The sequence below is a fragment of the Sorex araneus genome, chromosome 3 (genome assembly GCF_027595985.1).
Source record: "Sorex araneus isolate mSorAra2 chromosome 3, mSorAra2.pri, whole genome shotgun sequence".
Taxonomy (NCBI): Eukaryota; Metazoa; Chordata; class Mammalia; order Eulipotyphla; family Soricidae; genus Sorex; species Sorex araneus.
Window position 1 is genome coordinate 151,359,453 of NC_073304.1, and position 142,224 is coordinate 151,501,676.

Here is a 142,224-nt window from a genome sequence, read left to right on the forward strand (position 1 = left end):
TCAAGGAATCATATCGGACGCTGGGGATCAAACCTGTGTCAACCAGGTGCAAGAAGATGCCCTCCCTGCTGTCCTATCACTCCCACTCCTTCTCTTCTCTTTCTCTCAAGCACCAGACCTGCAGCCCACAGTCATCTGTGTCTGTGACTTCTCAAACCTGGTATAGTTCCTCCATGAACACAATCCTTCCACCTCTGCCAGTGCAGCACCCACGGACCGCCCCAAGCCAGTGCTCCAGTCTCACTCTCACTGCCAGCTGGCCAGCAGATAATCCCACTTCAAATCCCTTTTCTTTTTCTTTTTTTTTTTCTTTTTTGCTTTTTGGGTCACAGCCCAGTGAAGGCAAAAGTGCCAACAGGATGGAGATTGCTGGCACCAGCCTTAGCGCTGTTTCCCAACCCTCACATTTACCACAACGCGCCTCCTCGCCCTGAAGGAGGAAACTTCTTGCGTCTCAGTGGACAACTGTCAGTCACCAAAATCCCCATAGTTTGGGCAGGAGGAAAGGCCCAGGGATGAGAGCGCATGTCCAGATCCCTGGTGACTTGGTTTTAGTGTGACCCAAAGCCAAAACAAAGAGAAAAAAAAGATTTCGTTGGCTCTTCTCACCAAAGACCATTTCTTTTCCTTCCTGGGTGGTTTGGCATCTGTGAACTTACACTCACGAGTGGAAAGGCCATCAGTGGAAAAAATCAAAGCAGGGTTTTCTAGAGCCAAATAAGCATTGGATTTGGGTTTTATTACAAATGAACCCAGGACTTCCTATGGACTATTAGTGAACATGATGAAAGACCCAGCACTCGTCCTGCCTTCCCTTTCCTGGGTAGATTTCCTTCCTGCCTGCTCCACTGCTGTTCCTGACCATCTACTTCAAAATCATGTACAAACAGAGAGTTATTGGGGTGGGGGGGGGGCTGGTGCAGCAGGGCGGGCACTCACATGTGAAGTGAGTGGATTTTGTCTTTACCCAGTCACCTTCCTGCAGTTTACTATCATGTCCCTGAATGGCTAGTTCTTCAAACTAGATGATTCTATGTGGATTTGCTTTGCATGAAGTTCTGGAATCACGTTGGATTGGAAATCAGCAGAGCGCCAACCCCTCTGCTTATCTTGTCTGAAGGGAAGTTTCTTCAGCTCTGCAATAAGATTGAACCTGTTGCTCCCTGAGGCAGTTCCCCTCTGACACCCAGTTTTCATTTTCCTGGCCACAAAGAGTCTTGAAATCAAATGCAGTGATGCCTTTAGTCACTTTACCTCAGATTTAGTTTTCAGGTCCATCTTAACCAAACAATTAGCTGCCCATACTATTATGTTAGTTTGTTTTTCACTTCACAGCCCCCAAAGGCCATTCTTACCACAAATCCATCCAGAGCACAGAAAACAGACCCTGGGAACCACAGCCTCGGGTCCAGAACACTGAGAGGTGATTCTTTCACCACAGGCATACAGAGTGCATTTGGTTCTTTGGGACTGTTCCCCTGGGTGCTGAACAAACACCTTCTGTGCGTGAGTGTGTGTGTGTGTGTGTGTGTGTGTGTGTGTGTTTGGAAGCCAGTGACTCCCATGAGTGTGAGTGTGCGTGTATGTTTGGAAGCCAGCAGCTCCCAAGCAGATGTTTCCCAGCCAGGCCACATCTGTGCCTCATACTCGTCCACAGGGCAGAGGTGATGCCAGGACATTCCCTCACGGGCATGATACAGACCCAAGCCCAAGGCTGTGTTCAATGCAGAGATGAGAGAGAGGGAGAATTTTCAGGACTTTCCCAGGCAGATACAAGAATGTCTTTTCAGGGGCTGGAGCAATAGGACGACAGCCTGTCGCTGGTTGCATGCACCCAACCCAGGTTTGATCCTCAGCACCACAGTTGGTGCTCTGAAAGCCCCATGAGTGATCCCTGAGCACCGCCAGGTGTGCCTCCCCCCACCAAAAAAAAAAAAAAAAAAGTCCTTTCAGATTTTATAATGGGGAGAGGTGGGATTCGATCTACCAGTAACTTTGCACCTACAATTTCCACCTCTATGGAACCCCAGTGGAGAAACACTTTCTGGCCCCTTCCTGCTCAAGCTTCCTGTCCCCATCACCACAGTGCTGGTTGGGGGCTCGCTCACCTCTAGGCTGCACTTCCGCTTTCACTTATGAGAAGCGATTACAATTCTTGTGTCTGTCTTCACTTACTCGATTGTGATTCCTTGAGGAAAAAGCATGTTTTGTTTTGCTTTGATTTGTTGGTTTGATTTTTGGGTCACATCTGGCTGTGCTCAGGGATAACTCCTGACTCTGCACTCAGGGATAACTCCTGGTGGGACTTGGAACTATATGTGGTGCCAGGGATAGAACCCAGGTTGGCTGTGTGCGAGGCCAGTACCCTACCCGCTGTACTAGTATCCCAACCTCCTAGGAGGGTGTCTTATTTCCAAAATTTTGCAGCCTGTGTGTGATATAATATCTGTTGAAAAATGAGTAAACAAACAATCAACCCAACCCTGCAAGGTTTCTTTTTTCAGTTTGGTTATTTTTTGTTTGTTTTGGGGGTCACACCCAGGGATGCTCAGAGAGACCAAATGCAGACAGGGATAAACCAGAGTGGGTTTGCAGTAAAGAAATGCACTGTCTCTGGGGCTGGAGCAATAGCACAGCGGGCAGGACTTGCAGCGGCCGACCCAAGTTCGATTCCTAGCATCCCGTATGGTCCCTGAGCACCGCCAGGAGTGATTCCTGAGTGCATGAGCCAGGAATAACCCCTGTGCATCGCCGGGTGTGACCCAAAGAAAAAAAATAGAAATGCACTATCTGTGCAGCCTCTTCAGGCACTGTTAGGAGGGAAACACAGAGCGGTCAGAGCCCACAGCACAACGGGAGGGCACTTACCTTGCACACAGCCAGTCCGGGTTTGATCCCAGAACCCCATACAGTCTCCAGGGCCCACCAGAAGTGATTACTGAGCACGGAGCAAGGAGTAACCCCTGAGTGCTACTGAGTGTGGCCCAAAAACAAAAAGAAAAGGAGGAAGTAACAGAAGGTTCTTACGCTCAGGCCCTGGATTCTGTAACTCCTGGAGAAGAATATATATCTTTTTTTTTTTCCCTTTTTGCATCACACCTGGAGATGCTTAGGGGTTACTCCTAGCGGTGCTCAGATGACCATATCCACGCCCATACTGGGGATTGAACCTGAGTCTGCTGCGTGTGCAGGAGAAACGCCCTCCCCGCTGTGCTATGGCTCGGACCCCTATTAGAGGGAATCCCACCTGGGACTGTTGTCCCTTTCCACTGGCTCTCCAGACCGCTCCAGCGGCCCTCCTGGGTGACTACATGCTGCAGCCTTGCCCACGAGGGGGCAGCAGAGGCCCGTCCAGCGAGGCTGAGTGGGCCTTGTTCTAGCCACTGCCTTCCTTGGGGCTGTGGGAGCAGCCAAGGGTGAGGATGAGGGGGCTGGCCAAGGACCCTGGCCCCAAGCCCTGGACATTTGGTCTGATATAAACATTTCCAAGAAGCCCCTAATGTTGTTTGCCGCAACGTGAAACAGATCCCAGTGACGGATGGAAGGTCAGCAGACGCTCACGTGTGTCCTGATGCAGACACCCCCACCCGCCCCACCCCCACCGTGGCGCTGCTTCCCCTTCTCCCCAGAGAGGAAGTGACCCTCGCTTCCGCATGCTCAGCTCACAAACACTTCAGTCCGGTCCTAGAAGCTATGACCCAGGGGCCTCTAGGCCCTGGTGCTCGTCTCTGGGTCCCACTGATCCTCCTTTCCGCTGCCAGGGCTACAGGCCAGGTGGGGTCTAGGTTATTCTGGTAAGCCCCCAGGATTTAGAATACTGTTAATGGGGGTCCCCACACACAAGGTTCTGGCAGCAGGCTTAGATCTTGAAGCAAGCTCTCAGAAATGGGGGGCAGTGGCCCCGTTAGCCTGGCACCTCACCCTCTCCTGGCCTGGAGAACATGCAGAGACCCTGGACACCCAGCCCCGCCCAGAGAGCAGAGTGTGGAGACAGCCCACCAAGGGCCCTTCGGCATTACCAAACCTTAGATTCTTGGGCCCAGAGTCATGCTTACTACAGCGGGGAGGGTATTTGGCCTTGCACACAGCCGACCCAGGTTTGATCCCTGCATCCCATATGGCCCCTGAATGGGGATCAAGAGTGACCCCTGAGCACAGAGCCAGGAGTAACCCTTGAACATTGCCATTGTGGCACCCAAGTAAGAAACAAGCTGGCGGTGTGTTAGCAAGGGACGCTGACTGCTTTGTGGGGTCCCTACCACCATCCTGCTCAGCTCAGCACCCGCCACCCTACCTCCTCCCTGTTTCCACGCGGCATCCCCTGCACAGGCTGACCTCGGGCTCCCTCCTCAGCTCCTCCTGGTCATGTACCACTTTCCTCTCCAGGACCACATTGCCTATCTGTAGTGGGAGGCCACACCGGCAGTACTCAGGGGAACCTGGATGGTGCCGGGAATCAAACCTGGGCCAGCCGCAGCAGGACCAGAGCCTCCCACACTGCACTCTCCATCTGCAGCACTGGAAGCCCATGGCTGCTCACGCAAGTGCTCCCCAAATGCTCCCTGAGCATCTGCTCCAGGCCGCCCTGCTGTGCTCACTGGAAACTCAAGCATGAGCAAGTTCCCTGCCGCCCTTAGGCGTCACAGCGTCACAGGTGAGCTGTTCAGAGCTGGGACGTGAGGGGAAAGCAGCCCAGGCCCCAGACTGAGGGGGATCCCAGTCACCATAAGACTCAGCACTGGGGCTGGAGCAATAGCACAGCGGGTAGGGCGTTTGCCTTGCATGCGGCCAACCCGGGTTCGAGTCCCAGCATCCCATATGGTCCCCTGAGCACCGCCAGGGGTAATTCCTGAGTGCAGAGCCAGGAGTAACCCCTGTGTATCACCAGGTGTGACCCAAAAAAAGCAAAAAAAAAAAAGACAGCACTGTCTCCCACCTCGCGAGGAAGCCCTGTGCTGATGCCTCCTTCAGGCAGGAGAGCTCTGAAACGCAGGCAAGCCAATTTATGCCTTTTGTTTCCTCCTCCCTTGGCATGATGTGGGTGCTCGCACTGTACACTGGGTCACTTCCTGAGTGGCCATCCTCTGAGCCAACTCCACGCCAGCAGGTCCGGACAGCAATGCTTCGGGATCACGCACAGCGTCTGCAGGCAGCGCCGAGGCCCCACGCCTGCCTCGTGCTTGCAAGGCGGGAGTCTGCAGCTCACTATCCCCTAGCCTTCCACTTGCCTTTTTTTAATTATTTGTGTGTGTGTGTGTGTGTATTTTTTTGCCATGCCTGGCCATGCAGAGGGATAATTCCTGGCTCTGCACTCAGGGATCACTTGAGACCATCAGTCAGCTGAATGTGAGGGAAGCACCTTACATACCATACTCTCACTCTGGCCTCATCTATTTGCCTCTTCTGTTTGGTTCCAGGGTCATGCCCGGCAGTGCTCAGGGCCTACTCCAGCAGTGCCTGGGGGACCATATGGGATGCTGTGTGCAAGGAGAGTGCCTCACCTGCTGTACCACTGCTCCGGCCCCTCTATTTGCCTCTTAATCCCCTCCTTGCTCCCACTCTTGAGAAAACTGCAGGGAAGTAAATCTGGGAGTCCAAAGGGCCAAGGCAGGGGCAGGGGTCAGCGGGCTCCTCCCCCAGGGCCAGGTCGTTGTCCCTGGCCAGCCACTGCTGTGGGGTCACTCACAGTCCAGACGCTGCCCAACCATTTCCTCCAGGAACACCCCTGGTGAGTCCCATGAGTCACTGGCCTCTGCTGGCCTCTCCCCGCCTTGTTGCAGGCCTCCCCGGGCCAACTCTAAGCCCTAGCAGAGCCTTCAGGAGAGGGAGCTTGCTGCATTTGGATTTTCTAACCAGGGAGACGTTCCTGTCAGAGGCTTGGCTGCTAAGTGTGATCTCTGAGAGCACTTAAAATAACTCGGCCAGCTCCATCCTGATGCTGATGTGACGTCTAAATAGTGCTCCAAGTGCCCAGGCTGCTGTCCTTCTACTACGACACAGGGCTTTGGCTGGGAAGGAGACAGTGAGATAGGAATGGAGAGACACTGGCCTGCCTTGAGGGGGACATCTGTTGCCATGGTGAGGGGACAGTCACACACAGATGAAAGGTCCTCCAAGAAGGAAGGGGAGGAACATCAGCAGGCCACGCCCACCTCCCAGGCCTGAAGGACTTCCTGCAGCCCACTGGGTCACTCCCCACCTGAGTGGAAAAGCTAAAGGATGGGTGGCCTGTTCCTGACACCCTCCAGAGGGGCTGGGGGTGAGGCACTTGCCCTCCATGTGGCCAACACCCCACCCAGCACTGCAGGAAGCCACCCCCAAGCACAGAGCACTACTGAGTGTGGCCCAAACCCCCACAAGAGCCAAAGAGCCCAGCCTGCAAGCCCCCAGTCAGAGCCAGTGGGAGCGCAGGTCTGATCATTCTTTCTCCTTCCAGTCCTACTCCTCTTACAACTGCTACTGTGCAATAAGTGGATGGCCACCAGGAACTGTGCAGTGACACAGGAACCACACAGCCCCCAGGCTCTGGTTGCTACAGCACCGCTACCCCCTCTCCCCCTTGGGAGAGCAACCCCACCCAGGCCTGCTGGGTCGGGGGAGCAGGGAGGGGCTCCCCATCAGAGCCCACAGCAGTCAGGAAGGTCTGTCTTTAATGAGCAACTCTGAAAGCCCCCATTCCTGGCCCAGAGTCCAGGGTAGCGTGCAAGCTGGTGGCCACAGGCTCGCCTGCTCCCAGATGACCCTGCAAAACAGAAACAGTCTTATGAAATCAGGAATGTGTCCCCTCCCCCCAGAAAAAAGCCATCCAATATTCAGTCCTCCACAACTCCTACCGACAAGCATGAGAGGCAGAACGGCAGAGCCTGGGGGGAGGGCCAGAGGCACACAGGCCTAGGACACTCCCCACCCCAAATACGGGGAAAGGCCACCAGTGTTTGGGCCACTGAGGTCTTATTTATTGGTTTTGGGGCCATACTCGACAGTGCTCAGGACTGACTCCTGACTCTGTGCTCTCCTGGTGGGGCCCGGGGACCCCATGGAACGCCTCACCCACTCCAGGTATCCCTCTGCTCTGCCCCCCTATGTGGTCGTGCGTCCAAGCACCTCTTCAGAGTCCCCTGAAGGACACACCAGACAGACCCCGCACCTCCCCAGCATAGTGTCAAGGGAGCGAACACTTGCGCAGAACTTCTCCAGCCCCCAGCCTGGCGCGGGCACACCAGAGCCGAGTCCCTCTTACAGGGCACAGGCCGGTGGGAGCGAGGCCCACCCGCGCCGAGGAGGCCGGCCTCGGGCCCTCAGCAGCTGAGCATCAGGATTCTGCTAATTAAGCCGCTTTCTTCTCCTTAATTAGCTGCATGCGAATCTTGTTGGGAAGCGCTGGATCCACGAAATATTCTGGGATAAGAATAAAAAAGCAGGAGCCAGTTAAGCCCAGGAAGAGAGTGGGAGGGAGGTGACTGGGGAGAAGGTGGGGAGGGGCAGGGCATCGCTGTGGCCAGGGCATCTCAGCCTGGGCCAGCGGCAGCTGTGCAGGCAGGGCCACACGTCCCCACCCCGGGGACCCAGAGACCAGCTAACCCTCTAAGTGCCTCTGGCTGTGAACACTCGAGCTGAAGGGCCCCTCCTGCTGACTTCAAGTCCATCTTGGAGCCCAAATTAAAGCCAAGTGCCACTCTTGTCTCCACCCTGCTTTCCAGACCCATGCAGAGGCATTCAGCCTTCTGGAAGCTTCAGGGGCCCAAGCCCCAGGGATGGGGCTTTCCTCGGGAAGGAGAGGGGCATGTGGTTGGGTGACAGTGTCCTGAGTGCCCCTGCCCTGGCAGAGAAGAGGCCGAAATGGCTTCAGCCAGAAGCCCTGGAACCTGCCCGCCAGCCTGGCCCTCCCGATGCCACTAGCCTCCAGCTGCCAGCCAGCAGGGCAGCAGGGCCGTGAGCATCACCCAAGGGGCCTTTAGTGGCTGCACCGAAGACCCTGCCCCCACTAATTCAATCCCCACCTGGGGGAGAGCAGCTTGGGCCCCTGAAGTTCCTAACATATCCCAATGATTTTAATGAGCAAACTGGTTTTTTAATTTTTATTTTTTAATGAATCACCCTGAGGTATAGTTACAATCTTTCGTGCTTACATTTTGGTCATATAATGGTCGAGTACCCATCCCTCCAGCAGCGCCCATTCTCCACCACCAATGTTCCCAGTACCCCTCCCCCACCCCACCCCGTCCCCCCACCCCACCTCTGTGGCAGGGCATTCCCTTTCACTCTCTCCTCTGGGGTGTTGTGGTTTGCAATACAGGTATTAGGTGGCCATCATGTTGGGTCTATAGTTTACTTCAGCACGAATCCCCCATCCTGAGCGGGCCCTCCAGGGACCCTTTACTTGGTGGTCCCTTTTCTCTATCGCAGCTGCCTTTACCCCACCTGTGAGGCTGATTTCCAGGCCGTGGAGCGATCCTCCTGGCCCTCATCTCTCCTCTCCTGGGTCTTAGTCTCCCAGCCTGGTTTTGATGGGCAATGGGTGGAGAACCTGCTGGAAGAGCCCCACAGGCTCCTGGGCAGCCCACGGCCTTCACTCTATCTTGAGGAGGTTCTGCTCATTGCCCATCTGGTCTCATTCGCAGAAGATGCCCAGGGAGCCCTGGCCGGAAGCCCACAGTGGGAGGTGGGCGTCCGGTACAGAGCCTGAGTCTTTGGGGAGAAGCCGGGGCGCAGTGGGAATTGGACTCACCGGTAGCGAAATCAAGGATGTTGTCTGGTCTTTGCAACAGAATTTCTCTAGAAGACATTAAGAAAGCAGGATAGATCAGAAATTCTTTCTGGTCTTCTGTGAATCACAGAACCAGAGGATTTGTGTTCACTAGATCATGAGAGTTCGAAGGTGTTAATACAGAAATGCAATCTGTAATTACCATTATTGTAATTACCGTGACCATTTATTGTAAGAAGAGATTTTAAGAGGGCACAGTTATTCAAAGGGATTTTTCATCAGTTAAAAATAAATCAATCGTAGCTGGAGCGATAGCACAGCGGGTAGGGCGTTTGCCTTGTACGTGGCCGACCCAGGTTTGATTTCCAGCATCCCATATGGTCCCCTGAGCACAGGAGTAACCCCTGTGCATTGCCGGGTGTGACCCAAAAAGCAAAATAAATAAATAAATAAATACATAAATAAATAAATCATGGCTGGAGCAACAGTACAGCAGGCAGGGTGCCAGTCTCGCATTCAGTCACCCTGGTCTGGGTCCCCAGCACCCAGAGAAATGGGCGCTTGCCAGGCTACGCCCTAGCTACTGTACTACTTGCTCTGGCCCCCAATACCATTGTTTTGGGCATTTAATATTCCAGCACCAACCCCACCACCAAGGGCCAGAGAGATAGTACAGCCCTGCACATGCCTGCTGGGTTCCATTCCAGAAGTGATACCTGAGTGCAAAGTCAGGAGTAACCCCTAAGCATCACTGGGTGTGACAAAAAAACAAAAACCTAACAAAATAAAAAAACACCAGCAGTGTGACCTTCTCATCCAGCCCGGGAACTGCTGTTGCTCTGGGGCAGATGAGGCGAAGAGGTTGAGGGGCTCTGAAAGTCCTGTCGGTAGAAACCTTTTCATCTTTTTGCGGACTGGCAGTGTGAGCACTTGGGACCTGTGGTGAGGAAGCTCCCAAGGGCCATCCAGCACAAGTGCTTCAGTGACCACCACTGCCCCAGCCTGCCTCCTTAGCAGGCACAAATTTTTTTTTTTTTTTTTTTTTTTGCTTTTTGGGTCACAAATGGCAATGCTCAGGGGTTACTCCTGGCTCTGTCTGCACTCAGGAATTACCCCTGGCAGTGCTCAGGGCCCATATGGGATGCTGGAAATCAAACCTGGGTCGGCCACGTACAAGGCAAACGCCCTCCCTACCTGCTGTGCTATTGCTCCAGCCCCCAATAATTTTTTTTAAATTGCTTGTTACAACAAAATGGTTAAGTGAAATTGTCAAAAACTAGTTCAGTTGGAGCTGGAGAGATAGTACAGCGGGGAGGGTGCCTGCCTTGCATACGCCCGACGTGTGTTTGATCCCCAGCATCCCATATGGTCCCCAGAGCACTATCAGGAGTAATTCCAGTAGAGCCAGGAGTGACCCCTGAACATTGTTCCCTGTGATAAAAAAGTTCAGTTAATAAAAGAGAGAGACAGATAGACAGACGAACACTTTCTGGGGCCAGGAAGCAGTGAATGGCCCTTGGCAGGGCTGGCATGTCCCCAGGAGCAAGCCTGGGGCCCTGGCCCAGGAAAACACCCCCACAGCCCCACCACCAATGCTGCAGTCAGCTCCCGTGTAGTGGGCAAAGCTGCCACAATCTCGGAGGAAGTTTAGCCACGATTTCTCTGTGGTGGGGTGAGAAGAACCCCCAAAACTAGACGGGAAACAGTTTGAAGTCTCAGGGCCTACAATCCAGGGACAGACCCCCGTATCACCCCCAATCCTCAAGGCCCTGGCAACATGGAAACTCCCCAGAGCACCTGGGGTTTTATGGTTCATAAAGTCCATTCACAAATGCTGTGGGCACGGGTGTGCACACGGAGCAAGACTTCTTCAGGGAAACCAGACCTCCAGAAGTTAATCATTTGTGCACATTCATAAAGTGGATCAATACTGGAGGGAGGCACCGGACTGGGATTCTGACGCCTGCGCTTCGCCCAGCCTCTGGGCCATGCCATCCAAGAAGGTGTGCACCCAAACACCAGGAATTCTGCTCCCCTTACCGTCCATTCGATTCGCTAATGATTAAGCACAGATTAAACCTACCCTATCTACCATGCCAGAGAGGAGGGACTGATTTTTGAAAACAACGATTAAAAAAACCCACACCTTGGGGCTGGAGAGATAGTGCAGCCCGTAGGGTGCTTGTCTTGTACACTACAGCCAGGTTTGATCCCTGGCGTACCATAAGGTCCCCCGAGCACTGCCAGGAGTAATTCCTGAGTATAGAGCAAGAGTAAGCCCTGAGCTTGTCAGGTGACTCAAAAACCAAGTTAAAACAGGTAACCACAACTCAAAGAAAGGTCAAAGTTGCCAAATGCCTGAAAGGCTAAACCATCCCAAGTGCTTGCTAGGAGAGGAATGAAATGGGCACCAGGAGGCCAAGAGAGGGCGGCTTCTAAGTGCCAAGTGCCCAAGTGCCGAAGCCCTAGAATCTCCAGGGGGCAGCACTCCCAGGGTGCTGTGTCGCGGGTGGGGTATCGGCAAAGGGCTCAGGGCTCATTCCCAAGCCAGGGAAGCAGCAAGTGCAGGAAGGAAGAGCTCGCGCACCGGGCTCCGGCTTCTTCGGCTGTGGATCCCACCCAATGGGGGATCGAAAAACTCAGGACAACAGTCAAGAAAAACATTGGCAACGGTAAAAGTTTCTTTTTATGATCAACACTGATTCAAAAACCAACTGTGTCCTGAATCCAGGTGCTTGTGGCGGCTCCTGCCCGAGCTTTCTTGGGTGGAAAGGGGGGTGGTGACGGTGGACATCAACCCTGCCTCCCCGGCTCTCACCCACCCCAGGAAGAGAAGGGCCAGGAGAATCTCATGGGGGCAGTTCCAACAAGAGCAAAAGGGAGAGCCTGAGCACCTGCCGGGCTTGGGGGCAAGGCAGGGAGAAACGGGGTCTGAGGTGTACCTTCAGGGAAACGCTGAGGCCACCCCTGATGTGACTAAAACAACTCCCCACTCCCGCACCCTCCGCCCCAGTTCTAACCCTCTGTTTGTGAACATTGCAAAGGGAGAAGTAATTAAAGCTTTTGTTTTTCCTTTTTGGGTCACACCTAGTGATGCTCAGGGGACCATATGGGATGCTGGGAATCGAACCCGGTTAGCCATGTACAAAGCAAACACCCTACCCACTGTACTATCGCTTTTAAAGTCTATCCTCCCTTGGCTGAAGCAGGTGGCACAGCAGGTAGGGCGTTTGCCTTGTATGTGGCTGACCCAGGTTCGATTCCCAGCATCCCATATGGTCCCCTGAGCACCGCCAGGCGTAACCCCTGTGCATCACCGGGTGTGACCCAAAAAGCAACAAAATAAAGTCTATCCCCCATCTCCCTTCAAATCCCTTTTCACATGGGTGGCCAGCTCCTTACATTTCTCAAGGAGGAAAAAATGCTTTAAATGATGTCCCAGCATGGACATGGACAGAGGACCCTAAGCTACCCTTGGTCCAAGCCAAATCACTAGCCCTAATAAGACCAAACTTCATAGACAGACTCCCTGTTTCCCCTCACTCCCCACTGAACCTCTCTCTGAGGCTGCAGGTTGGATAAGTGGCTAAAATGGGGAATAATAAGGTGGAGCAATAGCACAGCAGGTAGAGCACTTGCCTTGCATGCGTCCAACTCGGATTCAATCCCTGGCATTCAAGTGGTCTCCTGAGCCCCACCAGGGGTAATTCCTGAACACAGAGCCCTGAACATCACCAGGTGTGGTCCAAAAACCAATATAAATTAATTAATTAAATTAAATAAGGAACAGTGAGACCCCGGGGGGAAAAACCCCAAACACTTGAGGTGGGAGTGGTGGGTAATTACCCAATGGAGTCAGCTTTAAGCAGAGGGGCTCGGCCGTGACCCCAGCTCCTATGGGCTTCCAACATAACACACCAGGAAATCAGGGCCCCGCAGGGCTGGATCCAGGTTCAGCGAGCAGGAGAGGGGCTTGGCCGGGGAACGTAACTTTAGAAAGTGGGATTAAACTCTCTCCAGTAGCAAGGGAAGCACCGCACATGTGCCACGATGCCACACAATGTAACGTGTAGGCACTTAGGCACTGAGACACAGGAGCCCTGCCAGCTACGAGCCTTGATCCAGAGCGGGCCCGAGAGCAAGAAGAGGGCAATGCACAGAGGACTGTGGTATGGGCAGGGCTAGAGACCAAAGCAGCACCTGGAAACAGAGGCCTCCACTAGAGTCCAGCCCTGCCTCTACACTGCAAACAGCACTGGAAATGGACTCTTCTCATCAGTGCCATCCTGGCTCTGTGTGTGTGTGTGTGTGTGTGTGTGTGTGTGTGTGTGTGTGTGTGTGTGTGTGTGTGTGTGTGTGTGTGTGTGTGTGTGTGTGTGTGTGTGTGTGTGTGTGTGTGTGTGTGTGTGTGTGTGTGTGTGCGCGCGCGCACTGAAAGAAAAGGCGCAGGGACTCTGGAACAAACTTCTAGCTGCTGGAATTTAATTTCTTCAACATTCTTCAGGTAGGGAAGGGTCGAGCATGTTTGGGGCTAGTATTTATCTATTTATTTTGGTTTAAGGCCCACACACAGTGATGCTCCAGGCTTACTCTTGGCCCTGCAATTCAGGAATCACTTCTGATCGGGATCAGGGACCATATGAGACGCTGGGGAAGGAACCTGAGTCAGTTGACTGTGTGCAAGGCAAGGGCCCTCCCCACTGTACTATGCTCCAGCCCCTTAGTTATCTTATCGAGCTCTGTTGGGAAAAGCATTTCTTCACCCAAGGAGAGCCGGTTGAGTTTCTCAAAGCCTAATTCCCTCTTCCAAGTATTATAAGGTTCCATTACAGCTAAAGTAATGACAGTGATGTTTTTGAGAATTGAGAGATAACCAGGAAATCTCCAGAAGTAGCAGAAGATTCTTGGTGAGACAAATTCCAGAGTTGGGAAACATGATCATCTCAGGATATTTTCTTACTCTCAGAACCTATAAGCAGCAGACAGGATGGGGCTATAAAAATGAAACAGGATTAAGGCACTTGCTTTACATGTTGCTAGTCCACATTGAATCCCTGGCACCCCATATGGTCCCCTAAACTCCACCAAGAGTTATCACTGAGTACAGAAGCAGGAGTAAGCCCTGAGCACAGCTGGGTGTGGCCCATAAGGAAAAAGGAAGAGGAGAAGAGGAAGAGGAAAAATGATCCAGAAAGTTTTGGTGTCTTTTCTTTTTTAAATGTTTGGTTTGCAGTAGAGTGCTTGGGTTTGTCTGGGTTTTGAGGGGAATGGGGAGCATTTGGGCCACACCTGGCAAGCTCAGGGTACCATATGAGTTGCTGGGAATCTGCAGTGCACAGCAAGTGCCCTACCCACTGTGCTAAGACTCTGGCTCCTGCTTTGCAGAGGGGCATGGGATTGAACCTAGGGCTCATGCATGCAAGGCAGGTGTTTTCTTGGTGAGCTACGTCTTTGGAGGTCTTGTTTTTGTTTTGTAAGAAGGGGACTCTCGGGGCTGGAGCAATAGCACAGCGGGTACGGCGTTTTCCTTGCACACGGCCAACCCGGGTTCGATTCCCAGCATCCCATATGGTCCCCTGAGCACTGTCAGGAGTGATTCCTGAGTGCAGAGCCAGGAACAATCTAAGCATTGCCAGGTGTGACCCAAAAAGCAAAAAAAAAAAAAAAAAGAAGGGGACTCTCACACTGACCCCAACACAATCTTTTTTTTGTTTTTTGGCTTTTTGGGTCACATCCACCAATACTCAAGGGTTACTCCCGGCTCTGCACTCAGGAATTCAGGAATTCCTCCTGGCGGTGCCTGGGAGACCAGCCCCCGCAACACAATCTTTTTTTTTTTTTTTTTCTTTTCGGGTCACACCCAGCGATGCACAGGGCTTACTCCTGGCTCTACACTCAGGAATTACTCCTGGCAGTGATGGGGGACCATATGGGATACTGGGAATTGAACCCGAGTCGGCCGCTTGCAAGGCAAACGCCCTGTCGGCTGTGCTATCGCTCCAGCCCCCCCCCCACACACAATCTTATAAAAAAAAAATTAATTAAAAAAATTTTTTCCGGGGCTGGAGTGATAGCACAGCGGGTAGAGCATTTGCCTTGCACTCCTGAGTGCATGAGCCAGGAGTGACCCCTGTGCATTGCTGGGTGTGACTCAAAAAGCAAAAAAAAAAAAATTTTTTTTCCTCTGGTTACTTAAAACCAGTCTGGAAAATCACCTACCTGAAGAAACCACTAATGAGCAACTCCACTTCTCTGTGGGTCCTCAGGTACTTTTCATTAGCGATCCGGGTCTGAATCTGGGAGCAAGAGCAGAGAGACCCCAGGGATGATTCGTGGGGGCGTGGAGAGGCGGGACCGGCCTGCTCCAGTGCGGGCGGCTGAAGCCCGCTTCCCCCGAGTGAGGCCGGGCCCGCAAGGGAAGCCCCGCGTGTACCGAGTCGGCCGCAGGCCCGCGGCTCGGTCAGGCCCGCGTCATGCCCCGCACCTGCGGAAGCCCGCGGGGTTCGGCCGGGCCCGGCGGCCGGCGGCTGGGTCTGGCCTCCGAGTCTCTGCATCTCCAGCCTCCGGGCTCACCTAGCTCTCGGAGGATGGGGCGCACACACCTTGAAAAGGCGCAGTTCCTCCAGCTGCAGGGGGCTCAGAGGCAGGGTCTTAGGCTTCTCCGCCATCTTGCCGCGGTCGTCAAGGCGACGGGCGCGCGGCCGGCCGGGCCCAGCTCTCCGGCCAGGCCCCGCCCCGCCCCCTCCCAGGCCCCGCCCCGCCCCTCCCAGGCCCCGCCCCGCTCCCTCCCAGGCCCCGCCCCGCCCCCAGTAAGCTCCGCCCCGCCGAGGAGTGACGGGGGCTGCTGCGAGTCGGGATCGAGCTTTTTCCCGTTTCTAAGTATCAGTCTCGCGTGTTAGAGGTGCGAGTGGGGGGTAGGGAGGAACGGAATATGCACCCGGGCAATTCCCCGTGTACTCCAGGGCTCATGTTGGGGTGCCTGGGAATGGAACAGGGGCTCCCACTTGCAAGACAGGCCTCCAGCCCTGTGAGCACCCCCGATCGAGTCTTGTGGCCACTCCCGCGGTGCTTGGGATTTACTTCTGAGTCTACACTCAGGTTTCGTCACTCCAGGCTCGGAGAACCGAGTCCACCACGTACAAGGCGAGCGCCTTCTCTGCCCTTCCATCAGGTCCGGTTTGGGGTTCTTCAAACGTGGAAGCAGCCTAAGAAAAGATGTGAACTGGGTGCTGGAAAGGACGTGGGGTAGGCTGGGGAGTGTCCCTGCAAGTGTCCCTTCTCATGGACTAGATTGACTGGCTCCTTTAAGATTTCCTTTTGAGGGGGTGTTGGTTTGGGGGCCACACCCAGCGATGCTCAGGGGAAATCCTGACTCTGCCCTCAGGCATCATCCTGATAGTGCTTCAGAAATCATATGGGGTGCCGGGGATGGAACTTGGGCTGCCTGCAAAGTGCGTGCCTTACTGGCTGTGCTATGGATCTGGCCCCAACTTTCAGTCCTTTCTTTCACTACCGATGGGATTAGAGAGGGGCAGACAGTCTTCAAGAAAAACAATTCTTCCAGGATCTAGTTAAGGAGTGATTGGGGGCTGAAGTGATAGTACAGTGGGTAGGGCATTTGCTTTGCATGCGGCCGACCTGGGTTCGATCCCTGGCATCCCATATGGCCGCCCCAGCACCGGTAGGAGTAATTCCTGAATGCAGAGCCAGAAGTAACCCCTGTGCTTCGCTGGGCGTGACCCAAAAAGCAAAAAAAAAAAAAAAAAAAAAAAAAAGGAGGAGTGACCTAGAATGCGGAGCACTGAAAAGAGAGGCCTGAGAGGGGCAAAAGGCTGGCACGCAGGGGCCGGAGGAGCGATAGCACAGCGGGTAGGGCGTTTGCCTTGCACGCAGCCGACCCGGGTTTGATCCCCGGCATCCCATATGGTCCCCCAATCACTGCCAGGAGTAATTCCTGAGTGCAAAGCCAGGAGTAACCCCTGAGCATTGCTGGGTGTGACCCAAAAAGCAAAAAAAAAAAAAAAAACCAAAAGGCTGGCACGCAGACAAGCAGGCACCACTTACAGCACAGGGTGGGGACCGCAGAGGGTTCTGAGGAAAGGCCCCACAGAGGCTGGTTTGGGGAGCCCCAAAACAGGACTGATCTTGCAGGAACCTCACGGTTCTCTATCCTCAGTAAAGACAGTAAAAGAAATGGCAGTTCCTGAGCCAGGAAAAAGTCTGGTAGATTTGATAAATTGCTAAAGGCCATGAACAGGGTCCCCATGCTGGGTGGGAACCACTTGGTTTCTTTCCCCTTAGTTTCTTTATATTAACCTGAACTCTTTCCCTTTGTAGGGATATTGGGAAGTCCATTTGGTTGTGGTGTGGGTGGTGGAGAGAGAGGAGGGGGAGGAGGGGAGGGAGGAGGGAGAAACAGGAGAGGGGGGAGAGAGAGAAAACCATCTGTCAGAAGTTTTCTCTTTTTTTTTTTTTTCAGCCAGGAGCAGAGGTTAATTTGAATTGATAGTTTCTGTTGGCCAATATCTGTCACTTCCTGCTCAGCCCAGAACCCCAGCCCCAGAACTGGCCCTGTGAGTACCACAGACTCATGGGACATGGTTCTGACCCACGGGACATGGGTTCTGTCAGATGTGCCCTATGGATTTATAAGTTTATATCTATTGTCCTATATACACTGGACTTAATAATTTAGTATGAAAATTATGATGCAAAACATCACATTAAAGCCCTGAGCAGGGGCTGGAGCGACAGCACAGCGGATAGGGTGTTTGCCTTGCACGCTGCCGACCTGGGCTCAATTTCCAGCATCCCATATGGTCCCCGAGCACCGCCAGGAGTAATTCCTGAGTGCCTGAGCCAGGAGTAACCCCTGTGCATCGCCAGGTGTGACCCAAAAAGAAAAAAAAAAGCCCTGAGTATCTCCAGGTGTGGCCCCAAAACAATTTTTTAAAATTTCATTAATATTCTTGAATATTAATATTCTTAAAATCCAGCTCCTGGAAGAGAGCAACACAGAGTCTCTTGCCTGCATGCCTGGCTATCTTCCCCAGGGCTCCTCGGAGGGGATGGGCTCCAGCTTCCCTCCCCACACTGAGCAGAGCTCCCAGTGGCCGAAGACTTCCGGAGCCTAGCCACAGCCATGCTCATGGCCCCTCTCCACACGTTCGGATGAGTCTCACGCATGAAGGAACCGGCAGAGGAACCCAGGTGTGTGGGACCTGGGGCTGAGACCTCCAAGGCTGCTCAGATCGGGACTGGGCCTCCTCTGCCCAGATTTCCCATTTCCCAGTAGCTAGGTGGTCACACCCAGGGACTGCCCCTGGCGCCGTGTAATCCTGTCAACGGCCAGCATCCAGAGACTTAAAAGCCAGCTCCCGGAAGCACGCGGCCGCTTTGTGGCCGCATGATATCTTATAGCCTACTTCTCCCTCTGGGAGAACCTGGCAAACTACTGGGAGTTTCCTGCCCACATGGGAGTGCCTGGTAAGGTCCCCATGGTGTATTAATATGCCAAAACCAGTAACAAGCTGGGTCTCATTCCTCTGACCCTGAAAGAGCCTCCAGTACGGCATCATTGGAAGGATGAGTAGAGAGAGGCTTCTAAAATCTCAGGGCTTGGATGAATGGAGATGTTACTGAGACCGCTCAAGAAATTCGATGATCAATGGGATAATGATGATGATGATGATGATTCTTTTATGTATTTATTTTTATTTTTAGGCCACCTGGCAGTGCTTGGAGCTCATTCCTGGTTCTGTCACAGGGCTCACTTGGGGTCATGCACCATACTGTGTGCCAAGGATCAAGCCCTGGTCAACCATGTGCAAGGCAAGCATCCTCCTTGCTGTACTCTTTCTCTAGCCCCCATCACTGATATTCTTTATATTGACTCCATGTTGAATATTTCAGATAGATTATGAAGTAAGCACACTGCATAATATTTTGAATGTGTCTATTTAATACATTTATTGTTAAAAATAATTCTGTAGGAGGCCCGAGATGGCTTAACGGCCTGAGCTCAGGTTTTGCACACAGGAGGTACAGGATCCATCCCTGGCACCAAATGGTCCCCCAGCACTACCTTCCTCCAGAACACAAACTGGGAGTAGCCCCATCACTCCAGCGCCACTGAGTGTGGCCCCACCAAGAAAAAAGGGCCATACTCCGTGCGAGACGTCCATCGGCACGGCCCTGCGATTCCAGTCGCTTGGTCACTCTCACCCCCCTGCCGTCAAAGTTAAGCCTGAAGTAGCAGGATGCTGCTTCCTGCCCCTTAAGTACCCGGTAATTCTCTGCAATACCCGATGTCATTGAATCTTCCTTGTTTTCATTTCTAAATAAACATGTAAACTTCCAAAAAAAAAAAAAAGGGCCATAGAGCTAGTCCAAAGGTTAAGGCATTTGCTTTGCATGCAACTGACTCTGGTTCAATCCCTAGCAGCATATGGTCCCCTGAGCACTGCCAGGAGAGAAATAGAGTACAGAGTCAGTAGTGGACCTTGAATATCACCGACAGAGATTTATCCCCCCCCCCCCACTTTTTAGTGTCCTAGAGATTTTTTTGTTTTATTTTATGTGTTAGTGTGTGTGGTTCTTCGGATTTAAACTCAGGAACTTGTTTTTTTTTCTTTTTTTTTTTTTTGCTTTTTGGGTCACACCCGGTGATGCTCAGGGCTGACTCTGGCTCTGCACTCAGGAATCACTCCTGACGCTGCTCAGGGGACCATATGGGATGCTGGGAATTGAATCCAGGTCGGCCGCGTGCAAGGCAAACACCCTACCCGCTGTACTATCTCTCCAGCCCCAAAACCCAGGAACTTGTATGAAGCACGTGCTCTCCCCCCTCAGACTCTTTCCCACCTATGTTTCTCCTTTCCCTTTGTTTTTCTTTAAAATTTTTTTGCTTTTATTTAATTTTGTTTTTATTTGAGAGGCTATACTGGCAGTGCTCAGAGCTTATATACCTGGTTTTTCTCAGGCAAGAAGCCCAGCAGAGTCAATACAGGGAGTGTTTTTTGGGGTGCTGGGGATCGAACCTGGGTCAGCCGCATGCAAGGCAGTGCCTAACCAATGTAGTCTTTCCAGCCCCCGGTTTTGGGGGGTGGTGGTGCATACCTGCTTGTGCTCCCTGTGGCTCCAGCCATTGACGCCCCCATCCTTGAAGCCATCACCCTGGCTGCCTACTTCCATTTCCATAAAAAGGTCCCATGCTCACTCCTGCAGGCCTGCCTCACTTCACCACTGGAGAAATAAGCCACTTGAGGGAAGGAAGGTTATGTAATCAATTCTTTGTCACGCTCAGAAATTCTGCCACAGATGCCTTCACATTGTTTTCCTGTGGTGAGTCTGCTGCCCCCACATACATTTTGCCCTTTCTGAGAAATATCCCCAGTTTTCAGCAGTTCTCATTTCTGATGACTCCAAAGCTAGTCTCTAAAGTGAGTCATCCTTTCATAGTGTTGGGCAAAGTGCTGGCTGGGCACAGAGCGCAGGAACCCACACAGGGTGCTGGAATTGAACTGGGTCAGGCTGCCCCACTCAACCTGTGGAAGCCCTGGGTTCCATCTCTTACTGCCTGTTCCACTCAGCTCTGTGGAGTGTGGTCCACCCCAAGAACATTTTGGGTATTTTGTTTTGTTTTGTTTTTGTTTTTGTTTTTGTTTTGGTGAGGGGGTAGGGGAAGAAGGATTTGGGCCACACCCAGTGTGCTAAGAGCTTGCTCCTGGCTCTGTGCTCAGAGGCTCAGGGACCTTATGGGGTGCCAGCATTCCACCTAGCTGATTGCATAAGTACCTGCTGTGGTCCTTTCAGCCACCCCCTTTCTCCACTCTATTTTTCTTGCTTTTTGGGTCAGACCTGGTGATGCACAGGGGTTAACTCCTGGCTCTGCACTCAAGAATAACTTCTGGCAGTGCTTGGGGGACCATGTGGGATGCTGGGAATTGAACCTGGGTCAGCCGCATGCAAGGCAAACACCCTACCCACTGTGCTATCGCTCCAGCCCCTCTACTCTCTTTATATATGTTAGCTTAGACCTGGAATTCAGTGCCTCTGTCAAGTGTCCTTGGCATGACACCACCCTACCACTACACTACAAGGGAGAATAAAATTGGGAAGAGGTATGGGGGCAGAGCCCTGGAGGAACTAGTACAGAGAAATCCCATTTGCTCCTTGGGAGCAGCTCCCCAGAATGGGCCTCAGAGTCACAGGGCGTCTTTCGGTTTTCCCTCTGGAGACCTCATCATAGGGCAGCTCAGAGAACAGACATTCCTGACTGTGTCCCCCTTTTCCCTCGGGCTCCAACTCTGCTTTCTGAAGGCCTGAAGACCTGCAAATGGGGCCCCAGACTAATCCTAGGATTAGCGGCGTTCTGCTCCTGCAGCTGGCTCCCCGACTGCTGATGGGGAGGAGGCGCAAGGGAGGCTCATTAGCATTCATTTTTGCGAATGTTTAATATTTCAATTAATATGATTAGGCCCATGCAGGGCGGCAGTTCTGCTGACGAGAGGAGGAGTAATGAGATCACCAGCCTGGGGTCTTCGGGTGCCCTCGCAGGGGCGTGATCTGCTTAGCATCTCCATAAATATCAAGATCAGATTAGAAGTGAGAATCAGCAACCCTGAGGGCGGGGCGGAGTGGAAAGCTACTTTCCAGATGTGCCCTGCCCTTCATTCCTTGGCACAGTGGGTGCATGCCCCACTCCCACACAGACGGAAGCTCCTCTCCCCTGTCCACCAGGCCTCAGGGACCCTATGGATTCCCCATGCAATCCACAGACGCACAAACACACATACCGACTAGATCTGTCTGCTGGCCCTAGAACTGTCAGGCTAAGTCAGGGTGGAAGGTGGCCATGGAAGAGCAAGCAGCAGTCTGGATTAGGTTCAGGGACACTGCCAGAAGTGCTCAGGGCTCACTCCTGGCAGGACTCAGAGATCATGGGGTGCTGGGGATCAAATCCAGGTCAGCTGTGTGCAAGGCCAGAACTTTAACTGTTGTCCTATCTTTTCAGTCCAGAACCAAGCCTTGCAAGGCACCTCCACTACCCAGGAGTGGTTCCTAAGCCCAGATCCCGGAGAAAGCCCTGAGCTCTGCCAGGTGTGGCCAAAAAAGAAAAAAACGGAAACAGAAGTGTAGGAAAGGCCCAGTATTACCACCTCTCCCTCCCCAGGGGACGAGCGTTTGCTGTGGGACCTGAGTCTGCACACAGCAGACAGGCTTGCATCATGCCCAGGGAGACACACTCCAGTCATGTGTGCCCAGGCAGCTAGTGTAGTCACTCGCTCTGGGCCTTAGTTTCCACATCTCCTTCCGCTCCGAGGAGAGAATGTGCATCATACAGAGTCTGAAGCTGAAGCTGAGCCTGACATCCCCCACTTAAACATAAGTCAGTCGGAGCGGTGTTTGGGGGACAGGAGGTGCCACGGTGCCTGTTGCTATGGTCAGGTCCAGAAGAGTAGCTGAAGAAGGTGGGGACCTATTCAGTGACACTGTACTGGAGAAATCAGCCAGATTTAGGGTGAGGGAAGGAGCAACAGGAAGGAGGGCAGGCCCCACAGGCTGGCACCCTGCCGGGAGTACCTGGTGGAGGTGGAGCTGCCCCCCTGCACTGTGGGGGGGCGGGCGGGATAGGGGAGGGCGGCGAGGGGACCCCAAGCCTGGGGGAAGCGCTTCTTCCAGGTCCCAGAGCCGTTGGGAGGAGGACTGGGTTTCCTCTGGCTCTTCCCGCGGAAGAACCAGGGCGCCGACTGCCGTCGGGGTTGTGGCCTTGACAGTCCACTCGCTAAAGCAGCTGCTCCGTAGGCATGGACCACGTTAGACGCGAGTCCCGAAACGCGGGACGCGATGGGGTCGGGGCTGGGCGGGGTGGGGGGGGGGGGGGAAGATGCCCGCGCGGCTCCGCGTGCCCCACTCCTCCCTAGAAGATGCCCCGCTTCCTTCCGGCACCCCGCGCCCCTCCCCGGCAGTCGCCCCGCGGGCGGCCCCGGCCACACCCCCGCCCGCCGCGACGCGCCCCGCTCCGCCGGCCCGCGCGGGGTCCCCACCCTTGGGCGCCCCTTCCCCGCCGCTCCCGGCTCTGCGCTTCCAGCACCAGGGACAGCTCCAGCCCCCGGAACAATGGACCCCACTTTAGGGCTCGTCGATAAATTCCCCGTCTCGGCGCCCCGCTCCGGAGGGGCGGCAGTGGGGGCAGGGCAGCGAGCAACAGCCCGGGCCGCCTGCGGGGGCGGCGCGAGCGGGGGGCGGGGCTCCGGCCCCGATTGTGCGTCCCTCTCCAGGGTGGAGAATTTGTCCTACACCCCTGAGACTGACATCACTGCTGTCAGGGGAAAGGAGTGGGAGTGGGGAGGGGGGTGTGCAGGGGGGAGGTTTTTGTTGAGGAGAGCGCGGCCGGAGAGCAGAGCTCCGGGACCCAGGTGACCGGGAAAGCAGGCAGACCCACGGCGGGAGCAGCCAGCAGCAGCCTAGGCCCGGGGGATTGGGGAGGGGTGGGAGGGGGGCAGAGGGAGGGCCTAAAGGGGGACAGCAGGGCAGAGGGGTCCCCCTGGAGCCCCGCCGCCATCAGAGAGCAAGCGTCTGGCATCAGGGATCTTCGCGCCCAGCAGAAGAACCAGCCACAGGGGAGGTGTTCTCTTGGGGAGACCAGCGCCAGCGCCACCTGTCCGGCACCAGGAGTGCCCCCCCACGCCGCTGGCACCCCCAGCAGGCCCCCGACCCCCTCAGCCGCCACCCTCTTCGCCTTCTCCCCTCCCACCTGCCTCCATCTCTCTACTCGGCCCCCCCTTGCCTTCCCAGCGCCCCTGCTACCACCTAACCCTCAGATCTGGCCACACTGACCCTCCAGCTGGGCAATCTGCCAATCTTCCTGGAGGGTGACTGTTGTTTGGGCTATGCCCCCTGGTGGCATGGCCGATTCTGCCTAGATCCCTGACCCCCACCCCCTCACTTCCCCAGCCCCCTCCTTCTTTGTGTGCTAAACCACTCCTCTGCTAAGTACTGGGGTTGGGGGCCAAAGGGAAAGCCCTCGGCCCCCACCACTTACTCCTGGCCTTCGGGCCTCTCCCCAATCCCCTCGGCCCCTCCTCCTGGGCCGCCCCAATGAAGGAGCCAGATGCCATCAAGCTGTTTGTGGGACAGATCCCGCGGCATCTGGACGAAAAGGACCTGAAGCCCATCTTCGAACAGTTCGGCCGGATCTTCGAGCTGACTGTCATTAAGGACAAGTACACAGGGCTGCACAAGGGTAAGGGGACAGCCAGGACCAGAGACCCATGGGGAGCTGGCTTGGGGCTGGGAAGTTGCCTGGTGGAGCTGGAGGACTCAGCGGGGCTGGCCAGAGTGCTCCAGGTGGAGGGACAAGAAGGGCCTTTGGGGAGGGGGGGTCAGTGCAGGTGCAGAGAGCTGGACCCCGAGATGAGAGAAAGTGATGCAGTGGGCTGAGGCCAGGAGGGGATGGAGGCTCCAGATGGCTGGGCAGGGAGATAAGGGGCCAGACAGGTGTGTGTGTATGTGTGTGTGTCTGTGTGTGTTTGTGGCTGTGTATGTCTGTGTCTGTGTGGTTAAGCGTCCCGGGCCATGGCTACCATGGGGATGAGAGGGGGCTAACTCTGAAGAGTGGCTGCGACACTGGGCAGGCAGGTGGGGCCCCAGAACCAGGGCATGATTCCTGAGAGAGCTGGGAAGTGGAAGAAGTTGCCTCCTCAGGCCTGTGTGAGGACTGGGTGAGGCTGGCAGCCCATCAGTACCAGGACAGCAGCAGGCATGGCCCTGCCTCCTGGCACTGGCCCTGGGACTCCTACTTGGCCTGGCCCTTTCCTTTTCTGCTGGGAGTAGTCGGAGAGGAGGAGGAAAGGAGCAAACGGGTGAGGAGAGAGGGGCTGAAGACCAAGATGGAGGGAGGGAGAGGCAGAGGAGGAATGTCTGCTATCTGCTCTTGCAGGCCCTGGCTCTACCATCCTGCCTGCCTCCTCTGGCTCCTGGTTCTGGGGGCCATCTCCTCCAGGCAGGGCCGAGATATCACCCCTGCCCCCATCCCATGTTGGGGTTTCTCTCAGGGAGGTGAGCCCAGGACTCACCCCACTGGTCTCTCTACCTGGCCCCTCAGGATGTGCCTTCCTGACATACTGTGCCCGCGATTCAGCCCTGAAGGCCCAGAGTGCCCTGCACGAGCAGAAGACACTTCCAGGGGTGAGTTCCCATGTGGGCGGGGTCAGGGCTGGCCACCTTGTCCAGACAGCCCACACTGATTTCCAGCCCTCTCCTCCCCAAGAAGTCCCTCTGTTCATTTAGCTTCCCCTCCTGCCTGTTGGACATTCCATGTCTGCCCTTTTTTTTCCCCTAGAGAAAAGGGTGACAGTGGAAGAGTGAACATGACCTTTGCAAGCAGCTGACTTCTGCCACCTTCTCCCCACCACAGGGCAGCATTGATGATAGTCTGGGCTGGGAGGCAGAAGGCACAACTGTGACCCTCTGTGGGACGGCGTGGGTGGGTGTGGGAGGAAGTGGACTGCGAGGTGTCCTGGCTGTCATGCAGCGGGGGGGCTGCTTTGAAACAGGCTGGCCTAGTGTCTCCTGGGAAACAGGACAGGCTGGGGGCTCAGGGGTACAGGGCTGGGGCGGGAGCCTGGATGAGCCATCTCAGCTTCTCACCCACCAACTGTCCATCTCTCCTGCAGGTCAGGGCCCTTTGTCTCTTCTCATAAGTGTCCCAGGCCATAGGGTGGTGAGGGAGGGCAGGAGACAAATTCTCAGCCTGCCCCTAAGCCCCACAGCTGGGGGGGCACATGCATTCCCTCCGTGCCCCCCACCTGCTCCTCACCGAGAGCCCGGAAGGCTTTCCTGAGGGCTGCTCCTTCAGGCTCCCACAAACTCAGGCTGAGCAGCTGGGGTACCGGAACACCCCTGAGCAGATCTGTTGCCCCTCTGCCTCCTGGGAAATGGAAGAGACAAAACCTGGAGGAAGAGGGGGAGGGTAGGAGCTACAGCACAGCAGGGAGGGCACTTGCTTTACATGCAGCTGACCAGGTTTGATCCCTGGCACCCCACAGGGTCCCCCAAGACCCACCAGGAGTGATACCAGAACGTAGAGCCAGGAGTAATCCCTGAGCATCACTGTGGCCCCAAAACCAAAAATAGAGATGGGGACAGGGAGATTAGAACTGCTTCAACCACCTCCAGCTTCACATCCTCCAGCCATCCATAAACGGATCCCTCACTGATCTGCACCCCGAGTGCCAGCAGGAAGTCGAACCCAGCTGCTGGACCCCCCTTGCATGTCAGTCTGGGCCCAGAGGGTGGGAGACCCTGGCTAGTCCCTGACCCCCCAGTAACAGTGCACGCGTGTATGAGCAGGCTGGAGTCCACCCTGACACACCTCCACTCAGTCCACTTCCTCCTCCCTTTCCTGCACACCAGCTCTCCCTCTCCCTAGCCCACCTCTGCCTTCTTTTTGCTGCATCTGCACGAATCCCGGGGGTGGGGGTGGGAGCAGGGAAAATGGGGAGAGGGCAGGAGACTGGACAGGGACAGGGTTTGGAGATGGGCCCTTGAGCTGGCAGTGCCAACAGGGGCACCTGCCCCAGCTCTGTCCCTCTCTAGCTGCCTAGGATCTAGGGGGTGCTCAGAATTCGGGGACTGGGCTGGAACGATAGCACAGCGGGTAGGGCGTTTGCCTTGCATGCTGCCGACCCGGGTTCGATTCCCAGCATTCCATGTGGTTCCCTGAGCACTGCCAGGAGTAATTTCTGAGTGCAAAACCAGGAGTAACCCCTGTGCATCGCCGGGTGTGACCCAAAAAGAAAAAAAAATTTGAGGACTGCCCCAACTAGTCGGAGGTAAGAAGGTAAGGCCCAGGACGGGAGGCGAGGGAGAAGACACCCAGTTAGTGATTGTCTGGTCCTGTCCCACCCCTTCTCTTTGCCTGCTGTCCCCTGGGGCACACGAGAGGACCCGGCAGGAAACCAGGAGTTCTGTCAGCTCCAGATAGCTGAGAGCTCCAGGGGGCTGAGAGTGAGCTTGAGGGAGCAGGCCAGGGCACAGAGGGGAGCATCGCCTGCCCCTCCCTCCCACTGGCAGTGTTCTAGCCCATGATGACGTGTGCCTGTGGGTCTGTGGACACGTGTATGACATGTCACACATATTATCTTGGAGTGACACCTTCTCCTGCAATTCCTCCCCAGGTCTTCCTCCTGGAAGCTGAGTTTTGGATTTTTTGTTGGGGGGGGGGAGTTAGGGCCACACTGGTGGTGCTTGCAGCTTACTCCTGCCTCTGCACTCAGGGATCACGTCTAGTGGGGCTCAGGGAACCATATGGGGTTCTGGGGATTGAACCCGGGTCAGTTGAGTGCAAGGCAAACACCTTCACCCTGCTACTACTTCTCTGGCCCTGGAGGCTTCTTTTCAGTGGGGGCATTTCACCCTCTCCGCTTCCCCGTCCTTCCCTCCGTGCTGGGCTATGCCACCATGCAAGGGCTGAGGTGGCGGGAGAGGAAGCACGCGGGCTGGCCTCTGGTTGTGCAGTCCGTTTCCCTCCTCTTCCGAGTTCTAGGGCCTCCCTGAGCAGGGCAGGGCGTGGCCTGTCAGAGGAACTGTGGCCATCTGGCCCCGTGCGCTTGTGCAGGGCAGGTGAGTTCTGGTCCCTCGGCGGGACCCATATGTAGTCTGGGACATGAGACCAAGTTTTGTTTTTTGTTTTATTCTTTATTTTTTGACTCTTTGGGTCACACCCGGCGATGTTCTGGGATTACTCCTGGCTCTGCACTCAGGAATTACTCCTGATGATACTTGGGGGACCATATGGGATGCCGGGGACCAAACCCAGGTCAGCCGCGTGCAAGGCAAACGCCCTCCCTGCTCTGGCCTCATGAGAGCAAGTCTGGCCAGTCTTGCCAAGGACTTGGTCCCCTCACGAGGTGAGATTCAGTGGGGCTGAGTTCTTCTGGGAAGTGGACAAGGGCCTTGCAGTGGCTGTGCTGTAGGGGGGGTGCTAATACTTGGTTGGAGTATAAATAGCCCCCTCTTCTTTGGGAGGCCCTGGGGAAGGCTTATCACCTGGCGCGTAGTAGCCAGGGAGAGGCGCCGGGAGTGGTTGCCAGGTAAACAAGGCCCAGCTGCACTCAGGGGAGGGGGCAGGTGTGCCAGGCTCAGCTAACAAAGACTGAGCTTCCCACAGGAAGTGCCAGGCTGAGGAGCCGCTGGGGCAGGGTCGCCTGGGCCACCCAGGAGGCTCTGTGAGGGGACTCGAAGGCACAGGGGCGTGTCCACTTGTGTGTCTGCAGTCTTGACTTTTTTGGGGCCTGGAGCAGGGAGGGAGGGACAGGCCTTTCCTGGATCCCGGCTTCCCAGCCAGAGCTGCAGCTCACAGGGCCTGTTGGGAAGGATTCCCTGACATCACACAGGGATCCTCAGCTACCACTCAGCAGGGGGGGCAGGCTGTGGGGCCCCAGGGGACCCCCAATACAGGAGAGGAGGGTGAAAGGCCACGGCCAGAGAAACACACCCCCACCTTCTCTCACTCACACCGGCACTCACATTCTCACACACAGTCACATACACACTCACAGTTGCACACACACCCACACAGACACACACTACTCTTACACCCAAACACACTCTCAGTCACATGCACTCACAGCCACACACAGTCACATACACACACCCACACAGTCACATACACACAGCTGCACACATTCACAAACAAACTCAGTCACACACACACTACATACTCTCACACCCACACACACTCTCAGTCACATACACACTCATAGCCTCACATCCCCCCACAAAGACACATACACTCTTACTCTCACACACACCACACACACACACTCTCAGTCACATACTATACATATACCTAAGCTCAGTTGTCATACACAATCATATGCTCTCTCACAGCACACTTTCATACAGGTTCATACATACCCCCACTTGTAACACATACACACATACTCTCACGCATATACATACCTTCTCACACATACACATATTCTCGCACACATTCATATAGATTCTCATACATCCACAACACACTCACATGACTCACATGCACTCACGCACACACACATTCACACACTATAACTCCCCCGCCCCCCAGCCCAGGAGACAGATACTCGGAGGGGATAATCCCAGATTGGGGGCTGGTAAGCTGGATGGGTAGGGTTAGCTTTCGGGATTTGTGAGTGTGCCCTTCCTCCCGCCAGCTGCTATCGGGCCCAGAGATGTAGAGTGGCTAGAGGAGGGGTGGTGGATGGAGAGAGACAGAGACAAGGACAGAAAGAGACAGAGAGAGAGGGAGACACACATGGGGGTGGGGGGGTGCAGATTCCCTAGGGACCAGCAGAATTTAGCTTTTATTTGGATTTTTCCATTTTTTTCTCTTTTTTTTTTGTTTTTGGGCCACACCCAGTGATGCTCAGGGGTAACTCTTGGCTCTGTGCTCAGGAATCACCCCTGGTGGGCTTGGGGGACCATGGGTTATGTCAGAGCTCCAGCTAGGGTAGGCTGCGTGCAAGGTCAGCCCCCTACCCACTGTGCCCTTAGCTTTGATTCAGAGTTCAGAGGTCTGAGGGGCTGCTAAGAGGGCAGGGGTGCCATGAGGCCTGTGCATCTGCTACGTGATTATGACACAAAGTTACCAGAAGCTTCCACACAAGGCTCAGCCTCCACCAACTTCTCCTCCTGTCTCTCCCAGGCCCCTCTACATGCTTGGTTGGAGACTGCCTTTTGCACCCATTTGACAGACACAAAAGCAGAGGTCGGTCCAGGAGAGGTGACTTGTCCAAGGCCACCAGTGTGGTCAGGTCTCCTGTACCCTGACAGTGCCATCCTGAGGTCACCTGCCCACCCTAACAGTGCCCACAATGGTTGCTTTGGTTTTTCAGACACCGGATATAGGGCTGCCCCCCTCACCCCCCCCCCGTCCCCGCCCCCCCCCCCCCCCCCCCCGCGCGGGGCCCAGGAGTGGGAGCCATAGTGTCACTCCAGGAATCCAAATCCTAGCAATAGGAAACTACTTGGGACACAACAGCGGGGGTCCCCCCCACCCCGCCCCCCGCAGCTGTTACGGAAACCGACCTGCAGGAGTGGCCTTTGCGCGGGAGGGAACAAAGAAGCCCCGCGGGCGGCCGGAGCCTGGGGAGGGGCCGCGCAACCCAGGGAACCGCCTCCGGAGCGGCCTGGTGGGGGGACTCCGGGTCCAGAGGCCTGCGGCAAGGCTGACCCTGAGGCAGGGGACCCCGCAGGCCGGCCCCTCCCCCAGCCCAGCGGGGGACCCCGACCCCCCATCCGCATCCTGTTCCCACACCCCTCCCGCCGGGCTCGGTAGCAGCGGTGACGTCACCGCGGTCGCCAGGGCGACAGGGCCGGCTAAATCGGGCTGAGTGGGCGGTTGCCATGGAGCGCATTCTCCCGTTGCCACGGAGACTGGGCATCTGCTCCCTTTGTGCTCCCGAGTGCCTCCTCCCCGGGGTCAAGGGGTGCAGGGGGCAGGAGGAGAGGCAGACACGCGTCCAGGGGTCAGCAGGAAGCTGGGGCCTTGGCGGGGTCGCCTCCAGTCTAAGGACCCTTCTGGGGTCTGCTCTGGGTGTCTTCCCCTTCCCAGTTGTGGCATGGAGGCATTGGCTTGGGGACCGCCCCATTTCCCCCTTAAGGAGAGCAGGACCTGCCCCTGGCCACGGGGTCTGGGTGCCCCCAGCCTGGCCCCAGCGTAACCGCCAGCACCCCCCACCCCCCAAGAGACTCCAGGCAGGAAGTGAGGGGGCCCCTAAGGAACCAGCACTCAGTGGGCTCAATCCCTGCCCCCTCCTGGGGCTCAAAGGGCCCCACAGCTGCCTTCTCTTCTCTCCTGTAGATGAACAGGCCAATCCAGGTCAAGCCAGCCGACAGCGAGAGCCGAGGAGGTAGGTTCTGCACCTGTGGGCTCTGTCCCTTACCCCAACCTGGGGAGTCCCAAGGGATAGTAGCCTCTGGTGGAGGGAAGTCTGTGCAACCCCAGAGAGCTCCCTGAAGGAAGTGGCCCTAGGGCTTGGCACCACCCTTTCTAGAGATGACAAAAGGGGGAGGAGGCAGTGCCTGAAAATGCTTAGTCCTTGGAACATTTGTTTATCTGTGCCCCACCCCGAGGAGTCCCTGGTCCCCAGGGACAGGGGACTGTGTGCGCCCCCCCCCCAAGGAAGAGCGCAGTAAGGAATTGAGTGAGGGTATCAGGGCACCCTGAGCAGGCCCTTGCCCCTCCCCCAGAAGACCGGAAGCTCTTCGTGGGGATGCTCGGGAAGCAGCAGACAGATGAGGACGTGCGGAAGATGTTCGAGCCTTTCGGGACCATAGATGAGTGCACTGTGCTTCGGGGCCCCGATGGCACCAGTAAAGGTAGCCCCGCCTGCCCCACCCGCCCCTCCCTGGGCTCCTGGTCAGCCTCCCAGGGCCTGGTGGCCACTTACCCTGCCGCTTTCGGAACCCCAGGTTGCGCCTTCGTCAAGTTCCAGACCCACGCAGAGGCCCAGGCGGCCATCCGCACCCTCCACAGCAGCCGCACCCTGCCGGTGAGCCGTGCTCCTGGCCCAGTGCTCGGCGTGCCCACCATTCTCCCAGAGACCCCCTCTGCCCCTGCCACGTCCTGGGCCCCTGCCCCTCAGTGGATCTGCGGGGCTGCTCGAGGGGGGCCCGCATGGAGGGAGAGGGCTCCCCCTGACTGTGACCAGGGGTCCCAAAAGGGTCCATCACTCTGCACGAGGGCCCAGGACCAGCCCAAGGGAGTCCCCGCTTTGGTCACGGGTCAGCCCAGGCTGACGTTAAATTGAGGCGCGTTCTCCATTGTCTGGGCTCGGGCTGAGGATGGGAGAGTAACACGGGAGCCCAGATCCCCTCAGGAGCCAGCCATGCCCTGGCATCTGTTGGGCCTGCCCCACCCCCTGCATTCCCAGCATCTCCTTGCCTGGCGTGGGAGGGACAAAAATCCCCTCCTGGCTCCTGGCCCAGTCCCGGTGCTTGCCCTTAAGCCAAGTGTAAGGCAGGGCCAGGTCACCGGGCTGGAAGGTGCTCTGTCCCTCCTCGGGGCTTGTTCCCAGGGGGCCTCGTCCAGCCTGGTGGTCAAGTTTGCTGACACGGAGAAGGAGCGAGGTCTGAGGCGGATGCAGCAGGTGGCCACACAGCTGGGCATGTTTAGCCCCATCGCCCTCCACTTCGGAGCCTACAGCGCCTACACCCAGGCTGTGAGCACCATCCTCCTGTGCCTGCTCCGCCCAGCTGTCCCATGCCCAGCCAGCCCCATGTCCAGCTGCACCATGCCCAGCCAGCCCCATGTCCAGATGCACCATGCCCAGCCAGCCCCCATGCCCAGCCAGCCCCCATGCCCAGCCCACTCCCCCATGCCCAGCCCTGCCCCCCCCATGCCCGGCCCACTCCCCCATATTCTGGCCCCACTCCCCCGACCCGTGCCTGGCCCCTCCACCATACCCGCCCACTCCCCCTGCCCGATCCTTCTCTCGCAGCTGATGCAGCAGCAGGCGGCCCTGGTCGCAGCCCACAGTGCCTACCTCAGCCCCATGGCAGCCATGGCCGCCGTGCAGATGCAGCACATGGCTGCCATCAATGCCAATGGCCTCATTGCCACCCCCATCACCCCATCCTCAGGTGAGAAGGCCGGGGAGTGTGGCAGGTGGGGGTGCAGAGGGGACCCAGATGGCTCTGGAGGGGTTCAGCCTCCTGCCTGTGCCCTCGCTCTGCTGATAGCTTCTCTGCGTGTGTGTGTGCATGTGTGCATGTGTGCGTGCATGTGTGTGTCCATGTCCATGTGTATGTCTCTGCTTTGCCGTGTTGTCGCTTTCTTTGCCCAGGAACCAGCACCCCTCCTGCCATCGCCGCCACGCCTGTCTCTGCCATTCCCGCTGCCCTGGGCGTCAACGGCTACAGCCCGGTGCCCGCCCAGCCCGCTGGGCAGCCCGCCCCTGACGCTCTGTACCCCAACGGGGTTCACCCCTACCCAGGTGGGGCTCCTGACCCTCTTGCCCTGCATCCTGTGTCAGCCTGGGGAGCCGGGCGGGGGCTGCTTCCTGACTCAGCAGGCCGCCATGGCCAAGGCAGGCCCGGGCTTGTCTGGGACAGCACCAGGGCCCAGAGTCCAGTGTGCCCACGCTGGTCCCCACTCTCAGCCCGCTCTGCATTCCCGTCTCTCACTGTCCCCCCACGCCCCCTCCCACTGCTCTCCCCAGCCCAGAGCCCCGCCGCCCCCATGGACCCCCTGCAGCAGGCCTACGCGGGCGTGCAGCACTACACAGGTGAGGGCGGGGGCCTCGGGCATGCGGGCTGGGGTGCGGGGCAGCTCTGCGTGCCCCTCAGCTGGCCAGCAGGACCCAGAACTGCTCTCCTCCCCCCAACAGCGGCCTACCCGGCCTACAGTCTAGTGGCGCCTGCCTTCCCACAGCCGCCAGCCCTGGTGGCCCACCAGCCTCCACCCCCCGCCCAGCAGCAGCAGCAGCAGCAGCAGCGGGAAGGTGTCTCCCCCGCCCCTGCCCTGCATGTGGGACTGTGTCTCCCCCTCCCCTGCCCTGCCCTGCATGTGGGGCGGAGGTGGCCTGGCCCACAAGAGGGTGGCTGGGGTCCTCCCAGGGGCGGCACCCCCAGCAGTGCTTCTGACTCCTGAGCCCTCCCTCCTGTCCCCCACCCCCAGGCCCTGATGGCTGCAACATCTTCATCTACCACCTGCCCCAGGAGTTCACGGACTCCGAGATCCTACAGATGTTCGTTCCGTTCGGCCATGTCATCTCAGCCAAAGTCTTTGTGGATCGGGCCACCAATCAGAGCAAGTGTTTTGGTAAGGCCACGGTGACCCCGTTGTTTGACGTATTCCCAGTGAGAAACAAGCAGGTAATTGCACACTGCATGGACCCTGTGTGCTGTCTGCATTGTCAAGGGTCCGAGAGAAGCAGAGTTTAGCACAGCCAGCTGCTGCTGGGGGCAGGCCTCCCTGCAGACACCACAGCCTCACTCTGTCCTCAGCAGCTGCGCATTCATGCTCCAGGCACTCGAGGTTCAGGAGGTGGGGGGGCTCAGGGGATGGGTTTTAGTCGCTGTTGAGTCTTGGGAAGGCTGCTTCAGGGCCAAAGGGGATGTTTGGATCCTCCCTGCCTTAGAAAAAATGTATTTAGGATGCAGAGTGGCATTTTCCTTTTCTTTTTGTGTTTTGGGCCACACCTGGAAATGCTCAGGTGTTAATCCTGGTTCTGCACTCGGGAATCACTCCTGGCTGAGCTTGAGGGACCGTGTGGGGTGCTGGGCATTGAACCAAGGTTGGCTGCTTGCAAGCACATGTCCTCCCCGCTGTGCTACGACTCCAGTCCCTCAGAGTGGCATTTTCAAAGGGCATGTTCCAAGATGTCCTGACTGAAGCCACAACAGCCCTTCAGAAATGCTAGAAACACTGACCTAGACTGTGAGAGAGGCTGGACTGGGTTCAATGGCCCAACTACCCAGCCACCATTCAGGACGAAAGGCTGGGAGGCCCATGGCGTGCCGGGAGGAAGTTGGGTGATGCCAGAAGCCCAAGAGTAAGCCCTGGCCAGCCACAGGGGCTGAGGCGGGACTAGCCCAGTCTCATACTCATCTCACTCAGGCTTCGTGAGTTTCGACAATCCGGCCAGTGCCCAGGCTGCTATCCAGGCCATGAACGGTTTCCAGATTGGCATGAAACGCCTCAAAGTTCAGCTAAAACGACCGAAGGATGCCAACAGACCCTACTGAGGGCCTCCAGGTAGGTCTGACTCCCGCCTTGTGACCTCACTCCCTCCCTTAGTCAGGGTCTCCCCTGGACAGCCTTCACCCCTTCCTGCCCTGACCCCCCACATTCACTCACACACACACTCTATCACATACGCACTGTCTCACAGTCACTCTCACACACACTCTCAGACACTTTCTCTCACATACTCACATATATGCTCATACACCCACACACTATCTCACATACATTTTCTCTCACACACTTTCTCTTACTCACACATATTTTCTCTCCTCACACATACTCTCATATTTTTTCTCTCACAAACTCTCACACATTTTCACAAACTTTCTCTCATACACTCACACACCTTCTCACATACACTTCTCTTACACTCTCACAGACACATACTTTCTTTTATACTTTTTTTTTTTTTGGTTTTTTGGATCACACCCGGCGATGTTCAGGGCTTACTCCTGGCTCTGCACTCAGGAATTACTCCTGGCAGTGGTCAGGGGACTACATGGGACACTGGGAGTCGAACCCGGGTCAGCCACATGTAAGGCAGATGCCCTACCTGCTGTGCTATTGCTCCAGCTCCTCCTCCTATTTTTTTTGTTTTGTTTTTGGGGTCACACCCGGCAATGCTCAGGGGTTACTCCTGGCTCTGCACTCAGGAATTACTCCTGGCGGTGCTCGGGCGACCATATGGGATGCTGGGAATCGAACCTGGGTCGGCTGAGTGCAAGGCAAACGCCCTACCCGCTGTGCTATTGCTCCAGCCCCTCCTATTTTTAAAAATTGAATCACTGTGAGATAGTTACAAAGCTTTTATGTTGGAGCTTCGCCATACAATGATCGAACACCCATCCTCCACCAATGCATATTTTCCACCACCAGTGTCCTCAGTCTCCCCCGCCACCACCATCCCAGTCCCCACCCTGCCTTTGTGACAGATAATTTCCCCAATATTCTCTCTCTACTTTTGGGGCATTATCTTTTGCCCAGATTTTCCCACCACCATTCAAGCCTGCCTACGAGGCACTAGATAATTTATTTTCCATTGCTCATTTTGAATGTCATGAGAGTTCGTACAGCTACTTTGCAACTGCACATTTCTGGAATCTTGCATTGTAAATGGTTGGGTTCCAGAGACATCTCTGTATGGCACTAATTCATTTGGGGATTCATTTGGGCATCTCTGGACCAGGGCCATTGGTGCACCAAGATGGTGCCTGGCAGAGAAGCTTGGGAGGGTGACAGCCAGGCCGAAGAGTGGGTGGGAGCCAGGGAGGGATGGCCCGGTGCCTCTGCTGCCATGCGGCCTGGAGATTCAGTCCTGAAATCCGCATACCTGGGTCTTGCTTGTGGCAGCTCATGGTCACCGGGGTCCATCTAGAGTAACTGGGAGACTGCATCTGCTCCATCCGGGGTGCCCTGGTGAGATTGGCTCCGCATGGGGCCCTCCTGGAGGGATCTCCGGCACTGTGGTGCCATCTGGAACTCACTGCTGTGTCCTCTCATACTTTCTCACACACATCCGCACACACACATACACACTCTCTCAGACACTCTCACACAGACTTCTATATACACTCGCACAGACACACGCTCACACACACACACACACATTCATACACACAGAGCCTCACCGGATTGTGTCCCCCCCTCAGATTTCCCTCCTTTCTGCTCTGTCTGTCTGGTCCGTGTATCTGCGTGTGTCTTTTCTGGTTTTCCTTCGGGTTGGAGGACATGAGGGGAGTAGGGTGTGGGGAAGTGGGGACTGGCTTAGGTTGCTAGGGGACAGATGATGGCCTGTCTCTGTCAAGTTCTTGCGCCTGGGACTCCAGTTGATGCGTGGGCCACAGCAGCAGGTGGGGTGCAGCACAGACAAGGGTCCCAGGCCTCTGGGGAGCAGCATTGGTCTGTCTGTGACTGTCACTGAACAAGTCCCCTGCACCCCACTGCTGCCCCCTGCCCCTCGCTTCCCAGAGCTCTGAGCTCAGATGACTTTTGTGTTGTTTCATTTCCCTTGGACCAACCCCCTAAAAAAAAGGAATACAACCCAAGAACAATACCCACATTTTCTATTTCTCCCCCTCTCCCCCCAATCCTGGCTGCTAAACTCCCCCCACCCTGGGGGTCCCCCCAGCCCAGGGCCCGTGTCCATTGTCGGCCGAAGCCCCCATCCCCGGACCCCTGCTCCGGGCCCCTGTAAGTTGCATGGAACGAGCGTGTTGTCTTTGGAGCCGGTTGTTTGTTCCCTGGGGTGGGGGCCGTACTCACGGCTGGGCAGCTGGCGGGATGTGCGTGGTCTGCAGTGGTTGGTGACCTGCTGTGTCCTGTGTGTCTCTCGCTCTCTTTGTCCCTTCTCCCAGAGGCAGGAGCACAGTCCTGGGTGGGTGGCTCCAGCCTGGCACAGCCCATCTGTCCTTGGCCTTCGGGGGGGACCCTGTGCCCACACACCCTCCTGCCCCTTCACTGTACTTATCCTTCCCCACCCCCCTGCCCCTCAGAGAGGATGTTTGAGTGTCCTCCGGACAGTCCAGCCCTGTTCCCCTTGTCCTGCTGTCCCGGCCCCTCTCACGTTCTTGCTGTCGCCCTGGCCAGACGGGGCCTGGCTGGCCGAGCCCTTCCTGACCGCCCGCCTCCTCAGGTAGCAGGAGCTTGTGGGGGCCCCTGAACTGCCCCTGGCCCTGGCTTCACCTGACCCACATTTCTTCCTTTGCAGGTGTGGAGATACCAGAGAACGGGGCGCCTCACCCTGCTCCCTGCGGCTGGCCCCGGCCTCTCTGCACATCTGCCCTGGGCCTTGCTGGGGCTCCGGGGCCAAAGCTGCTCGCAGCCCTGGGGGCATGGACACCGGCCACGCCACCACTTGAAACGGCCCGTTTCCTCCCAGGCGACTTTTGGCCTGCGTGAGGGAGCAGGAAGGGGCTTGGAGGCACGGGGTGCTGCCTTCTGCAGGCTCTGGGCGGAGGGGGGGATGTCTTGGTGCCCAGCACCTGCCCCTGCGCAGCCCCATCCCTACAGGGAGTGATTCTGCCTGTGGACGCCTCCCCCAAACTCCCACCAGCCTCTTCCCTCGCTGAAGCTTCTCAGAAGCTGGCCCAGCTCCCTGCACCCTCAGCTAGAGGGATTTTCCCCGAACCCTGAACACTCACTGCCTCCCGCAAGGGCCCCCCTCTGCTGAGGGTGTAGGGGAGCCGAGGGCTGCCTCCAGAGACCCTCCTCCTTTCTGAGGAAGTGACCTCCCTGGACCCTAAGAATGTTTACAGTCTCTGCCGGCCCTCCCCGTCAATACCACCAGTACCACCTGTGCGTTACCCAGCCGGCCCACCGGACGCTGCCATCTCTCTCTCTGGGAGTTAGACAATGTTTCCCTCATATTTTTCTCTCTCAAGTTCTCCCTATGCTTTGGGGTGTAATTGGGTACATGGGGAGGAGGGGGGCGGGGAGGGCTAAAGGGATTTATTATCTGATCATTTTCTTTAGGAAGAGGTTTTAGGGCAAAGAAATGGGGGAGGGTTAGTGATGAGGGGAGATGGGGTCAGTTTCAGACACTTCTCTATGCTTAACTTATTTATTTGTTGCATTTTACTTTCAAAAAGTTGGTCTTTTCTGTCTAAATAAAGAAAAAAAAAGGTTTAAAAGCACCAAGTAAGAGTCTTGAAGGTGGAAAGAAGAATGGTGGGGAGGCAGTGGAGGTTAGGAAAGGGAATTCTGGAAGCTTCTTTGGAGCAGGTCCAGGATGATCACAGCTTATGAGCATCTACTTTCGCCCTGGGTTGAATTCTGGGCCGAATTCTAGAATGTTCTGTGAAACTGAGCATAGAGGGAATAAAGGTTAGCAGGCCTCCTCTGCACCCCGCCCTGGTCCCCAGCGCTTGTACTCAATCCTGCAGACGCCCGCCTCCCTTCCCCCCCTCTCCCCAAGGAGAGGGGCTCCCCCTCTTCTGCCACCACCCCATGGGGTTCTGTGAAGTGACTCAGGCTTTGAGTCTCCCCCGGTGCCTCCCCTCATGTAATTCCGGTAACCCCATGAAGAAGGCACAGGGGCACTGGTGGACATGCACATGGCCACGGGGGAGGGGTGCAGGCGTCAGAGCACAGGCCCACGTGGCTCGAGCCTGACTCAGGTGCCTGTTCTTCAAAGCAGACCCTCAAGACCCTTAGAAAGGTTTTTCCATTTCAGGCTCAGGCCAAGGCACCTCTCAGCCTGCCAGGCTCCCCCCGTCTTGTCTTCTCCTGGCCCCCACTAAGAACAGTGCAAGAGAAATGACACGTGAGGTACTGCGCAACCTGCAGGATCCACGGGAGGGGGAGACCAGGGAAGAGAATCCAGCCAGGAAGTCTCAGTTCAGGGGACAGGAAGGGGGTGGGGTGGGAGCAGCATGGGAGGACAGTGCCTAAGTGATGCCTTCTCCTTGGTGCCCCTGACTGTGGCTTCAGGAATTTCCAGATGGACCCAGAAAGACAAAGTGGGCTGGGACAGCAGTGGGCGTCTCCCAGGAGTGGTGAGTCCTCTTGGGAGGTGACAAGGCAGCAGCTTCCGATGCTGCCTGCGTATCTCTGCGGCTGCCGCCGGCCTGCCCTCGATGGGGACGAAGGAGCTAAGGAGCCTCTTGGGAGAAACGAGACTTTGAGGCAGGGATTCTCCAAACCCTTTGACTGCAAAACACAGCGGACAGGCAACATCAAAATGGAGTTTCATCCTTTGTAAGCGTTTTTCCAGGGATAAGAGGATGAGTAGAAATGAGGCGTCATTAGGTCCTGGGGTCCATGAGGCAGCTCTTTGGTGTAGAAGCAGCCTCAAATGGAAACATGGGCCAGGGGAAGAAAATGGGAAACGATAAGAGCCACTAACCAGATCAGACCAGGTGAAGCTCCGTTCAAATGTCAGTGGCCCCATAAAGAGAAGAAAGATACACTTCTCAAGGCAGAAGGATAGAGCAGGGTCCAAAGACGGCTTCCATTTTATAGGAATGGAAACGTTCTAGAAAATCAGCCTGAGTTCAGGGCGCCAGAGCAGGGGAACACGCAGGGGGTGGGGCAGATGTCGGTGAGCCTGCATCTCCACCTGGCTAAGGAGGTGGCGCCACTGCCCCAGGGTCAGCTGTGCTGGGAGTTGGGAAGTCAGACTCCTTTGTTTCTTGCACTTAGCATTTCCGAGCTCGGAGAGGAGTCTCCATTAAGGGCCAAGGCTCAGGCTCTTTCCAAGAGCTGAGTGGCCCACTCCAAGCTCAAGAGCTGTAGGTTTATTTCCAAGTTCCCCAGCTTCCTCTTGCTCCCCATTAATGTCGTTTCCCTCCGATGTATTGCATTTTCCCCCCTTCTTGGGCCACACCTGGCAGTGCTCAAGACTTATTCCTGATTCTGTGTCCAGGGATCACTCCTGGCGGGGCTCAGGGAACTCTATTTGGTGCGGGGGGATGCCAAACTCTATTTGATGCCAACTGGGCTTGGCTGCATGCCAGGCAAATGTCTTAACTCCTGCACTACCTCTCCTGTCCTCCAGAACCCCGTCCCTTTAAACAGTACTTGGACATGCTCAGCAAACAGCTAAGAAACAAGTGCTGAGCATCTATTTCTAACTTTTGCCCTTTCTAATCTTTTTCTTTTCGGTGGTGGGGGAGGCTTAGGCCACAACTGGTGGTGCTCAGGAGTCATTTCTGGTGGGGTTCAGCGTACTATGTGCAGTGCTGAGGATTAAATCCAATCTGGCAGTGTGCAAGGCCAGTGCCCTGTACTCCCTCTGATCCTTGCCTGAATTCTTTTAGACCCAAGTGAAGTATTTTCTCCTCCAGTTTCAACTCTTAAAATATTTCTGTTCTATGAAACTTTGGTAGATTTTTATTAAATTCAGTTACCAAATCCCAAAATTCTACTTCCCTCCCATCAATGATCACTGCATCCACTTAGTAACTATGCAGGGTAGTCTCCTTAAATGATCCTCAACTTTATCTAAATTCAAACTAATTGAAAAACAAAAATCTGTTTTTGTTTTTTTTAAGTACACTTAACTTCACTGGCATTAAAACTTTCATTCATTGGTTTTGGGGCCACACCTGGTGATGCTCGGGACCATATGGGATGCTGGGGATGGAGTCCAGGTGAGCCACATAAAAGGCAAGCGACCTCTTTGCTTTACTATTTTTCCAGCCCCTAAAACTCTTTTCTTGCTTCCTGGAGCGGTAGAAAGGGCACTTAGGGCATTTACTATTACAAGGCAGCAGAGGCTCCAGGGCCCAGGCTAAGGGAAAAAAGGCAAATCACTTCTTTTCTTCCATCTTATTCCTACACATAAGTTCTAATTAGATTTGAGAATTGCTAGATCATCTGGCAGGTCTTACTCTGTCCCTACTCCCAAATCCTCAGTAACTAGTACCTCAATCATCTTTGCTAAACCAAGTCCGCTGGAACCCTATCCATTTTTATGGGGGGGGGGTCACTCCTGGCTCTGCACTCAGAAATCACCCCTGGTGGTGCTCAGGGGACCATATGGGATGCTGGGAATTGAACCTGGGTCAGCTGCGTGCAAGGCAAATGCCCTACCCGCTGTGCTATCGCTCCAGCCCCCCTATTCATTTTTTTATTTTGCTTTTTGTAATGCTCAACGTTTACTACTGGATTTGCACTCAGGAATTACTCCTGGCGGTGCTGGGGGAACCATATGGGATGACGGGGATGGAACCCAGGTCTGCCACATGCAAGGTAAACGCTCTACCCGCTGTACTATCGCTTCAGCCCCACTATCCCATTCACTTTTTTTTTTTTTTTTGCTTTTTTTGGGTCACACCTGGCGATGCACAGGGGTTACTCCTGGCTCTGCACTCAGAAACTACTCCTGGCGGTGCTCAGGGGACCATATGGGATGCTGGGAATGGAACCCGGGTTGGCCTCGTGCAAAGCAAACGCCCTACCCGCTATCGCTCCAATCCCAACCCCATTCATTCTTAAACACCGTTATCCTCTTTAAGTTTTTTTTGCTATCCGATTGCTCTTTCTCACTTTTTTCAGTGTTCTCTGGCACATACACCTCCCACTGCTGTGTCCCCACCATCTGTACAGCTCTCCTTTGAGGCTGGGGGTTAGAGCTTTCTTTGCTTTTTTAATCTGTTGCAGTATCTAATAATGCCCACAAAGCAGATATTTAAGAAATGTTGATTTTTTTCTTTTTTTGTGGTCACACCTGGTGATGCTCAGGGTTGACTCCTGGGTCTGCACTCAGGGATCACTCCTGGCGGTGCTTGGGGGACCATATGGGATGCCAGTACAGCAAATGCCTTCCCCGCTATACAATTGGCCGGCCCCTAGAAATGTTTTTTTTTTTTTTAACTGTAATTCTTTCTAGTTCTCTATGGACTTTTAGTGAAAGGTTTTTCTGTAAGGTAATAGTAATGGCTGAGTGTAAAACCCAAAACCATCTTCCTGAAAAATACCAAACAAAATGTCCCATGAATACTTGCTCTTAGGACACTGATCCAGAATGAGCACAGACCGGTGTAGAGGGAGGAGCAAGCAGGATCTGCGCTCAAGAGCGGGAGTGGGACGCACTGCCAGAGAGAGCTCCGCGCTGGGGTCTGTGTGGCTCAGAGTATGCAGGAGGCCAGGTTCAGTCTCAGCCACACAGGGTCGGTCCCCCAGGACCACTGGGGCGATTTCCACTAGCACAAGGGTGTGCCCCCAAGTATATGTGTGTGTGTGTGTGTGTGTGTGTGTGTGTGTGTGTGTGTGTGTGTGTGTACACACACATCTACATTTTTTTTTTTTTCTTTTTGGGTCACACCTGGCGATGCACAGGGGTTACTCCTGGCTCTGCACTCAGGAATTACCCCTGGCGGTGCTCAGGGGACCATATGGGATGCTGGGATTCGAACCCGGGTTGGCCGCGTGCAAGGCAAACGCCCTACCCGCTGTGCTATCGCTCCAGCCCCACATCTACATTTTTTTAAAGAATGTTCATGCTGCTGTGACTGCTGCAGTGTTCTGTCCAGGGCACTCGGCGTCAGTGTGGAGGGGAGCCAGGTGGGTCTCACGCAGACCTGGGCAGGCTGGTTCCATGAGAGTCGGGGGAGCAGGCGGCCTTTCCGAGGGTCGCTGGGGACAGACCTTCAGCCAAAGGCTTCTCTTTTCCACTCATCTCCGTCTCCTGCCTGTGGAGACGCCTCACTCTACCCAAAGGTCTTGTTAAACATTCCTTTCCATTTTCAGATTGATCACTCATTTCTGTTCTTGGGCCACCTCTGGCTCAGCGCTCGGGTCAGTCCGGAAAGGGATCGAAAGACTTCTATGGTGCTGGGGATTAAGTCCGAGTTGGCCACAGGCAAGGCCAAACACCCTTCCACTGTCCTGCCAGCCCAGATGACCATCAGAACGCAAATCCCAGAGGGCCCTCTATGCCTGCCCCACTCAACCCAAAGGCTCTGTAATCAGGGAGCCGAGGAATAGTTTCATCAATAAATCAATTTATTTAAAAGAATATGTTACAATTAATTACACTAAGTGACATTACCAAACAATTTAGAGTGGTTAGCTCTAGAACAAGAATAAAAGAAACACTGTTAGCCATCATGTGTCTGTGTATTTTCTCTTCACATTTCTTAAATCACAAATAAAAAATACAAGATACTGCAGTGAAAATACAAGTCGAGTTTCTCTCAAATAAATTAAAAGTATGCATGGCCTGGGGAAAGCTGATGCCCAGCTCACCACTTTAAACAGGGTCACGGGATGGAAGGAATGTCCAGGTATCTGCAGCTGGCCAGCGCCCTTTTCCCCACAGATCACTCCCCTCCTGCATTCTGCTCTACCCAGGGCCCTTAGCGTCACGGCGGGCAGCCTGGGGGGCTGTGCCAGGGGTCGAAGAGGAAGGAGGAAGGCGGGAGGCGGAGTCGGCTGAGGGGGGCCCGGTGCAGCACAGCCACACCTCTGCCCCGAGTGTCCTCCAGTCCTGTCCAGCTTCTCAAAGGAAGCTCAGAGGACACACAGGCTGGAGGAGGAACCTGGCACTGTGTTGGTTCGGAAAAAGAGGGCAGTGTCTCCCAGGGCTGGAGACTTCCAGCCAGGTAGGGTAGAGACCCCTTTAAAAGAAGGGCACACAGGAGCCAGGCTCCTAAGTGCAGACGCTGCAAATGAGAGAGCAGGTCACTGCCTGCCTGCGTCCTGCATGGCTGCTGGCTTGGGTCACCGAAAGGCCAGCGGGCACATTGCTGACATTTGCCAGATTCTGCCAGAGCTCAGTTCTGCGTAGACATGCCCATGCGCTGGTCAGTGCAGGGCCCGGGGAGGGCAGGAAAGAGCAAGCGCAGAATGCAAAGTGAAAGAGCAGAGGCCGCGGGGCCATCACTCAGAGCCAGCACTTCCTCCTGGGTCACAAGAACTCTGAGCGTTGACCGAGGAGGACAGAGCAGCGCAGCTGGGGGTGGGCTGGAACTGGCTAGCTGTGTGGGGGAGCAGAGGAGGGCGCCCATTTCCCAGAGATGACTGGGCAGAACCGGGACTGGAGGGACGAGATGCAGCAAGCGGGAAGGAGCCAAACACTAACACGGCTTCATGCAAAGAAAAGTTTGAACCCACAGAGCCCCACGGGGCCCATGGCGCCCCAGGGCCATGGCAGGAGGAGGCGGCCTTACTGGCCCCCGGCTCACTCCTGCCTCTCAGGGGCCCCGCCCAGAGCAGAGGCTGGTTCTGCAGGCCCAGCAAAGCCTATTCCAGAGAGGAACTGGAACACCTGCTGCCAGGCCTCTCCCAAAGGGCCCCTCACGGGCCAGCATCTGGCCAGCTGCAGCCACTCCAGGACTTGTTCATCCTCTCTAGGAGGGGGTGGGGCAGACGGTAGCTACTTGCCCACTTTTAAAAGCTGCCGCCAAAGGCCTCTTGCATAGTGGAGTGGCAAACTAACATGTCTCCTTTCTAGGGGCCTTTGACTCATGATCAAGTTCATTTAAGCCAAAAGCTGACCTGTGTCAAAGCTTCACATCAGGAACCATTCCCGAAGCCTCATGTCCTCCGCAACCTGCGTCTGGCTCGTGGATTTCTCCTGGTTTCCAAGAGGGGTAGGGAAAAAGGATGGCCTTCCAGAGGCACCGGTAAGCAGGAGAGAGACAGACACAGAGGAGGGAGGAGAGAGGAGAGAGGAGAGAGGAGGGAGGGATGAGGGGGGGAAGAGAAGAAAGTATGTGAGAGACTGCGCGCGCGAGAGAGACAGAGAGAGAGGGGATGGAGAGGAAGAGAGAAGGTGAGAAGAACAGGAGAGAGGAGGGGGGGGAGAGAGAGAGAGAGAGAGAGAGAGAGGATATATGCCCCTGTAATGATCCACAAGAACAAGATTCGAAAGAGGAAACTCTGAACCCCCCGCTGCTTGTGGCGCAGACATGGTCTGCCCCGGCCACAAAGCAGAAATGCCCTCTCTGGAGAGCTTCTGGAGAAGAAACAAGGACGCGAAGGCTCAGAGCTGGGTTTTGGCTGCATCAGAACCTGGCATGAGACAGCGGGCCACGTGGACAGAGCCCAGGGAGTAGCTCTTGGGTCCCGCCAGGTCTAACTGCAAGGTCAGATGAGAAATTCTTTGAAGAACAGAAGAGTCGCTCAGATTCGTGTAAGTCAAAGTGAGACCCGGCCCCAGTCCACCACATCCCCACTGTGCTTTCTCTCCTGGATCCTTGGTGGGCTCGGATGGGCCAAGCTTTGTAGCCGCTGTGGCTGGTACAGACCCTGGCCCATGCCAAGATTTCCTGAGGCCTAGGGACATTGTCATTCTCTCTCCGACACTGGTCAAGGAAGCCGCAGAACACGCAATAGGTCAGGACGGAGCAGGGCAAGGTTTATACACAGAGACCAGCTCTCTCCCCGCCACGGCCAACCCCGAGCCGGAAAGGCCCCCACGTGCACTCTGGCCCCAAGTGCACCACCCTGCTTCCACAGACAGGGAGGCGGGAAATGACGACTGTGACGTGTCTCAGAATTGCCATAGGCAGCACCCTCCCAGCCCACCCTTCCTCGGTCACACTCCAGGGATCATCAGGAGCTGAAGGTGAGGCGGAGAGCCATGGCTGGAAGGAGAGATGGGGCAAGGAAATGGTCTCGGGACCAAGGGCCACACCTAGTCCTCAGACTCTGGCTGCCACGAGAAATGCTTCCTCCTGCCCAGCAGTCTCTCGGGAGACAAAGAAACGAGCTTCTCACTCCTCAGACTCCGTGGCGACCGTGAGCCAGAATCTTTGCTCAGTACAAAAAGGAAGGGAAAAAAAAAACCGAGCAGGTTGTAAACTTTTCGAGTCCTTCATGAGGAGAGGTATTTTCCCTGTAAAATATTTTTTTTTCCTTTTTAAAGTTTGTTTCAAAATAAAGAGAGCAAGAGAGAAGTCATGAATTCTAGTGAAAGGTGTGTAAAAACACAAGCTAAAAAAGGTACTGCCATCAATATGAAATTTAAAAAGAAATATATATATATGTATATACGTGCAGCTAATTTGTGTATATATAATTTTTACATACATACATATATATGTCTCAACAGTGCAAATGGATGGAGTTCATAGTTCCAGTTTTAAAAATATAGTACAAGGAGAGTCTGCCGGTACGAGGCCCGGAGGGCAGATACCTCTGGCGAGCTGGTGGGCTTTCCTCTCCTGCTGTGACTCAGTTGGCCCCAGGTGCTGACCAATCTTGTTTTCTACCAGCCCGATTCCAGCGACATGATATTCGGAGGGATTATTAATAATATTTAGTTTAGGACTTTTTGAATAAAATGCCTTGTTTTTTTTTCCTTTTTCTCTTCTTTTATGTTAATGGTTACTCTGTCTGACATGGGCAACGCAGGGTGAGGATGACGGTGAAGAGGAGGGAGGGAAGAGAGGCTAGGTGGCCACGTCCCTCTGCTGTGACCGCGCCATCTGGAAAATGTTCTGGAAGGAAAAAAGAAAGAAGCATCACTGGGCGTCTCTGGGGCCCCCAGACAGCCTGCCTGGCTCTCCTCAGGAGGGGCTCCGGGGCGGGACCACTGTCCAGCTGTGTCCCCCCAGACTCAGGACAGCAGGTACAGCTCACGCAGTCTCGCAGACTGCGCAGGGTCCCTCCAGTCTTCTGGGGGCACAGACACGAAGTCTGAGGTTTGCCCCAACCACCAGGAGATGTAAAGAGAAGAGGGAATCCACGCCCACCCCCAAGGCCTGCTGTTCTTCCTAGGACACCAGGAAAAAAGGTGCTCATGACTGCACCTCTGGCCCATGGACACAGTTCCCTCGACAGGAAGCAGCTGGTTACTCTGAGTCACGGTCTGCGCTGGCAGGTACAGGCAACAGTTACCAGCAGTAGAGCAGTGGCAAACCTTCCCGCAGAAGATACAGCCAGAGGCTAACAGAAAGAATACCCCTTGTGGCGCTGGCGAGTGATCTGGCAGGGAGGGGGCCTGCCTTTCTCCCCCCAGGCACCCCAAATGGCTCTCTGAGTGCTGCCAGGGGAGGCTCCTGAGCCCAGGGCCAGGAAGGAGCCCCGAGCACCACCAGGAGTGGCACCCAAATTAAAACAGAACAAAATACCCTGGCTCCCAGTTCCAAGTTGATATCCCCAGAGAGAGACGGGGCTGAGGCCAGAGCATCTGAAAGATGACAAATGTTCGTCCGACACTGTTTAGAAAAATTACCTCTTTTCTCCACTTGAGCTCGCAGAACACCCTCTCAAAGCACTCGTGCATGTAATTGAACTGAAAAGCAAAGAGAGGCACGCCCTGATATCCCAGACCAAGCCTGGACCAAGCCCCAGTCACCCACCTTCCAGACCATCCCAGCCGGGGGATCCGGGGCCCACCGGGCACCTGAGCGCAGGCGTTTGGAATGGAAGCTGCTCACTGGCTATTCTCTGGCTCCTCCTAGTGGGGACTCGGTGCAGCAGGATGTGCAGTTCCCGGTCCCAGGGAGCACCGGGATTCAGAGGCTCAGATTCCCAGACAACCATGTCCCAAGGCACACTCAGGGTCTTAAGCTCGGTCAACTTCACAGGCCAACAACTCACATATGGTGTGAAGATTTTCACCCATCGAGGCTTCTTCTCTCCACGTGCGTATTCAAAGCAGAAGGCCATTCCCTCCTCGTCAGTGTCCCACCGCTGCATCTCGTCCCACGCAAACGCGATGACCTGGTTCTACACAAGGGTGCAAGCGTGAGCTGGGGAGAGCTGCCCCTTCAGGGCAGGGCCCAAGATAACACGGGCGTGAGACAGGACGCCCTGATCAGCGAGGTTCTCCCTTTCCCTCCCAGAGGCACCGATGCGGTGAGTGAGAAGCTTGGCGCCCCCAGGTCCCCGCTGGCTGTACACTCACCTCCAGCTGGCCCTCCTCCGTGCAAGCATGGAGCTTAAAGTGCATGATGCTGATGGCGGTGACGACGTGGCCCTTCCGCCTGGAGTCGCAGGCGCAGTGAGGGAAGGTGATCTCGTTGTAGCCCTCACAAGTCCTCAGCATGTTGAGGTACTAGAAAGTCCAAGAATGGGGACAATAGTCACTGTGGAGCACAGCTGCAGGGAAATGCTGCTCGAGTGGCACCAACCGAAGGCCAGAGAGAAGCCCCCCTCCCGGCGCCCTCACACCAGTCCCTGACCGGGGATAGGGCTGTGATGTGGCCGGAGCCGACTTCCGACTCCAGCTTCCAGACTTCTCACTTGGCCTGTCTGCTGCCCCGTTTGAGTTCTGGGAACAAGGCCAGCACAGCAGGACTCAAAGGGAACCCCCTCAACCAAGGCCAGTCCTGTACTTTCATGGTACCTCAGGCTGGAGTAAACGAAGGAGAGCAGCTCAGATTTCTCCTTATCTCCTGATCAATCAAGCTACAAAGATCTCAATGATGAGAATTAAGCTACTCTATATCTTGTATTCATAAAATATTTATATTATAAGACACTTTTTTTGGCTTCTGTTTTTGGGTCACAGCCAGTGATACTCGGGGTAGCCTGGCTCTGTATTCAGAAATCACTCCTGGCAGTGCTTGGGGGACCACATGGGATGCCAGGGATCAAATCTAGGCGGATCACATACAAGGCAAGTGCCTTACCTGCTGTACTATCTTTCCAGCCCTACAAGACACTTTTTTTTGATGGAGGTGGGCACAACTGGCAGTGCTTGGAGCTTACTCCAGGCTGCACTCAGGGATCATTCCTGATGGACTCAGGACGCTTACGTGGTGCCCAGGATTGAACCCAGGTCAGCTGCATGCAAGTCAAGCAGCTAAACCTCTCTAGGCAGAAAAATAAACAAAAAGCCTGAGGAGGGACACATCCAGCAATGCTCAGGGGTTACTCCTGGATCTGTGCTCAGGAATTTCTCCTAGCAGTGCTTTGGGTTGCTGAGGCTCGAACCCAGGTTGGCCACGTGCAAGGCAAATGCCCTACCCGCTGCACTCTCCCAAATCTCAGGAAAAAAACGGGCTTTTTTTTTTTTTTTTTTTTGCTTTTTGGGTCACACCCGGCGATGCACAGAGGTTATTCCTGGCTCTGAACTCAGGAATTACCCCTGGCGGTGCTCAGGGGACCATATGGGATGCTGAGAATCGAACCCGGGTCAGCTGCGTTCAAGGCAAATGCCCTACCCACTGTGCTATCACTCCAGCCCCCAGGAAAAAACGTTTTGAAAGCCTCTGGCCCCGGCTGGGAGGAGTGGAGGCTGGAGTCCTGAGTTCCTGAGTTTCATCTCCAGCACCCGCGGATCCCAGTGGTGCCCCCCCACCAAACCACAACAAGCATATGACCAAACCAAATGACATGCATGAGCCTCACATGTCCAACGCTACGAGACCAATCCAGAGAGTCCTATCATCAGCCCCCATACGGTCCCATGAGCCATGTCTGAACACAGCCAGGTGTGATAACAAACAAAAACCCAAAACAAAACTAAACTAAACCAAACCAATCCAGAGAGTCCCTGAACTACTGATGCATCAGGATCAAGGCCAGCCACCTGCTCCTCAATCTACGCGCCGGGAAGGGAGGTGACATATGACTGGGGGGAGCAGAAAGGAGGGAAAGGGAAGAATCAGAGGGGAAAACCCAGGAAGATTCCTCTCCAGCCGGCTGCCTCTCAAGCAAGTGGGCTTCTACAAGCCCATGAGTGGTGGGGAAATAGGGCACGTGGAGGGGCCTGCCATCTGGGCAGGAGACCAGAGTGCCCTAGAGTGACCTCAGGCTGCCAAAGGAGGAGAAGGCAGAGCTGCACAAACGCTCACGAGGCGGCCCACACTGCTGCTTTTCTGCAGGGAGGAAGGTCATACCCGGGCCGCCGCTGACTCTGCTCATGGCACCCAGGGGCCATCCCTGAGGCCAGAAAACCGTGAGTCAAACACTCTGTGCTAGCTCTGTGGCCAACCAACTGTTCTGGCACCAGCGACTGCGGCCCCCGAAACCACGGTGCTGCCTCCAGGACTGCGGGGCTCTCTGGACCACTGCAGGGCACCGCGGCACTCATCCCCTGCTGGACTCGAGGCTTCTGCTGAGTGAAACAACAGCAACCTTCTAGGTAAAAAAAACCCACACAGAGGCAGGAGGGAGGGGACCGGAAGTGAGCCCTGAGCACAGAGCTTGGAGTAGCCACCAAGCACTAAACAGACAGAAAATACCTACGGAGTCACAGAAGTCAAATCCAGCTTTCGGAAAAGCGAACAGATGGCTGAGACAGGGCGGGTGGGCGCAAGGACAGGGTGGCTGTGGGTACTAGCTAAAAAATGTCTTTAAATATTTAAAATTTTCTACAATAAAATGTTAAAAGCGGAAAAAAGTGCTGGCCAGTGCCGGGAGCAGTGGGGGGTGGGTGGGCCTAGCTCCACTGGGGTCCTTCAACCTGAGATGCCCACCAACAATGCACCATTCTTTTGGAGAGACAACACTGTTTTTAATTTTATTAATTTATTTTGGGTTTTGAGTCATACCCAATGGCGCTCATGTATGTTTTAACTTCACGTAGTGCCAGGGGTCAAACCCGACTCTCCTGCACGCAAACATGTGTCTGTGTCGGCCGTTGGGGCCGTTGGGGAAATGTCCCAGGACTCCCGACTCTCCTCTCTTCTCCCCCCACCCATGCTGGGAACTGCCCATGGCCTCGGCAGGTATGGCGAGTGCTCTACCGCCAGCCACACCTGGCAGTGCTCACTCCTGGTGGGCACAAGGACCACGCTCTTTACCTGCTGGATTATTGTCCAGGCCCCCACCAACTACTGTTTTTTGAAAAATAATTTGTCATAGTCCTCCCTGCGTGTTTACTGTATAGATTTTTAAGGAACAGAAACATGTGGGCAAGATGAGGTATTTAGAAACTAAGATCAGAAGAAACATAAAACATACAGAAAACTAAAGTTTACCATTGAAATATTATACTAAGTCAATATAATGAATCAATAAAATTTGTACTATAAATCAGTAAAATTTGAAGTTACGAATGTTTTCCCAGTTTCCTAGAAATAAAGTTTTTCGTTTTTATTTTCACTTTTTTTGAAAGACAAGACATGGAGCTCTACATCTCTTTCTTGTCCATTTGTTTTTTGTTTCTCGGCTACTCAGAGGAGCTCAGGGGACCATGTGTCCGGCGCCAGACACTGACCGGGTGGGGTGTTGTGTGCAAGGGAAGCCCCCAAGCATCTGAGCCTCTCCGTGAAGCCTGGTGGGAGCTACCAACCACTCTGGCACCTGGAAACATGAGCGGCCACTGGCAGCCTCTCCAACGCCTCCTCAAGGCTCTCTCGGCCCCTCCTGGCCTCCCTCTCTGACCCTGAGCACAGAGCTGGGAGGTAGGAGAGCGCTCCAGGGTGGAGTCCCGCCCCAATTTTTAAAAAAATATATATCAAATTTCCAAGAGTTTTTAAGTTTTCAAATATACTTATATAATAGTTATATATTAAAAATACAAAATGATCCAGTCCTCTTTCCTTCACAGTAAATTTTGAGTACCTAAATATGTGTCCAAGGGCCAGAGCGATACTCTACTCGGGAGGGTGTTTGCCTTAAGATACTACTTGAGTGTGCAAAATAAATTCAGAGCAACATAACCAAGTTATAAAATATACAACCTAGGGGCTAGAGTGATAGTACAGCAGGTAGGGCGTTTGCCTTGCACACGGCTGACCCGGGTTTGATGCCTGCAACCCATATGGTCCTCCAAGCACCGCCAGGAGTAATTCCCAAATGCAGAGCCAGGAGTAACCCCTGAACATTGTCAGGTGTGACCCAAAAAAGCAAAAATAGAAAAAAGAAAAGTGTCCTAAATTACTTTTCTAATCCCACTTCCTGGCCCCAGAGATTCTGGCTTACTCAGCCGGGTGGAGTCCAGTAATTAGCATTTGAAGCAGGCTTCAGATATAACTTAGCTGAGAACCACACAATGACAGATATTGCCTTATGTACCCATTTAACAATATACAAAACCTTCTTTGTCAGTCCACTGAGACTGAATTTCTAACAAGACAACAGTAAAAAACACCCCAAAACCTTAAAACAAAAACCTCAATCTCACCCAAGCCCAGAAATACACACTCATCTCTTGAAACCTGTATTCTCAACCATCCAACTTTGGAGCAAATCTAATTTTGTAAACAGGTAGAAAGCAGGACTGGAGAACTAACACAGGAGTTAAGGCGCTTGTCTTATACGTAACGAGCCCTTGTTTGACCCTCAACAAGTCAGGATGGCACCTGAGCATGGCACCAGGAGTGAGCCTGTCAGAGAGGTGTTACCAAAAACAAAGATTCTGATTGCGAACTATGGCAAAAATATGAGCTACCCTCCAGTGAATATCAAGGAAATTTATAGTAAGTTTACTATCTGGCAGGAGCCTAGGGGGACTTTGTAGACAGTGCTTGCTACAGAACTGAGCACTCTCCTGAGAAACCAAGAGTGAGGAGTGGGAGAGTCTGCTTGAGGGCGTCTAAGCAGAGCGACTGGATTTTACCTTCACCTCCCTGCCACAGGAGTGCGACAGATAATAGCTTAATGTCATTAGTGTCATAATGGCTTAATGACAGAAGGGCTCCTTCTGAAGGGGAAGTTTCACTGTACTGACGGTACTCGAATAAACAAAACTAATCTTGTATACAGTTGAAACTCCAAGGGCAGAGTGATAGGACAGTGGGGAGGGCAGTTGCCTTGCACGCGACCAACCTGACTTTGATCCCCAGCATCCCATGTGGGCCCCTGAGTCCATCCCATATGGTTCCACGAGTGATCCTTGAGCACAGAGCCAAGAGTAGCCCTTGACCTCCACCAGGTATGCCCCAAACCAAACATACAAAAAATATCTTATTTTTATCAGATTTAATGTTTGGCAAGTATTTTCAGAACTCTAAATAAAAAAGTAATACCACTTGGTTATTATTAATAACAAAGTTTTATATTTGTAAGCTATGTAATGAAGTTATAGAACTTTTAGCAACAAAAGTGCTATAAAGGGGGGCTGGAGCAATAGCACAGTGGGTAGGGCATTTGCCTTGCACTCGGCCGACCCGGGTTCAATTCCCAGCATCCCATATGGTCCCCTGAGCACTGCCAGTAGTAATTTCTGAGTGCAGAGCCAGGAGTAATCCCTGTGTATCGCCAGGTGTGACCCAAAAAGCAAAAAAAAAAAAAAAAAAAAAGTGCTATATAAAAATCTCATTTGCTAAATGGAAGAATATGATAGGTATTAAGGTCTACATCCCTTCAATATTATGTTCTTAAAAGAAGTCACTGACCAGGCTGCAACATTTTCCCCAAAACGTATGGCTGGAATAATACACTTAAGAGGCAAAAAGGGACATTCCATAAATAGCTGATGCAGAGCCTACCATGACCATTTTCCTTTGCTCATAGAGTTTCTGGAGTTGGTAGGATTTTTCCTCAGCTTTGATGTAACCTTTTTTCACATCATCAACAGCCTGTCACCAAAACAAAGGCAGGGAGAAAGAAAGTTACGTAAAAATCATTATCAAGATACATTCTAGAAAAAATAAAAAAGACGCAGATGCATTTTCAGAATAACTCATCCATTTGGACCACCATCACCACCATTAAACACTGCCTCAACAGGCGTCTTTACTGAGTCAGCCGCATTTTGAAAGTACCGTGGTAAGCTCAATGATTGTTCTTGAGCCACATATGGGCACCGGAGTTAAAGAGATTTGAATTCTGGATTAATTTATTCATGTGAAACAATTAGAGGGCACTGAAAGACATATACAAACATGAACTAAGGGCAACTGTAAAATAGCAAACAGCCCTCGGAATTGTTGGTGCAGTTTTCTAGTTTCCTAAGTTTTCTACATCTTATTGCCAGATGTAGTTTTCAGGGAAACCTTGGTGTGACCCCTGACATAGGCTAAAGAGAAACACTAGAAACTGAAGTCTGGAAAAAGAATGGACCTGAGTTCTGTTCAGGCCACAGATCTGTCTGATTTAAACGAAGGTCAGATTAGGGGACCATGAGAGAAAACGATGAATGAGGAGGTAACGAGATTATGATGAACCCTCAAAAGCAAACAGAGATGCAAATAGGGGCCACAGTGGGGAGGGCATTTGCTTTGCACATGGTGGACCCAGATTTGATCCTGACACCTCATATGGTCCCCCAAGCACTGTCAGGAGTAATTCCCAAGTGCAGAGCCAGGAGTAACCCCAGAGCATTGCCAGGTGTAGCCCCCCTAAAAAAAAACAAAAAAAAATTTAACAAATGGTAAAGAACTTATATTAAAAACAAAAAGAAGGGGGGCTGGAGAGCTAGCACAGCGGGTAGGGCGTTTGCCTTGCACACGGCCGACCTGGGTTCTATTCCCAGCATCCCATGTGGTCCCCTGAGCACCGCCAGGGGTAATTCCTGAGTGCAGAGCCAGGAGTGGCCCCTGTGCATTGCCAGGTGTGACCCAAAAAAGCCAAAAATAATAATAATAATAAAAACAAAAAGAAGCCAAGAGAATCCAAGGGAACTGTCAGAAGAGGTGAGATCTTGTCATCTGCTGCACCTTGTTGAACCTGGGGGCATCACTCTGAGCAGAGGAAGTCAGGGAAAAGGGCACACGCCAGATTCTAGCACTTGTACGTGGTAGGTGTTCTGCAGAATAAAGAACAGTTACTTGGTAACAATGACAAACCACCTGCTCTCGATCACAAACCTTCGATCACCAGCTGCAGGACAGTGAGTGGGGGGTGGGTGGGCACAGGGACAGTGGGCAGGGTCTGGGCACTCTAGTGGGGTGAAGATGCTGGAACTTCATACATCACAGTTAGGAATGTTAACATTATTGTAGCCATGTTATCTAAACTACAAAAAAATTTAAGCAATTACAGAAATTTAGCCTTTCTGTAATTCTGTCACTGAGATGCTAAGGGCTGGGTGCCTTGCATGCAATGAGGACAGTGAGGTAGACGAGAAGGGCTCATAGGGCTGGTGCCTGCTAATACTTGGGAAACCAGGGGCTGTTCCCCAGCACCACAAGGGCCTGCCAGCACCGCTGGGAACAACCCCTCAGCATGGCCAGGGCAGCCCCCAGGCCCTTCTACACACATCAGGCTAATTCTATGCAGTCAGCAGGAGGTGCCCAGCTAAATATTTTATTTTTTTTTGCTTTTTGGGTCACACCTGGCGATGCACAGGGGTCATTCCTGGCTCTGCACGCAGGAATTACTCCTGGAGGTGCTCAGGAGACCATATGGGATGCTGGGAATCGAACCCGGGTCGGCCACGTGCAAAGCAAACACCCTACCCGCTGTGCTACAGCTCCAGTCCCAACCTTTATCGTAAGGTACAAGCCTTTGTCTTGTTTTGTGAGGCTGGGGAAGGCATGACATGTGCTCAAACACTGAATCACAAACCCAGGTTCTACCATTCCCTCTGTCTTTTTTTGTTTTGTTTTTTGCTTTTTGGGTCACACCCGGCGTTGTACAGGGGTTACTCCTGGCTCATGCACTCAGGAATTACTCCTGGTGGTGCTGGGGAACCATATGGGATGCTGGGAATCGAACCTGGGTTGGCTGCATGCAAGTCAAACACCCTACCCGCTGTGCTATCACTCCAGCCCCCCTCTGTCTTTTAAGGGAAATGTTTGCAGAACCGAGTGAGTTTGGGATTGAAGTCAAGAGACAAGGTCAACTCTGTCACCCATCAGTGTGTGTGTATGTGTGTATGGGAGGGGCAGGGAGAAGGGAAGGGGGGGAGGTGTTAGTGTCTTAAATTATCCTCAAGTAGGGGCTAGAGAGATAATAAAGGGCTTAAGGCACTTGCCTTGCATGCGGCTGACCTAGGTTCAATTCTGGGGACCATAAGGGGTCCCCTGAGCCCCACCAGGAGTGATCCCCGAGCACACAGCCAGGAGTAAGTCCTGAGCACTACTATGTGTGGCCACCAAACAAACAAATATCACCCTCCAAGTCTATGAAACAGAAAGAATACTGCTCTCCTAGGGATACAAGAGACAGCAGATGTTAAATTTCATAAAGTGTATACCAATAATTATTATTTACATAATTGCTATTGGCATTCTTTAGCTATTTGGTTCCTCTAAGAACCACATATGGTTTGGTTATTAACACCTCTCGGGCCATCTGCATGAGATTTTGTAGTCCCAGGCAGACGGCCAGGGCTCCCAAAGGCACTGGGTACAACAATCACAGAGAGACACTCAGGAGAGTCAGCCACGTGCCCTCCAGGACGATCCAAACAGTTTATTTGTCACGGAAAGACTCAGCTGCCCCAAGAACAATTTATAGCAACAATGGAGGCCCCTGCCCAAATACCAACTCTACTGCTTTTATTTTACAGGGCTTTCGGGAGGAACAGCTTGAATCTGTGCTCAGCATGTCAGGGTCAGTCAGCATTTAACATGCCCTACCATCTGAATTGATGGGCCACACCCAGCAGTGCTCAGGAATCACTCCTGGTGGGCTTTGGGAACCACATGGGGATCCAGGAATCAAATCTAGGCTGGTGACTGCAAGGCAAGTGCCCTTCCACTGTACTATCCCTGTGGCCTCCCATGATATGTTCTAACCTGATTTTTTAGGGGTGTTCCCCAGGGTGCTTGGGGTGACACTTGGTGTAGAGATTCCAATTCAGGGCTCACACATGCTAAACATGAACCCCACTGTTTGAATGACCTCCCGAGTCCTCAAATTTACTGATATATACATGTGTGTGTATGTGTATGTATATATATGTGTATATACATATATATATATATATATATGGTTGTTTTTGTTTTTTTTTTTTTTGGCTTTTTGGGTCACACCTGGCGATGCTCAGGGGTTACTCCTGGCTCTGCACTCAGGAATTACTCCTGGTGGTGCTCAGGGGACCATTTGGGATGCTGGGACTCGAACCCGGGTGGGTAAGGCAAGGTAACGTCCTACCACAGTACTACCACTCCGGCCCAGTCTTAATTGTTTTTAAAGAAAATAGTTCATTATCATTACCTAATACTCCATCAATTCTAAGGTACACCTTTTCCACATCTGATCACATCTGAAACTAGACAATCAATGATGTGTCAGTTTAGCTGGAAGCTTTTTTCTCTTCCTTTGCAGTACATAAAATGCCACCTTAAGTATTAGTTCTTAAAGGCATTGTTTCCCTAGCTAGTCAAAAAATCAGGGGCCAGAGTGATAGTAAAGCAAGGAGGGCATTTGCCTTGCATGCGGCTGATCTGGTTCGATCCCTGGCACCCCATATGGTCCCCTGAGCACTACCAGGAGTAATTCCTGAGTGCAGAGCCAGGCATAAGTCCTGAGCACAGCCAGATGTGTGTGACCCAAAGAGCCTCCCAATCCACCCAAAGAAATCAGCTTTCCTTGCACGCTGCTGGGAATGAGAAAATGCTGCACCTCCACGGAAACCGAATGTAGGTACTCAGAAAAGAAAGACTAGAACCACTTCCGAATCCACTAGTCCCACACGAGGGTATTAAATGCAGAGGTGGACTGGAATAAGGACACCTGCAAGGTTCCAGGCACTTGGGTGGGAGAGGAGTGATAACTGCCTCTTCAGACCATAAACCACTGCAAATATGACCAAAACTATAATTAAATTTAAAAATGAAAAGAATGGGCCAGAGCCATAGTACAGCAGGTTGGGGACATGCCTTGCATGCACCTGACTTGTTCAATTCTTGGCACCAAATACGGTCCCCTGATCCTAGAGTGTTCCCTGAGCGTACTGTCAGGAATGAGCCCTGAGTCAGTTGGGTCTGGCTCAAACTTTCCATTCCAACCCCCCAAAGGAAAACAAACAAAGAAACCACACCACCAGGATATTAAAGGGATATTTGCACACCCATGCCTATAGCTTCATAATAGCCAAGAGTTAAAGCAATCTAACTGTCCATCCACAGATAAATAAGCAAAATGTGATATACATAGACAAAACAATATTATTTTTTTGCCTTTAAAAGGAAGGAAATTCTGTCATATACTACGATATGGATGAACCTGGGGGACAGATGCTAACTGGAGTAAGTCAATCATAGAAGAAATACTGCACGATTTTCCCTAGATAAGTCATCTGCCGTAGTCAGTCACATGGAAAGGCGAATGGTGCTTGGCAGGGGCCGTGGAGGAGGAATAACGGTTGTTGTTTGCCTGGTGTTTTGTTTTGTTTCGGGGCCTGACTTGCTGGTGCTCAGGGGTTACTCCTGGCTCTGCACTCATCAAACCTGGGCCGGCGGTGTGCAGGGCAAGTGCTCTACCTGCTGTGCGACCCTCCGGCCCTGGAATAAGGGTTTGTAATGGATACGGAGTGTGAGTTTTGCTTTTTTTTTTTTGGGTCACACCCGGCAATGCACAGGGGTTATTCCTGGCTCTGCACTCAGGAATCACCCTGGCGATGCTCAGGGGACCATATGGGATGCTGGGAATCAAACCCGGGTCGACCGCTGTGCTATTGCTCCAGCCCCAGGAGTGTGAGTTTTGAAAGATGAGAATTGTTCTGGCAATCAGTTGCACATGAACGTGAACAGATTTCTTCTTAGGGAGCCCTGCAGCAAACATGGCAGAAAGGGGTGCTGGAGAGAGGGGCAGGTTAAGGCATGTGCCTTGGCAGGTCACCAAACCCAGTTTGATTTCTGGCACATGACAGCGTGAGAAGTGCCCGGATGACCTGAGCACAGAGCTAAGAGTAGCCCCTGGGCACTGGTAGGTGTGGCCACTCTCAACAAAAATGTTAATACACATTAAAAAAAAAAAAAGAGGTGAGAAGAGTATAACTATTATTCTATGACAGATCAGAAAACTGACCTCAGCAAAAAATTCTAAGTATTAACCCAACGCAGAGTTGAACTTGAACCAGATATTCTGACCTGAGGTTAGTGACTTCTATTTCACAAAACAAAAAAAAAAATAATCCTCTCATAAAGATAAACATACAATACCTGGGATTTAAGGGGGTATATGTCAAACTAAATTGCAGAACTAATCTACGGATGAGCTGAATAAAATGAAAACATTCACTGGGAATACCATACTTAATTAAAATAATGTTTTTTCCTCAGCTAAATTATAAATTTAGAGCCGGAGCAATCGCTCAATGGGCTCAGTGCACACTTGACGTGCAGGCGGTCCACGGCAGTCCCAAGCAGAGTGGGAGCCCCGGTCTCGAACCAGGACTGGCCGCTGAGCTTCGGGGAGAGGATCCCAAACACCGAATAAAGACACTGACGGCTTTAACAAAATTCCAACTAAATGGTAACAGAATACTTTATAACATATTGTAAAATGCTAGAGGAAAACAACAGTTAATACTCATGGTACAACTGCTGTAATTTATAATCATAAAAATTTATATAATCTAAAAATATGATAGTAATTGGACTACATTAAGGACAGAGAAATGGAAAATGTAGGTATATAGTAGGAGTGGAGGAAGGACAGAACACATCAGTCTTCTTAGAAAGCATGGGAAATTAAGATACGACTTGAGTCTGCAAAATAAATTCAGAGCAAGTTATAACCAAGTTATAAAATATATAACTTTGGGGCTGGAGGGATAGCACAGCAGTTAGGACATTTGCCTTGCATACCGCCAACCCAGATTCGATCCCCAGCATCCCATATGGTCCCCCGAGCACCACCAGGAGTAATTCCTGAGTTCATGAGCCAGGAGTAACCCCTGAGCAATGCTGGGTGTGACCCAAAAAGGCAAATACACACACACACAAAAAAAACCTATTAACATAGCATATAGTATGACTATAATTTACCAGAGACACAGAAGTATGGAACAAAACACATGACAACAAAAACAAGCTAAAAGAAATGGTCACCAGGTAGAGACTGCAGACGTTTTTTATAACAAGAGCTAGAACAGTTTGGTGCTTTAAACTCTTGATGTAATTTTGATGAAAAAACTTTGAAATCACAGTCATTAATTAAGCTCATTTCTGCTTAAAATAACAGTAAGTATATCTAAAACTCCAGGACATCTCAGTTCTTGAATGTATAGTTTTCTGTGAAATGGGATAGAATACTTTGTAATTATACTTGGAGGCAGGAGACCAAAGTTCCAAAGAACCCACCACCTACCACATACAACAAAGAAGAAACGAGGCTTTGGAGAAAGACATTTCACTCACCTGATGAAAGAAATAGGTAACTGCAAGGTCATTGTCATTTAAGAGGATTTCTTCTTCTGTGGTAAAAAGCCATTTTCGAATGGTCAGGCAGGTGCCTGGCACAGCTGATGTGTAATTCTGGACGTAGAGTTTATGAGGGAATTCGTTAGGTGCTAGCTTACGTACTGAAAGGGTAGAGCAAAGAAAAGAGATGTAAGGAATTTCCCAAGTTCAGACTGTATAAGACAGATCAAGAGTGAGCCACGAACGGCCTCTGATCTCTCAAAGAGCCCTGCCTCAGAACCACAAACTCTATTAAGCAATGGGCAGCTGAGCCTAACACTGAGTGATGGCCATACTCGGCACCAACTACAAACTTAGTGAGAATATCCTACATGTTACCTAGTAAGTCCAGCAATGTCACTGAATATATTTAGAGGAAGTCTCTCCTCTTACTCAGTTATGGTACACTGGGTGGGTCCTGTTCCAATTCTCAATGAACTGGGATTTTTGTTTTTGCTTTGTTAAGAGCTGCATGGTTCTCCTCACTCTGTGACTGCAATCCTCAGCAGTTAACCAAAGTGAAAAGTATCGTTTGAGTAACAGTGTTTCCTCTTCTGAACAATGCACAAGGCAAACAAAGCGTTTATAATATCTAACTTCTTTAGAAAGCTCAGTTTTCTTCTCTTGATGTTTATTAGGCCCTTTAATACCCAAAACACAGATTTACTATTTTCCCTGTAATTTATAAACTAAAGCTTAGAAATGGATGAGACTTGAGTCCCAGCGCACTGGCTCCTTGCAGTCCTTTGTAAGTTGTCTTTCTTGCACCTAGGCTGAAGCTGCAGGAAGCTGAGAGGAGAGAGAACAGGGAGTGGCCGCTTCCGGGAGAGTCAGATGCCATCTATGTTGATTTGGGAGAACGGCTTGACCGCCTTACTCGGCTCTTCTCTTCGGAATGGGGAAGGACTGATCAAGCGGACTCTCGCCTTGGCCGGAGTTGATCAGTCCTTCCTCACTTCAGAAAGAGAAAGGATTTAGGAGACTCTCTGTGGCCTTTCTTTTCTGAACAGGAAGGATCGTTTCTCTTTCTCTCCCTTGCCTCCCCCCCACTCTGGAAAAGCCTGAGTCTTCTTTGTCTCTTGTGCCCTGAAGTTCTGGGTGGGGAGGGTGTGCGGTGGCGGGCTCTGAATCAACAGCCCCGCACACAGCAGGGATGCTCTACCCCAGAGCATCCTCCAGCCTCTCTGTGGTCAAATACAACCAGTGTGGTCCTCATCTTTAGCTTTTATGAAATAAAACAAAGATTTTCTCCTATCATGCAATAAACCCTCCGAGAAGTAAACTGTTCATAAACATGTGTGTGTACATATACACTTAGCTATGTATTATTAAAGCAGAATTTTAGATCATTTCTAACTCCTGAAAACAGAAAGCTATTTTTTTTGTATTTTGGCCACACCTGGCAGTGTTCACGTCTTATTTCTGGCTCTGAGCTCAGGCATCACTCCTGGCAGAACTTGGCAGTCCACGCGGGATGCTGGGGATCAAACCCAGATCAGATGTGTTCAAGGAAAGCCCTACTTTCTGCGCTACTGCTCCAGTTCCCATAGAAAGCTATTCTTAAAGATTTACAGAAAGCGTTCATCATGCCTACGGCTGGGCTCCACTGTCCCACAACTGAGCTCTGCAGAGATGACAAACCACCAAAAATTTCAGGTACACTTTTTTTTTTTTTGTCTGCTGAAAACTCCGAGCCTTTTCAGATTGGGGGGTGGGTCTCCTCCCCCTACCTCCCCAAACCTTCAGAAGCTCAGCAGCCACATCCACCTTCCAGCATGTAAGCTCACTGCCCTGTTAAATATTCTGGATTTTCTGGAGTGACATCTCCAAACTCCACAGTTCTAACATCCCAACAGGAGTACACCAGATTGGATGGGAATGTAATATAGAAGCCAATTAAGCTCAGTTAACAAAAACAAACACAGAAGGCGCAACTTGTAACAATAGCTTAGTAAACCCTCAAACACAAAGATTTTCACAAATTTTCTTTTACTGAAGTCCTTTTTGATCCTTTAGATAAACATTAGTCATTTAGTGGTAACAAGCAATATAAAATAAATTGTTATGGGTCTGCTATGGGAGCAGACTTGAGAGGTGATTGGAAAAATGAAGACAGTGGTGGAGGGAAGGTGACAATGGTTGTGGAATTGGTGTTGAAACATTGCGTGCCTGTAACAAATAATCTTGAACAACTTTGTTCGAGGTGTTTAGGAGAGATCAGGAACCACACACCAAGACCATACATGTCAGTGGCACAGTAAACACATTATCTTCACTAAAATAAAATTTTAGAAAATCTAAAGAAGACAAAGTTCTCTGAAATAAGTGATGGCTAAATGGAACAGCTATTCTCTTTAAGGCTATTCCATTGAAATATAGAACTTTTAAACCTTTGATTAAGAATAACCTTATAAAGGAGCTGCCTCGGTGCCAGGCTTCAATCAGTTAACTGGTTTACAAAGAAGAAACAGTCAACAGCGGTTAGATTAACTCCTGACACGGGTCTCACGGGGTCTGTTAGGGCTGCTTGTTGGAGACAGTTTTAATAAATGGACTTGCTCTTATCTGAAAGTTCTTCTCTAGGCAAATGTTTCCAATCCAAGAGCTTCGGAGGGCTTAGTTTGACAGCACTAACTACACCCAGGGGCCCAGGAAGGAGTCAGTGGAAGAGCAGATGCATGTCTGAGGCCCTGGATTAGAGCCCTGGCACCATAAAAAAAAGTACAAGAGGAAAAAAAGAATAAAAGGTCCAATAGACAATTCCACATTAGCTACCACTTATGATGTTAGTTACTTACCAAAGGAATGATTGATCACTTCAAATAAGGCGAAGTAATTCACTGTTGTACTGTCCATGCCAACCTTTGCTGCAATGGCCTAAGGTACGAGCAGGGCAGATTAATTTCAAGTCGAACACCACTGAGGGAAAAGACAAGTACATGATGCGGGAAGGGGAAGGCGGAGGCTGGGGTGGAGCGTGGCCCCCACCCGAGCACAGCCTCCACGCTGGATAGGAGGCCCAGGGTGCAATCCTGAGTGACAATTTTTTTTTTTTAATTGAGAAGATAAAGATTTTGCCAACCCGGTGTTACAAAAACAATTTACCATTCAAGCTACTTTTTACATACATATGCACCTATGTATACATATGTATTAGGTAAAAGGACCAAATCTAAATATTATCTCTAAATAGAACTTTCTCCCCTTCAAGCTAAAAATAGTTTCTCCTTACTATCAGCTTTCCTCTCTGAAATGGTTTCATCACACTGGGGTGTTTTGAAACAGTCCTTTTCAACGTGCAGGAGCCAGAGAGGCAGTATAGCAGTAAGGTTTCGCCCTGCACGCCACCAGCCTGGGGCCCATCCTTCACTCCACATCTGGTCTCCTGAGCCCTTCCACGAGTGATCCCTGAGTACAGAGCCAGAGTAAGCCCTGAGCATGGTCAGGTGTGGCCCCCAAGCAAAATGAAAACTCCAAAAGAGCAAGGATGTTATCATAAACAAATGGGTTATATCAAAAGATATGGAAAATAAATAGGAAATTCCAGTGGTCAAAGACAGACTATTTGAATCCCCTCAGGTAATATCTACTATTAGTAAATCATACTGAATACCTAAAAATCCCGGGATAAAATACAAAACAATGATCTCATTGAATATCATTAGATTTTACTAACATACTAATTCATTATATAACATACTAATTCAATTTCATGAAGTTGAAAATAAGAGAAAAAAACTAAATATTTATCTTCCCTTTCCAACAAACTGTATTTCAGGATAATCAACCATATTTCACTGATAAGGAAAAGTTCTTTAGTGTAGTTAAGTAAAATAATGAAAGAATTAGAAAATTGCTGGCTAAAGTAGCAAAAACTGGTGATATGTTCATTTGACAGAAGATCAAAGGGGACTCTCACAATGGAAAGATCAGGTCACCAAAATTCACACTCACTGACCCATCTTCTGTCACTAATGAGGTGGCCACACGTTGTGCACCTGATGACAGGCAATACACAGAACAGAGCACCAATTAGGATTTATTCTTATCTGAAGATGAACTGGAATCTAATAAAAATCCTAGGGGCCAGGGCCGTAGTACAGGAGGTAGGGCATTTGCTCTGCACACAGCCAACCTGGGTTTAATCTCCGGCACTGCATAGGGTCCCCCCCCCAACCCGCCTGCCAGAGAAAGCCCGGGAGTAAGTTAAAAAAACAGAATTAAACAAAAACCAATCAATAAACATAAAAGATTTCAATAAAGGGAAAGAAAACGGGTACTTTATATGAAATGACAATGCTGTCATCCACTAAATACGTTAGATGGGTAGCTGGAGACGCACTGTAGGCCTGTTCTCACAGACACTAGAAAGTTCTTTCTGGGTCGGGAGAACAGCGTGGTGCTTTGAGCGCCTTCTAAGCGTATGGCAGGGGTTCAAGTGCCTAAGACCCCACATGCACCAAGTGCCGTCCTGGCAGTTGACGGCTGCGATTCCCAGTGCCACAGGCGAGTTCTGGGCAGGCGAGTTCTGGGCACAGAACAGCCAGGCATGCAGCCGCACCACGAAGGGGCTGTGAACCCTGTGCAGCACACCCAGGACCCGTGTTCCTGCACGCAGAGCCTGCCCCTGCTGGGTACGTGAGTGAGCACAGAGCTCAGAGCACCTCGGCCAAGTATGTAAGCACCACAAGCTGACGTGGGACCCCTGGCAAGCACCGTGATGAAAAACATTCAAGCACCAAGACCAGGCACATGTGCAGCTCTGGTCACGGTAACAAAATCGTCAACAATGAAGGAAGGGCTAGAGGGAATCAAATAAAAAATGTTTTCACAATTAAAAGAGGGGAGTATGTTGATCATGGCTATTACAATCCAGGACATCTTTCTTTCAGGGACAAAATACTTTCACATAAAGACCGCCAATAATTGCAGTTAAATTTAATAACTTTACGGTGTGCCAGATACTTGAAATATTTTAATTCGATCTATCATCCACAGCTTTAAGCCATTTAATGTCAGTCTATTTTTCTGCCTGATTTACCTGATAGACTTGGTCTGTAGTACTGTTCTTCTTAACCCTAACTGTAACTGTTGTTCCATCCGGTAATGCTACTCTCAGCTCAACGTCGGACACTCCATTGTAGTTCTGGGGGAAAGACAGGAAGAATTTAAGTTCCAAGGTATCCTCATTCTCCTTACAATGAACTAGCACACAGCAACCTGCAGTGACAGACAGAAAGCTCACACGGAAAGTAGAAGACACCTTCAAAGTAAACAGCACGTGGCCACGCGGGTTCGACACTGGCACTCCACAGACCAGAGAGGGCGGGGCATTTGCTGTGCATGTGTTCGATCCCCAGCATCTCTCCCCGGCACCCCATATTGTCCCCTGACCACTGCCAGGCGCAGCCTTGGTGGCACCAACACTACTAGGGCAGCCTGGGAGTCCTGGCCACGTGGGCCACAGTAGCACTGCACCCCTGAGCCTGGCACTTGAGAGCTGATGTGGGGCCCCCAGACCTCTGGACCCCCACTGGGGAGATACCTGCCTCCCCCCAAATATGGAATGTGATCACTACAAATAGTTGATACTGACCACGAAAGTTTCTAGTGAAATCAAGTAACAATGACCTGAGTGCTAGCAAAGGTTAAAAGAGGAGACCAAGCAATAGATCTGGAAGGGTGAGCACATAAAAAGGAAAGTGAGAAAATAGTTCTTTAAAGATTTTATGGGGGGCCGGAGCGATAGCATAGCACAGCAGGGAGGGCATTTGCTTTGCATGTGGCCGACTGGGTTCCATCCCCAGCATCCCATATGGTCCTCCGAGCACCATCAGGAGTGATTCCTGAGTGCAGAGCTAGGAGTAAGCCCTGAGCATTGCCAGGTGTGATCCCCCTGCCCCCCTCAAAAAAGGATTGTATGGAAATTCAATTCATAATGAATTCTCTTATTATAATTCAATTCCCACTGGCTACCTTGACTCTATTTCCCCTCAGGAGGAGCCAAGAGGCATTATGGGGACATCCACCCACCTCATCTGATTCCGACAGGAATTCTTGCATGATGTCGCTCTCACCAATAACTCGGATTGAACACACTGTGAAAAACAAAAATAAAACCTGGAATGAGATCTGAAATCAAGAATACAGAGGGAAGAATATACATCATGGTCAAAGTATGAATCACTAGCAACAGGCAACTCAGAGGGAGTTTGCCACTCTGACAAGGCACGCTTGGCAGGAGTGGCAGGGAGGCTGCGCTCAAGGCTGACTCCTGGCTCTGCACTCAGAGGTCACTCCTGGCGGGGCTCAGGGACAATATGCAGAGGCAGGGACTGAGCATGGGGAGTGCACAGGGACCTGCGACATGTAAGGAAGTGCCTCAGGCCCTGGATGACGTCTTCAGCCCTGTATTACATGTAATATTTAAGGCCCAACAAGCAGTATGTAATAAAAATGACCCAGAAGAGAGGAATGAAAAATAGTTTGTTAAAAAATTAACAGGTGGGGCTGGAGAGATAGCACAGCGGGTAGGGTGTTTGCCTTGCACGCGGCCGACCCGGGTTCAAATCCCAACATCCCATATGGTCCCCTGAGCACGGCCAGGGATGATAATTCCTGAGTGCAGAGCCAGGAGTAATCCCTGTGCATCACCAGGTGTGACCCAAAAAGAAAAAAAAAAAAAATTTAACAGGCACCAGGAGATAGTGTGACTGACTGGGCTTGATTCTCTCTGAAGTCCAGTCTCTCATGGTCCTCTGACCATGGTGGGTGTAGCCGGGTCGCCCCAACACTGTATCCTCACACCCTGCACTAAGCCACTGGCTGTGGGCACCTCACCTCCAAGTGTCTCTTGGGAAACACTCTCCCCCCCCCCCGAAATAGTAACAAATAGCCAAAGGAAGTCACCCCCAAAAGAGAAATAAGACAGCACAGAAGGGAGGGGAGGAGGGGCTAAGTGACAGTGCAGTGGGGAGGGCGCTGGCCTTGCACACGGCAGACTTGGGTTTGATCCCTACAACCCACACGGTCCCTGAGCACTGCCAGGAGCAACCCTCGAGCACCACCAGGTGTGGCCCCAAAACAAAGAGCAAACAAAAATAGAAAAAGAAAACACAAGCCAAAATAAGAGCTAGTACAGCGGGGAGGGCGCCTGCCTTCCACTCACAGGCCTGGGTTCCTGGTTGGATGGCCTGCACAGCCAGGAGGGATATCTGGGCACACCTGGGGGGTGGCTCCTAAACCAAAACAAGTCAAAACAACTTCCCCCCAAATAAAAAAATAATTAAAAATTAATAAATCAATGTAAATCTAACTTTTCTATCTGAGGCAGTGTTAATAATCGGAAGCAAGGAGCAAGAGAAGGTTATCCAGGAAAAACCAAATACAAAAGCAAAGCACAGAGGGGAGAAACATCTCTCTGGCCTAGGAGCTGCCTTTTAGGCTATAAAAGCTGAATGGTTAACAGCCTAATAAGGCTATTCTAAGGAATACCCAAATCATTTAATGAGTAGGTAATTAAGTATTAAGCTGGGCACAGGTTGTTGTTTAGTTCTGTTTTGCTTTTGAAGTCAGTGATTTTGGCTTCAAAACAACCAAAAAGGCGAGGTAGCTCATTGCTTATGTCCAAGACAGTTCGTTTCCTGGCACTCTCATGAGGATGGTAAATCACACTGACAATTTTATTTTACTAAATTAAAAAAATTATATCCTTTCTCATTTCCCAAGGGCTATGTGTGGGGATCATTTTCTGTTAGAAAAGATCAAAACAAATGCAGAAGTTACAGTACCTTCTACGGGAGAGACATTTTCCCTTTAGAGATAAGGCTTTTCATTTACCACACTCCTTAAAGCTAGACCAGTAAGTCTGTTCTGTCCTGTTTGGGGAGACACCCAGCAGTCAGGGATTACTCCCCGCTCTGTGCTGGGGGCAGGGCTATCACGCTGGTGCTCCTGGTGATCATGAGCGCAGTCTGGGGAATGAAGGCTGGGCCTCCATGTGCAGAACATGGGCCCGGCACCAGTCCCCAGTCCCAGGTCACTGAGTTCTTGTACAAGGACACAGTTACCGAATACCATATAAGAACATCATTTTATTAAACCAGCTATGTAAAAAGATAGTCAGAAAATCATACAATGTAGAAAAGCAAGGCATCTGCTCTGAAACACAAAATAAACAATTTGTAATGTCTGAGATAAGTAAATTTCAACAATGCTTCTAACTTGTTTACAATAAGTTAACTGGGGCCTGATAGTAATATGATTTTTTGGGTCATACCTGGCAATGCACAGGGGTCACTCCTGGCTATGCACTCAGGAATTACCCCTGGCGGTGCTCAGGGGACCATATGGGATGCTGGGAATCAAACTTAGGTTGGTCGAGTGCAAGGCAAACACCCTATCGCTCCAGCCCCCAGGGCCTGATAGTAATATGGGTTGGGCATTTGTCTTGCATGCAGCCAACCTGGGTTCGATCCCTGGCTGGGACCCCATACAGTCTCCCCGTGTACTACCAGGACTAATTCCTGAGTGCAGAATCAGGAGTAATCCCCAAGCATTGTCAGGTATGACCCCAAAAAGCAAAAAAAAAAAAAAAAAAACAAAAAAAAAACTACAAATCAACTGTAACTAAGCAATCCTATCGAGATCCATAAAAGGAGATTTTCTTTTTTTTGGGGGGGGGAGAGAGGAAGGCAGGTCATACCCAGAGATGCTCAGATTACTCCTGGCTCCATGCTCAGGGACCATATGCCATACGGATGCTGGGGAATGAACCTGGGTCGGCCATGTGCAAAGCAAGTGCCCTATCCACTGTATTATCACTTCAGCCCCAAAGAAGTAAGTTTTCATGCAGGATCTGCCAGTGAGCTAAAGCACATTTTATTTTAATGTACTTTTAACAAGAAGTCTCATGATGGAGATGTTACTGGTGCTTGCTCGAGCAAATCAATGAGCAACGGGATGACAGTGACAGTGACAGTCTTTGGGTCATACCCAGCAGTCACTGAGTCTAGTCCCCCATCCCCTGCTTCAGGAGAGTCTGGGGGAGCAGGAGATACGGGGATCCCTAGGGGCTCCCGCGTACAAAACACCTATTCCAGGCCACCTAGCCATCTCCTGGGTCAGAGCTGAGAGTCATTTTATTTTTTTTTTATTTTTTTTTTTTATTTATACTTTGTTTTGAATCATATGAAAGTTCACATGGCAAATCCTCCTTTAGAAATCAAGAGAAAGTTACAAAGGAAAATTTTAAGTCAAATGCAATTATGCAGCCTGTATCTAATTTTATGAAATTTGCCAGACAAAAAAGAAAAACAAATTCTGTTTGGATTTGTTTTCTACTTCTCTACTCCTTTCAATACTCGTTCACAAACAGCTGTCAGCTTCTGTCATCAGAGATGAAATAAGGAAATGAAGATGACAATAGAATATATCTACTGCATCTCTGGGGAAGCACATTTTTAATTTCCTTTAGCTGCTCTACTTAATTTGACAGTTGGAAACTTTTGTTCTCAAAACACAGTGGTATACATTGCTCAGTGTGCTTAATTTTATTACAGATATTATCCAAATGGTTTTTAATCATCCAAGATCATGATGAGCACCAGAGAGGCAATGTTATTTAACAGAGACACTTAACAGTAAATTAAATGGAGATGGTGCTGATTAATAAAGTTGTTTGAGCTTACTACAACAGTCTCATTCTGTTTTCAAGTTAGATTTGAGATTAGATTGTCATGGCTCAAATCTTGAGATTCAAGCTTCCTTTGATTCTGCAGTAAAACTGTATCCATTGTAACTTATTATCACAATATATATGATGACAGAGCTGAGAGTCATTTTAATTAAAGTGTCTTTAAAACTGCCCTTTTGGCTCCCACGTCAAGTCAGCATACTGATAAGTGTTTGCTGGGGAAAAAAATGCAGCCTAGAAATAAAGATCCTAGTGCACTGAAAACTAGTAATGCATTTTCTGTTGCTATTAAGTGCTCAGCAAGCCAATAAAATAGGCTACTAATTGCTGTACTGCACATTTCGGACCTGGCTTCAAAACTCAGAACATTCAACACCTGTAAGCAGAAACTTGATTGACTTTTCACTCTTGAGAACAGGAAACTATCTTATGCAGTGCAGGAGTGACAAAAAACACCTACAGACCTGTCTCCTGAGGTCAGAAAAACTTAACAGATCAGTTTACCTTTTTCTAGATATTCTTCCAACCCCCGACGCCGGGCATCTAACTGCTGTTCTGATAAAGAGAATGGCCACTTCCCTGGCAGCCGGGGAAATGTGAAGTTAGCGAACTCTCTCTTCAGGTTCTGGTGCAGGATAGCAAACTCCCGGTACCGCTTAGAACACAGCTGCCTGCCTGCCATGTAAACGTTGTACACCTGGAGAAGGAGAAGAAAAGGCCTTGTTACTGCAAATTTAATCACATGACCATCCCAAACCGAGCAGACTCAGCGTGACACTGTGGCTTAGGTGCCTTCCACTTGACATGCAATGGAGAATCCAGTCGAGCTCACGCACGCAAAGACCTGCCAGAATCTACATGTGAAAACAGGGTTACTCTTTCTTGTTTTTTGCTTTTTTGGTCACACCTGGCGATGCACAGGGGTTACTCCTGGCTCTGCACTCAGAACTACTCCTGGCAGTGCTCAGGGGACCATATGGGATTCTGGGAATAGAACCCGGGTTGGCTGCATGCAAGGCAAACGCCCTCCCCACTGTGCTATTGCTTCAGCCCGGGTTACTCTTTCAAGGGGCTAATGATATTTTTGCAACTGAAATGATTCTTTTGGGGGGGGGGGGTTCTGGATTACAAAACTCAGATGACCAAGCACGGGGGTTGAGAAAAGAGGGTGGACTGGAGGCGCTGGGGATAGTGGGGGAGGTCTTGGGCACATTGGTGGTGGTGGTGGGCGAAGCTTTGCACACCCAAATTAGAAACATTAACATCATTGTGATACCCAAACTGTAATAAAAGTTATTATTTATAAAAAAATAAAGCCAGTTAAAATTATAAAATTACTTATAATGTAGTTTTAAATACCTTTAAGGCCAATTATTAGGGTTCTTTTTTTTGTTTTGTTCGGGGGTCACACCCAATGGTGCTCGGGGATCACTCCTGGTGGGGCATGGGGCCCATTTCAGGGGCTGAATCCAGTCTGCTGATAGCTAAGAATTATCAGACAGATAAAGGAGAGGGACTGGGTGGGCGACTTATGGGGCTTTTCAACCCAGAATGCTGGCGCCAAGACAAATGCTACCTGGCAGGGTCCTGCAACTGCTCTTTCTTCACTCTCCTAGAAGAATCTCCCCTCCAGAAAGCCCATTACAAAGATGTTTGTCCTGATAAACTGTACAGTCTAGCCCAGATAGTTGAAGACTGTCAGGCATCTGACCAAGAATGTTCATCTGACGATCCCTGGCTCGAAGCAACACATGCTGTAACGGAGGGCCATGAGGCTGCGAGCCTGTCCCTGTCTTTTCTCTCTTGGTTGTCTCTCTTGCTCTTTCGAGGTACGCCTGCTTCAGATATGTTAACCCACACTCTACCTGCTGCACTGCTGCTCTGGCTCCAGCAGTGATATGTCCTTCAGGGTACATTTAACCTTCGGAAACTGAAGTTTGTCAGTCAATGTGGTATACACATGAAAGCAGGCAAATTCAGAGAAAGCTGTAAAAATCTAGGGTTGATTCTGGAAAGACGTGACTGTTATCTGCAGTGGCTCTACAGCAGCTCTCAGGTCTCGGTCTACCCACAGACAGGCGCCTGCACGCCGGCCCGCAGGCAAGCAGCTGCAACCAAGGCTGCACATCAGCGTCTCTCAGCTTTCCTGGACAGTGGACCAGCAGCTGGAGACAATGCTCTGGTGACCACAGTGAGAGCTGGAAGGAGGTCCAGGCGCCTGAAGGCATGAATCCGAAATGAAACAAAGTTACTCACGAAGAGGAGAGCTAAAAATGGCAGGGCTGGGTTCGGGCTGGGGACATAGCTGAATCGGTGGCAGAGTGTGCCATTCACAGGTATAAGTCCACTGCCAGCAATTCAGCCATCAATGAATCAATGAATGAGCCAACCAACATGACCCCAGATATAGTAGTATTTTTATTAGCAAAGACTTGTTACAGAAACTCTTCCAGTGCTGGGCTCCGTGGCAGAGTGCACATCATCTACAAGAGCGAGGAAGGGGGGAGGGGAAGGAGAGAGGGAGAGGGGGAGCAGACAGGGACAGAAGTCCCTTAAGGACCCAGTGATACTACACTTACTGGCATCCATCCCCCAACCACAACCATTAATTTAGAAGGATCCATGCACATCTCTGTTCGTCACTGCACTCAGTGCGACACAAGATATGAGCAAGACGAAAACACCCGGCTCTGGATGAATGGATCATCCAACTACGGTCACAGGACACTATGCAGCTCTAAGAAAGAGCAAAATCCTGCCAGGTGCCAGGGCCACTTGGATGGAACTAGGGAGTGTCAGAGTGCAGTCAGTCAGGAGGACACGGTCAGTCGCAGAATGAGCTTTCACGTGTGGGACTCAGAGACGACACCATGGGAGCACTGAGCCACACAGCTGAGTTCGGGTGAGGGGGTGCAAGGGAGGGTCCTGGTCCACCGGTGAGGGTGTGGGCTTAGCATTACATGCATGGGGAAATATTAGCAGGTTAACAGTACTGCAAATCACAGAACCTCAGTTAATTTAAGGCTTGCAGACAGGCAGTGAGCTCACTACTTACAACTCTCAGACTGGTGAGCTCACGTTATGAAATTATAATAAACTAGTTTAGCATGCAACAACTGAGCTGAATTTAACGATTACTGGTCTGTTCTATTACTTGGCATACTCTTCACTGAGTTTGACAATGAAAGAGAAGAGATGAATTGTGGATGGGGACAGTGCAAAACTGATCTGATCATTGATCTAATTTTGTAACTCTGAATTCTTGAAGGTAAAGTTTTGAAATTCACCTTCAGGGGGTGAGAGCGACAGAACAACAGTTAGGGCCCTGGCCTTGCACGTGGCCAACCTGGGCTCACTCCCCACGCCTCTGAGCACCGCAAGGAGTGATTTCTGAGTGAAGGGCTGGGAATACACCCCGAGCACCACCAAAAGTGGACCGCAAACCAAATAAATAAATAAAATTAGAAACAAAATTCACCTTCAGTAATTTCTAAATTTCTCAATATGTGAACACTGAAAATCCATGACAAGTCACTTTTTTCTCTGGTTTCATGACTTAAACTCTATGGAGCAACGGCCAGAAAAAAATTGATAAATTCTGACAATGAGTTAACCACTGTAGGTAAAGCAATTCCAGTGTTACTGGGGCTCTATATTTAATTGCAAAAACGGAAAATCCCAAATAACAGGTATTTTTGTTTTTTCAGTTCTTTATAATCTCTACCTACAGAGTTCTTTGGATGATGTGGGGGTGGGGGAGGAGGAGGGGTGTGGGCCACCCTGGCGGTGCCCAGGGCTTCCTCTGGCTCGGCCCTCACAGATCACTCCTGGCAGGGCTCGGGGACCATGTGGGTTGCTGAGGGTTAAACCCGGGTTAGTCACGGACAAGGGGTGTGACCACCCAGCGTACTATCTTTTTTTTAAAATTTTTATTTTACTATATTGAATCACTGTGGAAAAAAAATACAAAGCTTTCAGGTATAAGTCTCAGTCATATAATGATTGAAACGCCATCCCTTCACCAGTGCACGTTCCACCACCAAGAACCCCAATATACCCCCTCCTACCCAGCCCCCACCTAAGTAGTTAATGATCTCCATTTTGTTCTCTATACTTTGAATACATTCAATATTTCAATAGAGAACTCACTATTATTGTTTGGAATTTCCCCCCAACAATCAGGCCTGCTGAAAAGGCATCATTTAATCATTTATTTTCATTGCTGAGAATGAAGATTCTATGAGTTTTGGATTTCTGATATTTTAGTTCAGTTCACAGTCTAGATGCATTTCTGTAAGAAGCCACTCTGGGTGCCAAAATGGGTTAGAAGACCTGTCGGATCATAGTCTTCAGGAGCAGAGGGTCTGTTTCGAGAACAGCAGCTCCGGATCTTATTTGGGCCGAGGGCGTGCTGGTACCGCCTCCTTCCCATGATCGCCTATGAGCCACAGCATTGCAAAGTTCCTACCTCTGCCAGCATACTATCTTTCATGCCCACCACCTACAGATTTCTGAAAGCTTTTTATCTGGAGGACCAGAGATCAAACCCAGTGGCAAGTGCTCTACCACTGAGCTACGTACCCAGACTTTCTAAGGTTCTTATTGTTGTTTGGGGGCTACACCTGTGCTCAGGCCCTCCTCCAGGCTCTGCACTCGGGGATCCCTGTTGGCGATGCTTAGAAACCACATGCGGTGTCAGGGATTGAGCCTGTGTTGGCCGAGCGCAAGGTGTCCTGCCCACTGTACTCTCTCTGGGCGACTCCTAAGGTTTTAGATGATATCACCTCACTCTGTATATACTCTAAATATTAAAATTCTAATTTTCTCAAATCTTTAGTCATCAACAAGAACTGGGCTACAGACACACATAAGGAAACCTCTCCTGAGACAACTTTTTTTTTTTTTTTTTCTTTTTGGGTCACACCCGGCAATGCACAGCGGTTACTCCTGGCTCATGCACTCAGGAATTACTCCTGGCGGTGCTTAGGGGACCACATGGGTGCTGGGAATCGAACCTGGGTCGGCCGTGTGCAAGGCAAACGCCCTCCCCGCTGTGCAATCGCTCCAGCCCCCTGAGAGAACTTTTCTTGTGAGGAGAGGCACTGCACAAGCTGCAGAGGCCACAGCCCCAACACACCCCACCACTAGGGGTCACTCCTGAGCCCCGAGCCAGGAAGAGCCAAGGAACACAACTGGGTGTGGCCCAAAAACAAAAGCTGAAAATTTTGCTTAGTGCAAAAAACACCTTAAGTAGCAGCAGGACCTTCTGGCCATAGCAGGGCTTCTAAGTATCCCTCCCGAATGCTCTGCACTGACGTGGCTCGTGCTACTAACCTGGGTTGATCTTCAATGTAGATTATAACCCAAAAAATTGATTCGCACTCAACCACAACACTCAGTGGGGTACGGTGTTTGCTTTGCACTCGGGCCTCCTGGGTTTGATCCCTGACACCCCATATGGTCCCCTGAGCATGGCCAGCAGGGATCCCTGAGTGCAGAGCCAGGGATAAGCCCTGAGAACAGCTGGATGTGGCCCCAAAACAAAAACAAAATAAACAAGAGACCAGAGTGATAGTACAGCTATGGGTAGGGTGCTTGCCTCGGAAGTGGCCAATCTGGGTTCCATTCCCAGCATCCTATACGATGCCATGAGCACCACCAGGAGTGATCCCTGAGCACAGAGCCAGGAGTAAGCCGTGAGCATTGCCAGGTGTGTTCCAAAAACCAAAAAGGAAGGAAAGGAAGGGAAGGGAAGGAGGGAAGGAAGGAAGGAAGGAAGGAAGGAAGGAAGGAAGGAAGGAAGGAAGGAAGGAAGGAAGGAAGGAAGGAAGGAAGGAAGGAAGGAAGGAAGGAAGGAAGGAAGGAGAGAGATGGAGGATGGATGGAGGAAGGGAAAGAAGGCAGGCAGGCAGGCTGGCTAAAGACAACCACACGCTCTTAAATAACTTGGGTTTGGGGTATGATGCCGCCCAACAGGTCAACCTGTACCTGTGGGGCGAGTGCATCAGCAGCCTAATAGTGCCTTCAGACTTCCTGATACCCCCCAAATTCATGCTGTTTTCTGGTCGAACCCCAACAACTTGGGACCGAGTTTCTAAAAAATTAAATGGCCAAAAGTTAGGTATGTTGGCGTCACACCCACAAACCACCTCCAGCTCAGCTATAGAAGCTCATTTATCAGCCTTGCTTCAGAGACCCATAAATAAATCTTGAAAGAGATAAAAATCAGGCCATTTAAGTGCATTAACAGCCATGGTTCAGAGATCATAAATGAATCTCGGAGGACAGCAGCACGCTGCAGAGATGTCACCCCTCCCCTCGCCAGGGCACCTCGGAGGAGGGCAGGTGTGTCCCTCTGCCTGCCCCAAGTAAACCCCAGCAGCCGCAAACCTTCAGAACCCAATCACCACCACGCTCAAGGCCGACCTTCACAGGCTAGTCCTGAGGCTCCCACACATGAGAATGAACCTGCTGAAAAACCCAGGTATGCGGGACCTGAAAACTCCAGGCCTCACAGAGTCGGGGATGGGCAGCCCCCCCCCACCCCATCTCCCTGCCCTTCTGGTTCCCTGGCAGTCACACCCACGAACTGCCTCTGGGCACGTCATTTAAGTGCCTTAACGGCTTTATTTAGAGACTCACAAATGAATCTCAGAAGAGAGCAGCATGCCACAGAGATGCCTCCGGACCCCAAATATTTAAAAATGTTTAGAATTCCAGGAGCGCTCAGCAGCTTTCATAGCCGCATGACATCTCATACTATTCATAACAAGCAATACAGAATTAATTATTTAGCATCTGTCTATAGGGCAGGCTTGGCTGGTGGTAGGAAAATTCAAAATAATGGTGGTTGGAAGGTGTAATGGTGGTGGGACTGGTGTTGAGACGTTGAATATATATAATTATTGTGGACAACTTTATGAAAATAAAATTTAAAAATTTTAGAAAAGGTAATGTGGAATTTATGCCTGCTTCAGTCAGCTTAATCAGTGGTTGAAAAAATAGCAGTACTCCTAGATTAAAAAATAATAATAAAGAGCAAGAGAGAGAGGGAAAGAGAGGGAGAGAGAGGGGAAAAAGAGAAAGAGAGAAGAAAAGTGTCTGCCATAGAGGCAGGTTGATGCAGGTGTTGGGAAGGAAACTGTGGACATTGGTGGTAGAAAATAATGGTGAAGACATGGGTGTTGGAATATTGTATGACTGAAACCCAATCATGTACATCTTTGTAACTGTGTATCTCATTGTGATTAAATAAAAAGGAGGGGGAATAAAAAAATAATAATAATAATAAATAAATAACTTGGGTTTATTGTGTGTCTGTGTTCTTTTTCTTAAAGAGGATCAAAAATAATCTTGATTACTTTTTCTGTTTATATCTCAGGTATACAGAACTGAATTAATCATAATCCTTGATTCCCAACAGTCTCATAATGGTATGTTCTCTATTTGAGTATTTAATTGCTTTAAAATCTTATAAAAATGAACCAAAAGCTAAAACCTTGAAAATTTTTTTCTAACCAGAGAGTCAGACTTTCATCTCCCTGTTTTCTGATCATTTTCAACCATACTCTCCATTCCCATGGTTTTCTCTAGTTTTTTTTTAATTATTATTTATATGATATTGTTAGGTTGAAATTTTTATTTTAATGTTTCAAAGGGACTTTTAGTTTTATAATAAAGTTATGCCTGGGGGCAGGTTTGTGGCCCAAGGGATAATTTGCACCAAAGGAGATGGCCTCTGAAAAATTAGAACGCAAAGACCATTTAATACTTATAAACATTCTTCTTTTTAAAAGATTTTTGGATAGGGGTATGGTGCCATCAGAAGGTCAACCTGTACCTCTGAGGTGAGTGCATCAGCAGCCTGATGGTGCCTTCAGGCTTCCTGATACCCCAAAATTGCATTGGTGCCTCTGGCCGGGTCCCAACTACTTGGGACCAAATTTCCTGAGAAATTAAGTGGCCAAAAGTTAGGTATGTGGGAGTCATGCCCACAAACCACCTTTGGCTCAGCTATACAGGCTCATTTATCGGTTGTGTTTCAGAGACCCATAGATAAATCTCAAAAGAGATCAAAAGCCACAGTTAATCTTGGGACCCGCATATGGCTGAACAGAACAGGGTGAATCGACAGGGGTGGTGATGGTGTGTGGGGGGGTTGGCCTGGTGCCTTCCCAAGCAGAGCCCCCAGCAGCCCCTTGCTTCCACAATCTAAAATCGCCACCATACCCCTGGCCTGATTCCACTGTGTCAGCAGGATCTCACCATGATATTATCTGCTGAAAATTCGGGTATGTGGGTTTTGTGCCTGAAATCTCCAGGCTTTTTCAGGGTCAGGATGGGCTACCTACCCCCACCTCTCTGTGCTTCCAGAAGTCCTGGCAGTTACACCACACCCCAAAGCTGTCACCCTATTGAAAAGCTACTCCAGCCTACCATCCAGATAAAAACACCAAATGCCTTGAACAAACACCTGTATTGCAAACTGTAATGCATGAAAGGAAAAGAGAGAGAGAGCAAGAAGGAGAGTGTCTCCCATGGAGGGAGGCTAGGGGTGGGGTGGGGTATTGGGGGATGGTGGGAGGGAAACAGGACATTGGTGGTGGGAAATGTGCACTGGTGGAGGGATGGGTGCTGGATCATTGTATGACAAACCCAATTATGAACAGCTTTGTAATGGTCTATCTCATGGATATTCAATTAAAAAAAATTTTTTTAAAGTAATGTGGAGTTCATGCCCAATTCAATCAGCTTAATCAATGGCTGAATAAATAGTAGTACTTCTACATTTAAAAAAAGAAAAGAAAAAAAAAGAAAGATAATTCCATTATAGTAATATATCGCTACCATCCCACTTCTGTTAGTCCTTATTAGATCATCCCACCTCTTCTAGTTCCTCCTTTTAGGGATCTAATTATAGGGTGGAATGTAATCGCTTACGGTGTCTGATCTTCACAGAATACCTTTTGAAAAAAAATTTTTAATAAATTATATTTTTTTCAGGAAAAAAAATGTTGGGCTACATCTGCTAGTGTTCAGGGGCCACTCCCAGCTTAGTGCTCAGGGGACCACATAGTGGCAGAGATAAGTCTGGGACCCCCGCATGCAAAGTATGCACTCTAATTCTGAACCATCTCCCTCGTCCAAAACCTTTTGGGACTTATTTTTCCCCTTGTCTAATCTACAGTGTTGTACTTTTATTTATTTTTTTTAACAAGGTATATACTGTTATATATAAAATACTGTTATATTTTTAAAAGTCTGATATCTGGGGCCAAATACATATTTCAGCAGGTAGGGCACTTGCCTTGTTAGTGGCAAGCCCAGATTCAATCCATAGCAAAACAAACAGTCCCCTGCACCTCACAAGAGTAGTCCCTGAGCACAGAGTCAGGAGGAAGCCCTGAGCACCACTGGGTGAATCCCTGCCCCTGCCCACCCCTGCCAAACATCTCTTTGGGGCTTGAAAGGTCGTATCCCAGGTAGGGTACTTACCCTGCATGCAGCCAGCCGGGCTGGATACAGACACCACATGTGGCAGCCCCAACAAGGCCGGTGTGGTCTCTGGGCACAGAGCCAAAGTCAGCCCCGAGCAGAACTGGATGTGGTCCCCACAGCAAAAATTTGCCCTCCAGTTGATGGGCATGTGGACTGCCTCTGGGATCTAAGAACTACATAACCCCATGAATATCTGTGCACCTGCTCCCTGCTGCACACCCCCATGAATATCCGTGCACTTGTTCCCTGCTGCACACGCACGCTGACTGCCCTGGGTACGGACGTAAGTGTGAGCTAGAGCTATGAGGTGTGTGAATATTCAACCTTGAGAGAAAGGCCAGACTATCAGCACCAGGGGCCTGGGCGAGGGGGTGTGCCTGAGTGTATCAGACCTGGGCCCTGCCCCAGCACCAAATGGGCACCAAGCACTGCCAGGGATAGCCCTGGAGGCCTCTGACCACCGCCCAGTGAGCCCTGATGGTGCCCCAGCACTGAGGCCCCGCTGCACACAGCCGACCTTTGTTCGATCCCTGGCACCCTATACGGTCTCCTAAGCCCAGCAGAAGTGACCTGAATGCAGAGCCAAGAGTAAACCTTGAGCACCGCTAAGTGTGGAACAAAAACTGGGGAAAAAAAAACACAAAACTTCCTGCTTGGGATGTCCCCCTTGGGAGCCCCGACAATGAAGGGGCTACATTGACGCATCTCGTTCTCAGCAAAGGCGAAACAGACCCTGCTGATCTCTGTCAGTGGGGCTGTGTGAAGTGAGTTCTCACCGTGCTCCTGAGCCTGCGTTTCCCTCAGGGCCTGCGCTGCTGAGCTTCATGCTCTCCTGGCCTGCAACTGCCCTGTCTGTGAAACAGCCATGCAACCATTCTGCCCTGAATTTCCGTGCCTTTTTAAACTAGTTTGTAAAGATAAAAAAGCATTGCAATCTTAAATCACTTATTTTATGTTTTAATATTATTTTATGTTATTACTGCTAGGAGAGAGTGTTAGCAGGGCCCTACCCAGTAATGCTAGAAGGCAGAACATATGGTGCCAGGGATTAAGACCAGGCCTCACACATGCAAGGTTCACCCCTGGTCCTGTGTATTTTTGAGACATACAGACATAATTTCTTTCCTTATTGGTTATAAATATCTCCTACTAAGTTTGTCTATTTATTCAAAACATCTTGATTTTAAAAAACTTTTAAATATTTAACCAATATCTTTAAAACCAATTATGCCTTAAAACATTTTCTACCCCAGGACCAAAAAAATCACTCACTTGAATTTATGAACTTTGAATTATATTTTGTCATTTAAGTCCATATTTCATATGGAATAATTTTTCTACAGAGTATAAAGTACCACTGACATATATTTTTAAAGCTAATACCTAAAACAGGGGCCAGAGATATAGTACAGTGAGTAGGGCACTTCCCTTGCATACAGCTGACCTGGACTGATTCCCAGCATCTCAATCTCATATGATCCCCTGAGCATAGTCAGGAGTGATCCCTGAGTGCAGAGCTGTGAGCACTGCTGGGTGTGGCTCAAAGACACACACACACATACACCCGAGCAAAAAGCTAATACTTAAAATCAAGTTGCAATTGAATTATTCCTAATAAAAAATAATAGTTTTTAGAGGGAATCTGGGAATACTATTCCCCACTGTAAACACTTAGGAAACTGGACAAAATACTGGATAAAAAACTACTTCAGCTACTGAACCAAAAGGCACTAAAAACTGTGTCCCCTGTGTGTGGGAAAGTACAGGATTCCCCCCATGGCCCTGGTTTTCTCCTGAATTGCCTCACAGAGGGAGCCAGACAGGACTCAGGAATCCTTTGGGGACCCCACTCAGAGGTGCCAGGGATCAATCAAAGCAGAGCACGCGGCTCCAAGCCGGCCCAACTAACTCTGTGCCTGGATCCTACCAAAGTGAAGAGTTCAGCGAGGCCAAAGCAGCTAAGACTTTGCAGGACAGTATGGAAAGGAGAGGGAGATAAAAACAGAAAGAGAGGGGGCTGGAGTGATAGCACAGCGGGTAGGGCGTTTGCCTTGCACGCGGCCGACCCGGGTTCAAATCTCAGCATCCCATATGGTCCCCTGAGCACCGCCAGGAGTAATTCCTGAGTGAAGAACCAGGAGTAACCCCTGTGCATTGCCGGGTGTGACCCAAAAAGCAAAAAAAACAAAAACAAAAAGCAAAAAAACCCCCAAAAAAACAGAAAGAGAACCAGAAATTTACCTAGAATCCCTAAAACTCTGGCTGAAACAAACCATTTTCCACTGAAACAAACAGTCCCCAAAGAGGGTTTAGAATCCCTGAGTCCTGTCCATTCAGCAGAGACTGCGAAGGACCTGCCACGAAAGAGAATTCCAAGCAGCTAGGCCTTAGGAGCGGAGCTGACTAATTCCAGAATAAACGACATTCTACACAAGAGGAGCTTCAAAACAAACCACAAAAATCAAAATATAGGTTAAGGGGTTGGCTCAGTGGCAAGAAGAAAACAACAGAAACAAACGAAAAACCCCACCACTTGCCCTGCAGAGTGAGGCTCCAAGTTAAATCCTCCCAGAGTCACCACTTGTAACGGTCCCAGCTCAGACAGCTCTGCTGTTTGGGGACGCGATGGGCACAACTAGGTGTGGGGGAGGGGGGAGGGGTTGGTGCCCCATGGCCAGGAAGATGTGAGCGCTACAAGGAAGGAGTGTCACCCTCAGAGGCCCGGAATGGGCCACCTAGAGAGCGACCATCGCAGGGAGCCCCTGCCGTGTGACTCCCCGCCTCTCGACAGCAAAGGAGGCTGGAGGAAAGGTAGCAAAGCAATCGATCAGTAACTTACCATTAGTGAGTCTGTGAAAGGTCTAACCGTTTAAACAGAGAACACGATTCCCAATAACACGTACAATAGCCAACCAAAACTTACTTGCTGTGAAAAGCAGCATGAAAGTGTGAATTGCGGCAGGAGAATCCATTAGAAACAAAGCCACTGAGGCGCGCACGGCTGCTCCTGCTCCCGCTGGGGGCCAGGACCCTGCTGCGACATTGTGACGTGGACCCCCGCGTCTCCTCTGGGGCTGTCACATAGACAGCATCTACGGCTGCACGGCCTAGACACACAGCAGGTGAGGGGCACCTGAGATGCTGCAAGGGGACACACTCCCTAGCCCCTCCTTCTCCACTCAGAGGCTTGAGCAGAGCCTGGGGGAGAATCAAGAACCATTCCTAGAGGCAGGGTCCCCACAGACAGGACACAGCTGAGGAGGGACAAGGGACTTTCCCAAGACTCATCACATATAGAAGGGAAAAGTGGCCAAAAAAACCAATGCAAACACGAGGCTGGGAAGATAGCACACTGGGGAGGGAATCTGCATTGCGTCCGGGTTCAACTGCAGCACTGTATATAGTTTTCAGAGCCCCACCAGGCCAGGTCCCTGAGCAGAGAGCCGGAGGGAACCCTGAGCACCGCCGGGTGCAGGAGACGTCGTCCAAGGACCTGGAGCATATGGCTGGGCACTGAAAGGCCCCCCAAGCACCACCAGCTACAGCCCTGGAACCCCACAGGGCCTGAACACTGCAACGACACAGCAGGGTGAAGTTCTATCAGGAGTGGGCCCTGAGCCAGAGCACTGCACAGGAAGCTTCCACCTGGTGTAGCCCTCGTGGTGCCCAGCACTGCTGAAGGGCCACTACAACAGATTACCCTAATGAAAAATCTAATGGATGCCCTGCCACAGTGGCAGGGTGGGGTGGGGGGGTGATGGGATTGGGGAGGGTGGGAGGGATGCTGGGTTTACTGGTGGTGGAGAATGGGCACTGGTGAAGGGATGGGTTCCCGAACTTTGTATGAGGGAAGCATGAGCACAAAAGTGTATAAATCTGTAACTGTACCCTCACGGTGATTCACTAATTAAAAATAAATAAATTAAAAAAAAAGAGAAAAATCTAATGGAAAAATGACAAATATGAACATGGAGGGAAACTTCAACTAAAACATCAGGGGCTGGAGCAATAGCACAGTGGGTGGGGCATTTGCTTTGCACTAGGCTGACACAGGTTCGCTCCAAACATGCCTATGGCCCCCACCTCCCCCGGGAGTGACCCCTGAGTGCAGAGTCGGGAGTAAGCCCGAAGCACAGACAATATGGCCCCAAAACAAATAAAAAAATTTTTTTAAAAGCCAAGAGCTCTGAAGTAGCTAGAGATAAATATTATACAAAACCACAAATTAAATTAAGCAGGCTTCTTTTACTATGTCTGGAGTGATATATTTGTAAAAATGGAGAAAAAAAAACATAACTCAGAATTTTCTTGTGGGGAGGGGGGCTTAGGGACAGTCCTGGCAGTGCTCAGGGGTCACTCACTCTTGGTAGTGCTCTAGGGACCACATGGGACACCAGGGACCAAACTGGGTCAGCTGCAAGTGAGGCAAATTCCTCTCTATTTCTCTGGCCTTCAACCAGATTTTTATATCACACGGCCCCCCCCAATCTTCAAATATAATACACACACATATACATTTAAGACCAACAAAAACTAAGAGAATCCACTGACTGCTTATATATATATTACACACACACACACACAAAAAAAAAAAAAAAAACCATTAACGGAAGTTCTTCAGGCAGAAGGAACAAGACACTGAATGGGAACAGTCTTCACAGTGATTAAGAACATCAAAATGATAAAATATAAAGGAATGCTCATTTTTTCTGAGGAACAGGTGAAAGGGTTGAGCCACACCTGGCAGTGCTCAGGGGACTGAACCGGGCAGTCACATGCAAGGCTTTTGCCCCAGTCTGTCATTACTCTGACCCCTCAACTCCCCTTATCTTAAATCTATTCAGTCGTTCAGAGCAAAGACAACAGCAAAGCCACAGGCCACGGCGCACTGGGAGCTGCAGGGAGAGAGGAACTCGGCCCTGAGACAGCCCTGAGACAGCCCTGGCAGCGCCGCAGGCTGAGCCAGCTGCTCTTATGTCTGGACTACTGGAGAGGTGCTGAACCCGGGCCCCCATCAACACCAGAAAAAAGAAGGGGCCCCGACAAGCACCTCGGCTACAAAGGCCTGAGTGCGGCTGTGGAGGGAGCTGAGTGGGCTGGAGCCCACAGCCCAGCACGCCGTGTGTCCATGCTGAGCAGATCCCACACGGGGTGTCCTGGTACTGCTGGGCCCAGGAGCAGCCCAGCACAGAGCTGAGTGGCAGCTGAGTCTGGCGTGTGAGTGACTGGAGGGCCAGTGTCGGGAGCACTGTGGCCAGCACAGGCCCTGCTGGGCCTCGCGGTGAATGTGTGCAGCCAGCGGCCACAGAGGGGGCAGGAGAGGAGACAGAGGCTCCCATCGGGGCTAGGAAGACCCTGTCACCTTTCTGGCGGAAGGAAGGGAGAGAATGGAAGGAAGACTTCTGTAGGGCAGAAGACGGAGAAGAACAGGCCTGACCCCATGTGTGCGCCTCGGGCTGAACCCTTCCTGAGGGATCACACACTGGTGGCCTAGGAGAAAATCCAGCCCAAGAACAGCCCAGACGTGACACAGCCTATAGGTAATTGCCAGCATTCCTCAGAGGGGAATTACCGTAAGCTCAGAGTATATGGTGTAGCGTCAGACACACCAGGCCGGGCCTGAAGAGACAGCACAGGACCCTGCGCCTGCTGCGGCCAGCCCAAGTTTGACCCCCAACACCACATACACGCGAGCTGGGAGTAAGCCCTGAACACCACTGGCCATGGCCCCAGATTAAAAAAAAAACATAAACAACAAAAATTGAATACAATTAAAAAAATACTCAATGTACAAAGAACCAAGAGGATATAACCCTTTCTCAAGGAAACTACACTAGCCACAGGCCAACCACAAAATGATGTAAATATTGAAGTGTTCACGTATATATAATTTGTGGAACAGAATAGGATACAAATATAGAACCACAAATGTACCTTCAGGTGATTTTCAACACTAATGCCATGGTATTTCAATGGGGAAAAGGCTATTTTTTCCCAACAAAGTTGAAACCACTAATAGTCATATGGGGAAAAAAGGATCATGACTTCATATCATACAATACATAAAAATCCACTCAGAATAAACCACAAGCCTAAATGTTAAGAGTAAAACTTATGTTGCAGTCCCTATAAAAAAAAAAATTTGGCATTTCCTCCAACAGTTAAATGTGAGTTACCCTATGACACAGTTTTTTTTACTTCTAAATACATATTCAAGAAACAAAAACATATCCACATAAAAACTTGTTTATTATAGCATTATTTATAATAGCCAAAAAGCAGAAACAGGGACCAGAGTGAATAGTGCAGCGTTTGCCCTGCACATGGCCAAGCCGGGTCCAATCCTTGGCATCCCATAATCACTCACTACCGGGGGTGACTGCTGAGAGCAGAGCCACAGTGTGGCCCCCAAACAAACCTAAAAACAGCAGGAACAGGGCCAGAGATGGTGTAACGGCAGGAAGCGTGCAGGCAAGGGTATCTGTCTTGTAAGGGCCACGCCAGGTTTGATCCTGAGCACCTGTTGGCTACTAACCCTCAGTATTTTAGGCTTCATCAGTGAATTGCCCCTTTTCTTGCCCCCTGAGAAGCTCACAGTGCTCTTACAAGCACTCCTAATCCCTGAGTTTATCTTTAACTTTTCCTTTGTGCTTTACAATTCCCCAAGGCAGGCTTGGTTACCTAGTGACTCTGGACTTTGTATCTGAAGTGAATTACTTGCCTTTCTACTTCCCCTGTAACTTTTCATATTTTACTACAGAACAATGCTCTTTGTTTAAACACAGAAAAGACCATTAATGCTATGCCCTAATATTTGGGAGTTGATTGACTCAAGTGTGTCTACTCCTGGCATCCGCCATAATTATTTGCCTCAGGCTTCGGTTGCTGTAGTTCCCAACACCCCATAAGGGAGGTGCCCCCATGGGACCTGGATGGACCCGGGGTAAGTGGCAAAGCTGCCCGCTGTCAAAATGAGACGATCTAGAAAGCATAAAAGCACAGTATTGATGCAAGTCATTATGACTGAAGGGACAGGACACCCCCCCACCCCTCTCCGCCCTCCGCCGGGAAGAACAAGTAGAACCGGCCTGAGGACCCAGACTCGACTGATGGTAAAGCCCAGCGGGCTTGCCCTTGGAGCCCGGAGAACTAAGTTGTTTTTTTTTTTTTTTTTTGCTTTTCGGGTCACACCCAGCGATGCACAGGGCTTACTCCTGGCTCTACACTCAGGAATTACTCCTGGCGGTGCTGAGGGACCATATGGGATGCTGGGAATCGAACCTGGGTCGGCCACATGCAAGGCAAACGCCCTACCCGCTGTGCTATCGCTCCAGCCCCAAGAGAACTAAGTTTTGGAGTCTATTATCTCTTACTGTGTTTATCCAAGTAACTGCAAGAGTTAATAAGAAATAAACTTAATTGTTTTATACTTACTAGTAGCCAGGAAAGAGAAAAGAAATATAATGCTTACTGCCCCTGGCAAAACTCTCCATCTAGCCGCAAAGCATCTCCTTGAGTTAACCCCTCAAAAGCATTGCCTCCTTTGAAATGCTTCACCTCTATATCATCAATCACACCTAAGTGCAGTCCTATATCTCGAACCCCTCAGATATTCTATAAATATGCTAACAGCTCTGCAGCAAATGGGCCATTTTGACCATCAATCCGAGAGTCCCCGTCTCTGTTCCTCCGAGGGGGAGGTGGTACTCTGCCATCGAATGCGTTGCGCACCCACTCCTGAACGCACAGCCAAAAATGGTCCCCCCTCAGCCCCGCCGGGAGTGATCCCTGAGTACAGCACCAGGAGCAAGCCCTGATCACAGCCAGGTATGATCCAAAAACCAATAAATAAAATAAAATAAATAACTGGAGTGCATGCCCCAGGATCACTCTGATACCACCCGGGCCCCCGCAGACCAGGAAGCCACCCCCACCTCTCTCCCCATGCTGTGCTGTGACTACAGGGGTGACTCCAGACTCCCTGAGATAAAACAAGATGAAAAGGCAGCAAAAAAACTTCTTCGCCTGAGTAGAAGCAGAGAGACCAGGGCGAGCATGACACATGCTCAAGGAGAACTCGGGCTTGAAGAACAGGCAAAACAACCGATTAGAGACTTGTGTGCAGAATACATCAAGAATTCTTACAACAACATAACAGGACAAATAACCCAGTATTTTACTTTTTTAATTTTCCTGCTGTTTGGGTCACACCCGGCGATGCACAGGGGTCATTCCTGGTTCATGCACTCAGGAATCACCCCTGGCGGTGCTCAGGGGACCATATGGGATGCTGGGATTTGAACCCGGGTCGGCCTCGTGCAAGGCAAACGCCCTACCCGCTGTGCTATCACTCCAGCCCCATAACCCAGTATTTTAAACCAGAAAAGAAAAATGACTTCAAGGCCGGAGTAATAGTACGGCAGGGTAAGACATCTGTCTTGCACGTGGCTGATCGGGGTTCAATCTCTGGCGCCCCATAATGGTCCGTCTCCGAGCCTGCCAAGAGCGATCCCTGAGTGCAGAGCCAGGTGTAAGTCCTGAATACACCAGATGTGGCCCCAAAGCAAACAAACAAAAAAGACTTCAAATATACAATGAAGAATGGATAAAAAAACCAAACTGATAGTAAAACCATCTAATAGAATACTATTAGTAATTAAAAACAAGTTAGGGATTATGCAATAAAATGTGTGACACCTCTGAGAACTACACTAAGTAAACACCTAAAATAACACATATGACTGTATTCATTTGACACTTAAGAAGGGCAAAATAGAGTGACAGACAATCTATAGTTGACAGGGGCAGTGGTAAGAGGGAAGGATGATTACCAAAAGGCATGACAGAACTTTCTGGAATGAAGAAAATGTTCCAGGGGCAGGAGAGAGAGAACTGTATATAAGGCACTTGTAAATAAAGAGCTGCATGTAAGAACTCTATGTAAGACCCAGATTTAATCCCTGGTACAACATATGAGGTTCCCTGAGCCCAGCCAGAAGTGACTGCTGAGAGCATAGCCAGGAATATGCCCTGAGCACTGCCAGGTGTGGCCCAAAAACTACAAATAGAAGAAAACAATGATTCTATTCCTTGATTGTGGTGGTAGTTGATTATAAAGCTATGTACATCTATTGAAACTTGTAGAAATGGACATTTAGTATGGTAAATGTTAATGGAGGTAAATCAAGATAATAAAACTTGGTTGTTTTGTTTTTTGGGCCACACTCAGCAGTGCTCAGGGCTTATTCCTGGCAGTGCCCAGAGGACCATGTGGGGTGCCAGGGACAAACCTGGGTAGGCCGTGTGTGAGGCAGGCTCCAGCTCCAAAGTTCGCATTTTTTAAAAGCAGTTTCAATTATTTTTTGAAGTTTTACAGAGGTTTCCCAAGGCCTTGGATAATTCCCAAAAGGTCTCAACATACAATCTGCCCTATTTTAGGACTGCTCTCTACGTCCACGCTACAGGTATATGCCTGATGTCTCAAAGTCTACAGCACATTAAAATACAGAACCCTAACCCCGGCGGCCACAAACCTCCGGAAGAAAAACCCAGGAACACAGGACCAGTGACTGAAAACTCCAGGCCACATGGAGACAGGTATGGGCTGTCCCTCCCCATCTCCCCGCCCATTCAGTCACGAAACAACCTATACTATTCAGAACAAGCAATACAAAATAAATTATCTAGCATCTGCCTGTGGGGCAGGCTTTAGTGGGGGTGGGGGGGAGAAAATCCGAAATAATGGTGGTGGGAAGGTGTACTGGTGGGGAGATTGGTGTTCAAATACTGAATATAATCAATTACTGTGAACAACTTTATGAAAATAAACTTGAAAAACTAAACACAATGAATCAGAACTCTAGACTGTGGATGCTCTGAATCTGCTATGACCATGCCCACAAGTCTATGTGCCATCTCCAGCTGCATTACACAGGCCTGAAAGCACTGGATCCTTATGGAACTTCTCTGGCTTCCTTGCTGGCTTTTTTAAAACTCTCCACTGGGGGCTGGAGCAATAGTATAGCGGGTAGGGCGTTTGCCTTGCATGTAGCTGACACAGGTTCGGTTTCCAGCATTCCATATGGTCCCCTGAGCACCGCCAGGAGTAATTCCTGAGTGCATGAGGCAGGAATTTTTGCATCACCGGGTGTGACCCAAAAAGAAAAAACAAACAAACAAACAAAAACTCTCCACTAAAAAATTTACCATAAACGTCCAGTGGCTGGTTCCTACACTGGGACAGTCCCAGTCTCAGGAACTGCAACTTGAATCAGCTCTGAAGACATGCGTGCTGACGGCCAGTATCTAACAGAATCTACTTTGCATTTTTTACAAATAATGAACATTTCTCATATACCCCAGTACTCCCCAAACAATCAAAGGTAAATAAAACAATAATGTGACCAAGAGAAAAATTAAAGAGATTGAGCTATCAGTAACAATTAGGTTTTGAAGAACAAAGGCATTCAGAAAAGGAAATGGTGTGCATCACCCGGATTTCAAGGCAGGCTTTCCTGAAGATCCAAAATAGTAACAGATCAGAAATGTACAAAGATGTTTCTCTGAAATTTATTCTTTTTTTTTTTTTTTTTTTGCTTTTTGGGTCACACCCAGCAATGCACAGAAGTTACTCCTGGCTCATGCACTCAGGAATTACTCCTGGCGGTGCTCTGGAGACCATATGGGATGCTGGGAATCAAACCTGGGTCGGCCACGTGCAAGGCAACGTCCTACCCGCTGTGCTATCACTCCAGCCCTGAAATTGATTCTTAATTAATACCTTTTTTTTTTTGGGGGGGGGGTAAGTTAGGCACTCACAGATATTTGTGAAAATTGAAAAGCCTGAGATAGGAGAGGGCATGAAGGTACCTGGCAGGGACAAATCTCTTACCAACAAAAGTTTACAACAGACCAGAATGCAAACTTCCAAACTGGGAGTGAACCAAAATTACAATTAAAGCAGAAAGGGGGCTGTTTCATTCTGATGGTTCACCTCATGCAATAAACTGAGGTGCAGTGTCTTCTACTTAAGCGGGAAGTGTCTTCTAGGGAGACGAGCTGACCCAAACCAGCCATTTCCTCTAGGGCTCTAGGAAGAATCATCAATGATGCGGGCAAGTTGGGCGGACACTCACCACGAACTTCTCACCATTCTGCTCCACATGTTTGTATGTGGGGACCGATATGGGCACTGCTTGCTTTTCTGTGTAGTCATAGAATGACTGTCCCAGGGAGTCGTCTCCAGGATCTAGGTTATCTGCCTCGTGAGGAGGCACCGACAACACTGTCAAGATCAACTCCTTCTCGCCTGCGCGGATCAGGTCCACCACCTGCTTGTGGGTCGCCCCCTCAACATTCACGCCGTTCCTACGGGGAGGGAAAAAGACAATCTCATAAGCCAGGGGTCCACACACCTGTCGCCACCCTCCTGCCCCCACTCTGGCATCACATAGTGGGAACCAGAAAATCCTGTGTGTGTCCAGGAAGGCTACTGATGTCCTCGAAGATCACACAGTGGGAAACTGGACCTCAGGACAGTCAGGGGGAGAGGTGGACACAGGTGAGGGGGCCCCTGAACACTGTCCTCCCACACAAGGCCACAGGGAAAAGTCCTGGGGGAAGAGAGAAGCAAGAAGGAAATAGCTCTGAGGGCAAAGGAGTTGGTCTCCCCAGAGGAAGCAGCATGGCGAGCACGCGTCCTGCTGGTCGTCACCGCCCAGCCCGAGGAAGCATCTCTCCCTGGATTCCACTAAGGAAGGCTCTCATGGACAACTTCCCTTCACACGCAAAGACGCAAAGAGTAAAATTGCAATTGTTTCACTTTACTTTTACATCTGATTTCACCTTATATCCATGATTAGTCTGCCTCACTTCCTTTTATATCGTTTTGTAAGTTAAATGGTATTTATCTTCACATATATTTCACGCCATCTTTTTTTTTTTTTTTTGGCTTTTTGGGTCACACCCGACAACGCACAGGGGTTACTCCTGGCTCTGCACTCAGGAATTACCCCCTGGCAGTGCTCAGGGGACCATATGGAATGCTGGGAATCGAACTCAGGTCCGCTGCGTGCAAGGCAAACACCCTATCCACTGTGCTATCGCTCCAGCTCCTTTCCTACCATCTTTTTAAAGGAAAGGAAAACACTTCTCCAAAACTCCACTATCAAGATCCCCAAAGGAGACCCACTTCCTCTGTTCTCCTAATCACTTTCATGCACCTCCCAGGATTCTATCTACTTCTTTTCTACTCTGTGCTCTCTCTCTCTCTCTCTTAAACCCTTGTGTAATTAGTTCAAACTAAAAAAAATATAGGGAATTTTGGGGTGAGGGATGAGCATATGCCTGGCATGTGTGAGGATCTGGACTTGATCCCCAGTACCTAAATATATATGTGTATATATATATATATGAGTGTATATATATATGCATATATATATATATATATATATAGGTCCAGAGAGAAAGTACAGAAATGCAATGCAGCTAACCCCAGTTCAATTGGCACCACATATGGTCCTCCATTCTAGTAAACACACACACACACACACACACAAACAGACACACACACGCACGCGTGTGTGTATATATGTTGTATATATAGTAAATATGTATACATATATTTACTAACCAATTTACCGAAAACAGTTAACAAGTCTCACAATGGAGACATTACTGGTGCCCCTGAGCAAATGATGAACAAGGATGACAGTGCTACAGTGCTCTATACATCTAAGGTTACACAATTAGTCAATCTACTCATTCTCCTTTCTGTTTCACTGGGTATAAAAAGGCTGTAACTAGAAAAAGATTTGAAAGAACAAAAGTCCTGTCAAGAAAGATGCTGATTCTCAGGAAATTCACTTAGCAAACCCAACTCTTTTCCCAGAATGCTGACCAGCCACTGTGTCAGCAAAACTCCTGGCAAACAACGGCCTGGGGGGTCCCCGCCAGAGCCTGCCCACAAGGGCGTAGGAAATGCACACCTGGCCGTTAGTCAGTTTGATACAAGCTGATCCACCTTCTAGAGTTAAATTTTTCAGTCCTGTTCGAAACCACTGGGCTTTTTCACTTCTTAAAACTGAGGCTAAGTTTAGCAACAAGCCCTCCACAAGCCTGAGTCACGGACACCGTCTCCATCAGAGTCTGGCATCTGAAACATCCATTCATGTAAACAGGCAGATCACCCCGCTCGCCTCCTTACTGAGTCTCGTCATCTGGCCAGGAAAGTCAGCAGACTGATATTTTATTACCCCACATCTAATTTATACACCAACATTTTTCAATAATTTCATAATTTACTAGTTAGGGAAGAAAATCAAGAGCCTCTTGCACTGGTAAAAAAAAATCTGGATCAGGTCAGACTAATCATTAAAAAAAAAAAAAAAAAAGTTGTAGGAAAGGAGAGAAGGTTTGCATTCCCCCTGACAGATGGAAGAGGGTTCGGCAACAAGCACATGGTTAAGACAGCACCACCGACTTCGTGCCATCTGACCAACGTTCTTTTCACAGATGCTAATGGGTTGGAGCCATAGTACAGCAGACAGGGTGTCTGCCTTGCAGGTGGCTGACCCAGGTTCAATCCCTGGCATCTCAATATGGTCCCCGAGCCCTGCCAGGAGTGATTCCTCAGCACAGAACTAGGAGTAATATAATAAAGAACTTTGGGAGGACTGGAGCAATAGTGCAGCAGGTAGGGCATTTGCCTTGCACACGGCCAACTGGGGTTCAGTCCCAAGCATCCGCTATGGTCCCCCACTCACTGCCAGGACTAATTCTTTAGTGCAGAGCCAGGAGTAAGGTTACCCTCGAGCACTGCTGGGTGTGACCAAAAAGCCAATAATAATAATAAAGATTTTTTTCTAAAAAAATAAGCTGATTAGGGGGCTGGAGGAATAGCACAGCGGGTAGGGCGTTTGCCTTGCACGCGGCCGACCCAGGTTCGAATCCCAGCATCCCATATGGTCCCCTGAGCATCACCAGGGGTGATTCCTGAGTGCATCGCCAGGTGTGACCCAAAAAGAAAAAAAAATAAAAATAAAAATAAGCTGATTGTAGGCAAGGCATAAATAGAAAATGGGTCCTAGGGGTAGATCTACATGACTAAAATCCTGGTACTAGAAGTGATCTTGGGCTGGAGTGATAGCACAGCGGGTAGGGCGTTTGCCTTGCACGCGGCCGACCCGGGTTCGAATCCCAGCATCCCATATGGTCCCCTGAGCACCGCCAGGAGTAATTCCTGAGTGTAGAACCAGGAGTAACCCCTGTTCATCGCCGGGTGTGACCCAAAAAGCAAAAAAAAAAAAAAAAAGAAGTGATCTTGATCCAGTCAACAGCCTTTCTTAGGTCTTGCTTCCAGCGTCTGTGAGATGGGAACAGTATTAAAAGCCTGCAGGCACTGCTGAGGGTCTAAGTGACTGCTCAGAACAATGCCTGAACACTCAGACCAGGAGCACAAAAATTAAAATACTATGTACCTGTGACTATGAAGAAATTTTATTTTATTTTTTGTTTTGTTTTAGGCCACACCACTGTGCTCACAGCTTCCTCCTGGCGGTGCTCGGGAGACCATAAAGGGTGCCAGGGATTGAACCAGGGTCAGCAGGCATGAACTGGGGGTTGGCAAAAGAGTTCATCTAAATTTATGATCATATTACTAGTTCTGATACTTGGATAGTAGAAGAGATAAAATTGAAAAAGCGAAGGTTAAAAATGAACATAAAAATTTTCGTACGTCCAGGCCAGAGCAATGATACAGAGGGCAGGACACTGACCTTGCACGTAGCAGACCTGGGTTCAATTCCCGGCATTCTACATAATCCCAACCAGCACTTTAAGGAGTGGTTCCTGAATGCAGGGCCAGGAGTAACCCCTGAACATCGCTGGGTATACCCCAAAACAAAACAATTTTTTTTTTCTGTACATCTCTGGGAATGTCTTGCTACCCAAGTGGGGCAAATGAAGCCTCTTTTAGAAACTGGGAGGGAAAATATTGGATATAAAACATTCCTCTTATGTTAATGCTACCCGTTCCATGAACTATACATTTGTGAGAGTTTGAGAATGATGCTCAGTGTGTCCTGCCACACAGGAGCCCAGTGGAGATTCCCGGCCCACAGGCTCCCCCATGACATCATCACACCCCCAGTACTACACTGGGCACTGCCTGGATACCACCAGATGTCAGGTCCAGAATAAACACACAATAGAAAAGGACTGCTGTGCAAATCTGGCTTTTCAGCACTCTCATTTTTCCCTTAAAGCATCTTTAACCCATGGCACTCTGTCCAAAGGCTCGGGGACCAGTGACTATATCGGAAACTTGCATGGAAAACTTCTTTTCTGTGCACAGAGGCTTCTCCATTCCCCGTCGCCCAAGGAAGATGTCCCACCGGTTCACTGGTTAAAAAAATAAGGAGAATGTAGTACCAGAAAAGTTGAGAACCACTTTCACCCCTTCTGTTTCCAAGTGAGAATAAACTGTTCCGTAGGTTACTCACAGAAATATGCACCAACAATTGTCCAGAGACCCTGAAGAGGGGCTGCAGCAGGTTGGACGCGGAGAGCCTGCCTGATTTTCCCCTCACTGGTGAGCAGCCTGCAAACTGGCTACATCCCAACACCTTTCTGACAAACACAGGAAAGGGTGACTTGCTAGTCTTTACTTGCTAGTCTACTTTACTACTGCCTCTGCCGTAGAAGAAATACTAGACATTCGTAATTTCATACAAAACTGTATATTCCTTCATTTTTCCCCAAAATTAAATGAGATGAGTAAAAGCCTCAAAAAGCTTGGCTTTAGAAGAGGCTTTCCAGCGGGTGGAGACAAGTATACTGAGGAGGGTGCTTGCTTTGCACATAGCCGACCCAGGTTTGAGCCCTGGCATTGCCAATGGTCCCTCAAGCACTGTCAAGAGTAATTCCTGAGGGACTGGAGAGATAGCACAGCAGGTAGGGCATTTGCCTGGGTTTGACCTGGGTTCAATTCCCAGTATCTCACATGGTCCCCCGAGCACTGCCAGGAGTAATTCCTGAGTGCACGAGCCAGGTGTGACCCAAAAAGAAAAAAAAAAGTAATTTCCGAGTGCAGGGCCCTAAGTATTGCCAGGTGTGACCAAAAACCTAAAATAATAAATAAGTAGGCCTTCCCTCCAAAAGAATTGGAGCGGGGCTGGAGAGGAGTGATGGAGACAGTGCAACCACAGAGCACAGGGCACATATGTACAAGTTCCCGGCTCGATTCCCAGCACCCAAACCAATAGCAACAAAAAATTCAGAGGCCTCCAGCTGTCTATGTTGTATACCTCTTTGCCCACAGAACATTACTATAGGGGCCAGAGAGAGACATGGGGCTAAGGTCCTGCTGCTTTTGTGCCTTTGTCCTGCTGCTCCCACTCTGAATCCCTGGCACAACATATGGTTGGTCCCCTGACCACGGCAAGGGGTCACTCCTGAGCACAGAGCCAGGAATAGCCTCTGAGTACCACCACCACTGGGTTGTGGTCCAAAAAAAAAAAAAACAGAAAGAAAATATTTATATACAGGAAAGTGAATGCAAATATAAAATCCACAAGAGAAATTCCAACAGAACATACTTATAATACAATGAGCAGACTCAAGTCAGAGCAGGGCATGAATACTGTCCACCATGTGACAGATGAGACCTTGGTCATCAGGTACTCTCACTATCCCTCAATTTCCTAATACAAACAAAAAGGAGGGTGGGGGGGACTAATCCTAGCTTTGCCTTCCAGAGCTTGAGGTGAGACTCCCAAGGCAGCGGGCACTCAGTGAGCAGGGCCACCTGTGACAGGCCTTTACCGGACAAGAGAGCAGGCTGAGGGTGAGGCCTCCTTTCTGCCCTCACGCTCTCTCCCTTGCCTTTCTTCCTGCTCTGCAACATAATCACCTGGCTCTACCTGAAAGTGAATGACTGCATTCCAAGCAAGGGCGACAGAAGCCTTGGCCCCCCCCCCTGGAGATCACAGCCTCTGGGAGTGCCACGCCCCTCGCCACATGAACATCTACAGTCCATGTTTCTTCAGATGTACAATTAAACAAATTCAGGGAAACATTAGTTACAGCACTAGGATGCTGGGATGTGGGCACTCAATGTAAAATTCTTTCAATTTTCTGTACACTTTTTCATAATAAAATAAGGGGAGAGGGGGCTGGAGCGATAGCACAGCGGGTAGGGCATTTGCCTTGCACACGGCCCACCCGGGTTCAATTCCCAGCATCCCATATGGTCCTCCGAGCACTGCCAGGAGTAATTCCTGAGTGCAGAGCCAGGAGTAACCCCTGAGCATCGCCAGGTGTGACCCGAAAAGGAAAAAAAAAAACCCACAAAATAAGGGGAGAAAGTCTACCCGCAGACTCCAAATCCTACACAGACTAATTTTGTTCTCTTAGTTAAGTTACCTACCTTTTTTGTGTGTGTCCTAATCATTGTCAAGATATAACTGATCATTTTAATCAATTTCACTTTTTATTGTTTGTTTTTGGGTCACACCCAGCAGGGTTCAGTCTTATTCCTGGCTCTGCACTCAGGGATCACTTCTGGCAGGGCTCGAGAACTTACAGGTGGCTGGGTGCTGGGTGCAAGTGCCCTACCCACTGTACTATGGCTCTGGGCACCAAAGATTTAAGACTTTAATCCAAGCTGTAAACTGCCAAAGTCAGAGCCCATGCTCGGCATGCTAGACACCCAGGGTCTGTTCTGAGCACCTCAGGGTCTCCCGAGGACTACCAGGAAGACCCCCAACACTGTTGGGTGTAGCCTAAAACCCCAAACAAACAAATTTAAGTATAAATAGGTCAGAATCACCCACAGTTCCACAGGAAGTAGCCGTTCAATCTCGTAAGCAGAATGTTACTTTGAGCCCCAGTAACGGGCAAGAAGGCAACCACAGCCTGTACAAACAGACAGGAAACTCCTAGAACAACGAGCAATAAAACATACTCTTCAATTCTGTAGATGAAAATCCAGCAGGGCCAGGGAGATGGCTCCAGGGTAAGGTACAATCTTCACTCATGAGGGGGCCAGAGTTCACCTCCGACTCCCCCTCCGGCATGTGGTGAGGGATGAGCGCCCTGCCCTGTCTCCCAGCACCACTAGGTGTGGTCCCAATAGGAAAAAAAGACGAAGGCTGACATTACACTGTCCACTATGATAGTTAAAACTAAAATGAGGGCTAAAGCCAAGTTATCAGGAATGTGAAAGAATGCCAGGTAAAAGCTCAAAGCATAACAAATCTGACTGCAAGTCCCAATGCACATCCCACTCAGAGGAGCCAGCATTCTACTTCCATGAAAAAAAAAACATGGTCACACAAATAAATGGGGCTGGAGGATCACTGAAGTTTTGCTATTTCATAGTCCAAAGTATTTCACTGGTTGCAAAGAACCCAACATCTGTTAAATGGTGAGCAGATAAATCATGGTACACTGATGCAATGAAGTACTCAGTGGAGATGGGGGGTGGGGATGGGGAACCCACAACAACACGGATGAATCTCAAAAACGCATTGAAAAAAGAAGTCACACAGAAAGGTGATTTGATTCCATTTACATGAAGATCTAGATTAGGGGCAAAAGCTGTTCAGTACCAGTAAAAACCAGATCAGTAGTTGTCCGGAGGGATGAGGAAGACAGGAGGCCGCAGAATACCAAGAGGTGGGAGCTTTCTTTTTTAAAATTTGTTTCAGGCCATACCCAGCAGTGTTCAGGGATCACCCTTGGCAGGGCCGGAATCAAGCCGGGTCATCTGGTCACCCAGGTACAAACAAGCGCCCTTCCTACTCGCTGTACTAGGGCACCAGCGCTGATAGCTTTCTTAAGTGGTAAGAATATTCTCTAAGTTGATTTGAGATGGCAATTAAACGGGTCTACGCCTCTGTCATAGCTTTACACTTAAAATGTGTTTGGTCCCGGGGAGGTAGTTCTGGCAGCAGAGCACTTGGCAAGAGCACCCAAGGCACTGAGCTCCACCCACAGAACCGTGAGTGCCTTCCAAAGGCCCTGGTGTGACACTGGTGATCCCGGGGCACCACCTGTGTGTTTGGTGGCTTAGAGCAACCCACTCCCCGCCGTCTCCCCAGTAGAGAAGCAAAGAGACGGGGGCCCATAGACTGGCCGTCAAACTGGCCTGCTCAATGCAGGGCTGTGCGTGCACTTACACAACACTGAGTGGGTCTGAGGTACAGGACTGCACGTCGGTGTGACTGATCATTTACAGACGTAAAGTGTTTTGATGGAGGAAATTCTCTTGGGAGTTTAACTCAAGGAGACGCTGTCTCCCAGGGACATCTATATTGCTTTTCTCTTTCCCTTTAGTTGTACATATCAAACAATTAAGCTTACTTCTTATTCATATTTGCAGTTATTTCAATAAACACAGTAAGGGATACAGATCCCAAAACTTAGTTCTCTGGGCTCCGAGGGCAAGCAAGTCCTTTACCGAAAATCCCAGACTAAGTCCTCAGGCCAGTTCAGCTTGTCCTTCCCCATGGGGGTCCTGTTCTTAAGTCATAACAGCTTGCATCAAGACCATGCATTTATGCCTTCTAGCCTGTTCCATTTTGATGCCGGGGTAGCTCTGCCGCTCAGCCAGATCCATTCGGCCCATGGTGGAATTTCCCTTTATGGAATGCTAGGAACCACAGCAAGCGAAGCCGGAGTCAAGTAATTATAATGGATATAGAGATATTTCAGAGTCAATCAACTCCCAAATATTAGGAGTATAGCATTAATGGTCTTTCTATGTTTAAGCAAAGAACACTGCTCTATAGTAAAATATGAAAAATTATAGGGGAAATAGAAAAGCAAGTAATTCACTACAAAGTCAGAGTTACCAGAAAGTTTGACTTACAAGTAACCAAGACTAACTCGGGGAAAAGTAAAGCACAAAGGAAAGGTTAAAGATAAATTCCGGGATTAGGAGTGCTCATACAAGCACTGTGGGGGCTGGAGCAATAGCACAGCGGGTAGGGCATTTGCTTTACACATGGCCAGCTGGGGTTTGATTCTCAGCATCCCATATGGTCCCCTGAGCACTGCCAGGGGTAATTCCTGAGTGCAGAGCCAGGAGTAAATTGCCGGGTGTGACCCAAAAACAAAAACAAAAACAAAACAAAACAAAAGCACTGTAAGCTTCTCTGGGAGGAAGAACAAGGGTAATTCACTGATGGAGCCTAAAACACTTAGAGTAAATATCCAACAACACTAAGCATCACTGGTGTAGCACCAGTTAGATACCACCTGACTAAGCACATAAGGAGTAACCAGACCCCAGTCCCCACCCTACAGGGTGGGACCCTATTTCTTAAAAGTGTGCTTGACTGTACAAAAATTAAACATCACTGAAGTTGAATTGTGGGACTGAAGAGATAGAGCAACAGGTAAGGTGCTTGTTTCCTAGATTTGATTCCTGGCACCCCATATGGTCCCCTGAACCACACCAGGAGTGATCTCTGAGCACAGAGCCAAGAGTAAGCCCTGAGCACAGCCTGCAACACACATATGGTTAAGACACTGCCACCTACTTCATGGCATATAACCAACATTTTTTTAATAAGGATGCTAATGAGTCTGGAGCAATAGCACATTGGGCAGGGCACTTGCCTTGCACGTGGCTGACCCGGTTCAATCCCCTAGAGCACCACCATTGAGTGTCAAGCCAGGAGTTGGCCCTCAACAGCATAAGGTATGACCCCCCCCAAAATAACAATAAAAAATTTTTATATATAATACAGGCAAAAATAGAAAAGCTTATATATTATATAATGCAAAACACAAAGACAAATTTTTATATGTTTTGAGAATTTTTGCATTTAAAATACAAGAACATTTGGGCCATGGGGTAGTTCAGTGGATAAGGCGCTTGCTTGCCTTGCACATAGCTGACCGGGGCTTGACCCCTGGCACCTCATATGGTCGCCCAAGCCTGCCTGGAGAAAGGCGAAAGCCATGAGCTACAGGTGAGTGTAACCCAAAACCACAAAAATACAAAAGCATTGTGAGAGGGCTAAAGCACAAGCTGAGTAGGGAAGAGTAGGTAAGTTTCATTTCCAGCTCTGCCTCGCCTCCAAGCACACCAGGCCCGGTCCCCCCAGCTCTGAGCAGGCTAGGGAGGACACTCATCCCACTCCCTGTCCAGAAAGACTGCTATAACAGCCAGGAACACAGTTCCAGGGGGGCAACAGAGGCCTGCCCCCCTGATCACCACTGGAGGCGACCCAACACTAGTGGGTACTACCCTACTGAAAAGACTAATTATAAGGAGGGGAGATAAACAGAAAGATGCATGAGACAAAGGAGCAAACAAAATGTGACTGTAAAGAGGGGAGATATCTTTGCCCATAAAAAAGGCACAGCAGGTAAAATGCAAAGCCAGCTGAATTCAGATACTGCATATTTCTAAGGCCGGCAGAGCCATGGTATGTGTTCTACAGAGCTTTATTTTTAACCAACTCCCTGCCATGTCCACAGTCTATCTTCTTAGACATTGGGTGACAGGTCATAGTCAGAGAAACACAGACCCCTGGGCATCAGCGGAGATGCTTCAAGTGTCACCAGCGTATGGCCTGGTGCTGGTCCACTACGCTAGACACTACCAGGTACAGAAACAAATCACACCTGTCCCTGCTAACTCTGCAGTCAACTCATCTGACTAGTTGGCCTCTTTGCATCTAACCCTGCCTTCTTGCTAATCTTAAAGCAAACAATCAAGTCAGTGATTATTCTTATTGACTAAATGTTTTAGCAATCTGCTGTACTTTGCCCTCTTGAGATATGAGATCCAGTTTAGAGCAATAAGGAAATGAAGCTTGAACATGCCTGCACAAAATTACTATTCTTGACTATTATCAAAAAATTGGGGGGATTTTGTTTCAGAAATATCTTTTATATCATGCATCTTGGAACATCATCTAGTTTATTTATGTAAATATTTATTGTTTTGGTACCACATCCAGCAGTGCTCAGGGTCTATTCCTGGCTCTGCACTCAGGAATCACTCTTGGCAAGACTGGGGGACTACACTGGGTGCTGGGGATCAAACCTGGGTCCACTGTGCAAGACAAGTGCTGTAGTCCTCTCCAGCCCCTCCAACCTAATCTACTGTCTGAATAAGAGGCGGACAACCTGGGTCTCAAACGGTTGGAGCACATGTCTGGCATGTACAAGGCCCAAGCTTGATCCTGGTCATCGCATGGCCCCTTGAGCACGTCCAGGTGGACTCAAGTATCTGGGTGCACAGCTGGGCTAGAAGAGCATCCTGGGATGAGAACCCTGGGTCTGCAAAGCTCCCCCAAAGACTGGTGGGGGAGAGGGAGAAAGGACACGAGAAAGCAAACAGCTGAAAGTTGCTTGAGCTGTTTCTAATGACAGGAGATCTGGTAAATAGTTTTAAAAGTACAAAATTGTACTTTTGTACTTGTCCTCAATAAAAATTAAAAAAAATAAATTTAAATGATTTAATGAGGGACTGGGGCTTGAAAAAAAAAAAACCTTAACAGACAAATATACTGGATGAACTCTCTTATATAAGGTGTACAGAGAAATAAAGCGAATGTCCAATCTAAGTATACCCTTCAGATGCCAACTACAGAAGGAAGGTGATGGAGTGGGGCGGGATGAAGACTAGAGGGATCCTGGGGGCTGGAGAGGTAGAACATGGGTCAGAACCCTCGCCTTGCATGCAGCCAACCCAGATTCAATCCCCAGCACCCCATCTGGTTTCACCAGTGCCACCCTCAGCATAGTACCAGGAATGCCCCTGGCACAGAGCCAAGTGGAAGCCCAGAGCACATAAAACAAAGCCCAAAAAAAGCAAAAAAATTAATTATAAATTGTATAAATATAAGTACAATTTCAACTCCAAAAAATGCACAAATATGGCCCAGAAAGATAGTCTAGCAGATAAGGCACTTGCCTAGCATGCCACTCTACCGGTTTGTCCCCTCACCACCACCAGGAATGATTCCTGAGCACAGTCTGAGCCCCTCTGAGTATGGCCCAAAATAAAATGACAGCAACATGCTCAAAGTAGTTATGTTAGGAGGAGAAGATAATGGGTGAACTCTGTTCCTTTACCTTAGTCTCCACATTTACACACACACACACACACACACACACACAGAGCTTCTGGTTTAGGTATACAAAGGTACTGTGCTTGCACCACTACAAAATATATGATATATTTTTAAGTGAAAAGTATTCATATCACTATGAACTTAATTAGAATCGTTCAAAATCCAGAACACTGACCATACCAAAAGCTGATGGGGCTTGATGGCAGAGGGTAACAGGAACTCTTGCAGTTGCGCGGAGACATGGCAAACATCCAACTAATGTGGGAGCTGTATTCCTCAGAGTTTAGTCAAGACTGCTAGACACTGCTCACACAAACACCAGGATACAGATGCGTATAGCAGCTTTTGCTTGTAGCTGCCAAGCTATGGAAGCTGACGAGCTGCCATTCAGCAGAGGAATAAACTGTCCGAGACCCATTAGCGGAGCATTACTCAGCACTGGAAAGACACCAGCTATCAGGTCACAGAAAGAAACGTTAAGTGTCATGACGTGCCATGACCGTGTGAAAGAAGCACAGGGCCAGGAACCAGCAGGGACATGGAATGTGCCCAGCATGCCCCGGCACTCCCGGGGGCGGGAGGGGGCTGGTATCCCTGGCACTGCAGGGCGAGCAGCACTGCGTCCTCAGGCCCTGGCACTCAACCACTGGCCTGGCTGGCTGAGAATTGCCAGGCCTCCTGAGCACTGCTTGGGAGCACTTCCTCCCACACACACAAGAGAGGAAATCAGTAAGATTTCAACTATATAACAATCTGGAAGAAACAAAATGATGGAGAGAGTGGAACGAGCAGTATTTGTCCAAGTATCGGGGTAGGGTGGGGGAATGAATAAGCTGAACAAAGAGGATTTTTAGTTCAGTGAAAACTCTGGACACTACAAAGGCAGATACATGTCATAAAAAATGTGTCCAGGGCTGGAGCGATAGCACAGCTGGTAGGGCCTTTGCTTTGCACGCTGCCAACCCGGGTTCGATTCCCAGCATCCCACACGGTCCCCTGAGCACTGCCAGGGGTAATTCCTGAGTGCAGAGCCAGGAGTAACCCCTGTGCATCGCCGGGTGTTACCCCCCCCCCCCCAAATAAAGTGTTCAGGGGCTGGAGCAATAGTACAGCAGGGAGAGCACTGGCCTTGCACACAGCCAACCTGGGTTGATCCCCGGAATCCTATATGGGGTCTCCCAAGCCCCACCAGGAGTGATCTCTGAGCACAGAGCCAGGAGTAAGTCCTGAGCACAAACCAAACAAAAATGTATCCATGACTGGAATGATAGTCCAATAGGTAGGGTGCTTATAGGGCAAGCAGCTGACACAGGTTTTGTCTGAGGTGATAGGGTTTATCAATGATAGTAAATGAATATCATTTTGGGGTAAAGCATAAGGTTTAAGTTTTGTTATTTAAAAGTAAATACAATTAAGGCCAAAGTGGTAGTACAGTGAGCAGGGCGCTCAGGGGAGTTGATATGGTTTGGGGGACCATATGTGGGAATCAAACCTGGGTTGGCCATGTGCAAGGCAAGTACTTTACACACTATCTTATCTCTGCACTGTACTATCCCTCCAGCTTGAATTACTATTTTCTTAAGCTTTAAACCTATTGCCTCCCATAACAAAAAGCAAAATCACCACTAATACTGGTTTGAAACATGCAGAACTTGCATAATATTTTAGTACTTCTTAAATAATGAAACTAGTGTAGAAATTACAAGTAAGGAATGAGGGTCTGAGGGATAGCTCAAAAGGATGACAATGTGCTTTGTATGTGTAAGTCCAGGTTAGCTCTCTGGCTGTCCATGGTACCCCAAGCCCTACAGGGGCACAGGGACCAGGAGTAGCCCCCAGCACCTTGGGGTGGCTGGAAGAGGGGGTGAAATTATGGAGGCACATGAAGAAAAATCATTTTATGGGTTAGCCTTAATGTTTTTCACAATCAGGGAAAATTTTAATGAGTGCTCATCTGTGACAAAGATGGGATTGGAGTCTGGGGATAAAAAATCGAATAATCCCTTGTCCTTTCCCTTTGGAAAGTTTTCGTTCTGGTGAGAGATTCAGCAGACAATTTCAGTCCTGAAGTAACCCAGGGATCACTGTATCACTATCATCCCGGTATTCATCGATTTGCTTGAGCAGGTGCCAGTAATGTCTTCATTTGTCCCTGTCGCATGCTAGTGTAGCCCAATGGCGTCTGCTCGCTCCAGGAACACAAAGAGCATGTTGTTGTTACTGTTTTCGGCATATCAGATATGTCACAGGTAGCTTGCCAGGCTCTGCCGTGTGTGGGAATAAATAAATAAACAAACAAACAAATAATAAAGAGGTCACATGGCTGCATTTGCGGCCTCACGCTCCAGGAAAAACTGCGTCACTGTTCCGGGACCTTTGTTCTATAGTCTCTGGGTCTTGGCTGTTGTGGGTGTGACTGCCAAGCTACTGGAAAATGGGGGATCTGGGTGGAGAGGGTCCAGTCCCAATCTGAGCAGGCTTGGAGATCTCAGCCACGGGGTCCTGTACACCTGGGTTCCTCTGCTGGTTCCTTCATGGGTGAGGCTTGTCCGAGCCTGTGGAGAGTGGCCTGGAGCATGGCTGTGGCTCGGTTCTGGAGGTTTTCAGTTGCCAGGGCTCTGCTTGGGGCAGGGAGGGAGACTCAACCCGCTCCCCTCCGAGGGGCCCCCAGTGAAGACAGCCTGGCGTGGGGGCAGTATGAGCACAGAACACAGGGCAAGGAGTCAGTCCTGAGCACCCCCTTAGGATGAAAAAAAATAAAGAAGATGGCACCTGATGAGACTGGGGTTGGCAGGGAGGCAAGTGTTCTACGGCCTTGTTTGCAGCCCTTCAGGCTGGAGAGGCCATTGCTCCCAGCCGTCCTCAGGGGACCATGTCCAGGCCTGAGCTGTGTCGCCCTCCCCCAGATAAACTGCCCTTAATGAGTCTTCCAATCCCAGTCCTTCCAGTTCTCCCTTTTCTGACCTCAGCTATGTAAAAGCTATGAGTACATGCAGGAGACTTTGAGCGTATTTTTTGGGGGGTTGTGGGGTTGTTTGGGGGGCACACCCAATGATGCTCAGGTCTTACTCCTTGTTCTGCACTCAGAATTTACTCTTGGCTCGGGATTTACTCTTCACGGTGCTGGGCAATGCCAGGATTGAACTGGGATCAGCCGAGTTCAAGGCAACAGCTGTATGCACTCTGGCCCCAACTTTCAGCATCTTAACAGGAATCTCAGACACAAAATACAAAAAAACTGTAAGCACTACAGCGTTAAAAATGAAAAGTCCGGGGCCGGAGCGATAGCACAGCGGGTAGGGCGTTTGCCTTGCACGCGGCCGACCCGGGTTCGATCCCCGGCATCCCATATGGTCCCCCAAGCACCGCCAGGAGTAATTCCTGAGTGCAAAGCCAGGAATAACCCCTGAGCATCGCTGGGTGTGACCCAAAAAGCAAAAAAAAAAAAAAAAAATGAAAAGTCCCCAGTAATTATGCCAGGCAACGAGTATAAACAGTATGTTCTAGTGACCTGAAACACTGCTTTAGAGCTTTTATACTTTTAATATAGGAGGCTTTTTAAATTAAGATTGCAATTTTGTATTCTAATCAGAGGGAAGTAAACATTTTTTTGTTTGTGTGTGGACCACATCTGGCAATGCTCAGGGAGTACTCCTGGCTCTGCTCCCAAGAATTACTGTCGGTAGTGTTTGGGGACCATATAGGATGCTGGGAATTGAACCCGTCGGCTGTGTGCAAGGCAATCACCCTATCCACTGCACTATTTCTCCAGCCCAATTTACTTTTATTTGTGGTGGCAAATGGTACTTTGGGCCTCACAGATAATTGTCAGATTCTTCTTCTAAGAAGTTATTTTTTAGGGGGGTGGGGTGGGGATCACACTTTGTGGTTCTCTACCTGTTGGTGCTCAGGACTTACTCCTGGCTCTGTGCTCATGAGTCACTTCAGGTGGGCTCAGGGGATCATATGGAGTACCAGGGTACCTTGTTGACCACCTGCCAGGCGAGGGCCCTGCTCACTGTACTATCACTCTGGCCTTAAGTTTATTTATTTTTAGATAATAAAAGCTTAACCCTTATGTTTCACCAAAACATGACATTATTTATTTATTATCATCCATAAACCTATCATCTCAGTCTCCCAGCATCTACCAGACTCATAGCTGACTTTAGGGTTAATGAATGGTGGTGTCCATTCTATGGGTTTGGAAAAATTCATTTTTTAAATTTTAGGGCTACCCTCAGTGGGCTACTCTTAGCTGCACTCAAGGATCACTCCTGGTGGGCTCGGGGAAACATATGTGATATCGGGGACCAACACCAGGAGTGATCCCTGAGTGCAAAGCCAGGAGTAAGGCCTGAGCACAGCAGGTGTGGCCAATAAATAAATAAATAAATAAATAAAACTCAAAGAACATATGCAATTCAATTATATGCATGCAATATAAGAGTAAGACTTTCTGTGGCCCGAGCTACTCCAGAGGGCGGCACTTGCTTTCCCACCTCCCCCCGCCCCCAGCCTGCCTGCCAGGAGTCATCCCTGAGTGCTGAGCCGGGCACTGCCAAGTAAGGCCCTCACCTCACACACAAAAATAAGACTTTACATATATAAACATTAACCTCAACAACAACAAAATGAAGAGGAGGAATAACAGTAACATGTTAACTATTTAAAAGTTTTTATTTCATTTGAATTCTGAAAATAATCTATTTCATCTAATAGAAATGAAATGTGCCACACTTGGTACCAAAAAATTTAAGAACAACCATCACAATAGAGACGAAAGAATCACGGAACTGGAGCAACAATATAGTGGGGAGGGCATCTCCTTGCATGAGCCAACCCGGGTCAGAGCCTCAGTACCTCATACGGTCCTTCACGCCCACAAGTGTGATTCCTGAGTGCAGAATTGGGAGTAAGCATTCAGCACCAGTGGGTGTGGTTCCAAAACAAAACAAGAAAAAAAGCCTACTGTGTGTAAGGGCCTGGATTAGCCCCCCAAACCACTGGCAGGTGGCCTTGTGCTCCGCCCCACGGGAAGGGGGTGCCTCCACACCGAGAGCTCTCCTTTGGCCCCGGAGCTGGGTACAAAGGGAACGAAGCAGCAGTATGTCTGAAGACAAACCATCTATTTCACAAATTATAAGCTTTATACACGAGTCAATTGATCTGCAAAGGTAGAAATTTCTGAAACTTCCAGATATTCTTTTTTTTTTTTTGCTTTTTTTTTGGGGGGGTCACACCCAGCAATGCTCAGGGGTTACTCCTGGCTTTGCACTCAGGAATTACTCCTGGCGGTGCTTGGGGGACCATATGGGATGCCGGGGATCGAACCTGGGTCGGCCGCGTGCAAGGCAAACGCCCTACCTGCTGTGCTATCGCTCCGGCCCCCCAGATATTCTAAGGTCTCCAAATAATAATTTGATCACTCAATTTTTACAATATGCTGAATAAACAAAACTAAAACTCGGGGCTGGAGTGATAGCACAGCGGGTAGGGCGTTTGCCTTGCACGCGGCCGACCCGGGTTTGATTCCCAGCATCCCATATGGTCCCCTGAGCACGGCCAGGGGTAATTCCTGAGTGCAGAGCCAGGAGTAACCCTTGTGCATTGCTGGGTGTGACCCAAAAAGGGAAAAAAAAAAAACAAAAAAACCTAAAACTCATCAGTCATCCAGGCCTGAAAGCTCCACGTCACTCAGGGGACCAGAACGCCTTCCTATTTCTACATGACACCCAGTCCCCAGCAGGTGGAGAACGCCCACAAAGCAGTGACTCTTTGGGGCCTTGCCTGGAGACACAGAAACAAATGACTTGTCTACAGACGGTAAGGACGTGCCTCCCTCATCCCGCTCTGGGCCCTGACACAATCATCTACAGAGATGAACATAATGAGTCATTTTTAAATAGACATTCTCATAACAAAAATTCACTGAGGGAAATACACGTAAGAGCATTTATTTCTAAGTATGCACTCTAAAATCCTTACTCTGCAACTTTACTACCTTGCAGATGAGTATATTTTTTCAGGAGAAGTTTATTTACTTAATAGGAAGCACTTAAAAGAAAACATTTTTAAAAACCACACACCACCTATCACATGACTGATAGAGGATCACAGAACAGAGACCTGAAGTGGCATCCAGATCAATGAAAGCTAAGATTCACTTGGTGGTTACCACAAAGAATTAAGCTTTTGATGGACCCATTTTCTTTTTCATTTCTTTTTCTTTTCTTTTTGTTTCTGGGCCATACTGGGCAGTGCTCAGGGACCATTCTTGGCTCTGTGCTCAGAAATGACCTCTAGTGGTACTCAGCGGGTCATATGTGGACTCAAACTGGGGTGACTACAAGGTCAGGGAAGAACCTAACCGCTCTACTATTGTCTCTCTCACTCTATGGGAAAGATCCCTAATGGACGCTCATGCTGAACTCCTGGCTCAGTGAGTGAAAGGGAACCTGTGTCCTGTGGAGAGGTGCCCTCCTAAAAGTTTTGGGAGCCCCAGGGATCCTCAGCCACTCCAGGCAAAGAACAAGCCTCAATTACAGTTGCCCTGAGCACCACCAGGACTGATCCCAGAGTTCTGAGCCAGAAGCAAGCCCTGAGCAAGGCCAGGCCAGGCCCCAGCCCAGCCCTACCAGAACCCCACTGGAGGAGATGCATGCTGGCCAGACACCTAAGAATCAAACTCATCAGGATAAACAGTGACTGCAGCCATTCAAAACATAACAAAAAAAGAAAAATTTTTTTCTCGCTTTTTGGGTTACTCCTGGCTCATGCACTCAGGAGTTACTCCTGGCGGTGCTCGGGGGACCATATGGGATGCTGGGAATGGAAACCGGGTCCACTGCGTGCAAGGCAAATGCCCTACCCATTGTGCTATCGCTCCAGTTCCAAGAAACAAAGTTTTGAGAGGTTGAATTGGACTCGGAGGTAAAAATACTTGCACAGAGGTGAAAATACACACACAAATTTAAGGCTGTTTGCAATGCTAGAGCTCAGTTGTTCTAAGTTTCCTTCTTTGCAAAGTGCAAAACTTCCCGAGAGGCTGGAGAGTCTAAAGTTCTTCTGTATCACTGTTGTCCCGTTGCTCACCAGTAATGTCTCCATTGTGAGACTTGTTGTTACTGTTTTTGGCATATCGAATATGCCACGGGTAGCTTGCCAGGCTCTGCTGTGCGGGCGGGATACTCTCAGTAGCTTGCTGGGCTCTCCGAGAGGGGTGGAGGAATCAAACTCGGGTCAGCTGCGCGCAAGGCAAATGCCCTATCTACTGTGCTGCTCCAGTCCTAGTACCAATTAAAAGTTATTTTCCTTTTTGGCCTTGAAAAGGTTATTCAGTCTTTTTGGATAATTAAAAACTAATTTCACAGGACATTCTGGTTTAGTGCACATAGTGCACATACAACTATTCTGATCTCAAAACAGTAAAATCTAAGCTTTTTAATCTTTGTTTTGCAGAAGTCCACACCCAGAGATGCTGCGGGGTCACTCCTGGTCCTGCACTCAGAAATTACTCCTGGTGGTGCTTGGGAACCATACGGGATGTCAGGGATTGAACCCAGGGATCAAACGCGGTTCAGCCACATGCAAGGCCAGCGACCTCCCACTGTACTTTCTCTCCAGCCCTCAAATCCAAACTTGCTTGTGTGGGGACTACACCTGGCAGTGCTCAGTGGCTCTGCACTCAGGGATCGCTCCTAGAGGGATTCAGGGGGCCACAGAGGGGCCCAGGTTCAGACCTGGGTTGGCCGTGTGCACGGCAAGCACCCTCTCTGGCCCTAACATCTAAATGTCTAAGCACTGCACTCAAAGCCTTCCTCAATCTAACTTCAAGCACGTGTCTAACAGACTGGTTGACTTTCTTTCAAGAACTTTTCACTTCTCCTCCACCTACAGTTGCTGTTTCCTTAGCCTATAAAATGCTTCCCTCTTCTCTACCTGCAGAACCTTCCCCGTTTAAGGCCTTCTGACTAAACCACAAAACTCTCATGCCTATTTACCTGACCTCTAACTATCACTGTGTTTTCTCCACCGTCTCATTTCACTTTACACAGAGTCAATAGTTTACACACACCTTCCCCCAATCAGTATAAACCCTGAAGGGCAGGAATAAAGGGGCTCTGACTCACCTGAGGATGCAGTACTGAATCCACACTGCGTTTCCTTATGGAACCAGACTGAACATGAGACAATACTACTGGGCCAACATCAAAAAAGTTGCCCTAAATCACTGTTTTTCAAAGAGTGAATCATGACCTAATGAGTCAAAAAGTTAAGTCATAAAACAATGTAGTGAACCATCACCAGCACTCAGAACCCCAAATAAGGGAGCCTGGGAATAAGCAGGGAAGGCTCTGGCCTTGCACACAACCAACCTGGTTTTATCCTGGCACAAGGGCCTAGGTGCCCCTAAGCACAGCCAGGAGGGATTCCTAAGCACAGAGCCAGGAGTGGGCCCTGAGCACAGCTGCGTGTGGGCCAAATGCAAAACAAAAATCAAAAAACAAAACAAGTGCCAAAGAGTTCGTTCAAATCAAGCAGAAAAGGGGCCAGGTTAGACCCCCAGCACAGGTGAGACCCCCCAAAAAATCAAACCAAAACAAAATAAAACCGACTTTAAAAAAATACCACAATGCGGGGTTCTACCAATACAATTCTTTGAAACTGTTTTAAGCTTTTGTAGTTGTTTTGCATTTATACTGATCTATATTATAAAATGCTTCTCATTCAGTTGGAATTTATCTGGGGTGGGCAATATATTTTTTAATGGTAATAAAACCTATTTTACGATGACCTGAATATTAGTTTCTAAATGTTGGACTAGGACCGTGCCACTCAGTCTACTGGGCTTCCTGAGTGAAGCACAAAAGGTATCTGCAGCTCAGGGCGGTGGCTAGAATGGCAGAGCATGTGCCCCGCGTGAGTGAGGCCCTGGGTGGAAGCCCTGGTACCACGTGGCTAAGCGCCTATAGGGTTAGCAACATCAAAAATCATCGACACAGATACTCAAAGAACCGAATGGCTCTAACGCATTCTAAGGCACCCCAATATGCTTCCTTCTGGTAAGGTAAGTGAGCTAAACACAGGTCACACTAGTCAAACTGAGTCTCACTGCTGTATCTACCAGAGCAGGATTATTCCCAAAGGGAAGACTATCCTTTTTTTTTTTTTTTTGGAAGACTATCTTAAACATTAAGTCTTGAGCGGACTTATCCTCCAGAGCGTAACAAACGCTCATCTGAAACAAACTATAGCAGTTAATGTTATCATATCATAATAACTGATTTGGGACTGGAGTGATAGCACAGCGGGTAGGGCGTTTGCCTTGCACGCGGCCGACCCGGGTTCAAATCCCAGCATCCCATATGGTCCCCTGAGCACCACCAGGAGTAATTCCTGAGTGCAGAGCCAGGAGTAACCCCTGTGCATCGCCGGGTGTGACCCAAAAAGCAAAAAAAAAAAAAACAAAAAAACATAATAACTGATTTGACCCAGACAAACCCACGTTAACAGAGAGACCTTTTCCTAGTCACAGCAATGTGGTAGACGTGATTTCTGAAGAGAAGATGATGTTATTTTCAAATTTTTGTTAGCTATCTCATCCACCAATGAAACTTTAAAAGTACTTCTTGGGATTAAAATTGTGATTATGGGGCTGGAACAATAGCACAGCGGGTAGGGCATTTGCCTTGCACGTGGCCGACCCAGGTTCCATTTCCAGCATCCCATATGGTCCCCTGTGCATTGCCAGGTGTCACCCAAAAAGCAAAAAAAAAAAAATTGTGGTTATGGGCTAGAGTGACAGTACAATGGGTAGGGTGTTTGCCTTGCATGCGGTTGACCCAGCTTCAATCCCAGTTTGATCCCCCCGTCCCCCCCCCCTGCATCCCGTATGATCCCCTGAGCCTTCAGGAAGTAAGCCCTGAGCACAGAGCCAAGAGTAAGCTCTGAGCACCCCCGGGTGTGGCCCAAAAGCCAAATAAAATGAAGCAGAATTATGATTGTTACTGATAACCAACAGAGTAAAAACAATAAAGACAATGAATGTCTGCTTTGGTCCTGTTTCCAATTGAACAAAAGCACATGAACAAGACAATTACATTTCGCAATAACAACTGTTATCCAAGTTTATGTACAGCTTTGAATGCATTTAAGTATTTTACATTTTACATGATTATGTATAGCAAAGAACAGTTGACTATTAATTATCAACAACAATTGAGAAAACAAAGAAATGGTAAACTCACTGAATTTAGAATCCAAAGAATTGGATTTGATTGTGTAATACTGCGGCTAGAGAAACAGCAGAGCAGGTAGAGCACCTGCCTTGCACGCAGCTGACCCAGGCTCAATCCCCACATATCATCGGTCCCCAAGCACCACCAGAAGTGATCCCCGATTGCAGAGCCAGGAAATAACCCTTGAATGTTACCAGGTGTGGCCCCCAAACAAAAACAAACAAAAAAGTGTAATATCAGCCTCCTCTCTTACAAAATAGGGATGCTATGCACACATTCACTCAGCAAGTCTTCTTATCCTGCTTTATTTATTAAAATGACTGAGTAAGACCTTCTATGTACCTCAAGGTGTTTTAATTGGGGAAGCCAGATGCAGCCCCTGTCCTCAAACAGCTTACTTGCCTGTCTCGCAAGGCAGCTGTGAAGAATCGACGAATTCCAAGCCCTACAGGCTGCAACACACTCCGTAAAGTAGCAACATGATCATTATGTCATCAATTTATTCTGCCTCTTAACCATTTACCTTAATTGAAACAAGACTCGGTAAATATAAATAATCATATGTAATAGTTCACCATCTACTGAACTGCCCAGTGGCCTAGAATTTAGGAGCCCAACAAACCGTTATTTATAGCTTTAGCTTTGTCTTACAATGATGAAGGCAATGATGACCTGAGAATCCAAGGTCCTGATCTGAAATTGACTCCCGATACGGATGGGTTCACGACAGGATTCCCACAAAGGGCAAGAAAGTTCAAATGTAGAGGCCCACGCAAGAACACATGCTCCCTGGCTGAGCCCAAGCAGCCTGGCTTTGTTTCCGTGTGCTTTACTCCGCACTTACTCCTGCTCTGTACTCAGGGATCACGCTCCTGGCGGTGCTCCCGAGACCCTATCAGTGCTGGGGAAGGAACCTGGATCCGTGGCATGCGAGGCAAGTGCCCTACCTACTGCACCATCACTCCGCCCCAGAGCATCTGATTCAGGCACACACAGTGAGTCTCGTGACCGTCGTAAGTGTGAGAATTACCACCATAAAACTTTACTCTGTCCAAATAGAATCATTTCAAATACCATTTCCTAAATCGATCAGGAAAATGTAAGCCAAATAGAATTCAGCTCCAACTGAGAAAGCAGTTCTTAAAAGGCACCAAGCAGACGGTGTTACATGATTCCCTCAATTCAAACCTCTTTCCCCCCATAAATGACTTTCAAACTTTCACGTAAAATAAAACCAAAGGAAAGCTACCTGGGGAGGGGTGGGAGGAGGAGGTGTAGGCAGAGGGGCAGTACAACGGGTAAGGAACTTGCCTTACACACAGCTGGCCGGGTTCAACCCCGTGCATCCCACGGGCTCCCCTAAGCGCACCAGAAGGGAAGACGTGATTGCCAAGTGCAGAGCCAGGAATAACACCTGAGCACCGCTAGGTGTAGCCCCAAAGCAAAAACAGCAAATGAGGGGCTGGCAAGAGTGCTCAGCGGGGAAGGTGCGTGCCTGGCATGTGGCAGCCTCAAGTTTGCTCCCCAGCACCCCACAGTCTCCAGAGCCCGCCCGGAGTGAGTCCTGAGTGCAGAGCCAGGAGTTGAAGCCCTGAGCACTGCCAGATGTGGCCCAACAACAAACGAAAATAACCATAGATACTCATAAAGAAACTTAAATTTTACATGTTTTAACTTAACAAGACCAAGTTCATGGGTACACAGCTTTGAATCTACCCGAGAGGGGCAGCGACACTCCTGGCCTTACATGGATGACATGGTTCTCGATGCTTGCAGACCACCTCAGGGGTTCTAGTGACTAGAGACCACGCCTGGGCCAGGGATACAGCTCAGCAGTCAAGTGCATGCCCTGCATTTGTCAGGCCGTGAGTTCAAGCCCTGGCAAAGACCATACCAACCATATTACAAAGAGAACAAACCAGCTAACAGACAAGCAAGTATCACGGAAACATAAACAATGCTACCTATACCCAGGGCTCTCTCTCAAGGCACGGGAAGACCAGACAGCACAGAAAGGTGCTTGCCTCGCACGCGGCACTGCCATCTGTGGCCCAAAAATAGAAACAAAAGCAAAGTACTTTAATGTCAAGAAAGTTAAGGGGCTGGAGCGATGGCACAGCAGGTAGGGCGTTTGCCTTGCACGCGGCCGACCCGAGTTCGATTCCCAGCATTCCATATGGTCCCCTGAGCACTGCCAGGAGTAATTCCTGAGTGCAGAGCCAGGAGTAACCACTGTGCATCGCCGGGTGTGACCCCAAAAGAAAAAAAAAAGTTAAGAACTTCACATATCCAAAAGTATACTAATGTTGGCTCTATGTTGGAAACATCCTTCTCTTAATGACTTCCCGGTGTATACCATACACAACAGAGAGAAAACAGAGAGAATCATGTAACTCTGGGAAAAACTCTTAAGCTGGGAGGTCTAATAGTGCTAGTCAATAAAACTTTCCGGGGGCTGGAGCGATAGCACAGCGGGTAGGGCCTTTGCCTTGCACGCGGCCAACCCAGGTTCGATTCCCAGCATCCCATATGGTCCCCTGAGCACCGCCAGGGGTAATTCCTGAGTGCAGAGCCAGAAGGAACCCCTGTGCATTGCCAGGTATGACCCAAAAAGCAAAAAAAAAAACTTTCCAATGCTGTAAAACTTACTAGCCGAGGCTAGTGCCAAGCCCTGCAACATGACTATTCCTCCAAACCAGTTATAAACTAGTCTCTTTTGAAAGGAGAAAGAACTGAACCACACTGAATTCATTGTTTCGTGCCACACCCCACAACGCTTAGAGGCTACTACCAGCTCTGTGCTACGAGACTGCTCCCAGCAGTGCTCAGAAGTCCCCGAGGTGCCAGAAATCGAGCCGGGGCCAGCCACACACAGGCTGATGCCTTAAGCCCTGTACCATCTCTCTGCTGTTAGTGGCAGTTCCAAGCTTGAGGACAGGACGTTAGTACAGACTTTAAAAGAAACACAAATAAATCAATGCTCTTCTGTGGGACCAGACTTGTATTCCCTTACACACCGAGTCTGAGCCAGAGAGCCTCAATGGCCGGGAAACACGTTTTCCAAGCACAGAGGGCCTGCTCTGGCCCTCCAGGTCACATGGCACTACATCTCCCTGAGCACCCCAGAAGAGACACCCCCACACTGCCGGGGAAGTTGCTCTATTCTTTCTATCTCTTGGTTGTTTAATCAATCACAATATAAAAAATTGGAATAAGAGGTCAGAGAGATAATATAGGGCTTAAGGTACTTTGCGTGCACCCAGCCGTCATTTGAATAAAATAACTTCTGTATAGACAGAAAGAGTCTAAAAAAGGGAAGGTGTTGAACAAGTATAACAAGTCTCAAGGCCAGGACAGCCCCCTGTGACTGGATCCAAACTGTATCTACACAGTAATCACCTACCTATGCCTGACCACAGACCCCCCGACACTTCAACATACAAAGCAACAAAAAAAAAACCTTCAGAGAATTTGGATGGGAGAGAGAAGCTCCCAAAGCAAGATGCCTGAAAGGTATTTTAGGAAAATTAGGCTCAATCTAAAAGAGATCCAAACTAGTGTCAGAGCTAATCTTCCAGAACCATAGCTGATGACTGATCTCCTCCGGAACAGAGGGAGAGAAGGGTAGCGCTGAGGTCCTGGGTCACTACTGCCCGGCTCGGATCTCTATCCGGTGATCCCTAGCAAAGCTTCAGAGGTTCTCAACATCAAAATACAATCAGAAGGTAAGAAACCAATGCCAAGAAGAACTGAGCATCACAAATTTGCAGAGAAAAACTCCCCAAGCAAAGAGTGCTCTTTCCCTCCGCCACTAAAGGATAAAAGTTCTCTCTTCACTTACTAAAGATGTGCCAAAATGCAAAGGCATTCTAGGAGAAATGGGCCTAGACTAGAAGCTAGGCATAAAGTAAATCTTCAACCTACTCTAGGGGGTCACCTGAGGCCTCCTTCATGGCACCTGGTTTACATCTGGGCTTGACCACAAAAACTTAAAATTGTTTTAAACATCAACTATATTTTAGTTGATATATATATATATATACACATATATATGTGTGTGTGTTTGCATATGAGAAATGGTAGCACATAACAACTATAGCTAAGTGATTGGGTAGTATAACTTATAATTTAAGTAAATGTGTAGATTTATAAATATTTAAAAAAAAAAAAACCAGCTGGGGGCTGGAGCAATAGTACAGTTGGTAGGGTGTTTGCCTTGCACACAGCCAACCTGGGTTCCATCCCCAGCATCCCATATGGTCCCCCAAGCACCACCAGGAGTAATTCCTGGGTGCAGAGCCAGGAGTAACCCTGTGCATTGCCAGGTGTGACCCCTACCAAAAAAAAAACACCAAAAAACCCTGGATTCATAGTTAACTTTCCAAGAAGAAAACGACAATTCCAAGGGCTTCTATATCAAAAGGAACTACTGAGCCACAAATTTTGAGCCAACCGGGAATGAAAATTTGATGCTCAGGTCATGCATGCATTCTATAGCTGAATATTCTGCCTGAAAGAATGAGACTTGATGGCCAGAGAATCCTAGAAGAGAGCATGGAATTAATCATGGCAGTAACAAAAAAAGGTTAACATTTTCAGATAGGAAGAGCAAAGGCATAGTTTCAGGCGCCTGCTTCAGCTGGCTCCAATGGAAGAACTAGAATGAGCAGAGCAAGAACGTGGGGCTAGAGGCGGGCAGGTGCACAGCACAGCAAGGGTGAGAACCCACTCTATGGGAAACCTGGGGCCAACCCGTTTTGATGACAGCCTTTATAAAAGGAACATAAAGAGCGACTTCACTAGGGTCAAGGAGAGCGGCAGGTGGGAATGAATGGGGGGCAGAGGCAATGCGGCAGGGCTGCAGGATGCGGGGCAAGCACAGCGCCGGTCTCGGCAGGACAAGGGCGCACGGGCACCTGGGGTGCCACCTGGGGGCGCGGACCGAGCGCCCCGTGGCAGGCAGATAGGCTGGACCCCAGGAGGGAATCAGCCGACGGGAAGGGGCGGGGAACCGGCACTAAGGGGGCTGTCCCGGGGTTGGGCGAGCCTCGGGACCCAGACTGAGCCGGAATGCGGTGTGAGACCGGGGCTCCCGGGCCAGACACGCCACTTCCCAGCAACATCGGGGTGCAGGGTCACCACCTGAGGGGCGACACGGAGTGGCGGGACACAGGGAAGGGAGCCGGGAGCGGGGTGGGGCTACCCGAGGCCGCGGGCACAGCTCCTGCCCCTCGGTCTGGGGGGCCCCCGAGAGGCCGGGCATGGAGCTGCAGGCGACTCGGGGCGCAGGCTCCGGATTCTGGGGAGAACGCGGCAGGACACGCGGGTCAGAAACAAACGCTCTCTGGGAGAGGCTGAAATTGGACCGGGCAGTGGGGGGACGGCAATGTGCCCAGGAGGGGCACGCAGCCAGGGTACCGGGACGCGGGGGAGCACGGGGGGGGGGGGTGGGACAGTGGGGACAGGAGTAACAACGTGGGGCGCAGGATAAGAGTGGGGTGGGCTAACAGTGGGGGGAGGTAACCTGGTGAGGACAGGGTATCGGCACGGAGTAACAGCGTGAGGGCGCACGGCACCAGTGGGAGCCGGGGTACAACGCGAGTAACAGCGCAGGGCAGGGTCGGGATAAGAGCGGGATGAGAGCGCAGAGCGGGGTGCAGCGCCGGGCCCGGGTGCAAAGCGGGCTGCAGCGCCGGGCCGGGGTGCAGAGCAGGGTACAGCGCTGGGCCCGGGTGCAGCGCGGGGTACAGCGCCGGGCCGGGGTGCAGCGCGGGGTACAGCGCCGGGCCCGGGTGCAGCGCGGGGTATAGCGCCGGGCCGGGGTGCAGCGCGGGGTACAGCGCCGGGCCGGGGTGCAGCGCGGGGTACAGCGCGGGGACGGGGTGCGGCGCGGGGTAGCAGCGGGGCAGGGGCGCAGGGACTCGCTATGGGACCCCGGCGGTCGCGGACACCCCCGCTCCGGGGGTCCGGTTGGGGGTTGGGGAGGTGCGGCCTGAGGATGACAGGGGCGCGGAGACGCGGGGGAGGGGAAGGGCGGGGGGCAGCCCCGATACTCACACCTCCAGAATGCGGTCCCCCTTGCGCACCCCGGCCCGATCGGCCGCCCCCCCGGGCAGCACGGCGCTCACATGCTGCAGCGGCGCGTACAGCTCCCCGTTGATGCTCCGCAGCTGCCCGCCCTCGCTCACTTGGCCCCGCACGTTGAAGCCGTAGCCGGACTCGGACTTGACGATGCGCACGACCCGCGGGCCGCCGCCGCCGCCGCCGTTGCCGGCGCAGTGGAGCCCGGAGCCCCCGCCGCCGCCGCCGTTCCGGTGCGGGGCCGCGGGGTGAAGCCCTTCCCCGTCCTCGTCCGCCATCTTGCGAGCAAACGAGTCGTCCCCCCGCCCCCTGACGCCTCCACGCCCACCCCGCGCGCGCGCCGCCAGCTCAGCGGCCACGCGACCCCCCGCGCGCGCTCCCGCGCCGCCCGCCGCGGAACCCGGCGGCCTCCAAGCGGCAGGCGGGAGCGCGGGGACCGCGAACGGCCGGCGCCGCGGGGTTTCCTGGGAGTTGTAGTCTGCACGCGGCGGGGCGGGGCGGGCTGGGCCGGGGCCCGGCGGCAGTTGGATCCGGCCCGGCGGAGCAGGGCCTTCTGGGAGCTGTAGTCGGGACGGGACGGGGCGGGGCGGGCGGGCCCGGGTCTCAAGGTCTTCTGGGAGTTGTAGTTTGCCTTGTCTGCGCTCTCTTGGGGTTCTCTGGTTTGGGGGGAGGAGGAGCAGCTCCCCAACCTTTGCTGGCTATGGTAGCCCGGTGGCGTAGGGTAATTTTCATTCCTTCTTACAGTTCATAAGCTCTACAAAGATTGTCATTTGTGGCACAACAGCTCATGTTCCCAGTGCTTTATCCATATGCATGCTTTCATTCCACGACCCGCAAGAATCGTGTTAGCCAACTGAACGGTGCGTTAGTTTCTCTAGTTCACAGTAGGAAATGGAATCCAGAGGAACCAAGTCATCTGGCTATTAAGTAACAGGAACTAAGGCCCAGTCAGTTTTGCGCAATATTTTTTTTCTTCCCTGGCGGCACACGGAGGTGCTCAGGCATCACTCCCAGCGCTACCCTGAGGACTATAGGGTTGCCAGATACGAACTGAGTTAGGCTGCTGCAAGGCAAGCACCCTCTTCGCAGTTCTGTGCCTCCGGCCTCACAACTTTTTTTGTTTTTCATATATCGCAGATACCAAAAAAACTGCTGCATCGATGCAAAAGGCGATTTTTTAAATACCTCTTCTAGTTTTAATCATAGAGTAACACTAATGTTCAAGTGTCTGGTTTTGGACTGGAGAGATAGTACTACGGGTTAGATGCTTGCCTTGCACCAGGACTGGGGATCAAGGCATCCCACTTGGTCCCTTGAGCCTGCCAGGATTAATACTTGAGCTCAAAGCTTGGAGTGAACCCTGAGCTTCCCCTGGGTATGGCCAACAACAGCTTTCTGGTATTGATGTACCAAGTCACCGCACACTCGTCCATGAGCATGTCCCACCCCATGTTACTGCCAATCTGAGGATCCTTCCCAACTAGCCCCCATTATTCACTGATACCAGCTAAAGAGCTGGTGCGCCTGTCACCTGTGCTAACGATGCCCTGCGTTTTTGTTCTCATGTTGCTTCCCAGCAACCTCTTCATGGCACCTGGCACTGTCAGGTCTATAGCTCAGCATCCAGGCTTGTTATCCACTGGCATTATGCAGACCCTCGATTTGTTTCGCTGCATGCCACAGATGAGTGGGATCATCCTTTGTAGTTTATTTCTACCTGCAGATTATTTCACTCAGCATGACCCCCTCCAGTTGCATCCTTGTTGTATAAATGTACCACAACTGTTCTATGCACCACTGGTTGTGGACATTTGTGTTGTTTCTGTATCCTGACTGTTCACTAAAAGCTGCGATGCACATAGGTGTGCATAAATCTTTCTGAATTACTCTGTGATTTGGAGGTAGATGCCTCAAGGTGGGATTGCTAAGTCAAATGGGAGTTCCGATCTAACTTTTTTGAGAAATCTCCATATTGTTTGCCATTGATGATGTACCAGGAACAAAAGGCAATTTTAAGGGCCAGAGAGAGGAACCAGAGCCATAGTAAAGAGGAGAGGGACCTTACCCATATGGTCCCCCAAGCCCCCCAGGAGTGATTCCTGTGTGCAGAGCCAGGACTAACCACTGAGCACTGATGAGTTCTTGCCCTGCACACAGACAACCTGGGTTTAATCCCCAGCGCCTCATATGGTCCCCAGAACCCTGCCAGGAATGATCCCTGAGCAAAGAGCCAGGAGTAAGCTCTAAGCACAATTGGGTGTGGCCCCCAAACATACAAAACATCATTTAAAAAATTTAAGGAAATAGGATATCATGGTCTTGGTGATTCTGAAGGGAATCTTGGTGATTCTGATGGGAATATATGAGCAGCCAAGAGATACAGCACCAATTTTGGAGTTACCTTTCTTTTTTGTTTGTTTTTGTTTTGGGGCCACACCCAGCAATGGTCAAAGTTCACTCCTGGCTCTGCATGGGACCATATGGAATGTCAGGATTTGAACCCAGGACCAGCTGCATGCAAGGCAAGGTCCCTACCCACTGTACGATGGCTCTGGCCCCTGGAGTTACATTTTTTATAAATTAGTTTTACTTCCCCCAACAGCACTGTAGAGTTATTTTTCTTTTTTTAATTTTTTTTTTTTGGTTTTTGGGTCACACCCGGCAATGCACAGGGGTTACTCCTGGCTCTTCACTCAGGAATTACCCCTGGTGGTGCTCAGGGGACCATATGGGATGCTGGGATTAGAACCCGGGTTGGCCGCGTGCAAGGCAAACGCCCTACCCGCTGTGCTATTGCTCCAGCCCCTGTAGAGTTATTTTTCAAATGGCATCAATTGGTGGTTTTTTGCTTTTGAACAAATTTTCAGGTATTGTGCAGAATGCCTGGGAAAGGCAATTAGAAGAGTAGAACAAGAACTGTGAAAAGAGGAGCCAGCGATCTAGTACAGTATAGTAGGCACTCACCTTGCACACGGCCCGCTGGGGTTCAATCCCCAGCACCATATATGGCCCCTTGAGTAATCACTAGGAGTGATCTCTGAGCATAGAGCCAGGAACAAGCCCTGAATAGTGCCAGGTGTAGCCCCCAAAACAAACAAAATAGTTTAGGCAAAAAGAGATTACTCAGATCTGGTGTTTGATTTGACTCTGCTATTAAGCTAATCTGTTACTGGTTCATGGATTCTGATGAAGACTTCTGGGTTAACACCAATGACTATTACTCATGGCATAGGGAGCAAAACCAGTCTCTTCATGCTACCATCAACTTATTCTGGGGAGTGGGGGGCACACCCAGACATGCTCAGGGATTCCTCCTCACTCTGCACTCAGGAATTACTCCTGGTAGTACTCAGAACCATGTGGGGTGCTAGGGATCAAACCCAGGTCAGCAGCATGTTAGGTAAGTGCCCCGCCCCCTGTGCTAGCACCCCAGCCCCATGTTAGCATCAGTTTCTCTTGCCCAATAGAGATAGCTCAGAAAACTTTGGCACCCTACAAGGACCGAGCTGGCACTAGCTCTGAGAATTGCTAGGCATGCCTGCTCCAACAAAAGTTTCTATTGGCCCTTATATCTTAGGGGTGATATGAAAGCATGGAAAGGGATCAGGTAGGCAGTTGGTGGCTTCAGGAAGCCATTAGACTAAGAAATGTTTAGAGAGACAAGATATAATCTGAAAAGCATTTATCTAGCCACAAATTCAAGCAAGACTCAAGACACAAGCTTAAAACCAAAGGCCAGACCCCTCAGAAAATAATTCACAATCAGGAACAAAAGCTTTGATAAGACCCAGAGAATGAAGAGATCACCAGCGCTCAAAGTCCTTTTTCTTGACCCTTACCTGTATAAAAAGCCCAAATTAGGACCAGAGTGATAGTATAGCGGCTAAGGCACTTGGAATGTGGCCAACTCGTGTCCAATCCCCGGAATCCCATATTGTCCCTCTGGGAGGGAGGCATCAACCTCAGTTTCTCTCTATAAACCCTACCCTGAAAATGACCCTGACAAAGAGCACTCAGGGTCTTGCATTCTTTATATTTGTTTTTCATTTTTGGTCACACCTGGTGGTGCTTAGGACTTACTCCTGGTTCTGCACCTAGGGATCACTCCTGGAGGGGTTCAGGGGAGACCATGTGGAATGCTGGCAATTGAACCTAGGTCACTGTATCACTGTCATCCCGTTGCTCATTGATTTGCTCGAGCAGGCACCAGTAACATCTCCATTGTGAGACTTGTTACTGTTTTGGGCATATCAAACACACCATGGGTAGCTTGCCAGGCTCTGTCGTGCGGGCGAGATACTACACAACAGGTAGCTTGCCGGGCTCTCCAAGAGGGGCAGAGGAATCGAACCTGGGTCGGCTGTATGCAAGGCAAACGCCCTATCAGCTGTGCTATTGCTCCAGCCGGGGAAACCCAGGTCAGCTGTGTGAAATTCAAGTGCTCTGTCCTGCTGTCCTATCACTCTGACTTCAAGCACTCTGGGTCTTGCATTCTTGGCAATCCCAGAAAGATAGAGACAAAGAAACCAAGAAGGACCCTCTCAACATGGTCATGTCCCAAATACTATTCTGAGCAATTTTCATCTATAATGTCACTCATGACCATTTAGTGTCCCTTATTTCACAGAATATATGATTGGGACTGGGTCTCCTTCACTCAGACCCCCCATTTTCCAGTATCTTGGCAGTCACACCCACAAACTGCCCCCAGCACCATGTAATCCCATCATGGGCCAAGATCCAGAGACTATAAAGCTCCTGGAATCACACAGCTGCTTCTCGGCCAGCAACCTCTTAAAGTCTAGCCCACTGATGTTCCTAAAGCAGCACACATGTGTTTTGTTTTAACATATTTGCTTGTACTCTCTGATATATATTCTCTGTCCCTCTTGGAGAGCCCAGCAAGCTACCGAGAGTATCCTGCCCACATGGAAGAGCCTGACAAGCTCCCTGTGGTATATTCGATATGCCAAATAAAATAACAATAACAGGTCTCATTCCCCTGACCCTGAAAGAGCCTCCAATCGTTGGGAAAGAGTAAGTGATGCAGGCAGGTAGATAGAGAAAGGCTTTGGCGATGAAACTTAGATTAGTGAAGTCTCTGAGAAGGAGACAAATGGATGAGACCTTGAGCAGTGGATCCTGAGGAGATTGGACCCCTCCCCGTGAAGAAAATTCCTCGAATTCCCTCGGACCTCTCCCTTAATCTGATTAAGTTTAGTGATTCAGCCCAAAGAAGACCATCACCACTCCCAACCTCCCTGGTAACCTCCTTAGCAACGAACTTTTACCTAGGAAGAAGCCCACATGGGTGCAGGTTGGAGAAACCCTATAAAAGCCACCTTGAACAAAGCAAGGGCGCGAATATGCTGCCTGAGCTATGTGCTGCTTGTGCCCACATGGCCAAGCACATGCGGTGCCTGAGCACATGTGTCGCCCGCATCTCTTCTCTTGAGAAGTGTACTTTCATGCTTTCGTGTCTAGTGCTAGAATGCGTGTAGAGCTCTCTCCACCCTTGGAAAGCCCGCGTTCTCTCTTTTTTTTAAATTTATTTTATTGAATCACCAAGTGGAAAGTTACAAAGTTCTCAGGCTTATATCTCCGTTATACAATGCTCAAACACCCATCCCTTCACCAGTGCCCATATTCCACCACCAATAAAAACAAAAACAAGGGGCTGGAGTGATAGCACAGCGGGTAGGGCGTTTGCCTTGCACGCGACCGACCCGGGTTCTAATCCCAGCATCCCATATGGTCCCCCTGAGCATCGCCAGGGGTAATTCCTGAGTGAAGAGCCAGGAGTAACCCCTGTGCATCGCCGGGTGTGACCCAAAAACCAAAAAAAAAAAAAAAAAGCAAAAACAAAAAAAAAGTATATATCCCACCCCTCACCCCCCAACCCCCCCCATGCGTGAGTGATAATTTCACTTCCTTTTCTCTTTACCTTGATTACATTCCAGATTTCAACACACAACTCACTATTGTTGTTAGAGTTTCAAAACAGACTCACTATTTTTGTTGGAATTTATCCCCCAAGAATACAGCTCTATTAACAAGGAAATATTTGATAATAAGTTTTCCACTGATGAGAATGAAGAGATAAAATGTCGCGCGGCCTCGGTAGCAGCCGCGCGGTTTACCATTTCTGTATTATAGTAATTAAGTCCACGGAGATTTAAGTTGGAAAATGAATCATTTCCCTTCCTGGACCAGCATGTAGCAAAAGCTTAGTTCACAGTCTCCATACATGGGTGCAAAAACTTGCTGGAACCCCAAATCCTAAATTGTCTCTGGTTCCCGCTCGTTCCACATCCACCGGCTGTGCAGAGGCATGGGCACCTGGGCCGAAACCCGGCCGGAGCCGAGCACCAGCCCCGGCGGGGACTGCCCCGGTATCCCGCGGCTGTTTCAAGTTCAAAGCACTTTTTTTTTTTTCCCGCGCCAAAAGTTCATACCTTCTCAATGGACCCACAAAATGTCGGACACCACGCCTTCTCCCGGAGGGGAGAGAGACCAAGAAGGAAGGCTATTTCCTCCGTTAGCCAGCGTGGGGCAAAAGCTTAGTTCACAGTCTCCATACATGGGTGCAAGCACTTGCTGGAACCCCAAATCCTAAATTGTCTCTGGTTCCCGCTTGTTCCACATCCACCGGCTGTGCAGAGGCATGGGCACCCGGGCCGAAACCCGGCCGGAGCCAAGCACCGGCCCCGGCGGGGACTGCCCCGCATTCTCTCTTGAGCCCGTTACTCTTACTATTCTCTCTCTCCCACTTATCCCTTCCTCCTTCCCTCAAAAAAACCTCTAAATAAAATCTGTTTACTTCACTGCTTGTCTACTCCTGAAATTCTTTTTCGAGAGCGAGACAAGAACCAGTAACCCTGGTTCCCGGGTGGTAGAGGCAGTTGGGGAGAAAGTGACCATCTTTCTCCTCCCCACTTCACGCAAGTCACCCATGGGGCCCACTAACATCATAAGGAGAGGCTGCTAAAATCTCAGGCTGGAATGAATGGACGCGTTACTGATGCCTGTTTGAGCAAATTGATGAACAACGGGATGACAGTGATACAGTGATATATTTCATAGAAGAATTAATAGTCACAGAAAGGTAACACAGGTGGCTGGAGCAGTAGTACAGCTGGTAGCGTGTTTGCTTTGCATGCCAGCCAACCCCAGTTCAATCCTCGGCATCCCATCTGGTCCAGGAGTAATTTCTGAGGACAGAGCCTGAGCATTTCTGGGTGTACCACCCCCCATAAATAAACAACAACAAAAAATAATAAAAATTGTGTATTCACTAAAGGGCAGCAGCATTCTGTCTCTCCCATAGTCTCATGCCACTTTCCCCACCCTGTGGAGGCTGATGGCGATGGGCAGGAGAAGGAAGAAACAGTGCCAGCCAGGCTGGTCGTATCAATTGCAGTTTATTCCAATCTCCATTACCCTTCTACTTCTGTCTCTCTGCCCTCAGATCTTACAGTCTTAGTTTATATAGCAATCACATAGGGTGGTAATACAAAGGTGTGACGGAACATTAACAAATCAACAAAGAGGGGTAAGACCACTCCTTAAGGACAAAATCTCATTTGAAGAGATTACTCCAGATTACTAGGAAATCCGCTCAAGGGTGGGATCCAAACAAGGGTGTGTCACTTTCTTCTTTCCTCAGCTAGTAATCCATTTAAATAGTTGTAGTAAAATCTACTTCTAATATTTCTAGCAATGTCATTCTGTATGAGCACAGTAAGAGATAAAAGCTTAAAGTTTGGTTCTTCCTGAGGACATTCACTATATATTCCAGACCACAGTTCTCAAGCCAGGTTAGTCTTCCTAACCCCAGCAGGGTCCTAGTCTCGTTATTACTTTTGGATCATGACAGCATTTGTCTATTACCATGCTCTCAACTTATAGTTGAGTATTGTAGCACTTTGGCCTGGTCCATTTCGATGCCAGGGTAGCTCACAGCCTGCCCTGGGTCCATTCCGTTCTTGTTGGGACCCTGCTTTTGGGGTGCTAGGAACTAAGGGCAACTGAGTCGAGAAAGAAGATGCCAGGAGTAAATATTATTGGAATCAATCAACTCCCAATTACAACGCATAATATTAACTGTCTTCCTTTGTCCATACAGAAAGGACATTGCTTTAAGGTAAACTATGCAAAAGACATCACTTACATACAAGTTCAGAGTCCTTAGAAGGATCTGATCTTACAAACTAACAGAATCTGATTAGGGAAAAGGTGATTAACTGGTTGGGAAGGAGGGTGCAGAGGAGATTTTACAGATAAACAAAGGAATGGGAGTGACTTGGGAGCACTGTAATGGGTGTAACCCGATAAACCTAAGTTCCCTGCAGCAAGGCTGAAAGGACAAACCCAATGTTATCCTACAAAAAATAAATTAAAGATTAAAAAATCACAGCTAATTCACAGCTAATAAGCAATGAATCCAGGAGATAAACATGGATATGTAGTTAAAAGGCAAAAAAAAGGGGGCTTTTTAAATTTATTTTATCTCTCTCTAGAGCTGACAGGACTGAGTATATGCTTCGTATGCAGGAGACCTGGGTTTGATCCCCAGTACTGCACTATCCTCTAAGCACTGTAGGGAGCAACCTCAGAACATGGAGCCAGGAGTAGCACCTGAGCACTGTCAGCTGTGGTCCAAAACCAAAATAAACCAGAGGACAGCTGGACTGGAGAGATAAAACAGCAGGTAAGGAACTTGCCTCGCATATGACTGACAAGGGTTCAATTCCAACACTGCATATGGTCCCCAGAGCCCCGCCAGGAGTGATCCCTGAGCACAGAGCCTGGAGTCAGCCCTGAGCAGTGCCAAGTGTGGTCTAAAAATGAAAACCTAAGAAAAAACAAGACAATAAAAGTTGGAGCTAAAGATATGGCTCAAGGGATTGAACACATGCCTAGAATGTTTGAATGTTCCTGAGAGTGGTTTTTTTTTCTTTGCTTTTTTTTTTTTTGGTTACACCCGGTGATGCACAAGGGCTCTGTGCTCAGGAATTACTCCTGGCGGTGCTCAGGGGACCATATGGGATGCTGGTGCTGGGAATCGAACCCAGGTCGGCCGCATGCAAGGCGAAAGCCCTACCTGCTGTGCTATAGCTCCAGCCTCTCCTGAGAGTGTTTTTTAAAAGAAAATAGGGACAGGAGCAATAGTACAGCAGTAAGGCACTTGCCTTGCATGCAGCTGACCCTTGTTTAATCCCCAGTATCCCATATGGTTCCCCAAGCCCACCTAGAGCTGAGTGTATAGCCAGGAATAACCCCTGAGCATCGCTGGCTGTGGTCCCACAATCAAATCAAATAATAGATATCTCACAAAATATGGGCTAAAGTCTAGTGTTATTAGATAGAACATAATAATGTGATTTTTTTCAATCAAGCTTTGCAGATACACAAAAGTTGGAAGCAAAATTTTACTCCAAAATAATTATGGTATTTGGCATGAACATGAATCTTTGGTTTGAACTGAGTGCTGGGTGAGAAGGAGCTTATCCACTAAAGCCCTAAGTCACTGAAGTGACAGGGACACATGTGATACCTATATAAGATACCTATAACCAGGGCTGGAGTGATAGCACAGCGGGTAGGGCATTTGCCTTACATGCGGCCAACCCAGGTTCGAGTCCCCCAGCACCCCATATGGTTCCCCAACAACCGCCAGGAGTAATTCCTGAGTGCATAGCCAGGAGTTACCCCTGTGCATGGCCGGGTGTGACCCAAAAAGAAAAAAAAAAACACTTATAACCTCCACAAAGGAAATGTGGCATTGTCCTTCCAACCATGTCATCTGACAGTTCCACCTATGGGAGTTTGTTCTATTATGCTCCCAAATGTGTGAAATGACTTTTTTTTTGGTGATTTTGCTTGATGCAGTATTATTTTTATTCAATCTTCATTGGTTAAATTAAGATACTTCCCCAATAAGAAATCAAGTAAGCATTGAGAAAAATAAGGAAATTCTGAAGTACTATGAAGGAATTATTCTAATGGAAAGTATACATAAGTAAGTGAATACAACAATACAAAAAATATCACTTTTCTATAAAAGCAAGCCACAGGTAAGTTTATGTCTGTAGAATTATTCATAAGAAATGGGTAATATTGGCTCCCTGGATGGCAGAGTGGGGACAGAGGCAAAAGGATAACTTTTTACAGAGTATCTTTTTTCCAGCTTCTGAATTTTCAGACAAATACTGCTTGTACCAAAAAAAAACCCCCAATATTAAATATTTAGAAAGTATCTGGTTGGAAAAAATGGTGATCAGAGCACCAAAACAGAAAATAAATAAAGGACCAGAGAGCTCGCTTGATGTGGGTTCATACTGCATACACGAAGCCTGGGTTGGGTCCCTGGACACATGGTCCCCCAAAAATCACCAGGAAGGACAGTGAAGCACAGAAGCAAAAGTTGCCTCCAAGCAGCACCAAGTGTTCCCCCTTCCAAAAGAAAAAAACAAACAAAAAAAGAAAAATAAACAAGGTACGATTACTCTTGAGAACTTACAATCTAAGCAAAAAAGGTCAATTCTAGTACAGACCTTGGTAGTCTGTTCTAAGAATTGTGATAGAGGGCTGGTAGCCATGAGGACTGGACCCAGTACGGGAGAAAGCCATCACCTTGTACACTCCTGACCATGGTTTGATCATGTGACATATGGTCCTCTAAGTCTTTCCAGGAATGGTCCCTGAGTTCTGAGCCCTGAACACCGCTGGTACAACCAAAACCCAAAATCACAAATGAGAAGAGTTAACAACATCTAGAAGAATAGTAGTGAAGGGCATTTCTGACCAGGCTGCAGCACACCCAAGCATCTTGTGCCAAGCACAGAGTCCAGCAGGAGAAATGCAGAGAGGAGGGGACGGGGAGCAAATGCAGGCAAGGATTGCATCTAGAGGCTCGGAGAGATAGTACAGCAGATAAGACACTTGCACTCAGACAACCTGGTTCAATCCGCAGCATAAATCCCCAAGCACTGCCAGGAGTGATCCCTGAGCTCAGAGCCAGAAAGAAAGCCTGAGCACAGCCAGGTGTGACCCAAGGGGGGAAAAAAAGGGTAAGAATTTTATCTAGGAGGGCTTCAGATATTGAGTATCTTACCCAGCGAGCAAAGGTATTATTAAATTATGCTTTAGAAAGTTTATTCTGAGAGATGCCTCCAGATCCTGCACCAGGCTGAACCTCGTATCTGGCGCAGCCCTGAGGAGGGCCAGTGGTGGGACTGACCTGCCCCAACAGAGACCTGGCAGCTGAAATCTTCCAGAATTCACTCACTGCCATGCTCACAGTCAATCTCCACAGGCTCAGACAAGCCTCATCCATGAGTGAATGTGCTGAGAAACTCAGGTATGCGGGTTTTGTGACTGAAATCTCCGTTCTCATGGAATTGAGAATGGGTGACCTCCCCCTATCTCCCTGTTCTTCCAGGAGCCTGGCAGTCCGGCCACACTGCCTCTGGCACCATATAAGCTCATTAACAGCCACGATCCAGAGACTCAAAACCTTGGAAGAGATCAACAAGTTGCAGAGATTCTGTACTCTGTACTCCAAAGTCACCATCCAGTTGAAAATTTAACCCCAGCTGTATCACCCTATTTAAAATTTTAGAATTCCTGGAGCACACAACTGCATTGTATGACATCTCATGCTCTAAACCATACTCTAAACCACTGATAGACCAGGAGTAATACGCCACATTGGATGGGGTGTAAAGTAGAAGGCAACTTCTCTTGATTTATAAATATACAAATATATATATATATATATAAGCACACAAGGCTCAATCTGTAACAGCATGCTAATAAATCTCTTATACATGGGTTTAATGGTTCCAGGCTAAGATTCAACAACCTTCACACACTTTCTTCTAAGGAAACATTTTTTGGATAATTTTAAATAGGTTATTCATAACAAACAATCCAAAATAAATTATTTCAATTATTTCAGGCTTGCTATTGGGGCAGGTTTGGGTGGTGGTTGGGAAAATTTGAAATATTGGTGGTGGGAAGTTGTAATGGTGGTGGATTATTGAATGTAATAAATCAGTGTGAACAATTTTATAAAAATAAAATTCAATTTAAAATAAAGAAAGTTAATTTGCAGAAAGACAGATTCATAAAGAAATCATTTCAGTGGAGCTGGAGTGATAGCACAGCAGGTAGGGCGTTTGCCTTGCACATGGCTGACCTGGGTTCAATTCCCAGCATCCTATATAGTCCCCGAGCACTTCCAGGAGTAATTCCTGAGTGCAGAGCCAGGAGTAACCCCTGTGCATTGCTGGGTGTGACCCACAAAGCAAAAAAAAAAAAAAGAAATCATTTCAATGATTCAGGGGGGAAACCATGAAGTTTGGTGTTTTTGTTTGTTTGTTTGTTTTTGCAGTGTGAAGAAGGAGCCCAGGTTTCATGGATGCAGAGCATCATTTTACTGCTGAGCACCTCCCTAGGCCAAGAATGGTGAGATCTGAACTAGGGCACGGTGATGGGAGGGGCACTCACTGAAGAGAAAGGAGTTGGTGACCCCTGGCTCTCTCTGAGGGTGTAGGAAGAAATACTGACACAGAGTGGGCCGGACAGACAGCATAGGGGCTAAGGTGCTTGCCTTGCAGGCTGCCAATCAGTGTAGTATACGGTCCCCTGAGCAAGAGTGACCCCGAGCATAGATCTGGAAGTAAGCCCTGAACAGTTCGGGGTGTGGCCCAACTCCACCCCTTCCCCCCAAAAATAGATGCAAAAGTTTACATTGAGGAGTGAGGTATGGGGGAGTGTTTGCCTCAGACCTCTCCCCCAGGTACCACCAATCTAGACTTACAGCCTTGCAAGGGGAGGCAAGGAACCACAGCGGGAAATGAAGCGGTCCCTGGCATGCCCCATTGCGACCACCTTGCAGATGGCAGCGCTGGGAGACGCCCTGTCGGATCTCACGCTCAGTCCTACCAGGGCCTGGGGGCCTATCTCCGAGTTGAGCACCATCGCCCCCGAGTGAAGAGGAGAGCTGTAGCCTGAATCAGAGAGAATTCTAGAGTGCGGACACCCAGCTCCCATCTGACAGCTCGTAAGGGAGGACTTTCCACAGCAGGACTCCGTTAGCCAGGGGACCCCCACTGCCCGCAGCACTCCGCAGCCTGCCCCGTGGCACTCTGTCACTCGTTGGAACTAAGGTTCCCTATCCCCATCTGGTGCCCCCACCTCTTCTTTTTTCTCTTTTTCTGTTTTTTTTTTTGGGGGGGGGCCAGTGTTCAGGGGCGAAAAAAAGAAGGAAAAATTATAAAGATAATATAAAAGATATATGGGAACATCAAGAGGAGCAATATTTGCATCCCAGGGTCTCTGGGAGAAGGGGAGTGCATCAGTCTTACTGAAAGAATAATACTGATACTTTCCCAAGCTGTCTTTCTGTCCCCAGTATTTGGTTCTTTTGCAATAGAGAGGGAAAGTTGTTTTGTTTCTTTGTTTTGTTTTGTTTTGTTTGCTTTTTGGGTCACACCGGCGATGCACAGGGGTCACTCCTGGCTAATGCACTCAGGAATTACTCCTGGTGGTGCTCAGGGGACCATATGGGATGTTGGGAATTGAATCGAGCCCGGGTCGGCCATGTACAAGGCAAACGCCCTACTCGTGCTATCGCTCTAGCCCCAGAGAGGGAAAGTTTTGAGATTTGAGAAAGTTTAAGAATTTGAGTATGTTCCTTCTGGGTTTTGTTTTTGTTTTTAGGTCACTCCTAGAGATTCTCAGGGCTTACTCCTGGCTCTGCACTCAGGACTCAGTCCTGTCAGTGCCAGGGGAACTTATGATGCCAGGATCCATCCCAGATAGACTGTGTATAAGTCAAGCACCCCACCCACTCTACTATTTCTTGCCCTAATTTATTTTTGGTGAACTACAGCATCCAAAAGGAAAGAGAACAAAAGGGAATGCCCTGCCACAGAGGCAGGGTGGGTCAGTGGGAGATGGAGTGGGAGTGGTGGGAGTGATACCGGGATCATTGGTGGAGGAGAATGAGCACTGGTAGAGGGATGGGTAAACGATCACTGTATGACTGGAATGCAAACATGAAAGTTCATTAAGTTTGTAACTGTACCTAACAGTGATTCACTAATAAAAATTTTTTTAAAAATTTATTTTTGGTGACAAATGTTTACTTTGGATCTTACAGATAATTATTAAATAATTCTTCTACATAACTTGGTTATAATTTGGGGGGTTTCACACCTGTTATTTTAAATTGTCCTTTTTTGGGGGGGCTGTTGGATCATATCCAGCTATACGCAGGGCTTACTCCTGGATCTGTGTTCTGGAATCACTCCTGGCAGGGCACTGGGGACCATATGGGGTGCTGGGGGTTGAACCCAGATTGGCTGTTTGCAAAGCAAGCACCCAGAAGTGCTTGGGGACCATATGGGATATGGGGGATCGAGCCCAGATCAGCCACATGCAAGGTCCTCTCGCTGTACTAGCTCTCTGCTCCTTCTTCCCTCTTTTCCTCCTTTCTGGGCTAACTGCTGCTCGGCTGGCAGTTTGGTCAGGTCCCTCCGTATACCCTCCCCGAGGATGGCAGTTCACTGCCACTCTGTTTCCTTCCTCATTCCTCCAGCAATATGTGCCCCAGTGACAGCCCCACCCTACCCCCATGAGTCACCACCTGTGTCCTGTGTCATTTCCTTTCCTGAGAGTGGGCAGGGCATGGCCTTGCTGGCATCAGCCGAGGAAAATGCAAAAGGCATTGATGGTCACTATCAGTGGGGCCAGGAGGCACTGAAGACGCGCGGTCACCCCCGGGCCTGCAAACAGACCTCACAGGGAAAGAAAATCTCCCCCAATAACTGGAAATCAACTTTCCATCCCACCCACGCCCCCCATTTCTCCCTGGGGGGACTTGACGCATCTGCCCCCAGATCTGTACTTTTTGCTGCCAGCCTGCGGTGTTGGTATCGTGGAGGTCACTAAGACTCCTGCTAGATGCAGGGGCTCATTCTTGGTTGGCAGTGAGCACCATACACTGAGCAGGACAAGGGGGACCAGAGGGACACTGAGAAGGGGAAGACCCCCTACATGATAGAAGAGAAGGATGCTCTGCCCACGTTTCCCTTTCCCAAAGCCTGACCTGGACTTTGTTTTGGTTTGTCCATGAAGTGGGGTGTGCCCCCAGAACAACCTTAGATTTCTGCTCTTTGCTTTGGGGGCCATAGCTAGTCTGTGTCTCTGACTGTCCGAGAAACTGGAGATCCACGCATGTCATCCGCATGAAAGCAAATGCCCCCTGCACTAGCAATCTGACCCCTATGAGGAGCGCATTTTCCCATCTGTTCTGGTACCAGGGACTGCAGCCCACCCTTTGTTCCCTTTTCTGTCCCTATAAAAACCCTTTCTGGTGGGAGGAAGTGCTGCCATTTCTCAACAGGCTTATGTCGGCAACAGAAGCGTCAGAACCCATAGATGTGGAAGTCAATGTGGAGGTCATAGAGCTTTAGACTAAGCCGGTCCGAGTTAGTACAGGGGTTTGGGCATTTGCTTGTCATATGGAAGACCCCAATCCTATCTCCGGCATCCCATATGGTCCCCCCAAACCTACCAGGAGTGATTCCTGAGCACAGAGTCAAGAGTAAGTCCTGAGCACTGCTGGGTGTGATTCGAAACACAAAACAAAACATAACAAAAATCCCTAGGTCTCCAGCAGGCAAAGCATGCACCCTGATCTAGCCCTTGAATTATTTCCCAGACCCGAATTCAAGTTTCTAGATGCAAAAACAACCTACATTAAGTTTGATCATTGTTATGTTACTGCGTGTCAGTGCTGGACTGGGCATGAGACTCAGGGAAGCCCTGGGTTCAACCCCCAGCCCGGGGAAAACAGTCAGATACGAAGGGGAAAATGATGAGCCCAAGAATGTAGTTCAGATGGTAAAGCACGCACTGTGCATGTGGTCCTGACACAATATGCCCGTGGCCCTACACCACCAGATCTGGATTTGTTCTCAGAGCACTGCAGCTCCGGGAGGGAAGGAAAGATAAAGAGCTGAAGAATGTAGCTCAGAGGTAGGACACTTGCCTGGTATGTCTGAGTCTTTGGTCCCGTCCCTGGCACTTCACAAAAACAGAAATAACTTTAAAGGCTGGGGTCAGGAAGATGGTGCAGGACTGGGCACAGGCTTTGCATCTGGGAGTCAGGGTTCTCTAAGAACTTTCAGGAGTGGCCCCTGACTGGGCACCAAGTGTGACTCTACAAACATATTAAAAGATGCTAGAGAAAGAAGGGAAATAAAATACAAGGAGTGATAGAGTAGCAAGTAGGATGCTTGCCTTTCACGCATCCAACCCATGTTCAATCCCTGGCACCCCATATGGTCCCCTGAGCCCCACCAGGAGTGATCCCCGAGCACAGAGCCAGAAGTGAGCTCAGAGCACTACTAGGTGAGGTACACACACAAAAAAATAGAAAAGGTAACATATAAAGGCAACCAAATCAGTTTTTTAAGATTTCTCATCAGAAACCATAAAAAGACAGGAGAAAATGTAAGGACATACTCACAACCTGAAAATATTATCATTCAAATACAGTGGAGAAATAGTTGAATGTTTGACTCCCAGGGAAACAGAAGCTAATGGAGTTTGCCATCATCAACACATCTGCTCTACTAAAAATGTTGAGTCCCAGAAGAGAGTTTAAAGAGTAATGCAGGGGCCAGAGCGGAGGTACAGCAGGGAGGGTACCTGCCTTGCACATGGCCGACCCAGGTTCAATCGCCAGCACCCCAGATGGTCCCCCAAGCACCACCAAGAGTGATCCTGAGTGCAGAGCCAGGGATAATCTCTGAGCACTGCAGAGTGCATTCCCCTCAAATAAATAAAAAATAAAGAATAATGCAGAATGTGAGAGCTCAAGGGCTGGAGGCGTACTCTCTTCAGAGGAAGACTGAGCTCAGTCCCCAGAACCATGTGGTCCCCAGGAGAGACTCCTGAGCACACTGAGGCACCGAGCCAGGAGTAGCCCCTGAGTACCACCAGGTGTGACTGCATGAAAATAAATGCTGAAGGGAGTTCTTGTACAGAAAAAAAAAGACAAAGCAACAAAACATTAAACTTTGAAAATAGTTATAAATAGTAATATACAATCATAAACACAAATAAGAATCAAATGAATCAACAAAAAACATCAAAGGGAGAAGTGTGTAATCACAACGGGGCAGCGCGCTCTATCTCTCCTGCCGCCTCGTTAGGTAGTCTTATGCCGCTTCCCCCACCCTGGTGGGTTGATGTGATGGGCAGGCGAAGGAAGGGACGGGAGCCAGGTTGGTTGGTCTCAGTTGCAGTTTATTCCATTCCTGTCTCCATTCTCCTCTGATTCTCCTCCTTCTTCTCCCTCTCCTATGCTACTTCATTCTCCTTCTCGATCTCTCATCAATGTCCTTCTGCCCCTCTCATTCTCCTCCTCGGCCCCTGAGCTGGATCTCCCAGCCCACTCTTATAGCCTAGTTAAATCCCTAAGAATGAGGGGTTGGGGCTTACACATAGGTGTGGTCACAATCAATAGGGGTAAAGTTCTTTCCCTCAGGGAAGGATTCTTCTAGGACAGATACTCATTCAGCAGGACAACTCTCCCAAGACTGAAATTCCCACTATGGGTGTGTTTCTCCTCTCCTTAGTCCAACAAACATATAAGCATTCATAATATTAATGATTTTGTATGGACACAGTAAGAGATACATTAAGCTTATAGAATTGCTCTCCTGGGGTCATCTCAATCTCAGACTACAGTGCTCAGGCCAGGTTAGTCTTTCCTATCCCTAGCAGGGTCCTAATCTCGTTGTTACTTTTGGATCATGACAGCATTTGTCTATGACCATGCTCTCAACTTATAGTTGAGTATTGTAGCACTTTGGCCTGGCCCATTTCAATGTCAGCATAGCTTACAGCTTGCCCGGAGTCCATTCAGTCCCTCGTCAGGACCCCGCTTTTGGGGTGTTAAGAACTAAGGGTAACTGAGGCTTAAATTGAGAAAGCAGATTCCAGGAATGAATAATATTCAAAGCCAATTAAATCCCAAGTTACAAATGCATAATATTAACTGTCTTCCTGTGTCTATACAAAAAGAACATTGCTTTAAAGTAAACTATTCAAAAGACATAAGGAGGGGCTGCAGCAATAGCACAGTGGGTAGGGCATTTGCCTTGCATGCGGCCGACCTGGGTTCGGTTCCCAGCATCCCATATGGTCCCCTGAGCACCGCCAGGGGTGATTCCTGAGTGCAGAGCCAGGAGTAACCTCTGTGCATTGCCAGGTGTGACCCAAAAAGCGAAAAAAAGAAATAAGGAGAGGAGAAAGGCAACATTAACTTACAATACAAGTTCAGTGTCCTAGAAGGATCGACCTTACAAATTAACAGAGTTCTGATTAGGGAGAAAAAGCTGATTAACTGGTTGGGGAAGAAGGCATAGAAAGGAGTTTACAGATAAGCACAGTGGAATGGAATTGCCTCAGGAGCACTGTGATGGCTCTAACCCAATAAACCTAAGCTCTCTGTAGCAAGGGAGAAAGGATAAACCAATGATATCCTACAGAGAAGAAACCATTTGTTTAGTCTGGTGACGATGAGTCAATACCAGCACCAAAAATTAGTTTAGATACAAAAATTGGGAACAGAGACTCTTAGAAGAAAAAGATTAAAAAATTATTACAGTTGCCAAGAAAAACCATTCAATGAGAAATCACAGAGAAACACACAGAAAATGAAAAAAACAAAGTAGAGAAAATAAATGGAATAGCAATAAATCAGTCCCACATGTCAATCATGTGAATAGTGTGAAGTCACCAGCCAAAAGACACAGAGCAGGGTATGTGATGTGACTTAGTGGTTCTCATGTTTTATGTGTGCGAGGTCCACCCATCCAACCCCCAAAAGCATAAGAAAGAAAGTGGCTTGTTGGATGTAAAGATGGGCCCATCAGTATGAGGCATAAACTATCTCACACAAGCTCATCAGCAAAGACTCGGGGGAAGGACTGGCAACGAGTCCCAGTCTGCTGCGATGGCATCTGATGAAGTCAACTCAACAGAGAACAGCAATGAGACAAAGCTGGGTGCTATTTATGTCTGTGGGCCCCACGGGTGACTTATGTGAAGCGGGGAGGAGATAGATGGTCACTTTCTCCTCAACCTCATTTACCACCCGGGACACAGGGTTACTGGGTTCTAGTCTCACTCGCAGAAAAGAATTTCAGGAGTAGACAAGCAGTGAAGTAAACAGATTTTACTCAGAGGGTTTTTGAGGGAAGGAGGAAGGGATAAGTGGGAGAGAGAATAGTAAGAATAGCGCGCTCAAGAGAGAACGCGGGCTTCTCCAAGGATAGAGAGAGCTCTACATATATCCTAGCACTAGACACGAAAGTATGAAAGTATAAAAGTACACATCTTAAGAGGGGAGATGCAGGCAACACATGTGCTTGGGCACCGCATGTGCTTGGCCACATGGGCGCAAGCAGCACGTGGGCTCAGGCAGCATATGCCCGTGACCTTTTATAGGGTTTCTTCAACCTGCCCCCACATGGGGTTTCTTCCCAGGTAAAAGTCTTCTGCTAAGGAGGTTACCAGGGAGGTTGAGAGTGGTGATGGTCTTCTTTAGGCTGGATCACATTTAATCAGTAAGGGAGAGGTCTGAGAGTTTGAGGAACTTCATGGGGAAGGGTCCAACCTCCTCAGGGTCTGCTGAAGGTCTTATCAGGTCTTTTTTTCTGTATCCACAGGGTGGTTCAGTCTCAGGATTCCATTCCCGGAGAGGAGACTTTGATAATCTAAGTTTCATTGCCAAGGCCTTTCCCTATCTACCTGCCTACATCACTATGTGATGGGAGGGGGTCAATCCATCAAGAAGATACAATGATCATCCATGTTTATGAGCCCAATACAGTGACATCCAAATATACAAAATTCATTCTTTGGCTTTGGGGCTACCCCCTGACCGTGCTCAGTGGCTGCTCGTGGCTCGGTGCCCGGAGGTGGTGCCTGGCCTCATTTGGGGGACCCTGTGCTAGTGGGAATCAGCCCATGAGCTCCCCCTGCAAAACGCAGGCCCCAACCCACAGAGCTCTGTCTCCAGCAAAGCAGTTTGTAAAAGAACTCATGTCATATGTACATTGACAGCAGCACAATAATTTTTTAACTTTTCTTATTTTATAAAGCATTTCACATTATTTTATTACATTTAATATTCAAATACCAATCCCACCATCATTACAACTTCCCACCACCATATTTTGGATGTTTCCATCTGAACCCCAATCCTTGCCCCAGAGCAGAACCGAAATAATATATTTTGAATTGCTTGTTATAAAAAAACACTGAAAATGCTACAAAAAAGTATTAAATTATTGTGAGCAACACAATAATTTAAGGGATCTTCACATATTATTCCCAGCAAGGACAGGCCATCCAGGCAAAGAATTTACAAGAGAATTGTGATACTAGAGGAAGTAATTGATGAAATGGCTTCATATATACAGAAATTTCTATCCCAAAGAAAAAAATTGCATCCTTCTCAAACCACATGAAACATTTTCAAGGGTAGATTCTATGTTGGGACAAAGGAGCCAACAAATAAGCAGAGATCCATGGCGGACGGCAGTGATCCGAGAATTGCCATCAGCAATGAAAGGGCGATGGGGAGAGGCCCAGGACAGGCTCAGCAGCGGGGCAATTGCTGTGCACGTGTGAGGTCCTGGGGTAGACTCTGGCCTCCCCACCACCCTCAAAAGTGGGGGATCTGAAATATGTAGAGACTGAATAACATACTTCCAAATGATTCTTAGGTCAATGAAGAAACCAAAAGAGAAATAATTCTTTGGCGAGGAGGTCAGAGAGAGCACAGAGGGCGAGGTGCTGCCTTGCACATGGATGATCAGGGTTGACCCCCAGCACCCCATATGGTCTCCTGAGCCCTGTCTGGAGCGATCCCTGAGCACAGCCTTTATGGCCCAAAAATCAAAAAGAAAAAAATACTAAAGATGAGTTGGACTGCAGGAAAAGTAGCATTTAGAAGGCAACATGTAGCGATGCAGGCCCACATCAATAATCAAGGGATATTGGGAGGAAATAGAAAAGGAAAAGCAAACAGAACCGGAATCAGCAGAAAGAAGAGTAATGCATGTGGTCGACCTGGCTCCCATTCCCAGTGCCACAGATGGTGCCCTAAGCCTGTCAGGAGTGACTCTCGAGTGCAGAGCCAGGAGCCCTGAACAATCTAGGTGTGGCCCCAAAACAGAACCAAAAAAGTTCTACTCAAAATAAAAATTAGAGCAGAAATGAATGAAACATAAACCAAAAAGGTGATACTAACGATGCATGGAATTGAAGAGGTAGTTTTTTGATAGAATTAATAAAATGATAAGCCTGTCACTAGGCTCACCAAGAAAAATAAGGAGCCAGAACAATAGTACAGGGGACAGGCACTTACCTTGCACACGGCCCACCTTGGTTCTAGCCCAGCAGCCCATAATAGTCCCCATAGCACCACTAGGAGGGATGCCCGAGTGAAGAGCCAGGAGTAATTCCTGAGCACAGCTGGGTGTAGCCTAAAAAATAACACTTCCAAGCCCAACATTCCAGAATCAACACAGTAGGTCATATGATCTCATAGCCAAAAAAAAAAAAAAGACAAATAGGCCCTCTCCCTCCCTTCCTTCCTCCTTTCCTCCTTTCTCCCTTCTCTCCCTTCCCTCCCTCCCTCCCTCCCCTCCCTCCCTCCCTCCCTCCCTCCCTCCCTCCCTCCCTCCCTCCCTCCCTCCCTCCCTCCCTTCCTTCCTTCCTTCCTTCCTTCCTTCCTTCCTTCCTTCCTTCCTTCCTTCCTTCCTTCCTTCCTTCCTTCCTTCCTTCCTTCCTTCCTATGTAGGCAGGTAGATAGGGAAAGGCCCTTGGCAATGAAACAGATTAACAAAGTCTCTGGGAAGGAGAATCCTGAGACTGACCCACCTTGTGGATACAGAAAACAGACCTAATAAGACCTTCAGCAGACCCTGAGGAGGTTGGACCCCTCCCCATGAAGTTCCTCAATTCCGTCAACCTCTCCCTTAATCTGATTAAAATGTAATCCAGCCTAAAGAAGACCGTCACCACTCCCAACCTCCCTGGTAACCTCCTTAGCAACGGACTTTTACCTGAGAAGAAGCCCCACATGGGGGCAGGTTGAAGGGACCCTATAAAAGACAAAGGAAGGGCACGCATATGCTGCCTGAGCCCATGTGCTGCTTGTGCCCACGTGGCCGAGCACATGTGTTGCCCGCCATCTCCCCCCTTGAGATGTGTACTTTCATGCTTTCATGTCCAGTGCTAGGATGTGTGTAGAGCTCTCTCCATCCTCGGAGGAACCCGCGTTCTTTCTTGAGCCTATTAATCCTGCTGTTTTTCTTTTCCACTTATCCCTTCCTCCTTCCCTAAAACCCTCTAAAATAAAATCTGTTACTTCACTGCTTGTCTACTCCTGAAATTCTTTTCTGAGAGCGAAGACAAGAACCCAGTAACTCTGGGTCCCGGGTGGTAGAGGCGGCTGGGGAGAAAGTGATGTCTTTCTTCTCCCCGCTTCACGGAAATCACCGTGGGGCCCACCGACATCACTTCCTTCCTTCCTTCCTTCCTTCCTTCCTTCCTTCCTTCCTTCCTTCCTTCCTTCCTTCCTTCTTCCCTCCCTCTCTCCCTTCCTCCCTTCCTTCCTTCCTCCTTCCTCCCTTCCCTCCCTCTCTCCCTCCCTCCCTCCCTTCGTTTCTTCCTTCCTATGCCAGGGATCCAACTCACACCTCCTACATAAAGGGCACATGCTCTACTGCTGAGGGCTGGAGCGGGAGTATAATGGGTAGTGCACTGGCCTTACACACAGCCAACCAGGTCCCATCCCTTTCATCCCACATAGTCCAGGAGACATTGCTGAGTGCAGAGCCAGGAGCAGCCCTTGAGCATCGCCGTGTGTGACCCCAAAACAAAAACAAAAGATGCTCTACTGCTAGGCCACATCCCCAGCGCTAGAGTTTACATGTGAACCCCGCTCCGTGGCAGTTCTGGGGCAGTCGGTACACTCACGTTGTGTGGCCACCACTACTGTCTGCTCCTGCCTCTCCCGAGCGTCCCATCTCCCACCTGCAACATGACAGGCTGCCTCCCCACGCAGTGCCACCTAGGCTCCTGTCTGGGAATCTGACGGCCCTCGCAGCCACACAGCACTTGTCCCTCTGGCCGGCTCCTTCTGGTGAGAGCAATGCCATCAAGGTTCACGGTTTCCCTGTAAAACATCTCCAGGGTGCCTGGCAGCGCCTGACTCCACGATGCTCAGGGGCATTAGCTGAAGTGGGCAGCATCCTCTCGGTCTGTAGCAAAACCAAGCTGAGGTGCGTGGATACCACTGACTGCCTTTCCAAACACGCCTTCCCACAAAAACCCCTCTAGCTTTCACTAGACCCCATTTTTTTTGTCTTTGGGTCACACCCGGCGATGCACAGGGGTTACTCCTGGCTTTGCACTCAGGAATTACTCCTCGAAATGCTCAGGGGACCATATGGGATGCTGGGAATCGGACCTGGGTTGGCCACGTGCAGGGCA

At 49.8% G+C, this 142,224-nt stretch overlaps 3 protein-coding genes and 2 pseudogenes across 11 annotated transcripts; 3 read left to right on the forward strand and 2 right to left on the reverse strand.

Moving 5' to 3' along the window:
* Positions 1-6,632: 6,632 nt before the first annotated feature.
* On the reverse strand, positions 6,633-15,436 carry RIIAD1 (regulatory subunit of type II PKA R-subunit domain containing 1). 2 transcript variants are annotated; one of them, XM_004618135.2, is made up of 5 exons: positions 15,310-15,436; positions 14,927-15,003; positions 8,729-8,775; positions 7,271-7,398; positions 6,633-6,742 (listed from the first exon to the last, which is right to left on the reverse strand). In XM_004618135.2, the coding sequence occupies exons 1-4, from the start codon at positions 15,373-15,375 to the stop codon at positions 7,328-7,330; spliced, it is 261 nt and encodes an 86-aa protein (XP_004618192.1). In that variant the 5' UTR covers positions 15,376-15,436; the 3' UTR covers positions 6,633-6,742; positions 7,271-7,327. The 2 variants fall into 2 exon arrangements, with proteins under 2 accessions (XP_004618192.1, XP_054988400.1); XM_055132425.1 differs by having other exon boundaries at positions 7,241-7,398.
* Positions 15,437-23,028: 7,592 nt separating this feature from the next.
* CELF3 (CUGBP Elav-like family member 3) lies at positions 23,029-37,647 on the forward strand. 6 transcript variants are annotated; one of them, XM_004618097.2, is made up of 14 exons: positions 23,029-23,127; positions 23,816-23,954; positions 24,816-24,898; positions 30,558-30,606; positions 30,947-31,075; positions 31,169-31,248; positions 31,774-31,917; positions 32,197-32,338; positions 32,542-32,691; positions 32,917-32,982; positions 33,085-33,198; positions 33,375-33,518; positions 34,317-34,454; positions 37,153-37,647. In XM_004618097.2, exons 4-13 carry the CDS (start codon positions 30,558-30,560, stop codon positions 34,442-34,444), a joined length of 1,146 nt encoding a protein of 381 aa, XP_004618154.2. In that variant the 5' UTR covers positions 23,029-23,127; positions 23,816-23,954; positions 24,816-24,898; the 3' UTR covers positions 34,445-34,454; positions 37,153-37,647. The 6 variants fall into 6 exon arrangements, 5 of the variants coding, with proteins under 5 accessions (XP_004618154.2, XP_054986054.1, XP_054986052.1 ...); XM_055130079.1 differs by having other exon boundaries at positions 23,080-23,127; positions 23,849-23,954; XR_008629122.1 differs by lacking the exon at positions 23,029-23,127 and adding an exon at positions 36,574-36,635 and having other exon boundaries at positions 23,212-23,954.
* Positions 37,648-42,869: 5,222 nt separating this feature from the next.
* On the reverse strand, positions 42,870-118,928 carry SNX27 (sorting nexin 27). Of its 3 annotated transcripts, none has more exons than XM_055130890.1 (12): positions 118,609-118,928; positions 90,353-90,584; positions 70,224-70,416; positions 66,059-66,123; positions 65,067-65,171; positions 62,824-62,902; positions 59,984-60,147; positions 53,219-53,308; positions 47,743-47,892; positions 47,436-47,564; positions 47,068-47,127; positions 42,870-46,330 (listed from the first exon to the last, which is right to left on the reverse strand). In XM_055130890.1, exons 1-12 carry the CDS (start codon positions 118,908-118,910, stop codon positions 46,283-46,285), a joined length of 1,617 nt encoding a protein of 538 aa, XP_054986865.1. In that variant the 5' UTR covers positions 118,911-118,928; the 3' UTR covers positions 42,870-46,282. The 3 variants fall into 3 exon arrangements, with proteins under 3 accessions (XP_054986865.1, XP_054986866.1, XP_054986867.1); XM_055130891.1 differs by having other exon boundaries at positions 118,680-118,819; XM_055130892.1 differs by lacking the exon at positions 90,353-90,584 and having other exon boundaries at positions 118,680-118,928.
* On the forward strand, positions 92,607-92,723 carry LOC129404082 (U6atac minor spliceosomal RNA; annotated as a pseudogene).
* LOC129404085 (U6atac minor spliceosomal RNA) lies at positions 99,709-99,786 on the forward strand (annotated as a pseudogene).
* Positions 118,929-142,224: the final 23,296 nt, after the last annotated feature.

Coding starts and splice junctions, on each gene's coding strand:
- RIIAD1 (XM_004618135.2), bottom strand. CDS start 15,375: ATGGCGGAGAAGCCTAAGACCCTGCCTCTGAGCCCCCTGCAGCTGGAG. Junction 15,004..15,309: donor AGGAACTGCGCCTTTTCAAG/GTGTGTGCGCCC, acceptor TCTTGCTCCCAG/ATTCAGACCCGGATCGCTAA. Junction 8,776..14,926: donor CTCATTAGTGGTTTCTTCAG/GTAGGTGATTTT, acceptor AATGTCTTCTAG/AGAAATTCTGTTGCAAAGAC.
- CELF3 (XM_055130077.1), top strand. CDS start 23,810: ATGAAGGAGCCAGATGCCATCAAGCTGTTTGTGGGACAGATCCCGCGG. Junction 24,899..30,557: donor AGCAGAAGACACTTCCAGGG/GTGAGTTCCCAT, acceptor TCTCTCCTGTAG/ATGAACAGGCCAATCCAGGT. Junction 32,339..32,541: donor CCCCATCACCCCATCCTCAG/GTGAGAAGGCCG, acceptor TTCTTTGCCCAG/GAACCAGCACCCCTCCTGCC.
- SNX27 (XM_055130890.1), bottom strand. CDS start 118,910: ATGGCGGACGAGGACGGGGAAGGGCTTCACCCCGCGGCCCCGCACCGG. Junction 47,893..53,218: donor AGCAAAGGAAAATGGTCATG/GTAGGCTCTGCA, acceptor TGGACTTTCTAG/TACCTCAACATGCTGAGGAC. Junction 47,565..47,742: donor CGGAGGAGGGCCAGCTGGAG/GTGAGTGTACAG, acceptor ACCCTTGTGTAG/AACCAGGTCATCGCGTTTGC.